This window comes from Heteronotia binoei, chromosome 6 (genome assembly GCF_032191835.1).
Source record: "Heteronotia binoei isolate CCM8104 ecotype False Entrance Well chromosome 6, APGP_CSIRO_Hbin_v1, whole genome shotgun sequence".
Classification (NCBI taxonomy): domain Eukaryota; kingdom Metazoa; phylum Chordata; class Lepidosauria; order Squamata; family Gekkonidae; genus Heteronotia; species Heteronotia binoei.
The window spans coordinates 54,832,720-54,968,174 of record NC_083228.1 but is presented as its reverse complement, the minus strand read 5'-3'; the positions used below and the strand labels follow the sequence as shown (position 1 = coordinate 54,968,174).

The 135,455-nt window shown below is 40.6% G+C and overlaps 2 protein-coding genes across 8 annotated transcripts; both read left to right on the top strand.

Annotated features, from left to right (window-relative positions):
• Positions 1 to 10,936: 10,936 nt before the first annotated feature.
• On the top strand, positions 10,937 to 51,885 carry PLEKHA1 (pleckstrin homology domain containing A1). 7 transcript variants are annotated; one of them, XM_060241479.1, is made up of 13 exons: positions 10,943 to 11,090; positions 24,597 to 24,757; positions 25,622 to 25,678; positions 27,864 to 27,909; positions 30,326 to 30,423; positions 31,565 to 31,696; positions 35,423 to 35,557; positions 37,426 to 37,494; positions 41,428 to 41,492; positions 42,342 to 42,405; positions 46,265 to 46,354; positions 47,926 to 47,966; positions 50,263 to 51,885. In XM_060241479.1, exons 2-13 carry the CDS (start codon positions 24,617 to 24,619, stop codon positions 50,471 to 50,473), a joined length of 1,149 nt encoding a protein of 382 aa, XP_060097462.1. In that variant the 5' UTR covers positions 10,943 to 11,090; positions 24,597 to 24,616; the 3' UTR covers positions 50,474 to 51,885. The 7 variants fall into 7 exon arrangements, 5 of the variants coding, with proteins under 5 accessions (XP_060097459.1, XP_060097462.1, XP_060097461.1 ...); XM_060241478.1 differs by having other exon boundaries at positions 47,926 to 47,996; XM_060241476.1 differs by lacking the exon at positions 47,926 to 47,966 and having other exon boundaries at positions 10,937 to 11,090.
• Positions 51,886 to 62,065: 10,180 nt separating this feature from the next.
• On the top strand, positions 62,066 to 124,569 carry HTRA1 (HtrA serine peptidase 1). Its single transcript, XM_060241475.1, has 9 exons — positions 62,066 to 62,561; positions 94,807 to 94,906; positions 95,190 to 95,394; positions 114,444 to 114,638; positions 115,660 to 115,692; positions 118,372 to 118,486; positions 119,200 to 119,257; positions 120,769 to 120,864; positions 123,872 to 124,569. Exons 1-9 carry the CDS (start codon positions 62,084 to 62,086, stop codon positions 124,038 to 124,040), a joined length of 1,449 nt encoding a protein of 482 aa, XP_060097458.1. The 5' UTR covers positions 62,066 to 62,083; the 3' UTR covers positions 124,041 to 124,569.
• Positions 124,570 to 135,455: the final 10,886 nt, after the last annotated feature.

Here is a 135,455-nt window from a genome sequence, read left to right as displayed (position 1 = left end):
CCCTCAGTCGACATTTCTCCAAGCTAAAGTGCCCAAAGCGTTTTAACCTTTCTTCATAGTGAAAGTGTTCCAACCTTTTAATCATTCTAGTTGCCCTTTTCTGGACTTTTTCTCTCCTTCCCACCCACCTGCCAACTTACATTCATTCACCCCTGCCCCTCTTCAGCAGCTAATGTATACATAGGAAGTAGACCGCTCTGCATCCTGCTGCAATCATTTTGCTAAGTCCCTTGCATTCTGACTTGGACTCTACATTAGCAGCAACAAGACTGAATAATTCTAGGATGCTAATTTGTCCAGTTGTGTGGGGTACTTTCATCTTGATGAGACTGAGGCTGTGGACAGGAAAGTTTGAGGCCTACCACCTGCCTGTAGGACCCTTGCCCCACATGGCCACTTAAGACAGTAAATGCTTCCCTGAGAGGGTCACATTTGCCTTGAAGTGGGTAGTGGGTCTCTATTCCTAAAGAAATCTGCTCCGGAGCCAGGAGAGTTGCATACCTGGGTTCCATTTTGTTCCACCCTGCAATATTCTTTTTGCTCTTCTTAGTATTAGGTAGTTACCACCTACTGCACACATGTGTGGAACTTGGCTGGAAGCAGATGTATTAACTGGCACCATTGAATTCTATTTGATTGTTTTACTGGTTGATGTTATATCTAGATTTTAATGAGTGTTACACATGTTTTAATTATATTGTTGTAAGCCACCCTGAGCCTTGCTGTGCAGGGGTGGCAGGGCTGGAAACCAAATAAATACATAAATAGCTACCATGGAATGAGACATGGATGAGGTATCAGGTTGTCTGGTGTTTGCTGGCAGGCCTGGCCCCAATGAGTCCTCCCTCAAAGGCCAAAACAGCCTTGGAGAGGGCCCTGGTTCCTATCCCTGCCTTTTACTGAAATAAACCATGGCTTCAATTGGTGGCATCTGTTTCTTCAGGTCGCAGGCACTGTTTCTATTATTGGGGGTGGGGTTGATCTCCCAGTATTTTTTTAAAAGCTTTCAGATTTGTCTCAGGCTTGTGGAAAGATCTCTCTTGTCTGTTCACAGCTCCAGTCTCTGGATTTGACCACAATGAGAATTAGCTATATCGATCCCTAGATGATGCAATCACATATTCTGCACTATGTAGTACTACGTTTCCAGCACAGGAAAGAAATGTGATGGATGGAATGTCTGCTAGCCAGAGAACTTGCAACCAGTCTTGTATCTTTGAGTGCCTATAGGGAAATGCAATTCTGTAGCCAAAACAGTTCTGCTGGACTCCATCCTGGTTCAGTTCAGGCTGAGTTCAGAGAAATCAACACTTGCAGCATCAAGGGATAACTCATGTCATCGCTTCAGAGATAAAACACCATAAACACAGGACTCATATCACCTTATATTGCAAACACAATTCTTTCCATGTGTTCTTCTGGAACATCAGGCCAGTTTTCATATGCAACTATGCTGCTCATTAAAATACAAAAATCCCCAGAAGGCTGAAATATGAGTCTGGCTTCTAGAAAGGGTTGTTGATTATAGCATCACTTGACATTGCTTCTTGCCCTCTATTTTTGCTCCTTCTAGTGTAAAAGCCCCAGCAAGGCGTGGAACCCAGGGGTGGGAGGTTGCCCAGGGCAAATGGCACCCCTACCCCTAAAAGCTAAGAAAAAATTGCCAATGTCTGCTCTAGGCAACAAATCTAGTTATATGTTTTCATGATACTATATAAATCTTTAATAATCCCCTAACACCATTTTGGGTGGGTATTGTGTATTTCCTCTCACGTGGAGTTTTAAGTTCCAAAAAAAGTGTAATAAAAAAGTGTAGGATGGTTGTTCTCATGCTAGTTTCTGTTTAGGGTTGTCAGTTCTGGATAGAGAGGAAATTCTTGGAGATTTGAGTATGGGGTAGCCCGGGGAGGGCATGGTTTGGGGAGGGACATCATCAAGGTGTATTGTCATAGAATCCACCTTCCAAAGCAGCCATTTTCTCCAGGGGACTTTTTCTCTGTAGTCTGGAGATCATTTGTAATTTCAAGAGATCTCCAGCCACCACTTGGAAGCTGGCAACTCTTCTTCTCTTGCTCCTGCCAGTGGTGGGTTTCCTGATTTTGAGGACCCCAACCTGCCACCGTGGAGTGCCGCAGGAGGAGCCCCATCATGGAAGATCACCAGTACACCACAATATGCCCAGTGTGATGATGTCACCCGGAAGTGATGCTATCACGCCTGGCAAGTTGCCCGGGGGGGGGGAATGCTCTGTCACTTAGGAAATACTCTATAATGTATAATGGCTATAATGTAGTCTTGTTGGACCAGTTCTTTAAAATGAAGAGTCCTTTACTTAGAAAATGGTTATGCTGATGTCAATACAACCATACTGTCCCAACAACCTTAGTCACTCTAGAAAGATACTGTCATGGATATAGCCAGAAATATAGGGGAGCAGTTGCTGCTGGTATTTACTTAAAAAGATCATGGAGAATAACTTTGCAGACCAGAATCAAGGTTAGCCTGGTCTCATGACAAATCGGGAATGTGGAGACTTCAAAGAGAGCTGTCTTGGAAAGAGGAAATGAACAAAGAAATAACAAAATAATATCACTTCTAGTGGATTAGAATTAATATAACTAGTATAATTTCAACAGATATGTGCTGGGTTCCAGATGTGAGAAGTGTTGAGAATGGCAAGAATGTTCAGTTAAACAGAGATGTAAATATACAGTTCAAAGGTGGAAATATTGGTTCGCTCCAACAGTCAGTCATATATCTGAGGAACTATTTATTCAGGTGGGTAGCTGTGTTAGACTGAAGCAGCAGAATTCAAAAAGTTTTATTCAAGGTATAAGTTTCTGTGTGTATGCACATTTCTTCAGGTACATTTAAATGGAAGTTATCAGTCCATACATGTAGGTAGAGGGTGATTATATAATTACAATTATTTATTATATTCTTGGTTATAAGTAAAGGCAGCAAGAATGTGCTAACACATCATTTGTATGTTTTTAGAAGATACATATGTATAGATAACTTTATGTGATGTTTTAGTTAGCCAAGGATATGAGTCCTATGAGGTGGAACAGTTTGCTACTGTGGGAAGATGATTTTGAAGAACCTATAAATATGGGAGTCTGAATTAATCTGGAGTATCTTTTCTGAAAGTGTTCTTTGTTTATAGCTCACTTTTGGTAAAACATTTGGTAAAATACTTAAATGGAATTGTGCCTAAAGACCCTATGTTTGACTCTTCTGTGTAGAAAGGCTGACCAAACCCAGAAATTAACTGACAAATGACTCAAGGAAATGCCATTGTTTGAAAAGAATAGGCTGGGGAAACCCTTTACCTGTATGACATAGCAACTGTCCTTCCATACAAAACAAACAGCTTTGCTGAACTGAAGGTCATAGTTGTTCATGTGTGAATAAGCAACTATGTATACCCTTCCTACTAGAATTGTATAGAATAATAAACATTTCTGAACAACAGGAAAGCAACAAAGCGAATAAAAGAAAACCCCCAAAAGAACAAAAAAAGTGTACATGGAAGAAAACAAGTAAAGAGGAAGGAAGTACATTGATGTTATTTTAGGTATTTAGTATATTCACCTTACTTGAGCTTCTGTAGCTATACTGGAAGAGCAAATAAGCTGCTACAATTTCCCTAGAATATGCAAACTGTCCTCAGACAACCAGTCCATCCAGCTAGTAGCAGTTGCTGTGGCTTTTCAGTGCCTTAGAAAAAGCTTTTCCCAATCCTGCTACATGAGAAACTTTTAACAGGAGATTCTGAGAACTGAATCCTGGGTCTTTTTCAGGCAAATAATGTGCTTAGACTTGCTAGATAGCAGCTCACAACTGCAGTTCAGGGACAGGTGGGGACATGGAGTGTGCACTATCACAATTTTCTAGGAACCACCAGAAAGTCTAATATAAAACCATAGAGTTTCTAGCTATTGCCAGAGCAATGTGATTTCACTTTCAGGTTTTCCATGGAAGGGATATAATGCTGTTGTTGCCCAATGGGAACTGGCAACAGGAGGTGGAGGTGGGAAATCACCTACCCCAGTGGGCAAACAACAAGCCTACACATGCTCTGCCGCTGAGATATGATGACTCTTCTGGTCTGCAACAAGAACAAATGCAAAATTAAAACACAGCATAATGAACAATAAAAGCAAATGTTTGCAAGCACCAGTTTAGAATCAGCCTGCCTACAACATATTTACTTAGTTATTTGAGATCTAAGAGAAAAACAAATATTAAATTGGATAAAAATTTCCTTGCCTGTTCAACTAGAGCAAATTCTTATTCACCAGAAGTCTGAGCATATGTATGTTTTGGCACCAGCATTTGTCAAACAGATGTGTGCTTTTTTCTAATAGTTTAGGATACAATGCCTACCCACTTTGGTGTAGTGGTTAAGTGTGTGGACTCTTATCTGGGAGAACCGGGTTTGATTCCCCACTCCTCCACTTGCACCTGCTAGCATGGCCTTGGGTCAGCCATAGCTCTGGCAGAGGTTGTCCTTGAAAGGGCAGCTGCTGTGAGAGCCCTCTCCAGCCCCACCCACCTCACAGGGTGTCTGTTGTGGGGGAGGAAGGTAAAGGAGATTGTGAGCCGCTCTGAGACTCTTTGGAGTGGAGGGCGGGATATAAATCCAATATCTTCTTCTTCTTCTTCTTCTTCTTCTTCTTCTTCTTCTGCTGTTACTTGAACAATTTTTTACCAAGAGACAGTAGGCACTGGTTTATGGGCCCCCATGCCTTTAGGGGCCCCAGACTGCCCCCCCCCATTTCCCCCCTGCTTGCAGCCCTCCCAGCTTGCATGCATAGCCAGCAACTGAGCTGCTCTTTGCCTGACTTGCCTGGTGTGGCTGCTGCTGGCAGTGTTGCCAAGTTTGCCTCTCTCCCACAGCTTTTCAGTTGTAAACTCTCAGGACTTTTTTTGAGCAGGAACGCACAGGAATGCAGTTCTGGCTGGCTTGGCATTAGGGAGTGTGACCTAATATGCAAATGAGTTCATGCTGGGCTTTTTCTACAAAAAAGCCCTGTTTAAAGCACACAAATAACTGTGAAACCATGAAAAGCAAGGAGGCCTACAAAAAAATCCAATTATGAGACCTTTCATAAATTTAGTAGGAAAAATTGCCATGGTAATTGCAAAGCATTGTCACAGCTGACTTCAGGCATTCATTGTTGCATTCTCATTATAGCTTTTGTTTCATTATAAAGTACAGTGACTGAATGTCTTCCTGGAACAAAGATGTATTTGCATGTAACCACTGACTGTTAAAGAGGTTAGTCTACTGCTTTAAAGCTTAAAGGACAAAAAAGATATCCTTTTACTACTGCACACTGGACAAAAATATTCTGTGGTTAAAACAATTTTTATTGGTAACGTATGGTAATAAATCTATTTCTTACATCTTTAATAACTTCTTTTATCTATCCCATATATTACTTTCTACCCACCCCTCCCCCCGTTACTTGACCCCCGCCGGTGTTATTTACTTAAAATGCTAATATTTAAAGGTACCCTTAACTATTGGACAAATATATTCTAAAGAGAACAAAGCAGAAGTTATCAGAAAAGCTACAGTTACATAATCATCAGAAATTGTTATTAGCACATACAGTTCTTGGCTTTTCAAAACTTCTTAAATATCTGAGGTAATATCTAAACCTATTAGCCTTCTGTCTTACAAGAAGGGAAGTCTTAAAAAATTAAAATAGACGATTACTTAAACTTGTTTGGATGTTGTTAAATTTAATTGTATCTGTTTATGTAAGAGAGATTGCTTGCATACACCATCTAATCTCATTTGGTCCAAAAATAGATAGACACCTACACAGTATTTCCCATCTTTTCTGAACAACACAGCAATTACTGTCTATTAAACTTGATTACTGATTTTATAATAACAGCACGGAGCAGATTAAAAGTACAGAATCTTTGTATTTTGTGATGCTTTGGAATCTGCATAATTCAGAGTGACCATATTTTGAAAAATGAAAAAGAGGACGTATTTCCCAACTAATGACTTCAAACAAGTGAGCACTATGACAAACCTAGTTTTAAATACCTCTATTATTTAAGATGTGATAATTACTACTAACTGGAATATTCCTAACCTTCCAACTGCAAAAGAGGACAGTTTCATCAGTTTTTTTTTTAAATGAGCCCAAAAGAGGATAGGCGCTAAAAAAAAGGACGCATTCTCTGTTTCTGCTACTACAGGTACTGTAATTTCACTCTGTGGGCTGTCATTTTAGTCCCAGAGTTGTCTATCTGGGCCTAGATACCTTAATGTCTGTGAGCCGCCCTGAGCCCGCCTTTGGCGGGGGAGGGCGGGATATAAGAATAAAATTTGCTTTGCTTTGCTTAATGGAAAATCCATTCCGCATTTTCCTTGCAACTTTGCGCTTTAATGTATTTCAATGGAGCGGTGCTCAAGTAGTTTCACTTTCCTGTTTTGTATTCTGCTAAAGCTGTTACTTGCTGGAGCTGTCTCCTTGCAAATAAATGGTTGATGTTTTAAGTCAGCTTATTTCTGCAGAATAGACCTGAGAACGGTTGCTTAAGTGAGTACTCTAACCTGGAACCCACAGCCAAAGGGAGACATTACACTGAAGAGTAGACCTGGGGGAGGGAGAAGAAGCTTACAATGCCCAGCCATTCCACATTGTCCTAGGCTCAGAGCATTCTATATATATATTTCATTTCTGTTGTAATCCTTTGCTTTATGTTTTATTTTAAAAATTGCATTGTCAAATCCTACTATTCCCTCACCTTTCCATTTTAAAGAAAACATTGCAAGAGTTTTAAGCATGCTTGTATTTTAAGTAAAAAATACCTTTAAATTATGTTTACCTGTGTCTTTTACAAAGCTTATATCTCTGCTACCTGGCATTACATTTTGTGACACGCATGGCCTGGCCCCACAAAGTGCCATTTATGTCAGAACCTAGGGGTTAGGGGTTATAGACCTGCTGGAGAAGCAAATAAATGCAGCAGCAAAAAAAGCTTTATCTCAGCTTAGTTTAGTCATAAAGATTCTCCCCTACCTTGACTTAGCTCATCCAGATGTTTGGATCCATGCCACAGTAGAAATGCAGAATTCCCAGACATTTTCAAGCCACAGAAAATGCCACCCCCCTGAGGGGAATTTTTTTTAAAAAAAAAAAACAAATATATACAATACTTACTGTCCTATCAAACCTAAACTAATTTTACTGTTTTAACAACATCCAATTCAGCATTTATTACTTACTTAGTATATTAAGTTGCAATGTTTGACATATTTATGGATTTTTTTAAAAAGCTGCAAATATACCCAATGCTTGACAGAAAACCACAAGCCAATGCACCCTATACTATTTTAGCACATGTACAGAGAGAGCTAAATTCACAATGCAACTTCCAGTTTTCCTCAGAAGCTTTCTTTCAGTTTCTGCCCCACCTCCTTTCAATCTCTTTTTTCCATCCTGCAAGGTACTGCAATAAGCTACTTCTTACCCAATCTGTAGGTATATGCAAAACAAAGTTTGTCCAGTGGCACCTGTAAGATCAACAAGCTGAATTCTGAGTATAAGTTTTCCTGTGCATGCACACTTCATCAGATAACACAGTAGTTTGAGGGATAGATGAAAAGGTCAACTACAGTCAGGTCAAAAGGGCAAGAGAAGCTATGTAATAGCAAAAAGCAATGAGAGACATGCATACTTCCCTCATGAAGATTAAGTACCCTTCTAGTTGCAGAAATGCATCTTGGATTTAAGAGCTGCATATGTCTACTGCATGCCCACCTTGTTTTTACAAACACTGCACTTGTCTAAAAGAAGAAATATTTCATAGGAGTTTTTTCAGTACTCTCTAAAATGTACAAAAAATTGAAAGAAAAGGCCTCAGGAAAAAAAGGGGAGGGGAGAGAGTTGGGTTCCTCCCACCAAAAATTTTCAGTTTTTTTCTCCAGGCTTTCATATTTCTATGCTCTATGTGTATTTGTGCACAGTTGCCCTTTAGGATCATTTAGGAATGTTGTTTAGATTTCATAACACAAACAAAGCAGAATTTAGGGTAGGAAACAATCTTGCTGCATCCAGTCTTGTACTTTTTTTTCTTTCATAATTATGAGTCATGCTAGAGTGATGTAGCAATGCAGGAAGACGGGCCCAGGACTCTGCGTGGGGAACTGTCGTCACAGTTGGATGCACATGACAGGAATATATTGTCAGGTGAAGCTGTTAGGTGGAACAGAACTGAATACAGAAGGAACAAGTTGAGGGCAAGACGGGGGAAACTGACACAGACTTGCTAGCAATAGATCAACAGACAACATTTATTGCCTCATTCTCCCATTCTGACATGTTATTGTCTTATTGGTTTCCCACACAAATGCTATCCAGACCAAATGTTCTTTCAGTTTGTTAATTTCACTATTTTGCCATTGGATTCTTTGTACTGCTTTGCATTCTTAAGCACTGCCCACCAGCTATAAGTAGCTCTGATACTGTATCCTATTCCATTGTCTGATGAAATATGCATGCATACGATTACATTCTGATTAAAGCTCACATTCTGATTAAAGCTTTGTTGGTCTTAAAGGTACTACTGGACTCCTACTTTGTTATACATGAACCATATCAAGGGAATTCAGTTACATTAGTTCATATCAGATTTTACCAGGGTCTCCCTGTGGTAAGAAGAGCGAACACCATTTTGTTTCAACTCAGATATTCAACTCAGAATCAGCGGGTCACTATATGACCTTCAGCCTTGGAAGAACTGCAAAAGGAGTGGGAGGAGTGCAGCTGGTAGCTTCACTATAAAACACCACCAGGATGACAGATGCTGGAGTATTTTGAATGTTAACAATATTAGCTTTCTAGAGGAAGAACAATTACTGCAATTTATTGCTATGATTATCATTCACCATGAGTTTCATAGCTGATGTGCCTGAACGTTAGCAACTGCAATCATATAAAAATCTGGAAGAAATTTAGACCTCAGTCTTATATTTTGTTTTCTTAACCCCTCCTCAGCAAAAGCAAAGAGTGGAAAGGCAAAAAGATCCCTCCCTTTTGTCCTCTCAGTACTTCTATTGGACTTGCAAATACTGTATGGCTGAAAATATCCCTACCATAGACATCTCTTGCTAACACACATAATACCAATTACATTTATTCCATATAATACTTTTCCTTCTACTCCACAAGCTTGTTTACTATCTCAGGAAACATTTTAAAGCATTTTAATTCCCCTCCCTTCTTATTAGATGCCAATCACTTCCTACTAAACTACTCCAGCAGGGGCTCTCAAGTAATATTTTAAGGTTGCCAGCCTCCAAGAGGGTGGGTTAAATTCTCCCAGAACTAATCTCCAGACTACAGATATCAATTCCCCTAGAGAAAATGGCTGCTTTGGAGAGTGGACTCTGTGACATTACACCACTGCTGAAATCCCTCCTTGGACTCCACTTCAAAATCTACAGGAATTTCCTAATCTAGAGTTGGCAACCCTAGGAATAAACGGAAACTCTGATGAGTACCACTACAACCACACAGTTGACTCCACACATTTCCCCCCAATTATTTATATCTGTCTCTCTATAATTTCCTCTTCTCCTGAAATCCAGGTCTTTGGAGCTTGTACACTGTGTGTATGCTGTCTTCTTAGAAAAGGCAACCAGGAGACTATTCCATCTGTCTCTTCCGCTCACTTTCCATCCCTGATGGCTAAGTATGATTTTAGGCCTGTCTTTCTACCTGTGTGTTTTTACAGTGCAATCCTAAATAGTTACACCCTTCAAATCCATTGAAGCCAATGGTATTAATAGTGTGTAACTGTTTAGAATTGCACTGCAGTAATCTAAGGGTGCAGTCAGAAGACTATAGGCTTGGCTGAGCCTCTAATTTTTATGGAATGATTTGTTCCAGAGAAATGCAATCACACCCACTCCCACCTCACCCCATGGTTGAGTGATCACACTGCCACCACATAGTCACCATAGAGAGGGTGGGCAGGCAGCTTTAAAAAAAAAAGGCTGCTTTGCACATGCTCATAACCACTTACTCGCCATTGGGCAAATATGCAGTTAGCGCACACAGTTAACAGTGGGGGAAAATGGCAGCCAGGGAGCAGTTCAAGTCTGACCTCCTAAAGTGCTCAAGTGTGCTACAGAGATATCAGACGCCGGAAGTGCATAGTGAGACTGGCTCAAGCAAAAAAACCAAACAAACAGCCCTGGACTTTATCTGGTACTGGGAAAGTTGGGGGCGAGGATGGGGGGCAAATGAGTAGGGAATAGGAGACTGATGTGGTTGTCTGGACAAGCACTTTAAATCCATTGGGGAGAAGCAATGACAATGGATCAAAGTGCTCGTCTGACTTCACCCCAAGTGTAATAAGCACCCTAAGTGTAATGAGCATCTTTATGGTAACAGAAATGGTTATGTTGTGATTATTCTGTACTTTTCTCTTAACTTTACCCAATAAGGTTTACTGGTAACGCACATGCCAAAAAGAAGAAAAAGGTACAGTTAGCGATCAAGCTTCAATTTAATTTTCTGCAGGACCTGTTTTGGGTCTGCCACACAAAAAAGGCCCGTGAGGGAATTCCCTGTAGTTCCCGACATACAAGCTTCCCCCAACCCCTGCAGGTCCAAGCACGTACCCTTCAGTGCTGAGAGCTGTGGAACGGGGAATACAAATCCCAGCGTGCAACGGCTGTCCACGTAATCGCGAGACGAAGAGAGGCGCTCTAAGACTACAGGGTCCAGGAACCCCTCGTAAAACAGGCCGATCTTACGAGCTTCCATGTAAGCAGCGCCTTCATGGGAACTGTAGTCCTTAAGTCTGACGGCCAGCTTGGTTCACAGTAAGGGAACTCGGCGCAGGCGCCTAGATGCAAAAGGCAGTTCCTGTAGCTTACAGAGGCAACTAATAAAGTTTCTCCTTTGAGGAGGGAAAAAAGCAGCTCGAGCGCTGAGAGGAAAAGAGGGCGGGACTGAGCGCTGGGGAGCGGCGAAGCGGCGGCTGGCGGTCCGGCTTCGCGGGGCTCTGTGTTCTCCGGGGCTCCCACACAGGAATTTGCTGAGGCTTGAGTGAGTACGGGGCGCCCGAAGGAAGCGAAGCGGGAGGGAGAAGGGGGGGCGAGACCGGGCTGGCAGAGGGACCTCCTTGCCCAGGGAGAGGAGCTCGAGTCTGAGGTGGCGGCAAGAGCGTTCCGTGTGTGTATAGCTATGTGGCTGGCCGGGCGGAGATGTAGGCGAGAGGGTCGCGGCAGCCAGTCCGCCCAGTGGGCGTCAGGAGAGGCTCGGGCGAGTGCTTGCGTTGCGTGGGAGTCCCGTGGCAGGGCAGAGGCGGCTGCGGTGGCAAGAAGCGTAGGAGGGGCAAAAGGGGGAGGGGAGTGGTAGGTGAGGGCATCTTGGAGGGGGCTTTGTGTGGATGGGCGCGAGAGCGAAGCGTGAAGTAATTGATGCAGCCCCCTCCCCCGTTTCCTTCTCTCCTAGTGATATGGGTCACTGTTTCTGCATATGTGGGGGCGGGCAGCAGGAGAAGGCTGTTGCCGCCATGCTCTTGCTTGTCAGTTTCCCTGCTTGGCCACTGTTAGACTCAAGAGGTTGATGCTGGTCTGATCTAGCAGGGCTCTCCTTGTGATTGCTGAGCTTGGGAGGAACGGTGGTGGCTGTGACAGCAGAGAGGCTGGGGAAGGTGGGCGTGTGAGGAAACTTCAGAGGGAGGAATGAGGAATTCTGGCACAGGACGTGCTCGGAGCGGCATTAGGTGTGCTGATGTCGAAGGGTAGGAAGGCGGCAGAGGGGAAGGGATTCGGTGAGGTGAAAGATAGGTATGTGATGGGGATTACCTGTTTAATGAGCGTTTTCAGGAAAGGCTGTACGCTTGTATTTGCATAGCTCTGTGGCATGCAGCGTTTTCTCTGAAATGGCTGCCTACTGTTTGACTAGGACTTTCAAAGTGACTTTAGTTTTTATATTGGGAACACTTAGTAGCACATGGTATAATTAACCTGGTGTTTGATTATATGCAACATTCCCAGTGGTCAGTGGTTGTTCTCACAGAGTCGTTCAGAGCCTGATGCTGTGGAGACTCATAACATATTTGTCTAGAATTGCAGAGTGTGATTTTGGTTGTGGTGGTAATGCTGTTTTTTTTGGGGGGGGGGGTTGCATAGGGTAGGTGGGGGTATGGAAACTGGCAAACCTTCTTGGTGGGGTTTTAAAGCTGCATATGAGTTTAAAATGTGAGTGCATATTGGGATGTTTAATCTGAAGCTGCTGCTAAATGACAACAACAAGAACACTTCTAATTTAAATAGGATTTGTTACTGAGTGTAACATTTTATTTAAGGTGACTTCAAAAACTTTCTTCTATTTGCTTTCCTTGTTGGATAGCATGCAAAAAAGTGTCAAAAGTCTCTTCACTAGGATAGTTTTATGCTTGTCAAATTCAGTTTTGACTCCATCATCATAGGATGCTAATACATTTTTCTCTTTTTGTTGGATTCAGCTATATGCTAAAATAAGAATTCAAATATGTAAATATTCGTAAAATAAATGTAAAATAACTAAAATATGCAGTGTTACAGTTGCTTAGAAAAACTGAGAACTAATATTGATTGTATTGTATGGAAGACTTCACACATTTTACTAATGTTTACCATTTTAAAATTTCACATCTATTAGAAATTGAGGGCTGGGGCTTTAAGTGTCTGTACACTGATAGAATCACGTTACTCCTTAATATACTGGAAAGACCTACACAGCTTGTGGGTTTGGCCTAGTCTAGTATATATGTGTGTGTGTATATATATATACCTTTTCCAACGGTATGATTCTATTCTGACAGCAATGAAGATGCTGTGAATTTAGGGGGAGGTATTTTTGAGTTTTCTGCATTGTGCAGGGGGTTGGACTAGATGACCCTGGGGATTCCTTCCACTGTATAATTCTAGTAGTCACTCCACCTCTTGACCCTTTGTATTCTGAGCCTACAAAGAATTCCTTGTTCATATTCTGGGAGTTAATGACATGCTGATATTTTTAACAGATACAGTCCTAATGAGTGATAAAATAGTTCTGAGAGTAAAACTTTCTAAATCACATTAGAAAAGAGCAAGAGTCCAGTAGCACTTTAAAAATTAACAAAATTTGTGACAGGGTATGAGCTTTCGTAAGTCACTTCTCACTTCTTGGGGTCAGGCAGCAATTTTTCTCCAGTCCATTTTGGCCAGGGATCCTGCAAGACTTTTCTCCCATCTTCTGGCCATGGAGCAGGGGTCACGGGGTGTGTGGGGGCAGAAGTATTTGTGAATTTCCTGCACTGTGCAGGGGGATGCTTTTTTTATTGTTAAAGGCAGACTAACATAGCTACCCATCTTGATCTTTCTAACTTACAATTACTCCAACGATTTTTAAAATTATGTCACAGTTTTGTGTCAAAAGTGTTTATTTAGGGACTGTCTAACTTTGAGCCATGCCTAGTTATGAATATATGTAATGGAAGGAAAAAATGTAATAGTATTTTCTTTTTATATACCTTTAACAGTGAATGGACTATGTAAACCATGAATCAACTTTATATATGTACTATGCAAAGTAGAATTTAATAATGTAGCAATATTTGTTCAGTTATCTAAATCAGATCTTAAGCTAAAGTGGGAAATGTTAAGGCAAAGGCAATATTTTTCTTGCATGGATTTTCTTCAAGTAAGAAATTTCCAAAGGTAGCATTTTGCTTGTATAATCCATGAATAATGTGGTGGACCAATGATTGTCTTCATATAGTGGTAAATATCAGGTAGAACATATAGAAGTTGTGTCCTCATTTTCAGAAAGCATAAAGTTTTCACCTCTCTGGCAGAGGGGGCTTAAGGTAGTTCCTGCTGGTGGTGGAAAATGCTGTCAAGTCACAGCTGACTTATGGTGACCCAGTAAGGTTTTCAAGACAAGAGACATTCAGAGGCAGTTTGCCGTTGCCTAGCTGTGTCATGACCCTGGTATTACATCCTACAGAAGCTGGTGGTCATAGTCTGAACCCAATACCGCCAGACTGGATCGAGATAGCGTAATAGTTTTAAACTGATAAATGTATTATGGTTTTATATGTTTTATGGAATGATTGTTTTTATGATACTGTAAGCCGCCCTGAGTCCGCTTGCGGAGAGGGCGGGATATAAATGCAAAGTAATAAATAAATAAATAAATAAATTACTTGGAGGTCTCTCCTCCAAATACTAACTAGGGCTGACCTTGCTTAGTTGTCAAGATCAGGCTAGCCTGGGCTATCCAGGTCAGGATAGTTTCCTGCTACAGCATGTAGAGCATGTAACATGTATGGTTCTGAATGTCTTTTAAATCTTTATGGCTTATATGTTAAAATCACCTGGTTAGCTACAGTTATTGTCCTCCCTAGTTAAAAAAATTGTTCTTAATACTTTGATTTCCCACTTTCCTCATGCTGTTAAGACTCGAGTTGAGAAGTGATATAGAAATACTTTAGTGTCTAATGAAAATGGATTAAATATAGCTTATCTGAAAGACCTTTAATGAAGTGATTGTAATACTGTGGGCACATTCATAGATGGTGTTTGTAATGTGTTTGCAGCATTATTTAAAATTCTAGATCTAAATTTCATAAGAGGAAGGCAGAGCAGTTTGCTCAGTAGAGAGGGCAAGACATGGAGCTACCTTCCTTCTCTACTGTATTTGTTCCTCAAGGGCTTGGAGAGGATCTTTTAGCCTCAATCTATTTTCCTGTTCTTTTCCAGTATACCTGCACTGCAAGGTACTGAATGGGGAGAAGCTGGTGGAATCCACTGCAGTGTTCTTAAGGTGGGGAAAGATTTCATTAAAACATTTCTGTTTGTACCTCTGCACTTAATTACTTACAGAACCTTCACAGTTGAGAATCTCTGCACTGGTTGTCAACAAAGCATCTATAGGCTTCAGTTACTTCAGGTTGGCTTTCTGTGGTTGTTGAAGAGACATAGAAGCTGGGCCACACAGCTATGTTCTGAGCCGGTTCTTTCTCTGCCTAGTATATGGAACGGTAAGGGGACTGTGTCTGCCACTTTGGAAAGAGGCTGGTTTCTGCCTGCTCCCAAGTGGATGTGGAGGAAGAAAGAATTTTGGTGCTTGTTATGTGAATCAGGAAAACAGCTACCTCATTCCTAGGTCAGGGGCAATGTCCCTTGCTACCTCATTCCTAGGAGAGCCAATTTGGTGTAGTGGTTAAGTGTGCGGACTCTTATCTGGGAGAACCGGGTTTGATTCCCCACTCCTCCACTTGCTGCTGCTGGCATGGCCTTGGGTCAGCCATAGCTCTGGCAGAGGTTGTCCTTGAAAGGGCAGCTGCTGTGAGAACCCTCTCCAGCCCCACCCACCTCACAGGGTGTCTGTTGTGGGGGAGGAAGGTAAAGGAGATTGTGAGCCGCTCTAAGACTCTTCAGAGTGGAGGGCGGGATATAAATCCAATATCTTCATCTAGGTCAGGGGCAATGTCCCTTGCCAGGGGGTGGGCAAGTCATCTTGGCCCCTGGTTTATTTGGTGGTTCCACTATGTTATGCCATTCTGATTCTTCTATTCCTTGTGAAGAATGTTTTGTTATGAAGGCCCTGGAATAAAATAAAGGGGTTTTAAAATTTGTATTTTTTTAAAGGGTTCCCCTTTCTAACAAAGCTCTGCTACCTGCTAGCCAGGCAGGGCTGGTCTGGGAAGCAAGGTAGCCCCTCTGCTTGTATCATAGTAACTTTACCCTGTAGCAAAGAGGATATGATATTCCAGATGTAATGACTGCCTCTCCCTGACAAGAAAATTTGTTCATGCCTATTGAGCTTTGTTGAATATCTGCAGGTATGCTTCAATATAGGCACCACATTTGGTCCTCTAGTAGGGACTGAATTATTACTACTTATAACTCTAAAAATCTACATGTCTTCGACTGTGTTATAATTGTATGCATTTTCATTTATTTATGGCAAGAGACTGCTTCTTTTGAGCAGTCTCTTGCTAAATTCAAACTATGGATCAGGCTGAGGCTTAAGCAAAAATCATAGACTTTTTCCTTTTCTCTGAGAAACCAAGGTCAAGCTAACTGTAGCTTCAGAGAGAAATATTAAGAAATGGGACATTGTCACAGGTGCTGGGTAGACCATTAAGTCTAGCAGTTTCAAGGCCTCTAGGAGTGGGCCTGTGCATTCCATTTTGCTAAAATAAAGACCTTGCTTAATTGGACGTTATAAAGCTGCAGAGTGTTTGGTCTCATAGACAAGTCACCTGATCGTTATCATTGGTTAGCAACACAAATTAGCCATGCATTTATTGGTCAGCTAGAATCAGACCAATGAGGGCCATTAATCATAAAAGATTCTTCAGTTTAGTTTTCAGCCCTTGTTTGGATTACATCTGGCTTTGGAACGCCTTTTGATTCTAGGTGGGCCATGCTGGCTGGAGCACCTGTTTGACTTGAACTTTGAACTGTTGAACTCAGTCTTGTCAAGGTAACATCTGGATTAAGAACCAATGCTTGTAAAAGTGCTTTAGTTAAGTATTTAGCTTTATTATTAATATCCTCACAGCTTACTGCTCTTTTATTGCACATTTCATGCAGTCTTGTAATAAATCACCTTTAATTATACTCCGTTGTGTTCTTGAGTTTTGGTGCTATTTTAGCCCATATTGGCTACAGGTTCTTGGGACTAACTAACCTTTTATTGCTCACAGACAGCCCCCCAATCTCAAACAACTTCTCACCCACAATAACACAGCATCTAATTTGAACATGGATATTGGTACCAGAGCTTGCAATAAACCCAGATGCCAACTTTGCTGCTACATATACCAAGCCAACACAATCACTTGGACATAACAACATCAGCTACACCATCTCAGGCTTATTCACTTGCTCATCTTCTAACATTGTATATGCCATTAAATGCCAACAGTGCCCTTCAGTTTTCTACATAGGACAAAGAGGTCAAACCCTACACCAAAGGATAAATGGCACAAAGCTGACATCACAAAACAGAGAAACCTGTAGAACTTTCCAGCCTCCCAGGGCACTCAGTGGGGGACCTAAAAGTAGCTATTTTAACATTGTATATGCCATTAAATGCCAACAGTGCCCTTTAGTTCTCTACATAGGACAAAGAGGTCAAACCCTACACCAAAGGATAAATGGCACAAAGCTGACATCACAAAACTGAGAAACCTGTAGAACCTTTCAGCCTCCCAGGGCACTCAGTGGGAGACCTAAAAGTAGCTATTTTATTGCAAAGGAATTTCAGAAACAGACTGGAACAGGGGATTGCTGAATTACCTGTTGTTATATCACTCAAGAAGATGGAACCCCCCAGGGCTTAACAGAAATATTGGCTTATCTCACTACCAATGCAAAGTCACTCAATTCTCACTTATAACCAGAAACTTTGTTGGTTGTAAGGGTGCCACTGGACTCCAACTTTCTCACATCTGTTGTTACCTTCTTTATTATCTGTATATTTGCTGCTATTCAGAGGTCTTTCAAAATGTGTTATTCTAATCTTAGCTGTATTTATTGCTCAGTTACTTATTCATCTTGACTCCTAAGTACCTATTGTATCTCGTAGGCTGATGTCACCATTTGAGGTACCTGATGTAGGTTTTATTGTAATAGCACAGTTTACTGCACTGTCCTGTTAGCTGCTTAAACCATCATTAAAAAGCTACATGAAACTGCCTTATACTGAATCAGACCCTTGGCCTTAGTAGTATTATCTAGTCAGACTAACAGTGGCTCTCCAGGGACTCAGGCAGGGGTCTTTCACATCACCTATTGCCAGATCTTTTCACTAGAGATGTCAGGGATTGAACCTGGGATCTTCTGCTGGCCAACAGATGTTCTGTCACTGAGCAACAGTCCCTCCCCAATTAGCGTCAGATTCGAAGCCAGTTAAGCAGATGAATGGTAGTGTGGTACAGTGGTTAGAGTGGTGGACTAGGATCTGGGGGACCCAGGTTTGAATTTCCACTCAGTCATTGAACTCGCTGGGTGACTTTGGACCACTCACATTCTCACCCAAACGTACTACCTCCCAGGCCTATTGTGAGGATAAACTGGAGAACAGAATTATGTAAGCTGCTTTGGCTTACTCGTTAAGGGGAAAGGAAAGGTCCCCTGTGCAAGCACCAGTCGTTTCCGACTCTGGGGTGATGTTGCTTCCACAATGTTTTCATGGCAGACTTTTTATGGGGTGGTTTGCCATTGCCTTCCCTGGTCTTTTACACTTTCCCCCCAGCAAGCTGGGTACTCATTTTACTGATCTCGAAAGGATGGAAGGCTGAGTCAGCCTTGGCTGGCTACCTGAATCCAGCTTCTGCCAGAATCGAACTCAGGTCGTGAGCAGAGAGTTCAGACTACAGTACACTGCAGTACTGCTGCTTTACCTCTCTGTGCCACGGGGCCGCTTAAGGAGAAAAGCAGCATATAAATGATATAAACAAAATCAAAAGATTTTTTGGGGGTGGTGGTCTTGTAATCAAATCTGCAATAAACTGTCCTGCCAGATATTAACAAACTTCCCCTTTCATCAGCTCTAAGCCATTAAAGAATGTAACATTTCCTCCTATCAGATTTTTAACCTACCAAACAAGCTTATTCCCTCAGCTGCACAGTATGCGTGAAAGAGCTGCATGTGGTTCCTGAGCCACAGTTTGGCCACCCCAGCTCTGTCAAGTCAAGAATTCCCTTATTTTGTGGTGGCTTTTTATTTTTGTAATAGAAGCATTATCTCAGCTGAGAAGAGCAGGAATGAAGTATCACTGATGCCTCACTGTGCAGAATGTGGGGTTTGTTATGTGTGTTACATAGTCTTCCTCACCACTTAGAAATAGCCACCCTGTATTTTAAAACTAACTTTTGTTTCTTATGGTTGTTGTGTTTGTTTCATTTAATTGAAAACAAGAATTATGTTTGCGCTATCCCTATGGTTTCAAATAAAAGCTAAGGAGAACTGTTTAATGCATTGAATATTGTTGACATACATTTGCATAACTTTACTTGTACTAAATAATATGGTTTCTGTTTCCTACATGAGTCTTTCAATCACAAAAATGACTTTTGACTGACAATATTGGTCAAGCCTCTTTGTAGTATTACCTAGATCGTGGTGTCAAACTCATTTGTTATGTTATGACATAAATGAGACCATGTTGGGCTGGGCTGGGCCATGTCAGGCCAGGCCATGTGTGTACTTATTTAAGATTAGGTAGCAGAGATATAAACTTTTTAAAGGACACAGACAAACATGACTAAAGATTTTTTTAATTAAAAAATCCCTTACAATAAAATATGCTTAAAATATTAGCACTTGTTGGTCTTAAAGGTGCTTTCTTTGTATTTCTCTCATGGGATCCAGGAAATTGGGCAAGGGAAGCTCTGGTTCTTTCCCTCCCTCTGCTAGGGACCAGGAGGAGAAGGAGCGTCAACCACTGGAGAAATAGAGGTTTTGCTCTGTAGCTCCTGTGCGATTGAGCAAGCCTTGCAATACAAGTTGAGATGCAGAAGGAAGCAAGAGAGAGGGAGAAGGAAGCAGACAAGAGTCAGTTGCTCGAGGGGGGGAGCTCCTGATTCAGTTCCTGGGCTGCATGTTTGACACCCTTGCCCTAGAGGTAATGGAAGCAAACACGCTGTTAATAAAGACTTGCTGAGCTTACAGTGAATACATCTGGAATTCTGATAAAAAGTAATTGCTGCCCATGGAAACCAATGACTAACCACAACCCTTCTCCATGTATGTGTTTTAAAATAATGATCCAATTAAATAAAAAGTTCAAGGAAAAATTGAAAATCTCATTTTTATAGGTGGCCAAGAAATAAAATAAAATACGCTTTAAGAAATGATGCTATTGCTTCAGCTTATTAATATTAATCTAATTCAAATAAATTTGGTTACCATCCAAAAGTTGTTGCAGGATTGGGGACTCTAAAGAGTTATCCAGTTTATACCAATGCTGGGAAGTCCATAAGCCCATGTAAAAGAGACTGTATTCTATATAGGTGTGGGAGAAGGATGTGGATGTGGCAGATCTGGGGAGTGGAATGGGCTTCCTAGGGAGACCATAAATCATCCATTCTTTTCCTCTGTCCTGGTTTCTTCCAGCTCTTCTCAAATTTATTTGCACATCCCATATTGAGGGTTCCCTTTCCTTTCCTTCTACTGGTGGTGGGGTTATTGTGGACAAGTAGTTTCAAGCAAACACACTCTTAATAAACACAAAAGAACGTTTAGGCACGTTACCCTTCTCATCTGAGGCTGTTGCTGGACTTATGGGAAGTTTGCCTCTCCCGTTCCCCTTACCACCACCACAATCTCTCCATCCCCCCATCACTTAGTGTACCTTGAAAGTGTTGGAGAAGTGGTGTGGGAAAGATTAAGAACGTAGAAGGAAGGAATGTGAAAGTTGACACAAGGAAGTATGAATTGTGGAAGGAGGATAAAGAGAAGGAACTTGAAAAGGGAGAAGGAAGGAGTACGAAGAGATCAGGAAATGAGCCAAAAAATGGATGCCTGAAAACACATTGTTGGGTGCTACCTTGAGGATCACTGGTACTATATAATACTCTGTTGTATTGCTAATCCATATCTTGTCTGCTGTTCAAATAGAGATGAGAATTCAGTATGAAACAGTTCTGGATTCAGAACTATTTCTGCCAATTGAACTTGGATATGTCTGTACTTATTAAAATGGATTCTGTAAAGTTAAATTATTGAAGGATTTGTAGCTATCTGGGGGTCACTGGCAATGTGATGACCAATGAATTCAAGAAATATAGAAGCAGCTGCTTTGGGATAGGTATGGATGAGATTAAACATTGAGAATCACTTAACCTTTCGTATCTCATAACTTCATTAGAATGGCAAGAGGTAGATTAGGTAGCAAACAGTGTTAATTGTAACAATACTGTTTTCTGCAAAATGTTTTAATAACTTTCTGGATTGGTCCTTCATTTGCTGGGATTTTTTTCCAGAATGGAGCTGGTAGTTTTTGGAATCTCTGGTGATTTCTTTTCTCTCGTCTCATCTTGCAATTTGAGTGCTTTCAATAAGACAACATAAAATGAATAACTCAAAAACAAAGCAGTTTTTTTCTTCCAAGGAAGAGGATTTTTTTCTTTTTGAAAAAAAAGTGTAAAAAAATCTTTCTTTTACTTGTCATATGAGTCTCAGTGCACTCCTCAGTTTTTCAAAATCAAAGATCAGTTTTGGAAATTAAAGCAGGAACAAAATATAAAACATTTAATGACCTGCTTTCTTGGACAGAAAAGCATGCTTATTACTGAGAGCTTAAAATTGTATTGGAACAGATGAACAAAAACTGACTTCCTCAGAAGAGGGGACCTTTGAACTTCTAAATAGCACACACTTATTTGGAGGGTGCATAAAATCTGTTACCAACATTCCAAAATTCTTCATACTTGTTAGAAGACAACTGACATAAGGAAACTGTGGAATAGAGCAGAATTGAAGGGATTTGCTTGTTCCTGCTGGAAGCTGTCTTCATCCTACCTGTCTGCATATTTTTGGACAAGTGTTGGCAGCTGTGATTGTCTCCTTTGTGACTTTTTTTCTGTTTCATTCTTCCTCAAGAGATCCCAGCCAATAGCTGTGCTGACACCCCATCTGGCCACGTACTGAGATATTTGATAGCAAATGAAACCCATTTATAATATAGACACTGCTCCCTAAACTGGTCCTATGAATGATCTTAGTCAATTGGGAATTTAACAGTGAAACATTTGCTGCCCATTTTGTTTCGTTTGTTTTTTTTGGAGGGGGAGAGGGAATCTGTAAAGGAGTAGAACTTGTACTTTCTCCTGCTGCAGAACAGGCCCTTACATTTCAGCTCTGCCCTGTAAATTCAAAAGATTCCTCCACAGATGCTGTCATAAATAGTTGGCCTAGAAGTATTTTGATAACACTTCAGCTGCCTACCTGTCAAAAATTATGGGGAATATTTTTAAACCTCTTTAAGACTCAGGTACATTTAAAAAATGATTCAAGAATTTTGGGTTTATGTGGAACGAAGTTGATTAGAGTTGCATTTGGCTATGACATCACTACAGTTCGTGATACTTGGCTGACAGGAGGATTCATTTTGATTCTTACTACATCAGTAGAGGTTGTGGGTAGATGGATTAGTTCTTATAAATTGGGCAAAATGTGGAAGAAATGGTCTGGGAAATATTCTCAGTACCTTCTCAGCAATAAATTGTCCTTAATTCTGGGATCTTAAACATTTATTCTGAATGAACAAAGCAGGAGTCAAGCTTCACCTTTAAGACCAACCGATTTTTATTTAGAACGTAAGCTTTCGTGTACTCTTAAGCACACTTCATTCATCAGACAAAGAATCCAGCACAGTGAGCAAAGCCATACATAGCTGAGCAGAGCCATACATAGCTGGTAAGCAGTGGCCCAGATTGCAACATGGTACAGATTTAAGAACCAATGACAGTGAAGTAAAATTATCTGGTAGGCAGTGGTTTAGAATGTAAAATGGTACGACAGAATAGTAAAATTAACAAATTGTTAATTCAGATCAAAGGTTTGCTCAATTTGTTAATTTTACTATTCTGTCATTGTACCATTTTATATTCTAAACCACTGCCTACCAGATAATTTTACTTCACTGTCATTGGTTCTTAAATCTGTACCATGTTGCATTCTGGGCCACTGCCTACCAGCTATGTATGGCTCTGCTCAGCTATGTATGGCTTTGCTCATTGTGTTGGATTCCTCCTCTGATGAAGTGTACTTAAGAGCACACGAAAGCTTGCCTTCTAAATAAAAATTGGTTGGTCTTAAAGGTGCAACTTGACTCCTGCTTTGTTCAGAACAACACGGCTGCCTGCTTGGATTTATATTGAATCTAAGTCATGTGGAAATTGGTGGCGTTGTTAGTGGTTGGAGGTAAGGAACAGATTTAAAAGAGTGTCATATCATCCCAGAGAAGCAAGCATAGTTAATTTGAAAGCTTAAATAAAAGGAAGGTCAACCATCTAGTTCCCTCTTTTCAATAGTTCTTCATTATGAGTTCTTGTACCCTATTTCTCCAAATCTAAAACAAACCTAACAAAAAAGAGGCCAGGTATTATAATAAACTCAAGTTTGGAGTGATAACTGAATGCATATTGCTCAACAAACTGGTTTGTTGAAAGCTAAGCTGGGAATCTAAATTATAGTTGACTTGTTAACTGGCTTGTCATTAAACTGGAACTTAAAAAATCAGTGTTGGTAGCATTATCTGCCATAATAATGATCTCCCATAAGTAAGCATGAAGATCTTACTATTCCAGGTGTATTCAGCTAAGATACTATCTCAGTCTACTCCCACAGCTTAGCCCTGCTAGTGATTACTCATCAAACAAGACTGTGCTTTAGGATTCAGCCTCCCCCACAGAGGAAATATAAAAAGCAGTAGGACAAAAGATCTTATTTAATGACATGCTTTTATTTAGTTTGCCAACATACACCATAGAAATTGTTCTACACAAAACAGTTATCTTGCCATCTACAGGTATACCTTCATATTTTGAGGAAATCCCTTTGCTTTCTTGGGAGCAGGAGTGTGTGCATGTGTGTGGAGCTGTGACCACATATTTATTCTTAAGCTTTTATTTTCTATCTGAAAGAGAATAAAGATAGGAAATGTGGTAAAAGGGCAAAAGAGAAAGGAGCATGGATAAGGATTGCAAAGAGAGCTTTGTTTCAAAGCGGAAAAAAATAGTCATTCAATAAAGCTTCTAGGCAGACAGAATGTAGGTAAGAGCGAGGATGGCTGCCCTAGTCTTCTGTTCCATGGGGTTTCCCTGCAGCAGATGGCCCATAGTAAGTGGATTGTTACTGTAGTAACACTTTGCCAACAGCCGAGCAGTGTAGAGGAGTTCACAAAATATCCAGGGGTTCTGCTTGGAAGTGAGCAGGAGATTATTAGGGATTTATGAACAAACTGGTATGTTTGGTAACAAAGTAGAGTGTGTGGCAACAAACCAGGGTGTGCGCTCTGTTAAAGTGGTTTAAACAAATTGCAGTTTGTGATGTCAGAATGCAAATAACCTCTTGCTTCGTTCAAATGCATCACATTGCTGAATATCAGGTTAACACCTGCTTTTTTGGAGAATGTCTAAACCCAACAAGGTATAATGAAAGGCTAAGAGAACGTATTGTTTTCTTAGAAAACTGTGCATTCCGGAACATAAAAAATTCTAACCTTTTTAGCAAAGTTATGTGAAACAGTTTTTCAGTAGTATTTGAAACATGTAATTGTAAAGTTGTGAAGTGTAAGTCTAAAGAGGCTTTTGAAAGAGTAAAGTAGTATTGCTATGTATTATGTTGCTCTTATGAAGAAGCCAGTAGTGTATGTCAAGCAGTTATATACTGCATTTAGTGTTATAAAATCCAGAGATAGAAAGTGATACAAATGTTGCATTCATGTTTGTAATATATGTTGATGTTTGAGAAGTTCATGCTTTCCTGCAAATGGACTGTTTTGTTCATTAAATGAGATGCTTATAATAGTAAAGGAAAAATTTTGCTTTTGTTTTGCAGTGTAATGTTCAGGTTCAGAAATGCCTTATGTGGATCGTCAAAATCGCATTTGTGGTTTTCTAGATATTGAAGAAAATGAGAGTAGTGGAAAGTTTCTGCGGAGATATTTTATACTGGACACAAAAGAAGACAGCTTGGTATGGTATATGGATAATCCACAGGTAAAAAACATTTGGGGATAATAAAATTCAAGTTCTTGTTATCTAAAGAGGCCTTTAAGTTGAATTTTAATTTAATTTAATAACATTGTTTGTACTTACATGTTCTGCTAGAATCACAATAGAAGATGAGAATTTATTTTTAGTAATAATTACCATTTGAAACTTGGATTGCTTAGTCTAGCCCTTACATTTATATTTGAGTTCTATATTGAAATCAGTAGCTCCCATCCAAGAGATAAATGCAATCTGCTTTGAGACTCAATAAGAAAAATGAACTATAAATAATAACATAAATGAAGGATAGAATTAATGGCATGGAACTTGGCAAAGAATTATTTTGGTGGGGCGAGGACTTCGGCTCACCAATACTTTCCAGTTCCTTTTTCACAATGATCCTCTTGATAACTGCCTACTCACAGGAGTCATACAAAGCGGCCAGTTTTGGGGGGGTCATGATCAAGGTTTTCACTGCTCTTACTACCAATCATGACCTACAAAGGAAGTTTTAAAATAGTTTTCTGTTAGTGTTGGTTCAATATTGGGAACTATTTATGATGAAAACAAAGGAAGAAAACATTACTTCTGGGGGGTTTGGCACATTTGGATTTAGGGATGGTTCACAACCCCCCCCCCCCCCTGTAAAATGCAATAACATTTTCCCAAATGAACAAAACGAAATGTGAGCACTGAACAGCCAAGTTTAATTTTTCAAAAATTCTATTAAGTGATGTAAGGTAGATACAAAAATGTTACAATGGTATTCTGTATTTTAAATAAACTGTTTTTAGAGTATTTGCAAATATAAAGGGTATCTCAAGGTTTTTAATTGACAGCTTTCACTTTATATTACACTGTCAAATTCAGAACCTTCCTTCTGGATCTCCACCCGTTGGAGCCATTAAGCTTACCTACATTTCAAAGGTATGTATGTGTGTGGATACCAAATAACATTTAAAATTTTTTATAGTATTTGAGAAATCTAAAGCTTTTTGCTACCATTTAACACTGTTGTTGAGGAACATTTCTTTGTAGTTTTTGCTTCTAAAACTAATGAAGGTTCAGAGACAGTACAGAACTGGGAATTTGAAATTATTGCACAAGCAAAATTCTGTACACAAAGATTCTGTTTGTAAAAATGATCATTTAATCTAATATGTCCTCTTAAGTTTCCCTGAGGAAAGCTTTGTTTAACCAATAAAACAGTAACTAGTATATATAGAGAAATGCATATTATGCCCTTTTATGAGACCCTTATATAGGGAAATATGGAAACCAGCCCAAATCACATAAAGTATAGAGAAAAATAGTTTGGGCTTTTTTGAAATCTAAAGCTTTTTGTTTGGATTAGTAAAGAACTTTTATTAACATTATTCTTAAAGACTTCCTTTAAATACCACAAACAACATACAGTTTATTTGTGATGTGAACAAGTCTCTGCATCTCTGAATGTCCTGAGTGGAGCTGCAGTTAAAGACTTTTTGGGTTATGCCAGCTTCAGTCTGATTTGTTGTGATACTGGAATTCATATGCTTGAACTTGACTTTCTCTGGCTCTCACCTCCTCATTATGGTTAGGGTACTACATCCCCTGCCTATGACTCTTAGCCTACTGGATGCTCAAGTTCCTGCCAATCAGGACTTGGCAACTTCCTTCATCACATACTTCAGTCATTGATTCTTCCTGTTGAGGTCCTGTTGTAGGTAGGCAGGCCCTGGTTCACTTCACATCCCTCACAAACTGCCCTCAGTCTCATGGAGTGCCCAGAAAGGAGTCCATTCCCTTCTATTGCCCTTTATTCTGAGGCAGTTATTTGGAACTTGGGCAAATTGGGGTTTGTGTCTTTCCCATTGCTTAATCTAAGTGAATGAGAAAGAAACACAAACCCAGATTTAGGAGTTGGAACAAATTGGAATTCTTAAAGAAGAAGTCTTCATTGTAGCTGGAGTGAAGGAATGAAACATGTAAGCCTGAGGGTTTGAGATTTTGTACACAAACTGTGTTGTGCTTGTGTCTGACATCTAGTGGAGCCAAAATGAAAATGCAGAATTGGAAGTGATCAATTCTGGTGTGGTTTTCAAAGATGTAAAAATGAGAGAGCTAATTTTCTTTGAACAGGTGCTGTTACTTTTTTTGGTGCCATGTTGAAATGGATATCTAAAGTTATTCCTACTTTATCTCACTAGAGAAGTGGTTATTTCTGTGCATGTTCCTTATGGATACTGAAGGAAACATATTACTGCTAAACTCAGAAAATAAAACGTTCATTTTACTTCTCACATTGATGATTATTTTTGATTTTGTTACTATTTTCTATTTTCCCAATTAGCAAAAACTAAGAGGAGCGCCTTGTGATCCTTCTAGTTTGATACAGTAATTAGAGCCAGTTTGGTGTAATGGTTAGGAATACGAATTGTAGTCTAGGAGAACTGGATTAATTTCCCACTCTTCCACATGCTGAGCAAACTTGGGTCAGTCACAGATCTCTCAGCTGTTTTCTCAAGAACAAGTTCTCTCAGAGCTCTGCCAGCCCCACCTATCTCACATAGTGTCTGTTGTGGAGAGGGGAAGGGAAAGGAGATTGTAAACTGTTCTGAGACTCTGATTAAAGAGTGAGATCTAAATCCAATCTCCTCCTCCTCCCCCCCCCCATTTAATCATGGCCCCATTTATAAAATTTAATGTGAGTTAAAATGTTATGTTTTAAAACTCCATAAATATTGTATATAAAATTGTACTTTTTGTTGTATGTTTCATGCTCTTAAAGTAGTAGAATAATTGTACATTTGATAAAATTATAGCATAGAGAGGAATTGCGGGTGGGGAATAGCTTTTGTTTGCATTTTTAAAAAGATTCTGTGGTTCCCTCCCCTCCTGATTTAAACATTTCTGGAAATGTTCTTTCTCTTATGCTAGGCCTGTGTAGCAGTGATTACCTTGTCTACTACTACCTTTTAGAACAATCTCTGTGTTAAAAATAATTTCTGCAGTTATTCTAAACAAAGAAATTGTACTGAAGGCAGTCATGCTTTACTATGTCAAGGCCATAGCTTATATTTTATATGGGATCTGCATGTTATACTGCTTTAACTTTTGTTATTTCTGTTAGGTTAGTGATGCAACTAAGCTGAGACCAAAGGCAGAATTCTGTTTTGGTAAGTTTTTAGAGTTTGCACAGTTACTTTATCACTGTTTTAAAAAACAAAAAAAAATGTATCCAGGATATGTTTCACACTTTCCTAATTAGGCACAAATGGACATATCTGTTTAGAATAGAAGTTTGTTTATATTTCATGTTTATATTTCATGTTAAAAAAAGTGATCTTCAAGCAGGATGTGACATCAGTCATTGGAACTTTTAGAAATTCTGAGTAGCTTGTTCAGTATATATATTGAACAAGTTTCAGTGCTCAAAATAGTTCTTGACTGTCTGTGACAGAGTGAGAGATTCTGAGCTTCTATATTCTCTTTGAAAAATCAGTGCTGCTCTTCTCCAGATACCAAACAGCAACTTGACAAGCATTTTAATAAGCATTAATCATTGTATTAAAAAGAAATGCCAGTTTGTTCATTGCAATATGCTTTTCTGAAGTGGATTGATAATTTAGAGGGAGAAACTACATGCAGATCCTGCTATATTTCTTCTTGAAAACATGAACATTATTAATTATGCAGCTGTTGGACATGGATTCTGTAATTCATATATATGTAGCATCCATATCCAACAGTACCATAATTAATAATGCTACTGTTTTCAAGAATTTCAAACATCCTGCCAGTACTGAATATGCAACATTTGATCAGGTTTCATTTTAAAATACAGGGTTTATGAATATCCTGTGATGCTGAGACACTAGATTTAAGTATAAAGGCCCACTGTTTGCAAAGTTGTTTAGTTTCTGTTTGATACTGTAGGTAAAATAACGTAGAGGTACATATGTGGGTTACTGAAGTTCCAAGGCCTTATTTGGCTATGATGAGTTTTAAAGCAAACTGGAATAACCTATGGATGTTTATGCTTTGGGGATGATTGATGTGTTGGTGAATGGTTCCATACAGAGGAATTGAAAAATCATGTTTCTGTGTCCTTTAAACCACTTCCCCCAAAGAAAGTTACCAATGTTTAAACTGGCATATTTTGAGTAGATCAAGAATCTTGATTTTTATGAAAGATGTAGAAAAATGTAGTGTTTATGCTAGGTCATGAATGTATTTGAGCCATGTTCAAAACAGCATCAAAGAACCACAAAATAGTGGTTCTTACAATGTATTTCAGATCTGTTTTGAGGGCAAGTACAGGCAACTATTTATCATGTGGCCACTGCTTGTAGTCTTACACCAAGACTCCTACAGCTGTAGGTATCTAAAATTATATAGCGTGTGGCTACAAGTGAATCAGTTTTCATGTCAGATTTTGCTGAGATTTGTGATTTGTTAGAAAAGCACAATAAAAATCAGTACTCCATGAATCATTGTGCTACTTAAACCAGCTTCATATACAATTCTTGTATAGCTACATATACATTGCTTGTAATAGATGGCAACCATGTGGCACAAAGATGTCTATAACCACTCTAGAAGAAGACAGACTCTAATTTAAATCTGCTTAGTTCAGTTTTTGTGAGCAGATTTTTTGAACTCTTGCTTTTCCTGTGCTAAATTACATTCCCAGAATGTAAGGTGCTATAGTGCTGGCTAAATAAATCCATATGATTACAGAAAATAGTTGCTCACAGACACATTTCTACAAAAGCAGAAGAAATTTGCTTTGCTTGTCCATGACATATTTAAGCCACACCTTTTTGCTTGCTGGTGTTCTCTTCTGTTGCTACAGGGTTCAAGCACTGATTAAGTGTAATTCAGCTACTGTATAGCTACTGCTGTAAATTTTAAATAGCAGTTGTTAAAAGTCTGTATAAACTAGAACAAAGAACTTCATGTTTCTAGAATAGAATAAGGCCATTATTTCTGAATTCTTCATCCAGTGGGTGGCTGGGTTTCATATTTACAGCAAAGCTTTATTTTAAAAAATTAATGCAGACATTTGGGTTAGTACTAGCTTGGAAAATTGGAAAAGTGATACTCAATGTTCTCCCCCATCCCTCCCGGATTTTTCACAGTACAACTGAGACATGCATATGTGCTAGAACTTTAAAACTGTAACTTTAAGAGAGATAACATTTATGTTTTGTGCATCATGCTTATGCTTGTAAATTGTGTGTGGGTCTGTATCTGGAAGTCATGGCAGCCTTTGGTGACTGACCCCTACTGGGGGCTTGGAGGATATTCAGATATGACTGAATAAAGCCTGCCCCAGCTCAACGTCTGGTGTTTCAAGGAGATTCCTTATCCGAGTCTACCAAAGTCTTGCCAAAGTCTACTCTGCTTAGCTTTTGAGATCTGACAAGACTGGGCTTGCCTGAGCTATCCACGTCAGGGCATGCTTGTGAATTTTGAGGTGAGAGCAAATATTGAAGGCTGTCTATATTGATTAATGGCCATTTCCTAGTTAAAAGTGTAACCAATGTTTTAGTTAATGTTGTGCATTATTTCATTTACTTTCTTTACCAGTCATGAATGCAGGAATGAGAAAATACTTTCTACAAGCCAATGATCAACAAGACTTAGTTGAATGGGTAAATGTCCTAAACAAAGCTACCAAAATTACAGTAAGTAATTTTTTTAATGCTAGGGTCATTCCACACAAACATTTGGAGACATTTTACAAGTTTTTAACTTGTAAAATGTCCAGTGGCACCTTTAAGAACAACGAAATTTTATTCTGGGTATAAGCTTTCATGTGCATGCACACTTCTTCAGCTACATTGGAACAGAAGTCACCAACCATTACAAATAGGTAGAGGATGTAGAGGGTATCACCAGGAAGGGCTGTTTACAGTCTAATTAGAGGTTTTCAGTTGGGCAGAGCTACATTTTAGAAAGATGAACTTGGATCTGACAGAATATTTTTATCTATATACAACATACTTGACATGAGGACATATTTGAGGAATAACAGGAGGGGGAAGGTGAAGAAGTGATGCTCCACAGATGGAAATCCCATTCAGCCATGGAATTACCAGTGACTCCAAGCTGTATGTTACAATAACAATTCAAATTCCTTTGGTGCCCTAGTTATAACTTGTTTATGCTCAGGCATATCATGCAGAAGCTGCTTCTGCCTTCTCTGAGGGTTATGATGCCCTCTATATCCAAGTCCTCTGGCATTTACAGAGGATTGAGAGGAGGACAGAAGAGAGGGTCAGTGGTGGCTACAATTATTGCTAGCTTGTGAGCCAAGCTATAATGCATGCGTGTTATGAACTTGAAAAGGCGTAATTCATGTTTTATATAACAGACTTCTAAATGAAAGAAGGTTTCGTTGCTCCAAGAAGCGTCAAGGGTTCTGCTTCCAAGGGTGCTTCTGCTGTATCTAATATGTATTATTTTGCTTGCAATAAGACAATAATAAAAAAGGAGAAGGAGGGGATTTATGGGTAGTGGATTGGTGCAAGTCTGAGGAGATATGAATTGTGAAAAGGTTTGTCTGGCTACTAAAAGCCTCCTCTATAGCCTTTATTTGGTTCATTGCTTCTGTAACCCAAATGGCAAAAATTCTCCAAGTATTCTGATATGATCCAGCAGCTGAAGTATATAGAAGCTTTTTAAACCCTTTGGCTTATTTATAGGTGTATAAAGTATTTAAAAAAATGCAGTTCTGTAATTTGAATTAGTTTTACTTGCTCTCATGTTTTCAAAGGCATTATACATTCACTGTATACTATTTCGTTGCAACATTTACTTTTTCAGGTACCAAAGCAGACTGATTCACGGTCTCAGAATGATAATTCAAATCGCCAAGCTGAAAGTGTGGGGATAAAGAAGCAGATGTCTTACAGAACGGATATTGTTGGTGGTGTTCCCATAATAACCCCTACCCAGGTAATGTAGCTTTAATGCCCTGCCTTGTCGTTGGAAGGGCTAAGGAACAGCATGCTACCCTTTCAGTTGATGTAATTCTTGTTACATGAAATCAGGGCCTGTTCCAGGGTTTTGTAGGCCCTGGGTAAGAGAGCATAACTGGGCCCCCTTTCCCTCTTTAAATCCCTGTTGGGAAGAAAGACTGTACAAATGAAGTAAATATATGTCAAAATAACCCTGAAAGATAGGTTAAAAAAAGCTATAGTGACTTGGTCAAGATTACACAGTGAGTCTAGATTAAGGCTGGGTGATGATTTTTTAAAACCTAGTCTAAAATTATCATTAGGTGGTTCTCACCAATCACTTTTGAGTTCAAGTATAGCATATCCTGTAGGCAAACCACTGCAAAGGCTGATAATTACTGGACAGTGTTTTGCTAGAACGTGGAAAAGAATGTGATTGTGTGACATTCTGTTCACACTTAGCTTGTAAAAGTTAGATCTCATGCTAACTCACTTTTTAAGAGTTTAAACAGAAGCAATAAAAATATCCCCATTTTACTAGGAGTAAAAGTCTTGTCTTGATTTTGAATTTTGAATTTTATTTCATGTATTCAATTTATGAATCACCTGTTTCCAGCAACATAAGGCTCTAGGTGATTTACAACCAATAAAATAAGTTAAAAACAACCAAAGAGACAATTACATTACTTCAGATGGTGTCAAATATTTCTTAGTTACCTCACTGTGGACTGTGCCACACGCTCACAAGCAAGTGAGTGGGCTGAAGCGGAGATGGAGGAAAGAAGAAAAAAGGAGGATGCCAGCTATGATGGGACTATTGCTGTCCTCAACTAAAAGCCAGGGAGAACAACTCTGCCTTACAGGCCCTGCAGAATTGTATTAATTAAAAATTAATTTCTTCAGGATTAGATCTGCAATTTAAAATTACCTCAGAATGTATTCTCAGTTTTTGGTAATCTAAAAAGTATGTTTTGTCAGAAAATCTCAGTATTGTTGTGTACAAACCTTGGAGTTTAATCTAGTAGCACTGAGCCATCTCAGCTCTGTCAGCTTTTCACTATCAAAGATATAGGCAGAGGTACCTGAATTCCTGATCTTTACCAACACTAACTGAATATGCTAGGCCCTAGAGTGGAATGACAGCCTTTGGGAGTAGCAGAAGTGTTTTGTGACTGGCATGCAGCTCTTAGAATAGCAGAAATGCTCTGGGATTGGAATGACTGTCCCCCAAATGGAATGATGGCCCCTGGGAGTAGCAGAAGTATTCTGAGATTGGAATGATAGGTCCAAGGTTGGAATGATGACAGACCATGTGATTGAAATCTGTGCTGTGCAGCTGTAATCACAGACCTTAGAATGGAATGAAATGCCTTACATTGATTCCAATCACATGGACTGTCATTTCACTTTCAGATATGTCATTCCAATTGCAGACCACTTCTGGTACTCCTGGGAGTTGTCATTCCGCTCTTGGGACAATCATTCCAGACCCAGAACATATCTGCAATTCCCAGGGGCCATCATTCTAGGCCCAGATCACTTCTGCTACTTCAAGGGTCTATCATTACACTTCAGGGGCTGTAATTCCAGGCCCAGAACATACCTGCGACTCCCAGGGGTTGTCATTCCAGTTCCAGAACACTCATGCTACTTCTAGGGGCCATCATTCCACTCTGTTGGCAGTCATTACAGTCCCAGAGCAGTCTATCTGGCCTCCATCCAAAAATCAATTCTGCATATTCATTGCAACTTTCTTTGTGCTGTAATATATTTCAGTGGAGCTCATGCAAGTCAATTGGCTTTCCTAGCTCCCATTTTATCCTATGGGCCATTGTTCCCACTCGGCAATCCTGCCCTATATTTTGGTACATTATTTTAGTGTATTTAGCAAATACATCAAATCATCCCAAGCATGCAGGAGCAAATGGCTTGTACAGACAGCAGACTACCCGGTGGGGATGGGGGTGGGGAGTTGTGGAGGAAGGCAGGGGAGGGAGGGGTAGAGGGGAGTTGGAAAGGAGACAATCCCTCTTCTGCCTTCAACTGATTCCTCCAGACACTCATTTACTTACAAAAGCGCCACTATGAGTTGGCCTACCTGTGGCTCTCATTGGTCGTCAAATGACTACCTAAGCCTACCCATGATGCTGGCTGTGCAAGAAGAATCTACAACTTGCATATGTTGTCATAATTATCATAACATGGGAAACAGCTTAGTATATGCATAGATCTGTGTGAAGCGTGCATTTGGCCAGTTTGGGGTCTATAAATTTTTATTTATTTATTTTTTCAAATAAAATTTTTAGCGTCTATAAATTGAGATGTATGTTTTCATATTGATTAGTGTTTCTGTGTCTAACTTACCTGGAATAGCTTAATATCAAAATATATTTTCATTTGTTGCGTATTATTTAAAAGAAAATCTTTTACACATAGAAGTAGCATGTAGATGGGATTATAATGTTTACAACAGTCACAGCTGAGTGTGCTAGTGATGTTACTGATCCTGTTTTCTGAGTATCTAGTTCCAAAGTTAAGACTATGGTTAGCATTATGGCGAATAGGCTCACAAGAGATTTGAGCCTGGTAGTGAGTCATCAATAAGAATCCTGAAAGCCTACTGACACAATAAAGATAAAAGCTGGTTGAAATAGGATCAACTCTGTCAGAATGACGCTTAAATCTTAGATATGTGGCTGCACATAAGTTGATTGGCTATAGTGCAGAGAAATGATTTGATGTCCTTGGAACTTGGTAAACACAGATTTAAAAAATCCAGTGTTACATATACACTTATATGGGGTTTTGGGGGGGGCTGGAGATGGAGTTAGGTGTTTGTCCACCTTTGATGTTGTGATTAAACTTACTTCAACATTGTATTGGGCTGCTATGTAAAATGTAACGCTGACTCTTAAAAACTAAACTAATGTTTTGCAGGTGATGCCCTATTACCAAGGAACATCAGTTTATGTATAGTTTTCTTGTGGTCCAGATAGCTGGTAGTGAGCCTGGTAGTGAGTCATCAATAAGAATCCTGAAAGCCTACTGACACAATAAAGATAAAAGCTGGTTGAAATAGGATCAACTCTGTCAGAATGACGCTTAAATCTTAGATATGTGGCTGCACATAAGTTGATTGGCTATAGTGCAGAGAAATGATTTGATGTCCTTGGAACTTGGTAAACACAGATTTAAAAAATCCAGTGTTACATATACACTTATATGGGGTTTTGCGGGGGGGCTGGAGATGGAGTTAGGTGTTTGTCCACCTTTGATGTTGTGATTAAACTTACTTCAACATTGTATTGGGCTGCTATGTAAAATGTAACGCCGACTCTTAAAAACTAAACTAATGTTTTGCAGGTGATGCCCTATTACCAAGGAACATCAGTTTATGTATAGTTTTCTTGTGGTCCAGATAGCTTTTTCTGTCTCTCTGTCTCCCTCTTTTTATACCACTTTTCTTCCAGATGGAGACTCAGAAGTGACTTAACAGTGTCCTGCTTGTCCAGTGACACTGTAAGATAAGTTAGGGTGAGATTATGTGATTGTCCCAAGGTCAAGCTTCCATGGCAGAGAGTCTGCAATTAAAGCAATATCCTAAGCCCCGAACCTGAATGAAAGTTATAATATAAAATATTACTAAAGAATATAAAAGTTTTTTTCTTAGTTATTTTGCAAAGTTCGGAACTACATATACACCATTTTGATTACTTTACTCTAGAAAGAAGATGTAAACGATAGTGAGGGTGATAAAAACTACTTGAAACAGTCTCAGAGCCATCCTTACTATTCTGCTAAGCAACCCCCAGATAACGCTGTGATCAAAGCTGGCTATTGTGTTAAACAAGGAGCAGTGGTAAGTAATTAGAATATATTTCTTTGATCAGTGAGGTCTGTGTTCTTTGTTATGCCCTGGTCTGGGTAGCCCAGCCTTGCCTGATCTCATCAGATCTCAGAAGCTAAGCGGAGTTGGCCCTGGGTAGTATTTGGATGGGTGACCGCCAAGGAATACCAGCATTACTACACAGAGGCAGGCAATGGCAAACCACCTTAGAATGTCTCTTGCCTTGAAAATCCTACAGAGTTGCCATAAGTCAGCTGCATCTAGATGTGCTATGGCAAAATCTTTTTGCCAGAGGAAATAATTTGGCATGTATAGGACTGTGCTAATTTTCAAAACCTGAAATTTAGGGGTTATATCTAAATTTCTGTTCGTGACCTTTCATAAGTTATCCCTGGTTACTTCAACTTTTAGGAGCCAGAAGACAATTTTCAGCTTCAAAAGTAATTAGAGCATATATGATTAAAGCAATGAAATACAGTAAAGGCTTCATTATCTGCCTTTCTACTAGCCTTTCTACTGTCCTGACCAATCGTTTCCCCCACCTCAGCCACCATAGCTCATGTCTTCTGGTTCACTTGAACCACACTTGTCCCTTCCTGTCTATTCTATTCATGGAGCTGCTCTGATGGAAGAGGAAGGAGGGGGTGATTTCATCGCCTGTGTAAGGCAGCCATCAAATATGTGTGACTATTATTGCATGTAGGTCCTGTGACCATGAAAATAAGTTGAAAAAAACTGCTACAGAGGAGAAATGTAGAAAAGATCCTTGATCCTCACACCCATGAATTAGTGGATCAAGTGTCATGAAATTATTGCTCTGTTGGTAATTATAGCATTTGGAAATGATTGCTTAAAATGATGGGATTTTATTTTACTACATCTTTTTGCTGCTTGGAAGTTGAAAGTTTTGGGGAGAGAGTGACTACTTTTGAGCATTCTTATGGCTTTGAAAACTTGGAGGGTAATAGTGCGCAGTCTGTCTTCAGCAACTGGGTTTACCAAAAGATGCCATCCCACTCTTGTTTATACTGCCATGACTGCTAGGGTGACTGTATAGAAATCTGAAGTAAGGATCTTTTATCAGGTTAGAATGGTCTGGCGTCTATGCAAAAAAAATAACTTCTCCTAATGCTTTGTGTTCTGTTAGTCAGCACCCATCTGCCTTTCTTATTTTTCCCAAGTCTCCTTACCTTCCCCTACTCAAAACCATTCTGAGCTAAAAAACAAAACCAAACCCTGATATGGCTTTTCCCACATGGTTACTTTGGAGAACCATGCTATGCTCAAAAGTGTAGCCCAAAAGTACAGAGGTGGTCAAACTTGATTAACGTAAGAGCCACACAGAATAGACATCAAATGTTTGAGAGCCACAAGACATGAATGTCAGATGATTGAGAGCTGCAAGGAAGGAAGGAAGGAAAGCAAATAAATGTGGGAAGGGAGGGGCGAAAGAAAACAACTTGAACTTTAAATGCATTCTCCAAGCCTCTGGCTGACTTGCTTTGGAGAAGTGATTTAAAGAGAGAAATGCCTACTCCAAGCCAGCTGACAGGGTGGTGGGGACTTCGAGAGCCGCACAACCAAAGTTCCCTCTAAGCTGCAGTCTTGTGAGCAAAAAATCTACTTTGTGAGCTACTGCATAAATTGATGTGCTCTGGGGCCATCTTTCCTGAGCTAAGACAAAAATGTGTGAGCTGGAGGCTAAAAATCTGTGAGCTAGCTCACACTAACTCAGCTTAGAGGGAACACTGCACAGAACATGTGTGAAAAAGCTACAGAGCCACAGTATGGCCATCCCTGCTCTAAGAGTCCCAGGGAAAAGTGTAAGCATTTGTGGTGCTCAGGGAGATGGAATTACATCTTGTTTTCCTTGTCAATAGATGAAGAATTGGAAAAGAAGATACTTCCAGCTGGATGAGAATACAATAGGCTATTTCAAATCTGAACTGGTATGTATCTATATATAAAATTGCTAGTAGATAGTAGAAATCGCTTTGAAGAAGTGTCCGCATTCAGATTGATGGGTTGGATCCAGTGATCACTCAGCAAAAGACTCCCATTCATGTTAAGTTATGCTTATACATAATTGTTTCACTTTAAATTTTGATAGAAAACTTTGCTAGTGTCTTTAAAAAACGATTCTCATGCTTTTGCTAAAATAATGGGAAATTAGATGGGAACAGGGTTTAGATTTAGAACTGTGGAAGTTAAACCGTCCTTTCCCTGTTTTTACAGAAGTGTCCAGTATGGTTCTGTTTCACTTTCTTCTACTGATGGACATATTCACATCACTTACAGGCTTTCTTTCAGATACAACTCCCTCTTACAGGTGAGCTGGTATGTGGTATGTAACCCATGCCAGAACAGCAGTTTCCCAGTGTTGTATCATAGCTCTAGAGAAAAAGGCCCAGCAACGACTATACTACTTAAGACTCTTAAGATCACTACAACTGTCAGGGAGTCTGCTGGTTGCCTTTTATCGTAGTTCCATTGAGAGCATTTTATCTTATTGCCTCTGTGTGTGGTTTGGGAGCTGCACGGAAGCAGAGAGAAGGGTGCTTCAAAGAGTGACGAGAAGAGCACAAAAGATTTGTGGATGTTCTCTCCCCTCATTGGTGGATCTGTATAATATGGGATGTAAAAGGAAGATACAAATGATCCTAAGGGACCCTTCACATCTGGGCCATTTGCTATTTGAGATCTTACCGTCAGGTAGACGATATAGAGTGTTGAAGGCTAGGACAAACAGATTTAAGGACAGTTTCTATCCAAGTGCTGTGGTTAGGTTAAATGCAGGGTTATGAAGGATTATCTGTTTTAGATGTATTTAAATGGTTTAAATGGTTTTATGAATGTTTATCTGTTTTAGATGTATTTAAATGGTTTAAATGGTTTTAGATGTATTTTAAATGGTTTATGAATATGTGTGTTTGATGTGTTGGTATGTTTGTGGAAGAGCACCTCATTTCGTTGCTCTCTTTTTGTTGAGAACAATGACAATAAATTTATCTAATCTAATCTAATAATCTAATAAACAATTTGGTCCAGGTTTGAAAGGTTACTTGGATAAGCAAAAAAGGATGGATGCTTCCCCTATGCTTCTCTGGGCCACAGTCAGGTTTAATAACCATGAGGCAAAGAGGTAGCCAAACATAGTTATCTGAACATTTTTCTACATTGTCCTTCAAAACATTGAAGTTTAGCGGATGTTGCAGTAGCTGACAGTTAAAGGTCTATGCCTCATAGCTTTTGTTCTCAGATAGATATATCATATTAAAACTAGTGCCTATTAGGTAAATCAAATTATAGGACATTTATTACTAAAGAAAAAAAGCAAACTGAGTGAAAAGTAATTCAAATCACATAGCAGCTGCCAGTAATACATGCTTTTGAGAGACTGAAATATCACAATTATAATTTGCATCCCCTTGTCAAACTCTCTTAAACTCTTACTATATATGTCATACTCCTACATATACCATAGTGATTATTGCTGATTTATTATATTCTGTGCAGTCATTAGTATATGGTAGCTCAGAGAATTCGTTTGGTAGCATAATATGAAGAGGTTGTAAAGTTTGCATTTGGTGTTTGAATTTATTTGGAAGAACAGCATGACATAAATAGGCATTTTGCTTTCCTTTCAGTAACCACTTGATGGCGTATGAAAAAGGCAAATGAAACATGTTCAGTTTTTTTCAAAAGACCTGCATGTGAGATTCATGCACCGTGTTTGTCAAACTAAAGCATGTATTGTTTGCTTTCAAAGTATGTCAACTATACAGTTGAGGGTTTGTTATTGAATGACTTTCAGAAACGCATTGATAGTTGTAGCATTAAAAAAAAAATCACTGTCTGCACAACACTTAAAACTTTGTAAAACGTGAACACATATCAGCTTAGTTTTATGCCATTTACTATAGCGAATATGATTGTGATGCATGTAAAATGTAAAACAACATGAATTGTTTTCACATCAGAAGTTAAAATTTTGTCAGCCCTGCTTTTTCCCCCCCTTGCCCTATCCTGGATGACCTAGGTTAGCCCAATCTTGTCAGATCTCAGAAGCAAAGCAGGGTTGGCCCTAGTTAGTATTTGGATGGGAAACCACCAAGGAAGTCCAGAGTCACTATGCAGAAGAAGGCAGTGACAAACCAGTGGCAAATCACTATAAGTTGACTGTGACTTGATGGGCACTTTATATAGAAACACACACTTTTTTCCTATCCATTACTCTAAATGTGGTGTAAAGTTAATATGTATCAATTGGAAATTAGTGTTTTATTTATTCAGACTGTATTTATGAGCCCTTTGGGATAGAGTGGCATATAAATTGAATAAATAAATAAATTCTTAATGCATTCCAGACTAGAAAGACTGTGAACTATGTGCCTATTTATTTAGCATGATTGAATGTACAGTCTGAATTCTCAAATCAGCTCCTTGACTCCTTGTTTTGAATAGCTAAAATCAGGACATTTTTTTAGCAGGAATGCAGTTCTGGCTGGCTTAGTATCAGGGGGTGTGACCTGATATGCAAATGAGTTCTTGCCAGCTTTTTCTACAAAAAAAGCCCTGGCTAAAATTATTTGTTTTCTAGTTCTCACTTTCTTCTCTTTCCTTGTTTGGAGCCTGGATGAATTGATTTAAATGACCAAGATAAAGGTCTGATTTTACATCATTGATATAACCAAGTTTCCAACTTCCAAATTATTTTCTTGAAAATTTGTCTAATTGAGTGCTACCCAAGACCTCTCAGCCCACAAGTCTTTGGCCTACATATTTGTATCTGACTTAACTTTTAGATTTCTGTCTGATTTGTTTACTACATACTTATAAAGAAAACTAAGCAAGTCATTTGCAGGCTTATTTGCCCTGAACTGTGAAGAACAGTGTTGTTCCATGTTATGGGGGGAAATTTCATACTAAATATTCATAATTGATTTTTTAAAACTTGTGGAAATTGCACTGTATCTGAAATGCCCTTTTTGTTATTTTGCAAATCAGAAGCAGTTTTTTTTATTCCTTAATGATATTTGGTATTAATGGGTTCAGTTTTAACTGATTGAGTGTAGTCACTAAAACCTTGGCATTACATTTGGTTATTGCAGAGACCCAATGTAACTGAAACAATTTTTGTTTAAAAATCTGACTTTGATGGCCTCCCTCCCCCAAATTTCTCGGAAATGAAAGGGACAATTGATAGCAGTTTGGAACTATTGTTAGGCACCGGCTATCTTGTGCTGGTCATGGGTTTTTTTTTCTGCCTCTGGTTTTTGAATGTCCCATAATAGACATTTGGATTTATTTATTTTGTAGATGGCCTTCAGGCTTTTATGAGGATTTGGTGCTTACCAGCTGTTCCCCAAAAGTGTTTTGCTAAGTGCCTACAGACTACTGATTACTGATTTGGGGTAATAATGGGTAAATTCTGGTAGTACCTCCTGAAATTAATCTCTGAATTTAATATAAGTCCGTGTGGGCAAATACAGGGGGGAAAACTATACATTGAAAGATGAATGAAAATATGTAGAGCATGTAAATAGCAAGAACTATAATAGCATGAGATTATCCAGATCTACAAAAATGGATTCTTTTTAGTTTTAGTTGTTTTACCAGTCAATTGTTAGGGTGTTGGGTTTGGACTACTCTTTTGTCTTGAGAAACAATGTGAAAGAAGCTATCTGGGTTGTACTGTTCCTTAAGTCCAGGTATATGCTTCATCAGCTTGCTCATCAACTTGCTCTTTATCTTCGTGAATAAGACCTGTGTAGCTCTGGCTGTCTGATAAAGATGTCGTAATGGACATCCATTTAGGTGTTCAAAGTCCTGATTAACTTACTCACTAAAAAATTAACTTAGTGAAGTCTCTGTTTTTTCAGGATAAGGAGCCTCTTCGGATTATACCTCTGAAAGAGGTTCATAAAGTCCAGGAATGTAAACAAAGGTGAGACAAACTGAAGGTTCAAAAATCTAAAAAGGTAATACATGATAGGTATTTAGTAATGCCTTCCCTCTTTCATTGTACAGAAATCAAACCTTTTGAAACCGAATGTGTTTTCAAGCAGATGATGTCAGATCGTAAGACACTGGATTGAATTTAATTGCCATTATAACAAAACAGTGCTGGCCTCTGTTTCTACTTTTACTCTTCCATTTCAAGATACCAATCAGTGGGACTGCCTGAAACAAAGTATCCCTTAATTGGTCTTTGCTTAATTTAAAGGGGGGGGGAAGCTGCAAGTCTTTTGAAAATACAACTTTGTGTTTCGATAAATTCTGTGTGTCAGAAATATCAATAATGAAAATGGGCTTGTATGTTGTAGCAAAATAAGGCAGTACTATAAAGATAACACAGTAAAGCAGAGGTCCCCAACCTTTTTTCATCCTCTGGACACTTTTGGTATTTGGGCACTAGAGTGGTAGCCACAACCACAAAATATCCAAAGGAGGCAAAGCCAGCCACTAAATGTCTTGGAGTGAGGCTTATTTATATTTGGCTTACATTGTCTACACACAATTTTGGGAACATGGAAACTGTTATTTATAATAGATGCATCATAAATGCTGAATTGCTAAAACAAGAAGTGTTGGGATGGGTGGGGAAGAATATTGTCAGAATCCAGTTAATCATTATAGCCCCAGTGCATGAATTCAAACATATGGACGTGAATTAACATTATATCAAAATAACTTCTTTATGCTTGTCACTTGAAAATGTAAGGAGGTGTATATAAAGGTGCACAGTTGATTTTAAATAATTATAAATTGTTAAATGCTTTTTTGTGTGTTTCAGTGATATAATGATGAGAGACAATCTGTTTGAAATTGTAACAACTTCTCGAACATTTTATGTACAGGTAACAGTCAATTTTGTTACACCATTTTCTTATATAAAAATAGTTTATTTTCGTCTTTTGAAAAGAGTGTGCACAATCTTTTCCCCTCTCTAATATATTGCTATAATGTGCAGCTTTGCAGTAGAGCCAGTGGTCGGAACAGAGAGCTGGAAGTGTTTCTTCGTGCTTCAGTTGAACCAACCAAATGTTGCATAACCTGGTTTTAAAGTGTTCCTTGGTTGCCCTGATAGACCATCTTCTCTGGGACAGTGATGAGAAGGGCATTCCTGTTTAGAGTCAGTACTCTCACCCATGTTATCCTTTGGGGTAGAATTGGGCAATGGGATTAGGCCCAGAAAAGAAATTATTTGTAAATTAGACTTTTAAACTGCCCTCCCTTGTACACACAAGGCTCAGGGCAGTGAACAACAATAAAACACATTCATAAATTAATAAACCAGTTTAAAACAAAAGCATTACACACAGTTAAAACTTCTAGATGGCACTAAAAACTTCAAATTGTACTGCTGTCTTGCAGGGGGAGGCAGGTAGCCTCTGTGAAACCAGCCTCTATGAGAAAAAACCCATAAAAACTGGATCTATCATACACCTTTAAATACTTATGTAACAAATTTAACAATATTGTTTTTCCAAACCAACAATGTGACTCATCTTGTTGTAAGTACTTTAAAGTAGAACACACAACAGCTGCCTATGGCCAGGGAATCCAATTTTGTAAATTCTTAAAAAGTTCAAATCAAGTCTCTTAATCTTTAGAGGGGAAACCCCAGTCAATAGAGCAAAAGACAATGTATCCAATTCTTCAGTTTTAAGTCTTTCAGTCTTCATAGCAGCAACCAGTTGGTACTCCTTTTCCTTATTTCACAAGAATGCATTTTCCAAGCTTTCTGCTTCAAAATAGAATCTCTTGGCAAGAACAGTCACTCACACGCCATACCTTTTTGTGTGGTGACCACCAGTCTTGCGAAGTTTTTCCTGGTAGAGGCTGGTTTCACACTGAGCTCTATTTCAGTCGCTTCTATCCATGTCTCATTTGTTGTCTTAACCAAAAGCCTGGCAGAACATCTCTGCTTTACAGTCCCTGCAGAATATTATTAGATCTGTCAGGGCACAGATGTCATTTAGCAGAGCACTACCGAGTTGGAGCCAAGGCCAAGAAGGCCCTGGCTCTGGTTAAGGACAGCTGGGTGTCTCTTGGGCTGGGGATCACCAGTAAGTTCTTTCCCACAGAGCGTAATGCTCTTCAGAGGTATACAAGGAGAGGTAGTCCTAAATGTAGGTCCCAGACTGTTTAGGGGCTTAAAGGTTAATACCAGAACCTTGAACCTGATCCAGCACTCCACTTGGAGCCAGTGCAACTGGTGCAGCAGTGGTTGAATATGTACTGTCCACGGTGTTCCGGTGAAGACCTGCGCCACCACATTCTGAACTAGCTGCAGTTTCTGGGTCAGTTTCAAGGGTAGCCCTGCATAAAGCAAGTTATAGTAGTCCAATCTGGAGGTGACGGTTGCATGGATTACTGTGGCTCAATCAAGAAGAGACAGAAAGGGGGCCAGTTGCCTGACTTGGCATAGCTGAAAAAATGCCAGTCTGGCAAAGTTTGTAATCTGGGCCTCCATTGATAAGGAGGCATCCAAGACCACACCCAAGCTCTGATAGTAGATGCCAGTGTTAGGGGCATACCATCAAGAATTAGGGGCTGGTACCCCAATCTTGATCCCTTCCCACCCCCAGCCACAGAAACTCCATCTTAGCAGAGTTCAGTCTCAGCCGGCTCTGTTTCAGCCATTCCACCACAATCTCTGACTCCTCAGCCAAGTTTACTGGGGCAATGTCTGGCCAACCGCCCATCAATAGATAAAGCTGTGTGTTATCAGCGTACTGGAAGTTAGAGACTATGTGAGGGGAAAACATGTGTTTTGGGGTTTTTTTTAGAACTTTTTCCCCCAAGGGAAAAATTGGGATACTTGGGGGAGCAGTGGAAAAGAATTATCATGAATAATAATAATAATAATAATAATAATAATAATTTTTTATTTCTATCCCGCCCTCCCCGCCGAAGCAGGCTCAGGGCGGCTCACAACATAAAATACACATTACATCCATTATACTTATAAAAACATAGTTAAAACAGTTATAAATTATTAAAATTAACATGACAATATGGCGTTATAAACATTAGATTTTTAGTAAAATTCAGAGCATAAGAGCATTTCCAGCAGCATACCTAGCTTTATCACTAGTTTTATCACTAGTCGAAGGCCATCTTGAAAAGGTGGGTCTTACAGGCCCTACGAAATCGATCTAAACATCTTAGGGCCCTCACCTCCTCAGGGAGTTGATTCCACAGTAGTGGAGCGGTGACAGAGAAGGCCCGATCCCGGGTGGCCTTCAGTCTGGCCTCCCTTGGCCCAGGGACATTCAACTGGTTTTTCCCAGATGACCTCAGTGCCCTCTGGGGCTCATATGGGGAGAGACGGTCCCTCAGGTAGGTAGGTCCTCGGCCATATAGGGCTTTAAAGGTAATAACCAGCACTTTGTAGCGAACTCGGTATGCCACTGGCAGCCAGTGCAGCTCACGCAGCCCCGGCTGTATGTGCTCCCACCTTGGGAGCCCCAACAACAAGCCTAGCCGCCGCATTCTGCACCAGCTGCAGCTGCCGAGTTCGGCACAAGAGCAGCCCCATATAGAGGGCGTTGCAGTAGTCCAGTCTCGAGGTGACCGTAGCATGGATCACCATTGCTAGGTCATGGAAGGGAGCCAACTGCTTCGCCCGTCGAAGATGAAAGAACGCGGACTTGGCAGCGGCCGCTATCTGTGCCTCCATTGATAATGAAGGCTCCAGAAGAACCCCCAGGCTCTTGACCTTATGTGCTGCTTTAAGCTGCACACCGTCAAGGACCGGCAAGGGGATTTCCCTTCCCAGGGCACCGCGACCCAAGCAAAGTACCTCTGTCTTCGTTGGATTCAGCTTCAGCCCGCTCTTTCTCTTCTGGAATGAATGAAATGCTTTTGAAGACAAAGTTTTTGTCATTCAAAACATGTAGCATTGATAAAGCTTCTTAGGAAATAAAGTGTCATCCCCTTGTTGAAGGGGTTGTACTTATTGTGGAAGAGCTGGTAGATGTTGGTCTGTGGCTGGAAGGTACGTATTTTGCTGTGACATGTAGCACATTCTATTGACTTGTGTTGATATATCAACTAGCCATTCTAGAAAAGCCTGATTCGGTGTCTTATCTGCACTTCCAGTTGCATCCCAGTTAGGTTACTTTAATACTTTCTACCTTTTAGTAGGCCATATTTAATACATTACAAGTAACAAAAACTATAATAAAATAGCACCCTTGAATTGCCCAAGTGGTGATCTGGGCTGTGCTTTTTATGTTGTATTGTTATGCTCATTCTCTGTTGACTTTATTTTCTAGCTGCTGAGTTGGGCTGCTTTACTGTTGGATTGCTTTTGTTTATTATTTTAACATATATGCAATTTCATGCATTTTCATTTTGTTGTATTATTGACATACTATAGAAAGCTGATAGCAACAATATTTTGCAGTAAATGTCAGGTCATTACTTCAAGATTGAAGGCTATTTTGTAAGGAGATTTATTACTGAAAATAGTAGCAAACCTGTGGTTTTTGTGACGTCTCATTTACTAGAAATGGTATGCAAAAGCAGCCATGGTTGCCCATTACAAACACTTCATTTTTGCTTGTGATGTTGACAAAGTTTGACTGAGCTTTTCTTAAAGCCATGGTCATTTCAGTTCTCAGAACAGACTAGTTGCAAATAGCGAGTTTAATGAACCTTTGTTTTACTTTTGTATCTTGAAATTAGTTTTTTCCTCTCTCTCTTCAGGCAGATAGTCCAGAGGACATGCACAGCTGGATTAAAGCAATTTCTGGTGCAATTGTAGCACAGCGGGGACCTGGAAGATCAGCAGCTTCTGTATGTTTTAAGAGAAATTATATATTGTTTTGAGTTGCAGTGTCCGGTCTTATACACTAGATCTGTTTCGTTTATTTGCCTTTCTACTTTGTTTTCAAATCTGGAGTAACACCGTGTCTCTGCATGCATCACAGGTTGCATAAAATCTTGCATACTTAAGTGCTAATCTTAGCTTTATATGTATGTTCAGTCTGTGTGCCATGTATTGTCTTAACAGTGCAACTGGTGAGTTTGAAAATAATTTCTTAATTCAGTACTGTCTGGTTTTGTAAGCTGCAGTGAAAGTTACCAGATTACTTGACAGTGTTCGCTAAACCTTGTAGGCACCCAGTGTATTGATTTAAAACACTTGGTTTATGAATCTTCTGAAAAGTATTTTATCTCTCTGTATGCTCAGTTGGGAAACAGTCCAAATTTAATAAAAGTTTTAGCAGGATGTTCAGATGATGGATTTTAAAGTGAATTCTACAGTTTAATTGTTTATGACCTGTTTGGATCAGAATTCTAATACTACCACATTGAGTCTTTGCTACTATGACAAATCCATTCATTTTGTAGACAGAACAGAAGTGTCTATTTTTCAGCAAAATATTTCATACTCTTTAAATGTATTAGAAAATTTAGACCCAGCTTTGGGCTTTTTCCCTTGTGACTCAAGATTATTCTAAATTAAAACCATCCATAATACAATAATGCCACTTACAGTGTTTCCTAAAAATGTTGAAGGATGGTGCCCTTTCCAGGGAGCCTGTTCCACCGTGGGAAGCCATTGCTGAAAAGGAAGAATGGGTTCTGGTTGTGTCAATTGAACATTCTTAAACAGGGAAACATTCAGTCAGTGACAGCTTCAGGACTGTAATTGGCGCATGAGGACATACAAGGAGAAACTTTAGATACTGTAATATTTCCTATTCTTGCTACATTTTGTACTTTAGATGTTATAAAACATGGCTTTTATCTCAGCATGGAATATTTGAAGTTAACTTCTATTAAATGTTCATTGACCATTGTTTTAAAATTTCTTCTACCTGCTCCAAATTGAATGCTTTTTGTAAACAGTAGTACACCAATCTCTTTAAGTTTCCATCACACAGTAGAGACTATGGGAGTCAGTATGTTCTAAATGAGAGAAAAGCTGCCAAGAGTCAGTTTGGTGTAGTGGTTAAGTATGCGGACTCTTATCTGGGAGAACCAGGTTTGATCCCCTGCTTCTCCACTTGCAGCTGCTGGAATGGCCTTGGGTCAGCCATAGCTCTCATAGGAGTTGTCCTTGAAAGGGCAGCTGCTGTAAGAGCTCTATTAGCTCCACTTACCTTACAGGGTATCTGTTGTGTGTGTGTGTGTGCGTGGTGGGGGGAAGGTAAAGGAGATTGTGACCGCTCTGAGATTCAGAGTATAGGGCAGGATATAAATCCAATATCATCATCATCTTCTTTGTATATGTATAATCTTTGTGATGGGTAGTTCAGTAGTGACTGCCAGTAGTTTCTTTTTCTCTCTTCATTTCTCTCTCTCTCCCTCCTCTCCTCAAGTTTAGGTTACTCTAATCTTAGCTTTGCACTGTGTTCCAGATGCGGCAGGCCAGAAGGCTGTCGAATCCTTGTATACAGAGGTATACATCAAGAACTGGTGAATGCAGCATGTATGTGGGCTCTCATGTAAACTTGCCTTCCTAACAGGGGGCTGAAATTCAAAAACACTAACATCATGAGGTCATCCCCATTGTTTCTTGCACTGGTTATAGTCAATGAATTTACTAACTTTGAAAGCCATTCACATTGGAATTAAGTTTCCTTTTTCTACATAATCTGCTAAATCCACTATTAGGAATGGCAAATAATTCTCACACTGCTGAAATCTCCACTGACATTTCAGTGTACTCGCTTTACTGAGTACATAAGCACAAGTCATAAAAAGTGTATGTATACTAAACATGGCTTAATTTGCATGAGAGTTCATATTTCCATTTTTTAAAAAAGAAAGCTATGTAAAAGCCACTCCACAGCTAATAGCTAGAAGTGTGCTCACAAGGACGCACGCAGTAAAGAAAACCACCTGGATTGATTTGCATGGCTTTTACAGTAGATATGCATGGGATCATTAGTTAAAATGTAGGCATTGTTTTGGCTTGCAATTTATATGTTAATCAAAGTAGTACAGTAACTATATAAAGTCTGATGGTAAGGCAAAGCAAAAAGTACAGTTTTATCACAAAGGTGTAGGTTACAATGTTGAAAGTGATATCCCAGCACTGGTTTCAGAATCAAAACACTTGTATGTAGTATTCAATTTAGAAAAGAAGCTTAACTGTAGATTCAACATTTGAGCTTTGAACTAATTCATATGAGCATTTTGTGTTATTCATATGTTTTTTTATGACTTCAAGATTAAAGTGTGAATACTTTGTTTTCAGAACATTTTCAGAATGTAAATATACCTGATTATCTGCCAGGCAAGCTGCTTCATGTCACATACCTGGCAAAGCTGCTTTCCAGCTGAATAGCTGTATAGCATCAAACCTTATCAAACTGTTTCCAAATAAGAAACTAAATACCAGTATACTGGCAGGTTCTTGCTTACTTCCATACAACCAATAATAATGTTACTTTCTCAGAAAGTGTTTGATAGAACTTTGCAGTCATCATCAGTTGAACCAGTCTCTGCTTACTGATACCTGTGCAAACAATGATGCCTAGAAGGATACTAAGGGAATGCTTCTTCTCCTACTAATACCTCCTCACGTTTGTTTGTATTGTTGAGATGGTATTCAGAAGGTCTGCCTTTATACTATAAATAATAAGGCAACATTTCGGAAGTAGCACGCTGTGGGGGGGAAAGAGTAGGATCATGTGATTTTCCTACTGTTGTTGGAAAACTTGGTGTGCCACAACAAGGTGTAGTGTAGGCTGTCATGATACAGGCTTGTCTACAGCCATTAGTTGTCTTTTGTTTATCTTGCTACCTAATCCTCAGTTTTCTGTGTGCACTAAAGAAAACTCCTTCATATTCATGAGTAGCTAGGCTCCTGTTTTAGCTATTGTCTTATAACAGTAGTACTGATGCTGTGAGTATCCAAGCAGATTTATAATTTGTGCACAACACTTGCTTAAATTGACTTACTACAGAAACGCTGCTGTTACATTCTTTGGTGAATCTCTTAAGGCACGCCACATAGAATACAAATAAATAAGATTGTACAAATACATAGTTTAGTAGATGAAGTAAGTTTTGTAGAAGAAACATTGATCTATTTTGTAATGACTAATAATGGCATGCCTGAGCATATATTAGCCAAAGGCGAGAAAAGGATATTTAAATTCCGTATATCTTGGAAAATGTTATAAAATGATCTCTGTATTTATTTAAATAAGTATTTCATGGTATTCTGTAGTTCAGTAGCACAGAAGGAAAATTATAAACTGGAACATAGTCAACAGAAATGTAAAGTACAGAAAGTCAGTTTTCTTCATCTAAGCAGTGATTCTACTATGCTTCTTTTTTGAATATGAATACACACTTGCATGCATTTTTGAAACTATTTGGGACTATATTAAGAGTGCAGGAAGCATTTTGTCTGTAATTGTCAAATTCTCGAAGAGTATGTATTTGATAACTGTTTTAACTGCAGTTGCATTATATTAGTAAAATTATTGATACTAAAAGAGCTGGTTTGTGTTGATAAACATGAAGAGTTTCCATGCTAGACCGTAGAGACCTGGCTAAGCTGTTTTCTGCTTGCTCGCAGTCTTAACACTGCTCTGCCTTGGAAAAACATCTGCTTTCTACAGATGATGCTTTGCTTTGTTTTCCCCTTGATTTTTTATGTTATCAGAGATATGTCTGAAATGTAGTTATTAACATGCAACTGGTTGTCTGTTGAGTCTGACACACACTTCTCCTTTTCACAGGAACATTCCAACAGTTCTTCAGAATCCAGCTGGCCTGCAAAAACAGCTGCCTGGTCACATTCCACAGCCACTCACAACCCCACTTTGGTCTCAACCCTTAATGCCAAGCCCTTTGTCTTGGAGAAGCGAAGATTTCACGAATCTTCTACCAAGGCCAAGCCAGGGAGCTTCAAGATCCAGGCTGTCCCTTCAGGAGACCCAGCTTCCATAGTGACTGTTCAGGGCCTATGGGAACCTCAAAATAAAAATGGCACTCAGGAACAGGATCCTGGCCCAGTGGATCTGGATGATGCAAGCCTTCCAGTTAGTTATGTGTAATAATAGGAAGAGTTCGGAGGATAATCTTTTGGTCCGTGAATTTCCTTGCTCAGACTTCTAGCCAAAGATGACTATGGGATGAAAGAACAAAGATTGGAATGTTGTTTATGTAGATCTGTATGTTTGCATACGTTCAAATTTGTGTATGTTTGAATAGTCATATACTGCCTTGTACTGATTATCAGAGCGGACCTTTTGCTTTTTCCGCTGCCTGATAATAAATCACTTTCTAATAGGGAGGAGCCAAAATACATATGAAAAATATTACTGTTGCCAATCAGCAAGGTACCAGCTGCTCTTCATCTTCAGTTTGGCAAAGCTAAGATTAGAATCTTAGTGCCCTAATAAAAGAAATGTCAACAAGTGTGACTTAATTACACTGTAAGTTTGGCTAATGACATAGTAGTTGGTTTTTTAGGTTCTAAGCATTGGCAGAGCATTTTAGGCATTTGGATATATGTCATCATAGGTTTGATGTAGTACCTTGCTGAACCCAGCCGTGCTTCTAACCATGCATTTTTTCCTATGTAGAGATGGTATTCATTTAGAAAACACTGCAGTGTCTGAAATGAGGTATGTTTTCCCTCTGTAAGTTGCACAGATCAAGAAGCCACTATGCAATTTGTATGGCAGGAAAACCACTTTTGCTCCATTTCAGAAATTGCATGCACGTGTGTTAACTTACACAAATCTTACTGTATGTTGCGTGTGAAACAGGGCAGAGCTACATTATTTACATTGATGTAAACCTGTTGACTTAGTTGGAATTCCACCCTTGTAACTTCTGTGAATCACTGCCCTTTTCCCAGAGAATTCAACTCCCTTAGAATTCCAGGTATTTGGTGCTGTGAAGACCTATTAGAGTAATACAGCTATTTTGAATATTAAGCCTATTTTTGATGCACTCCTAAAGGTGAACTGTAACTTTTGCACATTTGGATATTAATGGACCACCAGTAAATAAGGGTGTGTTGTGGATTTTTTTTAAGTAGGGAGAAGGGAAACTGGACTACTAAATCTTTTAAAGGTTTGACTAAAAATATTTTATATTAGGCTTTACATGTTTAAACTATTGTCTAAGATTTTTTGTTTTTGTTTGTTTCCCTCTTGTGAGATTGATCCATTTCTGCCCCCCGCCCCTGAGTATGTTGTGAACAGTTCCCATTTAATAGATGGATCAGCGAAAGACTGGGGGGGAAATTGTTTTATGCTGTTATCTGGTACTGAATTGTTCAATCATGCAATTGTGGCCTGTAACTTTTGGTGCACTAAATTTATTAAAAGTGCCTGTGGGTTCTTCCTTTATGATGTTCTTGGGAACAAATGGTGTTGGATCTTTGCTTTTATGGTTTTGAACCTTGAGGTGAAATCATTTTCAGCTGTGTAGTCCAGCACAACTTTGATATTCTGGGGATGCCAATGGACCAGTAGCTACTGGTTGTGCACTATGATTTTAACTGGATAGCTGTTCAGGGGATTCAGTGATAAAAATAAAAAGGTTGAAGAAGCCAGTATCAGATATTTGAGGAGAATTAGCATGCACTATTTTGTGGTTAAGTTGTGAAAATATGTTCTTTAATTTAAAAAAACCCCAAAGTTTTACATGCTGCTGCTTAATATGATTCACATTTTCTAGTTCTGTAAAACTTGTGTGTAGTGCTCAAGAGAAACATACAAAGCTAGGAATAAACAGATATTCAGGACAAAATACATGCCCAGTTCATTGAAATTGAGGAGGACTGAACTGTACCTGAGTGGTGTTGATAAGCATCCTTTGTAGATTGGAGAACAAAATGGTTCAAGATTCTGTTTGCCCTGAGGTCTGCTGACTATACTGCTGCCTTGGTAAGGTTGAATGGCAAACTGCAGGAGTCTGGGGCAGCAGTGTGTTGTCACTTTTGTGGGGAAACCCAGAAGTGAGGTCACGGAGAGCCAGTTTGGTGTAGTGGTTAAGTATGCGGACTCTTATCTGGGAGAACCGGGTTTGATTCCCCACTCCTCCACTTGCACCTGCTAGCATGGCCTTGGGTCAGCCATAGCTCTGGCAGAGGTTGTCCTTGAAAGGGCAGCTGCTGTGAGAGCCCTCTCTAGCCCCACCCACCTCACAGGGTGTCTGTTGTGGGGGAGGAAGGCAAAGGAGATTGTGAGCCGCTCTGAGACTCTTTGGAGTAGAGGGCGGGATATAAATCCAATATCATCTTCTTCTTACCTCTCTAGAAATCATTGAAAACTATGGTAAAATAGCAGAGTTTCTAGTGATTCCCAGAGTGGACTGATGTCACTTCAGGGAAAACCTGAAGGCAATAGTTTTTCAGGGGTGTCAAACATGCAGTTCCGGGGCCAAATCAGGCCTTCAGAGGGCTCCTAGCAGGCCCCCGAGCAACTGGCTGTCATCTGCTTCCTTCTTCCTCTCTCTTGCTTCCTTCTGCATCGCAGTTTGCTTTGCAAGGCTTGCTCAATCACACAGGAGCTACAGAGCAAAATCACATTTTCTCCATTGGCTGAGGCTCCTCCCTTGAGGAGGAAGGGGGAGAGGGAGAGCTTGCTTTGCCAGGCTCTCTCAATTGCACAGCAGAGTTACTGAGCCAAGCCTCTTTTCCTTCTATGGCTGAGGCTCCTCCCCCACCCCCCAGTCCCCTGGGGAAGGAAGGAAAGAGCCAGAGCTTCCTTTGCCCAGTTCCCGGGATCCCATAGGAGATATACAAAGAAAGCATCTTTAAGACCAATGAGTACTAACGTTTTAAGCATGTTTTAAGTTTTTTAAAAAATATATTTGTATTTGTCTGTGTTCTTTATAGAATTTATGTATCTGCTACCTAATCTTAAGTAGGAACACATGGCCCAGCCCAACATGGCTTGGCCCTATCTGACATGGTCCGGCCCAACAAGGCCTCATTGGCCCTCATAACAAATAAGTTCGACACCCCTGTATAGTTTTCTCCCAGCAAGAGCTGGGACAAAATGAAAGCTGGGGTTGCAGAGGATCCACCATTGGTAAACTGACAGCTCCATGCCCTGGTAAGATGAGGCAGGAGAAAGTGTTCTATGCACTTCACTCCAGTTCACCTGGTAACACAGGGTTACCAGTGTTGCTTCTTTTCTATCATCTTTTAGTTGCTTCAACGATAAAACCTCATTGAAAGAAGGCAATGGCTCAGGGCCTGGTGAAATACACTTCCCTTGTAATCCATGCCATTTCAGAGCTTCAGGGAAACTTCCTTTCAATACCCTAATGACCAGCAATTATCTAGATTCTGAGTGCCATACATATATAGAAGATAAAAGTGGGAGAGCAATTCACAGTGGGTCAAGTCTCCCAAGGCTACTGTGATAATGTGCTGTGTAGGGTTTGCAACTTCTGCTACTGCCCTTTTAACAGCTAAATATTGAGGAAGAAAATAATTTAGTCCCCAAATTTATGTTACCACAGTTGTAGGACAAATATATCTTGGTATCTCTTGTAATCTGCTGGTCTTTGCATTGGGGAGGGAGTTCATCCTGCACTCAGGTTTGCAAACTTTGTCCTCCATTTTCTAGTTTTGCATGCAGATACAAACATTTTTCATGATTAAGAGACTAAAGCCAAATTTACATGTACTACATTCAAGTATTTTTAAAACTGTTGGTAGGCACATATTAAAAACAGGCAATAAGTTCTCCATGTACAGTGCATTGGGTTTCTGAACTGATGGGTGGTCATGCAGATAGGTGGGTTTACAATTGTTTTTCCTTCTTCCTAAATTTTATAACACATGATTTCAATATAGTTCTTGCAGTGAGCCACTTCCTGATCCCATTGTCTCCTCTCTCTTGTTTTACTTTTTGGTGATGTTACACCATTGCACTTCTACATTTAGATGTTAATAATTTTGCTTGCTAGTGAAAGCTAAAAATCTGCACCATAGAATTTGATCCTGGAAATCCTGCTTTCAGTATACATGAGTGAAGTTGTGCAAATTTAGCATATTTTTATTGAAAGACACATGGATGTAATAAATCTAATATGTTAATAAAATAAAACCTCTTACACCTGCAGTTCTTAAAGGAACAATATACATAAATGTGATGATTATGTTGATTTCTAAGGCTAAAAACTGAAAGGGGGGAGCATTCTTATGCACAAAGTCTAGGCCTAGAGGAGTAGCAATGCCAAAATGTCTCAAATTGATCTATTGCAGAGCACCTTTTCATTTCCTAACCATAAGCTAAAGGTTTTATAAGCAGTGTTTGTAATTTGCATTTTGTTGACTTCTCAGTTACTTTACTTACATGTGAAAACAAATGTTTAAGGCTGGTTTAATAGCATACATTTTAACATATCAAAATTAGTCAAGTGGTATTTGGAATCTTATTTTTCACCAATATGTACTTGTGAAAGAAACTTGAATTGGAATGTATTTTTAATAGTTTTTCTGGTTCCAGTACAGTTTTCACATTGCATGTTCATTTTATTTTGTTCTGGTATTGCCAGTTTTACACAGTGAATTGGAAACAAAACAGCACCCTTACAAAATTATTTTAAAGTAAAAGTTTGATAGCTTAGTAGTACAAGAAAATATTTGTGGTTAATAAATTGTCAGGAACTCTTTATTTATCAGTATTTTTATAAAATCAATGAAAATTGTTAAATTATTTTAGAACCTGTGCTGTTTTCTGTAAATATGTCACTTAAATTGTTAATAAATTCATTAACTAAACATAGCAGCCCTATCAGACTACTATATTCAGTGCACTTCAAAAGATAAATATTAACAATGGATAAAATTGTTTGCACGTTGTCTCATTTCTCCCTGTCTAAATTGCAGAACACTAAAGAAACTGGAGCTAAAAAAATAAACAGCTATCATGAAAATCTGCTTTCTCCATTATAATCCTTTGGTAACATCAGTCGTCTAAACAGATCCCTGCATCAAATATAAATATGTGGAAGAAGTTGTTGAAGAAAACACATCAGGAATGGTCAGGGGCAAGTACAGTGGGTGTTCTGTTAAAATGCCCTAATCATATATGCATGCTATTAGTTATATTTGGTTGCTGAAGTATTTGCATTGTAAAGCAACTAAAAGGTTATTTAAAATGTTCATAGTTCCCTAATGGTTACAGTATGCTAACTGTCCTCCCAAGGATATATTTGAGGGTTGGTGTATTCTGTATTTTAATTCTGAAAGGTATCCTTAATTAGGACTGCGTTTTTGTTTGTTCTACTTTTACATCAGAGATACTGAATTCATCAGAGTTTGAACAGATAACATGATAAATGTCTCAAACAAGCTTGCCACTTGTAGCAGGCTCATCTGGTCAAATGTGAGAGATCTAGCCAGCCATTTTAAGTAGCCACTGTACTAATTCCTGGCACATTCATTTGGTGCTGAAGAAGCACAGGAGTTGAGAGCATCTGAGCCAGCTGAAGGCCTGAGCCCACCATATGCCCCTTCCTCTTTCTGCAGACTTTTGAAGCTTGGGCAAAGAGCTGGAGGACCTTTGGCCTCACAGCCTTTGGCTCTCTGTGAGCTATAGTGGCACAAGCATCATCATCCAAGAATGTCTGTATGACTCAGCATCAGTTTTACAATTAAATGGGGGTCTGATGGCTTGCATGTCTTTGTTTACATTCCATTTGGCTAAACGTATGGAGCAGAGGTCCATCTGTGGCTATACAAGGTAGAGATGGAACACTATGGCTGGGGCAGTGATGCTCTGTATTATTGGTGCTTGGGGGGCAACAGTTGGGAGGGCTTCTGGAGTTCTTGGCCCCATGGGTGGATCTCCTGATGGCACTTGGGTTTTGGCCACTGTGTGACACAGACTATTGGACTGGTTGTGCTATTAGCCTGATCCAACATGGCTTCTCATGTTCTTCGTTTATGAGTATTTCATTTATAAGTTGGCTTTGGCCCCTGGTTCTATGAGAAAAGCAGGATTAAAATATTTAAATAAAGAAAAAAATAAATTACAAAATAGGCGGAGTGTCTCCCTGCCTGCCAGTAGAACTACTTGCCACTAAGTATTCCAGCCTCTCAATCAGGGTAGTAGAATTTGTCCATTCTGTGTGAGAGCTGGAGATATTTTGAGTGCTACACACAGGAAGGTATTCTTCAGACAGATTGCATACATATTCTTGTTCCAGAAAAAATGCAAGATTGGCCATGCCAGAAAATTGTTGTTGAGGACAGCATATGCTGACTGCTCAGCCAGGCAGCATCTCAAATATGACCTTAGGTTGACCCAAATGTTTCTGATTGCTAAAGATAATTAAAGCAGGTCGCACTCATGATCTGGTATTTTGTTTTGATCAGGATGAAGGTGATCTGAAGGTGGAGGAATTGATGATTCCATTGCTTTACTGAGGGACTGCGTGTGATGAAAAGACAAGTCAGGATGAACTTGACAGGCTCAATTTAAACTTTACTCCATGGCACTGATAGAAACAATATTTTCCTACCATGATTGCTTCTGCGCTTGGTAGGTCAGTGCTTAGTGGAGTTCTGGACAATTAGAGGCTTAATGGAATCCTGCGTGCAGAGGCAAGTGAATTGCTAGATGGCATACTATTACAACTTTGTTCAGCACTGAGCAGATAAAATTTCTCACAGAATACATTAGCAGTAACTAGGAATGCCATTTGCCCGCAGAACACTCTAGAATTCTCCTCAAACTCCATGGTTTTCATCATAGAATTTTAGATGAATCCTAGGATTTCCCATGATGCAGCCAGAAATGGCTTTGTTCTGTTGTAGGATGCCATTAGGGTAAGTCCTGTCAGTCTCTCAGGTGTTGCCAGCAGTAATAGGATCAGATGGGGCCAAGATCATTCAATCGTTAGAGTACTTGTCAGTTTATTCAGTCTGAGGATGTGGCCTGGATCCTTGGTTTGAGACCTGCCACTTGTACGTATGATCCTTGCCCTTCCTAGCTGCTTCAATTTGTCAGGAAAGGGAATGGCTGACTGAGTAAGAGGCAGTTACTGCCTCAGCCTTGAAGCAGGCTGTGGTGATGTGTCCATGGGAAGAAAAACCTACCCTGCACCCAGCAGACTTGTATCGTTACGGCCATTCTCAAATGCAGCATTATTGAGCAAGGTAATAGACTGGGTGATGGTTGGCCAACTCCAAGATTTTGTGGAAGAAGTAGACCGTTTTCGCACACAGCTTACCATGCAGTCACAATCCTGTTCCCTCCGCAGCGTCCGGTCGGATTTCCCACCATCTGCGCCGGAGTTACAGGAAGTGCCACGGCTTTTGCATAGCTAACGTAAACTGGCGGTTTAGATGAATCCTATGTTTACGTTGAATCCTGGCGGTTTACGTAATTGTAACTGCATGGTAAGCTGTGTGCGAAAACAGTCGTAAACTATCTGTATCATTTCAGGCTGGTTGGTGGATGACTTGTACAATGAGATGGATTGGGGGGGGGGGCAACCTTGCTCATTTTCCCGGACCTTTCAATAGCTGTCTGGACTGCCTTGCAGTTAATTGGGAGGTACTGTTTTGCAATGGTTTTGGATTTGAGTTGTTCATTCTGATTTTGAGTTATTAAAATGAATAGAAAACAGGATGGTCTTGGCAACATTTTGCCACAATGTGCTTAAAAAGCATAGGCCTAAACCTAATTCTGTCTGCCCCTGCTGACTTAAGAGTTGGCGGTTACATGTGTTATACTTGTTGCCTAAATTGAGACGAATACAAAATATAGCTATTAATAATTCATTCAAAAGAAACTATGTCAGTCTTACCTCATGCTCCTTATTATCATTATGAGAATCACAAGCCCTGCTTTTTGTGCCCCTGCCTCCAGAGGTGCTGTGGGTAGCAATTAGGCAGGTCTTTTGCAGCAGTGGCACCTTGCCTATGGAATGCCCTTCCCCTTGATATTTGCTTATGGTTGCCAACTGCCAGGTGGTAACTGGATATCTCCTGGGGAGTACAGCTGATCTCCAGCCAATAGAGATCAGTTCCCCTGGAGAAAATGGCTGCTCTAGGTGGACTCCGTGGCATTCTACCTCACTGAAATCCCTCCCCTCCCCAGACTCAACTCCAAGATGTCCAGGAATTTCCCAACCTGGAGCGGGCATCTGTAGATTTACCTGACACCATGTCCTCAGGTGTCAGGCTGCAATGTTTAATTTTATTCAGGCTTTTAATTAAGCTTTTGATGTTTGTACAAGTCTGCTTCTAGCCCAAGAACTGTGCTTAACAGGATTCATTTTAAGCTGTTCAATATTTTATGCTGTTTTACACTCCTTCTGAATTTTTGATATCTTTAATAGTGTGTTTATGTTTTGCTTTGCAGGCCACCTCAAACAGGTTTTCTGGAGGGGCATCAGTGTAGAAGCTTTCTAAATAAATAGTTATCGGGCTATAAATATTATATGCTGCCTGCGGTGGTGCACAACTGTGCTGATCCACTTTTTAGCAACTATGCACCAGTTTAATTGTGACCAGACTATGAATTTTGACTATAAAAGAGGAAGGATGTATGAGCATTTGTGTTTTGGATCTGGATTATTTTTCTCCACTGCCATACTCCAAAGCAGCAGAACTAAACGCTTTTATTCCACCATCACAGATATGCAGTGTGATTCAGTTATGGATTTGGGGATGATTACATTGGAAAAAATCATCACAACTTATTACATATCTGAGGTACCGTATCATAAGCTGGATTCATGATTTCAGTGATACAGAATATAGGGTAAAGTGATGAGCTGTGATCAGAGAGTTAATGTTGGCTCTTCCACATTAAAAACATGGGTTTCTGTGCCCTATCTTGTGAAACAGTGCAAGTGGAAATATGTATTGAAGGGGGTTTTTGATCCTTCAGATCCAGATTTTTGTCTCACCACATGTGCTGGCTGCAACATTTAATGGTGTAGTCTGTGGGCATACTAACTGTGAGTTATATTTATACAATTGATTTTTGGATGGGGGCCTGTGAAAATCATAAGACTCCAAGAGCATACGTAGTTACCATTTAGATGTCTCTGCTGCAGCTGATGTGTTCCATCCATTATTTCCCCTCAGGCTAGATATGGGGATGTGTCTGCAAAAACATATTATCAGGTTCTATAGGAAAGATACATAGTGTGTCATTAATTTTTTGCAAATTACTTGTACCTGAATGTGAGTTGTAATTAAGACAGTGGATTGTTGTGGTCTGCTTGCATAAACAAAATAGAAATAACAGGATATGTTCCTCCCAGATTTTTGCACCATGTTTATGCACTGGAGTGCAATCTTTGTATAGGGATATATCCTGGGATCAGAAAACTGATTTGAGGTGTCTTAAAATCATGAACATCTGTGAGGGTCTGTGTCTCCTAGAAAAAGCCTGTGCTGCCTCACTTTTGCTCTTGTTGGACTTATCTGCAGCCTTTGATACAGTAGATCATATCTTGTTGAGGCACTTGGAGGCCGATATAGGTATGAGGGGATGCACACTGAACTAGTTCAAATCATTCCTCACAGATGGGACTCAAAGGGTTGCTGTGGGAAACAAGTAGTTATCAGTGTGGGACCTATCCTTTGGAGTCCCACGGAGTGTAATCCTCTCCTCCATGTTTTTCAACATCCTTGTAAAACTCTTAGGACAAATCATACATAGCTTTAGGTTGGATGTCATCAATATGTGGATGATACCCTGCTCTGTATATCCTTATCCAAATCCCCTGGTGATGTGGTAGAGGTTGAACATCCTGAATGACTGCCTGGCTGCTGTGGTAAACTGCTTAAGAATAAACAAATTGAAACTAAACCCTGAAAGGACAAAGGTAATGCTGGTTGGGAAGATGCAGATCTTGAAGGACATTGTGCACCCACTTTAATGGACTTCAGCTGGCCCTTGCTGACTCAGTTAAGGGCTTTGGGGTTATACTGGGCCAAACATTATTGCTGAAGAATCAGTGTAATGCAGTTGCCAAAAAGGCTTTCTTTCAACCCAGCACTTACCTTGATGCAGCTGATCTGGCCTCCTGCATCCATGCTACATCTAAACCAGACTATTGTAATGCACTATACAAAATCAATTTGGACACACTCCAGTTGGCGCAGAATGCTGTTTGGCTATTAGTGGCAGCTTAGATGGAGAATGCATATGACTCCCATCCTGCAGGCGCTTCACTGGCTGCCTATCAGTTATCAAGCCCAATGTAAGGTATTGGCTATACAAAGGCCTTCATGGCCTTGGACTATCGCGTCTGTGAGACCACCACTTCCCTACGCTCTGCTGCAACACCTTCCATCACTGGAGCAGGGTCTTCTGCAGTGTCAACAAGAACTGCACACACATGTACATGCCTTTTCCATTGTGCCCCTCCTCCCACCTTATGGACAACCTACCTGAGGAAGTCAGGAAGGCTCCTACTTTTATGTTCTCCTGGCTTGCTGTGAACTATGCAAAACTGAGTTATTCAAGAGGGCTTTTCTACATAGGCAATAGAGTTGCACTGTACTAAATGATTCACAGAGTTCCTTGGAAAATGATTAGGGACTGTGGTGTATACTGCTGTGTATATTAGGGGCTATGGCCTATGCTACTGTGTTTAGCTTGATGAAACTAGGATCTTCCTTTGGAATTTTGCATCATTTAATGTGACATGTTAATACTTGTTTTGCCTCTGTTCTATTTTTAGACTTCTGGTTGGATCTACAACCCTAATCCTATTGCATTGTTTATTGACTCACTCTGCATAATCCACCTTGGAGTCCAAGTGAGAAAGGTGGGCTATAAATAATGTAAACAGATAAATGTGTGGCTTCTCCTAGATCTGCTCTCATGCTAATCCTTTTAATACATTTTGCTTCATTACCAGGAACAGAGGCTGGGAGACTGGAAGGAAGTGTGTGGAAATTATGCAGTGTTGCCCCCCTCCCCCTACCGATGTACACAACGGTGGGGGAATAAGATAGTAGAATGGACCAAACCATTTAAGACTGGGGAATTCGCCTGTTGAAATGCTCCCTGCCCCTTCTGTTAAAAACTCCCTACAACTAGAAAGTCAGGTTAGCTAGACATGAAGGCCGTGGGTAACGGAAGTTTTCTGTTTGCATGGAGTTTTGCATCCGGAAGGAAATTCCAGGCCAGATGCCTTCATTCTACTCTCCGACCTCCTCGCCAGGTGCAATCCGGGCTTTTAGAAGTTTACAGGGCAAAGCGATTATTAAAGCTTTCCCGGCTTTCTGTTGGAAACGCCTCCGCGTTCCCAGAAGCCCAAATTGGCTTTTAAAGTCCTTGCGGTTTTTTCGTCCACTACGGCATTTGCCGAGCCGCTGATTGTATAAGGCAGCCGCCACTCAACGCAGTTAGCAGACAGGTCTCTCTTCGGGTGCGTCTCTTCCCTCTCCAGGCGGCTCTTCTCTCCCCAGAGCCCTCTGCGCCTTGGCAAATCTTCTGGAGGAAGAGCGGCTTCTCGTGTCTCCGCCCCACGCAGAAGAATCGTCTTTTCGCCTTGCAAGCGCCTGCCGCGCGTGTTTTGCTCGCCGGCCGTTTCCCGCCTTCTGAGGGGAGGATGAGGGGGCTTCTGTGGTCTCTGGTGCTGAGCTGCAATCTCTGGTGGTCTCTGGTGCTGAGTTCGGCTCAGCTGTCCGGGCGACGTTATGATGAGCGGGCTTGTCCCGACCACTGCGACCGCGCGCGATGCCCGGACCTGCCAGCCGAGTGCCGGGGAGGCGTAGAAGCCTTGGACTCGTGTGGCTGCTGCCCGGTCTGCGCCGCTCAGGAGGGCGAGTCCTGCGGCGGCTCCCCGTCCGGAGAGCCGCCGTGCGCCGAGGGGCTGCTGTGCGTGGTGTCGCCCGGCGTGCCGGCCTCGGCCACCGTGCGCAAGCGGGCCAGAGGCGGCCGCTGCGTGTGCGCCAGCGACGAGCCCGTGTGCGGCAACGATGGCAAGAGCTACGGCAACGTGTGTCAGCTGCGGGCTGCCAGCCGGCGCTCGGAGAGCCAGCGCCAGCCGCCCATCATCGCCATCCAGCGGGGCGCCTGCGGGCAGGGTAAGCCGCCGGGGTGTGTGCGTGTAGTTGCTGCTTCTGTAGTTTCCGTGGGGAGCGCTGCTCGGTTCCTCAGAGGAGAGGACTCCGGCTCTTTTAGCAGTACGGTCCAGCAGTTGCCTTAAAGGCACTTTGCACATGGTCAGAAGCACTCTTTTGAATGACCACAAGGTGCCTCTGAGCCCACTCACCCCCGTATTTCTATAATCTGGAAACGGATTTGTGCTGGAATTCGTGGATTGAAAGCTTCAGCATCCACCGGCGGGGGACATCTGGGGGAGCAGCGGGCTGGGGTTAGGGCAGCAACTTTCAGTTAAGACTGTGATGACTCCTGTTTACAGGGCAGTCCCATGCCGTATTATTCTAGTCTTAAATCTGTTGAATGTAGTGGGGTTAGACTGGATTAACTATCCAGAGGGTTATGCTGCAAGAAGCCAAATTCCTGGTTCAAGGCCAGCACTTAATTTGATTGGACTCCAATACCTTGGAGAGTTCACACAAGCAGGGTTTTTTTAATCCTTTCCACAATGTAAACAATGGCTGTAGCCTTGACAAGACAGCTGGAGATGTGGAAAGAATTAGTCAGGATACTTAGTGACAAGTGGAGGAGGGGAAAGAAGGACCTGGTTTGGGAAAGGACATGGGGAGATAGTCTAGGGTGGAGGATGCTGTATCCGAAGAGGGTTGAATACGATGGGGTGATGATTGGTTAGAAATAAGAGCAGTAAAGCAATGGGAGGGGGCAGCATCTGGGGCTGAAGTTGGGCAAGGGGAGCAGACTTGTGTGTGATGAGGATAAAAGGATCTGTTCTATAAGAGATGACAAAAAGCATATGGTTTGAGAAACAGGGGTTTCATCTGGACTGGAGTGAAAAATGAGACCAGGAAGTCATGTTTTTACATTCAGTTTGATCCAGAGTTTTAGAGTCTTCAAATCGCCTGCCACTGTTCCGCTTTAATTATTTTTCTTTTATATTTAAGCGTTTCAACTTGGGGGTGGGGCGTGTCTCTGATCAGAGGGCAGCCGGAATACCAGTGCTTAGTTAAATGTATACGATTGCTTTGACATCGTGTCAACACTGCAAAACCAATACAAATTTAAATTACTAGATGAGGCAAGCAATGATATGTAAAAATTTCAAGTGTTGTCAGTTCTCATGCAAATTACTGCACCTTGTGGTCGGTTTTGGAGGAGTCTTTTAAAACGCATGAAAACTTCTACAGTACAAGTTTGAAATGCCTGTAGAGAAAAGACCAGATCAAAACTAGTGTGGAGAGAAACGTTGCAGGAGCAGCTCCGAAACTCATCTGACCAAAACAAATGTAGATGCTTTGGGCAGCAACAATGGAAAACAGTTGTGAGAACGTTAGGTAATGTAAAATGTGAGTTTCCAATGCAGTGCTAGAGAGTTGCAACTGCCAGTGTAAAAACACCCAATTGACTGAGGAACTGAGATGCAGGAGATTGTGAAGGGCAAGACAGATGTTGAGAGAAAAATCATACATTCCTTTTAGATGTAAAAGTCCTTATTTCCTGAAACAAAACAAATTATTGATATAAACTTGGGTTCTTATCAGTTCTCTGTGTGTTTTATGTATGTGGTGTTGCTTATCAGATTATAAAATGTTCCTTTGACTTTACTTTCCATGTCATTATTGAATTAGTAAATATACGTTAGTTATAGGATGGACAGTACTGTACTTTGTGTAATAAGTTACATTATCATCCCTTGATCACTTGACACCTGAACAAGTTGCTGCTAGTACCGTAATAGTACACTGTTCTGTTGCACTTTCTTTGTGTTGTCAGGGCCCAGTCAACTAGTAGCCATAAGGTTTTCAAGACAAGAGATGTTCAAAGGTGGCTTGCCTGCCTCTGTAGCAGCCCTGGTGTTCCTTGGAGGTTTCCCATCCAACTACTGATAAGGGTCAGCTTTAATTAGCTTCCAAGATCTGACAAGATCAGTACATATTTTTTCTTAGTGAGTGGCCAAGCAGCCCAAAGAGGCAATTTGGAAAGAAAAAAGGTCTTAACGCACAAGAAGTGTTGCAGGTTTCTGCTACACTCCACTTGCAGTTAGTTCTCTGTAGGCCCTTTCCCTAAAAGAAAATTATGTTTCACTAGAGGCAAATGCCTTTATAAGAACATAACTATCAGAATAAAGATTTCTATCCTTACTAGGTCTTTGGTATCTCCTGAAGGCTGACACCCTATGCAATGTAACCCGTGACTGAGTCTGTTGAACATAATGACAATTTTGAGTAGCTTACCTAGGATTTGGCTTAGGCCATAGTCATAAGGATTACTGGGAATAAAAGTCAGAGTAGACCTGGTGGTAGACCTGTGTGTAATTTAATTGTTAGGGGCAGTTTAAAACAGTTGGGGAACTGAGCCCATCTGCATGTTTCTTTCTCAACTTCTTTTAAGTTGTTTTGTCCAATTAAGGTAGCACAATCCACACTGGCTTTAAAAAGTGATTTTCAGTGGGGATGATTCAGTTTCCTCTTTCCATCTACGAATCTTGTGTTTTAAACAGGCAACTTTAGAGAAAACATTGATATCCAGTTGGGTCTTGCTGATGTCTCATCTGGAAGTGCTCTAAGTCCTCTATATAATCCATGCAACATACTTCTGAGCAATGTTCCCTCTAAGCTGCAGAGTCTTGTGAGCAAAAATTCTATTTTGTGAGCTGCTACATAAATTATTTTGCTCTGGGACCATTATTTCTGAGGTGGACAAAAATGTGTGAACTGGAAGCTAAAAATCTGTGAGCTAGCTCACGCTAATTCAGTTTAGAGGGAACACTGCTTCTGAGTAATGTATACTACTCATTGACAGCATTACCAGTTATCATTGGAGCATCCAGCAATACATGCAATTAAATTGAATAGACTTGAGAAGTTTAAGCCTGGGATTCTAGAAGTAAAACATGTGGTCTGGAACGCAATAGGCTCTTGAGTATTTTTGAAGTACTTTCATTAAATAAGAAGGGTCATGCAATCATCTGGAAGGCTCTGAGCTAAGACAGTATAGGAGCAAGTCTAAAAGTTTTTAACAAGTTTAGATAAAAGTTTTTATCTAAAAATAGACTGTCTTACTGTTGAGAGAAGTCTGTCTTTATGTAGTAGGATTATGAGGTATTCATATTCTTTCTTGAAATGATTTGAGAGTTCACTTGGAATTTTAGGGGTTATATGAATATTTCATTAAATGCAGGAAAAAATGGCCTGTGCTAGAACATCCATCCATTTTGGTTCTGTTGTGTAAATAATATAGCATGACTTTGTTCCATCACTGTAGAAAGTGGGGATGTTAGTTGAAATTGTTTTAAAACAAAGTTGAGGTGTTTAATCTGGACTTCTGTGAAGAGCTTTACTTCTAGGTGCCTCATACTCAAGTGACACCAGGGAAAATGTTGGCAGCTTTGCCAGAACAAATAATTGATTGCTGAATGGATGCTACACACCCACAATCCTGGCAATGGTAAAACCCATCTCATCAGAACCTGTGCTGTATACATTTGGTATGGCATATTAGCAGGGCATTTTTTGAACAGCAATGCACAGGAACACAGTTCTGGCTGGTTTGGCACCAGGTGGTGTGGCCTGATATGCAAATGAGTCCCTGCTGATCTTTTCTACAAAAAAGCCCTGTGTGAAACAATGGTGATGACAGGGGGTGTGGCCTAATATGCAAATGAGTTCCTGCTGGGCTTTTTCTACAAAAAAGCCTCTGCATATTAGTATAAGAATGTAAGAAGAACCCTGCTGGATCAGACCTGTGGCCCAACTAGTCCAGCATCCTGTCTCACACAGTGGGCAACCAGCTCCTCTGGATGGTCAACAACTGGGCATAAAGGCTGAGGCCTTTCCTTGATGTTGCTTACTGGCTCTGGGATTCAAAGGTTTACTGCCTCTGAATGTGGAGATTCCCTTTAGTCACCATGGTTAGTAGCCACTGATAGACCTCTCCTCCATGAATCTATAATCCCTGTTTTAAACTGTCTATGCCTGTGGCCATCACTACATCCTCTGGCAGTGAAAGAAGAACAAAACGTTACTCACTTGCTCAGAAAGCCCTCTAAAGAGGAACATAAGAGGAATAAGATATTGAGCCAGCACTTAGGAGTAGGTCAGGTATGCGGCTACCTAAGGTGCCACCAGGCCTACAAGGGTGCCACTGGGCACCCCCTCCCCCGTCCTGCCACTATTGACTTCTTGGGTCCGTGGAGATCTGGGAAGCCAAGAGCAGTGCGGCAGCATGTGCTCTTAGGCTCCAAGGAGCGCACAGGCTGCCACCCTGCCCTCACTTTCCCAGGTCTGGCAGGGCCTGGGGCACCAGGAACTCTGGCACTTGCCCTGGAGGAACATGATCTTATTCACATGCTTGGGAAGCCCTTTTTTTAGTGCCATGATTGGTGTGATCCTACAAAACTGTATAGAGAAATACCTTGCAAATGTTGCTTCGTGGATTTTATGTAGGCTTCCATCCTTCCCTCAAAAAACTGGATTCTTTGTCTGTATAGATTTTAGATAGCTCTATTATTTAAATGATTAGTCCTTCAGGATCCCTTAGATCTGTGAATAAAAACCGTATCTGCTAACCAGCACAACCTTGCAATACTCTGAGGATGAGACCAGATCTAGTTTTTATTTAAATTACTGTTGGGAGCTATATATGACAACTAGAAATGGCTGGATTTTCTAAAATATTAGTCACATACTAGTGAGCCAGATTATGGTGCTTTTGAGATGTGCTTAACAAAACACCAGATAGCTTCAGAATGGAAGCAGCTACAGCTTTTCAAATATTTCCACATTGTCGCTTTAGGTTTGACAGTAGGTGCTGCGATAAAAGATGAAATACACTTTTTATTTATTAAAGCACTTAAATCACACCTTTCTGCATGTTTCAAGGTAGCTTGTAGTAATAGTTAAATAATAGTAATAGTTTTCCAACACAAATTCCAGTCCCCCCCACCCTCCACCATGAAATATACCTGCTTTTCTAACCCCTTCAAAAGCCCTGCCTAACAAGCAAGTCTTGCAACACGTCTTATGGAGTTTGTGCTTCGGAATTAGATACTACAGAACAACAGGTACACATGTTTAACTACTTACCTTCCTGTCCAGCTAAGACGTATAACGCTATTCTAAAAAATCTTTCTCTTTTCACAAGTTGCATGCATTGTAATTATTTGGGAAGATGGTCTTTGCTAGTGATTATCAATAAACAGTTAATTGCACTGTGGTCAAATCTGCAGGAGAACATGAAACTTTGTGATTTTAGAATTCTTTTCATGGTCATTCATGTTTCAGATGTTTATTGAACATAGTTGGAAGGCCCTCAGCTATGTCTTAAGATAAAGAACTTAAAGTCCATATAGGAATGATTTATTCAGTCTCTTGATCCATCCTCACACGTGCATAAAGGCCTCCTCCCCTGTACACTAAATTGCACACATGCTTTGCTATCTTTTGTAAGGTATGGACCATTGCTGTTTACTGTAGCCTTGTAAGTAAGTCAACAAAAACTACTATCTCACAAAAATATTGAGTGAGTTGTTTGGCCTGATATGCCAATAACGGTTTCTTATGAACTGTATGCCAATAATGGCTTCTTATTAAGTTGTTAACTCTCCTACCCATAGGTGCTTTTAAGAGGTGCCTTAAAGTTCTGCTGAAATATTTCTCAGAGACCCAGAGTGATTGTTGGTAGCAACGAATTAAAGCCTGCTTTGAACACACTTGCTTGGAGTAAACATTCCAAATCAAGAAGTGTTACTACCAAGTAAACATATTGGGTGTAAATATGTATAGTTTCCACATTGTTGGAACATGTATAGTTCTTGTTGTTGGCTTCTATGAAGAAGAAGAGATTGGATTTATACCCTGCCCTTCACTACCAGAAGGAGTCTCAGAGTGGCTTACAATCTCCTTTCCCTTCCCTGCCCCACAACAGAAACCCTGTGAGCAGTGTTCCCTCTAAGCTGAGTTACTGTGAGCTAGCTCAGAGATTTTTAGCCTTCAGCTCACACATTTTTGTCTTTGCTCAGGAAGGATGTCCCCAGACATTAAGGATGTCCCCAGAGCACATTAATTTATGCAGTAGCTCACAACTTTAATGCCAGTAGCTCACAAAGTAGAATTTTTGCTCACAGGACTCTGAAGCTTAAAGGGAACATTGCCTGTGAGGTAGGTGGGTCTGAGAGAGCTCTCCAAGAACTGCTCTTGAGCAGAACAGCTCTTAGAGACTTATGACTGACCCAAGGTCACTCCAGCAGTTGCATGTGGAGCAGGGAATCAAACCCAGGCTGATTCCACGCTAACCTTGCTCTGCGCCAGGCTTCCATTTCTCTCCGGAGCAAGCTGACAATTTTGCACCAATTGCTCCGCACTGGCATTTTGTGCGGAGAAAACCCATGATTTGCCGCACCGCAGCATAAACCTGTTTCTTCAGGTGTTTCTCAGTGTATCCCAGAGGGTAGTAAGTAGCATGCATCATAATAAAGGAGTAAGCAGCATGCATCATAATAAAGATGTTTAACAGATTCATAATAAAGAGGATATACAGCTATAGTCCTTTTGGGGAATGGTGAGAATACAAGCACTGGAGGGCAGACCTTTGCATGCAGACAGCCCTCTCATCTTAAACACCTCCTCACCCACAAAAATACAACAATCTTGGAATAAACGCAGATTCCAACTTTGCTGCCACATACACCCAGAAAATATGATAACTGGACTTTACAATATCAAATATGCCATCTGAGACTGATTCACTTGCTCACCCGCTAACATTGTATTATATCATTAAATGGCAACAATGCCCTTCGGTTCTAGACATAGGGCAAACAGGTTAAACCCTACACCAAAGGATAAATGGACACAAATCTGACATCAGGAATCACAAGACTGAGAAACCTATAGGAGAACAACCTTCCAGGGCATGCAGTGGGTGACCTCAGTTTTCCTTATTCCATTTAATCCTCACAACAACCTTGTGCGGCAGGTTAGGCTGTGAGAGTGATTGGCTCAAGCCTTTACCCAATGAATTTCCTGGTTGAGTGGAGATTTGAACCAGGATTTTCCCAGCCTTAATCATACACTCTGACCACTTTTACCGCAAGGATTTTTAAAAATTGGTCTCAAAGATTAAATAAACACCAAAGGAAGATAAACATTGGTTATTTTAAAAATGTGTAATGAGTTGTGGTAGTAACAGAGCACAGCATCTTCTTTTCTTTTTTTCCCACCTCCATGCTGTTCAGGAGAAGGGAAAATGAGTCTTCTTGTCATGCCGGGGCTTAAACAGACAGCCATCTCACTTTTCCCAGAGATGCTTGTTCAAGGTTTCAAAGCACTTTGTATCTTAATTACTTTGTATCCTAACACATCTAGGACAACTACTGTATAAACAGATGCAGCCATCAACAGTGCTCTAAAAGCATTGCATCTCACCTAGTTTATCTTTAGCTGTAGCTAGAAAACATTCTGTTTCCTGGAAGCAATTTGGCCTTTGGCTGAGTTCCAATGGAAGAATGTGAAGAATGGTTCTGTACATAACTCTTGTTATATGAACTTGACCTGCTGATGGAATAACCAAATAGGCATTTTCTTGGTGTTAGCAAAGAGCATAGAGAGGAGAAAGCCTGCTAGGTGTATTGGATCCAATCATATTATGTAAAAACCAACACCTTGAATTGTGTTAGAATTCCAGTGAAACTCTGGAACAAAGCCGCACTGAGGAAGACTTCCATGTTCTGCGCTGCTACATCCTGCTAACAGTTATCAGGTGGAAACTGTTATTCTGCCACATGTTAAGAACTTCTCATATAAAAGATGCATCATTCTTTACAGATGTGAGAAATACAAAGACTTGTGATGTGAAACATAATTAGACCATATGGTTACTGACTGCCCCAATCCAGATATAGTGATCTGCAGGCAGAAACAGGTTCCATATGTGGAACAGTTGCAACAAAAATGAAATGGGGAGATGGGAATGTCTTTTTTGTCCAGTAGTATGTTACACTCTAGGCATAGTTGTCTAATAGCGATGGGGAGATTTCAGTCTCAGTGTATCCCGAAAGCTGATTACAGCTGCTAATAGCACTGATCAGCTCTTCTGCTTGTGACAAATACTGAAGGAGGAATATAATGGAACTCTTTCTGAATAACTGTTCCCAGGGCCTTTTTTTGTAGAAAAAGCCCAGCAGGACCTCATTTGCATATTAGGCCAATCCCCTGATGCCAAGCCAGCCAGAACTGTGTTCCTGTGCATCCCTGCTCAAAAAAAGCTCTGACTGTTCCCATTTGTGAACAGTGCTCTGTGGGAACTGGAAGAGCAGAAGGCAGTGGAGTCCTTAGGTCCATCTATATCTTTATCTGAGTGCTCAGAAATCCTAGCTTCTGTAGTTCTGTACAAGTCAATGCAGTGATGCTGTGTGTTACCTCATATGAAGTAAATGACAAAGTAGCCAAAAAAAAAAGCATGCTGGAGGGAAGATGCTTGATCTTAGTTTTAAGTCTGGGAGCAACATGATCATGGAGTGACATGATTGTGGCTTCTTCCATTCAAATTGGTTGGCTAAATGAGCTCCATTGACTTGTGTGGCAAAAAGCTGCGTCCCTGAGAAGTGATTTAAAAAAAAAAATCCAAAGAGGAAGAAGGGAAAGGAATGCAAGACATTTACCAAGCATTTTGAAAGCAGTGGAGGAACCATATGAAATTGCTGCAGGAGATTATTGGAAAATTAGTCGTAGTCTTGATTCTGCTTTGTATGGCTGAGTGATTTTGGCAGTTAAAGCACTACAGCAATGAACAGTCAGAAAAAGGGAAATTCCACTCAGAAATCTGGGACAGTCAGAAACTTATCCAGATATTTATCAAGAGGAAAATTGCTAGTGTTGTGAGCTGCATTTACAGTTGTTTCCATGAAGATAAAAACAGATCAAGAGCAAACATAGTTAGCATTATGGAAGAACTTAAAGGACTCTCTAAAGCCTAAGTGCATCAACACAAAAAACAGATGTTTTAAGAGTGCAAATAACTTTGAAACACAAGACAGAAGTCTGGAGCTTTCCCCTCCTTCCTTGGTCAGCCTTTATGCTGCCTTTGCTTAGTAAATAGGGTTGCCAGCCTCCAGGTGGGGCCTGGAGATCTCCCACTTTTACAACTGATCTCCAGCTGGCAGAGATCACCTCCCCTGGGGAAAATGGATGCTTTGAAGAGTGGACTCTATGGCATTGTACCATGCTGAGGCCCCTTCCCTCCCTAAACATGACCCTCTCCCAGACCCACCCCCAAAATCTCCAGGTGTTTTCCAACACAAACTTGATAATCCTAGTAATGGATCAGTTTAGAGGTTAAACCACTAGCTGCACCCAGACTTTGCAAAGAAACCTTAGTTTGTTTGTGATGAGTTCTCAAACTGCCCTTCCTTCCTTTCTCCTATCTCCTTCATCACTTTGTGCTCAGGCCTGCAACAGCCAACCAGAAAGTCTTCACTGAATAAGTTGTGATAAAGCCAGGTGGGCAGCCGTGTTGGTCTGAAACAATAGAACCACTTTGCATTCCTAACCACTGCCCACCGACTATATGTAGCTTTGCACACTGTACCTTATTCCTTGTCTGAAGAAGTATGCATGCATACGAAAGCTTACATTCTGAATAAAACTTTGTTGGTCTTAAGGGTGCTACTGGACTCCTACTTTGTTCAAGTTGTTGTGAAGTCCTAATAAGGCACTTTAACACATTTGAGTTTGTTTCTGGCATACAAACCACAAATGATTATACTGTGGTACTTTTTCAGTGTTTTTGTGCATTGTGTTGTACTCAACCATAGGGGTGTTAAACTGTTGTGCTTTGTGTTGTGCTCAACCATAGGGGTGTTAAACTGTTGTGCTTTGTGTTGTGCTCAAGCATAGGGGTTTTAAACTGTTGGTCAGTGGTCTGGCTGACATCTCTGAAGCAATTTTAATGCCCCTGGCACCCCTTCATTACTGTTTTCCAGTTTTAGAGGTGTTTAGAATATGTCACATATCTGCTACCTGTTTCCTGGCACCACTCCCCAGGGCCACAGTAGGATGTGACACTTGCAGCCATTTCTGGCTTTTAGCACTTATAGTTGCTTACCTGAATAGGATGGAGGCAGGTGTGACTCCCTTTCATCTGGTTTACTGGTTTTTTTTAAAAAAGCAATTGTTTCAATAGAAAAACATACAACCAAACTATAAAACATAATAGCCAAGAATACCATCAACACTCTGTTACAAACCCTGTGTTCACAGTTACGAACCATCTAGCTTTAGTTGCATTGAGGAAATTATATCCTTATTGCACAAAAACTCTAAAACTGTTTTCCATGTTTCATCATGCTCTAATAAAGGAACTATCACATGAGAGTCCCCCAAAAAATGGATTATGCATAATCCTGCCCATCCAAAACTGTTCCCAGAGTTTCTGGTACCATTGTCTAAGGGCGTTTTCCCACAGAGCTTACCGTGGAGCGACATCCCTCTTCACCGCGCAACGTCTGCACAGATTTTCCACCAACTGCTCCACATAACCAGGAAGAGCCACGGCTTTTGCGTCGCTAACGTAAACTGGTTTTTAGCGGTTTACATCTGCGACGCAAATGGTCCGGCACTTCCTGGTTCTGCGGAGCAGTTGGATGGAAATCTGCGCAGACGCTGCACGGTGAAGAGGGACGTCGCTCTGCGGTAAGCTCTGTGGGAAAACGCCCTAAGTAAAGAACTTGTGGGGGACTTCCAGTTCCTGGCAATAACCAAATGAGCAGAAGCAACCAATGTTGAGACAAAAGTTTTGATGGTTTTATCTATCATTGAATCAGCCCAAAGATCCAATAATAAGAATTTTGGGGAATAAGGCAATGGAAGACTCACCATGTTGGAAATCACTTTATGAATTTTCTTCCAAAAATTCTGAACAATATGGCATTCCCACCACATATGTAAGGTGTTGCCTCACTGCCTTCAAGATCTCCAACATAATGGGCTCAAAGACTTGTTTATTAGGCTTAGATTGTGTGGCATTAAATACCAATTGGGTAGCAACTTATAAAATTGGAGTTTAATATTCCAACAGCGGGATTTATTGGAGGGAGAGTTCCATATCTGTTTCCAATCAGATTCGGAGAGAGTATGTTTTAAAGAATTTGAGCTTTTTTTATATGGTAGGGGGTCCTTATATATTGCTGCTACTAATAATTTATAAAGAGCTGAAATCATGCCTTGTTTACCTGCATTCCCCTTCCGAATTAATTCCTCAAATAAAGTTAATGGCCGGAGTAAGTTTTTAGACCTGATTAGTTTAGTGATAAGATTTTTTAATTGGAAATATCTAATTCCTTAATTCCAGACTTCTTTTCCATTGAGGATTTATCTAAGAGTCCCCCATCGTTAATCCAGTTACTTATAAACAACACACCAGAGGATCTCCATTCCTTAAATTTTCCTGGATCCTTCCCTGCTGGAAACCAATCCTGGTTAATGAAGGTCATTAAAGGGGAAATACCTGGAGCTAAAATTTTCCTGTATTTGTCCCATATTTTCAGCATGTTGTCCAGTAGGGTTTACCGGTTTATTGAAGAAGCATAGGAGAGAACATATTTGCTCTAGCAGTAGTCAGCATTCCTAAGAAACTCTGCTTAGGGGAGGGACGGTGGCTCAGTGGGAGAGCATCTGCTTGGGAAGCAGAAGGTCCCAGGTTCAATCCCTGGCATCTCCAAAAAAGGGTCCAGGCAAATAGGTGTGAAAAATCTCAGCTTGAGACCCTGGAGAGCCGCTGCCAGTCTGAGTAGACAATACTGACTTTGATGGACCGAGGGTCTGATTCAGTATAAGGCAGCTTCATATGTTCATATATGTTCATATGCTTCGAATTCCTTAGACCAGGGGTGGCCAACGGTAGCTCTACAGATGTTTTTGCCTACAACTCCCATCAGTCCCAGCCAGCATGGCCAATGGCTGGGGCTGATTAGAGTTGTAGGCAAAAAACATCTGGAGAGCTACCGTTGGCCACCCCTGCCTTAGACTATGTGCATCAATACAGCAAAAAATAAAAGTTTTAAAAAAGGCTTCGGCTTGCCACCATTATTATTTTGTTTTGTTTTGTTTTTATTCTGTTTAGCGGCTGTAATTTTAAAACAATAAAATGTAAAAAAAATTTTTTTGGGAAAATGCAGGAAAGTTAAAATATGCTGCAAACCAGTCTTTCTCCACAGCCATGGATCTGTTCAAACCCTGTTGATTTAACACATTTTGTTTTTTCACACCTTTTGTTTTTCACACATACAAAGCCTGATAAGGCACATTTAAAGCTACCCTTCCTGGGTTTTTTGATGAGCTTACTGTGGGAAGGGAGCTGAAAAACTTTTTGAGTTGCACTTGCAAATTCAGCCATAATGTGGTAAACTTGAAAGAAGAAGAATGGAAACTATAAGAAGTGTAGATTACTTGACAGCAAAAGGAATCAGGGAAAGTTGTGGAACCTCTCTCTGTATAGCTTGCTTGAAAACAGCAAGACGCTTATCAGCAAATAAAGCCCTGAAGCCAGAATTTGGAAGGATAGGCTAAAGCAGCTGCTTCAGAGGTCTTTTGGCATTTAAGAAGGCTTGTGAACTCTTGCAGACCATTGGGAGAAATCCTCTTTTAGATAGTACTGGAATCTGATAAATACATCTGTCCCCATTGGTTAAGGATAGTGCAGTGTTGTTGAAGAAACTGGAAGCCTTGGAAAATACTTGCATTACAAGCACAGGCATGTTTTCATTAAAAGAGGAGATGTTTTTGGAATTTCTAAAGTCAAATGTCCTTAGGTTAACTGACACTTCATCTGTATTTAATAAGAGCATTGGTGGTTGTTTGAAACAAGCTTAAAATTCAGTGTTAAAGGTGCTGTTGCTTGGAAAAGAGTGTGTGTGCTATTAAGGGGTGTGCAGGAACATGATTTGGTGAGTCACTTAACCGCATATCATATGTTGAAAATACAATATGTGCTGGAGGTCTCCGCCTGCATTATGCAGATTCCTTCACAGGTAGCCTCATTGTAATCACTGCTCATTCACATATAACACACAGCCACAAAGCACCATTTATTTATCTGTTTACCTTATTAATATACTGCCTTTCTCCTCAGTAGGGACCCAAAGTGAATTGTGTTCTTCTTTCTTCCATTTTATCCTCATAACAACCTTTTATGGTAGGTTAGGCTGATAAAGCATGATTGGTCTAAAGTCAAAAGTGCTTAATTCAGACTCAGTCTGGCTTGAAAAATGCCCATCCCTAATCCCATCCTCTTTGCCACTTTCTCCATTCCCTTCATCACGACTGCCTCCTGGCACCAACCGCCTTCCTGCCACTATGTCTGGTTTTGTCCGCTTATAGAATTGCTAAGCCCTCTTGCCTTCTTATGGCTGAACTGGCCACCTGGATCCATGCCATGGTGACATCAAGACTAAATTACTGTAATGCACTGTATACTCGTCTCCCCCCAAAATAAATTTGGAAACTCCAGTTAGTGCAGAATGCCTCAGCTCACCTATTATTCAGGAGCTAGATGGAGCATGCATATCACTCCCATACTGTAGTCACTCCACTGACTTTACATTAGTTATCAGGCTCATTAATTTTAACTTGCTTCTCAATAATGCAATAATGTTGAGTCCAGTGTGAAGAAAGGTTGAAGGAACTGGGCATGTTTAGCCTGGAGAGGAGGTGGTTGAGAGGTGATATGATCACCATCTTCAAGTACTTGAAGGGCTGTCATATAGAGGATTGTGTGGAATCAGACTTGCAGCCATGGGGGCCCTGGGGAGGGCTAGGCATCTCCACCCAACCCCCCCTTCCAAATATATGGCATCGCTCTCCCTGCCGCTGCCATTGCTCTCCGTGCTGCTCTCGCGGCCCTTGCTCTCTCTGCTGCCACTGCTTTGGCAGCCCCCGATCTCCTCACTGCTCTGTCGGGTCCCACCCTTCTCCATGGTACCATGGTATCTCCCACCCATCCACCTGGTAAAGTAAAAGTGGCACCAAGGCCGGCAGCTCCTATGCCAGCTTTCTGGTGCTCTCAGTACATTCAGCACTGGGAGTGCTGGCGGTGGGAAGGACCTATTTTTCATGCGGGGGATGTCTGTGGAAACAGCCGCAGGCTAACTAGTTAATTTATGTTAACTTGATCATGTATTTCCATCCTGAGTGCCACTAACACTAAAGGAAGAAGGTGCAGATCCCATTTCTTTCTGCCCTGACACAATTCAAATGAAGATACATTTATACTGATTTGTAGTTTTATGTGCGGTTTGAGTGATAGACAAGCCATTACTGGTATTTATTATTATATTGCCACTTTTCCTGCTAATGCATGTTTTTCCAGAGTCACTGCGCTCATGCACTCTGACCTAGATGGCCCAGACTTGTTCGGTCTCATATCTTGGAAGCTAAACAGGATTAGCCCTGGTTATTATTTGGCTAGGAGACCACCAAGGAAGTCCAAGGTGGCTACACAGAGGCAGGGAAATGGCAAACCACCTCTGAATGTCTCTTTCCTTGAAAACCCTATGGGGTCACCATAAATCAGCTGGAACTTGGTAGTACTTTTCACTACCAGCATAAGCTCATGCATGGTTCAACTGTTGGTGAACTCTGAGTGCATAAGGTTTACTTTGATATTTGACAGCTAATTGGAAGTTACATAAATATTAGATTGATTGCCTTTTATTAGCAACCAAGAGTTAAATGTGGCCCTGTCTTGCTTTAGGAAAGATAATGGTTACATATCAGATGTATTCCTAGCTTCACTTGTTTAATTATCTCATATGTATCTGTTGGATTATATAATACATAGTTAAGCACTAGTAATAGTACTAGTTAAGCACTAGTAATCTAAATAATAATCCCATGAAGAGATTTAGAGTAAAATAAGAATGATATTTTTCTTTACAAATTTACAAATGCTTTATTGTGAAAGCAAATCAGATTTCTCTGGATGGAAGTCTCAAAAAAATTAGATGAGATTTCTATATGTGTACCTAGAACTAGTTTTAAATGTGGTAACTGGATGAAATATGAGTTTGGTTTTAGACAGGTATCCAAATTAGCACATATTTGTGACTAGTGAAAACCACCAACTTTAAATGATAAACTACTGTGAATTCAGCTTAGCTTGCCAGAATTAACATAGCTTTAGTGCAGTTGAAGAACTTTCTTTTCCATTACTCTGTCAGTATTGCAGACTTTTAATTCACAAGGTATTTTTTTATTTGAGAAGTTCTGCGAAGACAACTGGCCCTTTGTCCCTGAAGCCAGACTCTCTGCTCTACTGAATGTTAATGCACATCAACCATTCTCATTAACTAGAGTTTTGGATTAATGGAATAGTTCCATTCCGTTTCCAAGAGAGAAATGTCAAAAATTTCAATAAATACCAAATCTCTTTGCATGTTTCTATTATCTGATGGTGCCCCCCCCCCATTTATATCTTCTCTGGCAGTTCCAGTAATAGCAAAAAATCAGATTGTACCCCTTTATCCATTCTAATTATTTAGAAGAACTGGGTAAAAAAAGTATCCCTTACAAATTAGGGGAGGAATGTGAGAAATGAGCCTTAAAGAATTAATTATATTTTAAAGAATTAAAATACAAGTTATACTGCCCAGCACTGTTGCTGAACCAAAGCTGTCAATAGTATTTGAAGAAAAAAACCTGCATTACTATTGTTATTAGAATTCAGCATCCCACAAGCAGAGAGGGGTGGAGACCTCAGTTTCCTTGGGAGGGGGCAGGATCAAAAATAATTATTACATAAATTAACAATAAATGTATCTTCTCGACTAACCAAAGTATTAGCACAAATGAAGTCTATACATACACATTTATTCTGATTTGTTCTCCATCTCCATATATCTAGAACTACTTTTGCTAATGTCTGAAATATTGGGACTTGATAGGAGAAGAAGAAACATGTCATCTTTCTCTGTCTGTCTATCCATCTATCCATCCATCTGAATTAAACTAAAATCTGGATTAGGGTGTGTGTGGGGTTTTAGGCTGATAAGAGAAGGACTTAAATTTGCCATGGAGCTTGCTGTGTGACTTTGGACTAGTCAGTGCCTTTCAGACTAACCACATAGTATAGGATAAAATGAAGGAATGGAGAATGGAGAACTTGGTCTCCTTAATCTACCATTATCTCAATATATTGGAATTACAAAAAGGGAAGTTTCACAAATATTTAGGAAATCAAAAGCCCAAACCCTATGACCACCTCAAGATAACAAGCCTTTTTCAGGTCTTCCAAAGCACAGTTAAAACTTAATTAAAAGGAAAGAAATTCACTTTTCCTTTCTTGTGAATCAGAAAAGCTGGGACAAGGAGGCGACGGTGCACTGTCACATGTCAATCTGTTGCAGGGCTGTCAGTTGCAAGTTATTTGGTGAGAACTCAGTGGTGAGATTCTTGATCAGTTTCATATGTTCATGGCTGCACTCCTCTAAGAAGATACATAGGAATACTCCAGTGGACTTACTTCTGAGTAAATGTGCATATGACCAAGTTACAGTTCTTTTAGTAGTGTCACCATCTCATCCCTTAATGCACCAGCTCATTGGGGGCTGGAAAAATGAAGGTCCATGCGAGTTTCTGACTTTCACAAACCACAAGCTTCCACAGAATTTCCCAGTTTACTAACCAATTTGTGAGATGTGGGGTCTGTGATGCAGTGTGAACCAGAAGTGGTTGCTGAAGGCATTTGAATACCTTTGGAGCCCACTTCCAGGTTGCGGTGGAGTGATGCAAGTGAACTTTTGAGGCATTTAAATGCCTTCTGAGCCCACTTCCAGGTTGTGCTGCAGTGGCAGTGCAATGCAGGTGAGCTCAGGAGGCATTCAGATGCCTGCTGAGCTCACTTCTGGGTCACACTGCTGCAGCAGCATGATGCAAGTGAGCTCAGGAGGTATTTAAATGCCTTCTGACCCCACTTCCAGGTCGTGCTGCTCCTGGTCCATGACAAATTTTGTTCCATGGACCGGCCTGTGCCTATCCCTAATCCCATCCTCTTTGCCACCTTTTCCATTTCCTCCATCACCTCTGCCTCCTGGCACCAGCTGCTTTCCAGCCACTATGTCTGGTTTTGTCTGCTTATAGGATTGCTAAGCAACCTTCAAAATGATGTCTGAGATCTCATGACATAATTTTGTGTGATCTTTGATCATCCCACCCCAGTATGTTCACTTTTTTGATGTTTTAAAAATTCCTGTCAACTTCTCTTTGGGAAGGGGGGCTAACCCCAATTTTCTTCACCCCCTCCACTCTGCATTCTCCACTATTTGGTTCTTCAGGCTTCATGATAAGGTCCAGATTCAGCATTAGATATATGATGAAGCTACCTTATGCTCAATCAGACCACTGGCTCATCTAGTTCAGTATTATCTCCTGACAGCCAGCAGCTTTTCAGGGTCTTAAAAAGAGAAAAGTTTTCTGCAACATCTGCTGAGATCATTTAATTGAAGATATCTGGGGTGAAATGTGGGACAATCCTGCAGCTAGTATCTGATCCCTTAACAAAGGATACGTCTATATCAACAAGGAACCCTTTCCCTCTTCCTGAATTTATATTCTTAACTATTTTCTAATGGATATTGATTTCCTTTTTCTGTTTATCTTTTCTCTGAATGTCTCTTTCTGCCTTTTTAAATCATTGACATCTTCTGAAGATTTTCATATCTTGCATCTGTAGTGAGAGATACATGTTGTATGTAGTTCTGTGAGTCTTTTAACATTCTTTTATACAGTGCAATCAAAGTGGTTGTGATTTGAAAGGATAGACTGTTATGAAGGAAGAGAAGCGGCTTAATCCCTCTGTATAGTTTCTTGTTGGAAGCTGCCCATCAGCCCACATCAGGTCTACATTTGGACTATGAAGTGTCTTTCTTCCTCTGTTGGTCAAGGTCTAATACAATTCTGCATTATATTAAATAAAGTTTGAGAAAAGAATCAGGGAATTAGATGGGATGTCTCAATCTATTCTGAAGGTTCATGAGAAGAGTATATTTCAGGGGTGGCCAATGGTAGCTCTCCAGATGTTTTTTGCCTACAACTTCCATCAGCCCCAGCCACTGGTCATGCTGGCTGGGGCTGTTGGGAGTTGTAGGCAAAAAACATCTGGAGAGCTACGGTTGGCCACCCCTGGATTTGATCAGATACCTATAGAACAAGGGAGGTTTTTGGATTCACGTGTGCAAAGGCTCAGATCCACACTTTTCAGCATTCAGTAAGTATCTTTCAGCCTTTGCTTATTGCTCTTGGCACTGTTCTCTCTGGTTTATTTCCTTTCCTGTCTCGTCAGAAAGCTTTCTCCCTCAATGATTTTGAAGATCAATAAATGCCCCTGAAATAGTTCCACTGACGTAAGTTTCAGACAGCTTTGATGGAACTAATGTAATAAAGAATTTTTGGCAGCTTGTGGGTAATATTTGGTAATTTTGAGGACAACTTTGTCTGGAGTTTACCAGCTTTTAATTAAACTTCACTTCAGCTTTTTTTGCTGAAATATTATAGCCATTTAAAAAGTAGGCTTGCGGAACAGTAGTTAAATTCCACCCACACTGAGTATTGGAACTGAAAATAGGACCTAGAACTCTTGACTCTCCAACGCCTACTCTAACCAATGGACTTACTTTCTTTAGCAGTAAATGTTCTCCCCCCTTCCCCCCCTTGCTTTTTTCATTCTGAAGCAGCCATGAGAGTCATAGGAATGGTTGTCTGATTCATACCCCACTGGCTGTGGTTTACAATTTAGCAGGGAGAAGATTTCCTGTTTAAAACCAAGTCATTCCCACCTGAGGAGCTAAGGAACCAATATCATCATGACTGTATTCTTTATTGGGGTGGTGGGGGATTCAGAGTTTGCCTAGCCGGAAACGGAAAGTACTAGGAATTGTGAATCCAAAGTTCAGATCCCAGAACAGGCTTTTTTTAGCTGGTGTAATGTCCCTTATCAAACCATAGCACAGAATAAGTACGCAGTGTCATGGCTAGGGCTTTTTTGGAAGAAAAAGCCCAGCAGGAACTTATTTGCATATTAGGCCACACCCTCTGACATCACCATTGTTTCACATGGTGCTTTTTGTAGAAAAAGCCCAGCATGAACTTATTTGCATATTAGGCCACACCCTCTGACACCAAGCCAGCCAGAACTGCATTCCTATGTGTTCTTGCTCAAAAAAAGCACTGGTCATAGTTCATATACAGTATACATGTGCTTCATCTGTGAATATACAGACAATTCTGAAAATAGAGCATGAACCACACTTAAGGCATTAAAGCAGGGGTGTTGAACTTGTTTGTTATGTGGGGCGGGTCTGACATAAATGAGACCTTGTTAGGCCAGGCCATGTGTACCATAAAATGTCATGCCAGGTAGTGGAGATATAAACTTTATAAAGGACACAGACAAACATGATTAAAGATTTTTTAAACTTAAAATGAAACATGCTTGAAACATTAGCACACTGCAATATTTTGTTTAACAGTCTCTGAAAACTGACACCTCTTACTCTGAATTATTGCATCAAAATCTGCAGACAATGTCTGTTCTGTAGCAATCTTGACTATGCTATTCAGATGTTGTTCAGTGTTTATCTGTAAGTTGCAAACCTACTTTTGATTTATTGACATTCATTACAGAAATCTCATGCTCAGTGCCCTAGGACCCAGGGGAAAACATTAAATGGCTTGGCATTGTAAGCTTTTGTACATAAGCTGCTTTGTGTGCTGGTCAAGAACATGAGAAGGCACCATGACACAGACTGAGGGGCTATGTGTTTATCTACAGGACTGTAGTCTTCTCCAGAGAAATAACTGCAACTCCTATGAGGCAGTTCAAGAATAGAAAGAAAGATTGGATCAGAAGGGCATGAATACAGTGCAAAAGAAATAGTATACATTGCTTTCCTACTGAGAATCTTGCCTCCTCCCTCTTCTCCAAGGGAGGAGAAGCTTCAGGCAATGAAGGAGCTTGGCTCTGTAGCTCTGCTGTGCGATTGAGAGAGCCTGGCACAGTTCTAGCTTTGATTGAGAGAGCTCTAGTTGTGCCAGGCTCTCTCAATTGCGCAGCAGAACTACAGAGCCAAGCTCCTCCACTGGTTAAGGATCCTCCTCCTCCCCCTCCCTTGGGGAAGAGGGAGGGAAAAAAGAGCAAGAGGCTGCTTTGCTCAGCTGCATCACCCCAGAGAAATACCAATATGGCGATGGAAGGAAGCTAGGCTTGCCAATCTTCAGGTCCCAGCGGGGGTTCTCCCACTTTCCCAGGCTCCTTCCCGCCCCCAGTCAGCTGGCTGGCGGAGGGAAGCCTCGCCCTCACAGCCACCATGTAACTTTCCACCTTTGGAGGCTTCAGTCTCTGATTGGAAAGGCTTCCTCTTGGGATGGTGTGTCTGTGTTACTTTGAAAAAGTTGGCAGCAACTCGTGAGTAGAGATGCCAATCCCTCGCTTCAGAGTTGCCAGAAAGGCGGGCGGGGGGGGGGGAGGGAAATATCTGCTCAGCACTTCATTATTCCCTATGCGGAGATTGATTCTCATACGTTATAATGGGGAATTGATCTGGAGGTATCGGGGGCTCTGGGGGGGCTGTGTTTTTAGGTGCAGGCACTAAATTTTCAGTATAGCATCTAGTGCCTCTCCCCAAAATACTCTCCAAGTTTCAAAACGATTGGACCAGGGGGTCCAATTCTTTGAGCTCCAAAATAAGGTGCTCCTATCTTTCATTATTTCCTATGGAAGGAAGGCATTTAAAAACGTGTGCTGTCCCTTTAAATGTGATGGCCAGAGCTCCCTTAAAGTTCAATTATGCTTGTCACACCCTTGCTCTCGGCTCTGCCCCTAAAGTCTCCTGGCTCCACCCCCAAAGTCCCCAGATATTTCTTGAATTGGACTTGGCAACCCTAAAGGAAGCAGGAGAGGGAGAAAGAAGCAGATGACAGCCAGTTGCTGGCAGGTCTGATTGGAGCCTTCCAGGGGCAGGCCCAGGTCCACAGGCCTCACATTCGACACCTCTACATAGGTCCTTTTTCCTATATAATAATTAGGTATTGCTGTATAACATTTGATTGTATTAAGATTATATTATTGAACACTGTAGGTTTTATTAACAAGCTAGAACAGTGTTCAGGCTTTTTCCATTATGTAGCATGAAATAATACAAATTGTCCTTCGGCTACTCCATGCTTTTCTTTGAATTAGTTGAGTAGCATGAATTTGGAGAAGCAGATCTGCAAAAACAAAATTATTTTCTTCTGCATTACAAGGCTTCAGCTAAAATGCCACAGAAACATCTAATTTATGAAAAATGCATTCATTTTTCATCCTTGAATGTTTCATCCAAGCAAATTAAATTTATGTCCTAAGGGGCTGCCCTCTATGGAAGCATGTTAATTCATATACCTGTGCATCATGCTATACTACCTTCAAAGTTATTGATGCAATAATTCAGGGGTTGTAGTAGTAGCTGTTTTCTTCTACACCTATTTCCATGGTTTCCTATGACTAACTGGTAGTTACAGTTACAGAAGCCTATGAAAAATGACTATTTTTTTCTTTCAGGGAGGGAAATCAGCCAACTACATAGTGCAAAAAGAATCTGCTAGTATGTGACAATACTCCTCATGCTAATTGCATTCAAGCCCAACAGCAGGCTTTGTATAAAATTTCCAGTTAATCCTTTAGCTCAGCAGTTCTTCTACTGCATTGTGCCAGCAGGCCTTTCTAAGTAAAGAATAAACTGTTTGGGCCTTCCCAAGCATAACTTAAAAATAAAACCCAAGTCAGTTACTTACTTTACCATCACTTCTGTTGCTCAAAAAGATCTTTGTAAGTGGGTTCACAGTGCCCTGGGTCAGGTGTTGCTCATGTCTCTTTCTTCATTAAAAAAACCCAACTCACCAGACACCCAATTCAAGTAACAACATTTATCTGGCTTTCTCCTTTACAGATGTTGTGTTCCCTCAGATTATTTGATGGTGGTGGTGGGGAATTTCCTCACTCCTCCCATGCAGTTCTGCTTCTGGTCTCCTCCACCCACCACCCCAGGCGCCATTTGACCACAGCTTTCAGAGCCCTTCTTAGCATCCAGATCTATCCCCTGCCTTCTGGCCCATTTGCTTCCTGTAGTCTCTAGGCCTGCCTCAACCATAAGGGAACACCCTTTCTCCCCGGTGGTAGCTGACACATGCATCTGTCTAATCCATTTTTTAAAACTGTTTATTCCTGTGGCCATCACTACATCCTCTGGCAGCAGATTTCACATTTTAATCACTCGTTGTGTAAAGTAGTCTGTCCTTTTGTCCATCCTAAACCTACTGGCCATCAGTTTCATTGGATGCCCTTGAGTTCTAGTATTTCCAAAGAGGGAGAAAAATATTTCTCTGTCAAATTTCTCTACCCCATGCATATCCCCCCTTAGTCATCTCTCTTCTAAACTAAGAAGTTCCAGGCTCTTCAGCCTTTCCTCACAGGGAAGGTGCTCCAATCCTTCTAATCATCTTTGTTGCCCTTCCTCAGTGCCTTAATCACTACACATGACTGTCAGTCAACATTGTGCCCTCAATCCCAAGTTATATTACACTCCTATCAATATTATCCTGAGTGCTTTTGCAATCATTCATTTAGATTGACTTGTCCCAAACTGGAGGCTCTCCAGCTCAGTTTAAAAGCTGCTCTGACGCCTTAATATTAGTCACCAGCAACCTGGCTCCCATTTGGTTCAAGTGAAACCAATCTCTTTTGTACAGCTAGCCCCAGAAAGTTACCCAGTGCCTAACAAATCTAAACCCTTCCTCCCAACACCACTTTCTCATACACACATTGAGATCCCTGATCTGTGGCTGTTTAGTTGGCCCTGCACGTGGAACTGGCCTTTAACTTTCTGCCCAGTAATCTAAATTTTTCCTCTGGGACCACACAACTACATTTCTCTATGTCATTGGTTCCAACGTGGACCCTGACTGCTGACTTCTCCTCAGCGTTATCTTTCAACCTGTGTAGACAATGTGTGATGTCTGCAACCTTCACACCATGTAGGCAAGTCAAAATGCAGTCAAAATGCCTGTCACAGACCTCATTCCCTATATTCCTAATCAAATTGCCCACTATCAGAAGCCCACCTCCCCCAAACTTCTCAGGGGTGGTCTCAGTACGAGAGGATATTGGTCCACCACGCAAGGAAGGGGTTCCTTCTAAGGGATCACATCGCTCCTCCTCAGACTGCTGACGCCCTCTGACCTTGAGACTCTCACTCTCCCCAACTGCAGAAGAGCTGTTAGCACAGGAATTGGACTGTTCTGGTAAGTCACTGAGGGTCTCTTCTCCAGATCTCTCTCTCTCCACCTTGGCTTTTCCAGTTTGGCAACTGTATCCTCAAGGAAACGAACTTGCTCCCTGACAGCCGCAAGTTCTATGCAGTGAGCACACCCACCCACAATTTTTACCCAGTAGATAGTCCTACATGAGGCACTCTCTGAGTATGTGTTGCACTCCTCTGCTGGCTTTCTACTTTCATAACTGGTTAGTGGTTTAAAGGTATCTAGAGTGATGCAGGGTGCCCAGACCTGATGCCAAAGTTGAAAACTGCAGGCCAAGAACCCTTTGACTCATGCCCTTTGGCTCACATCAAAGGCTTTGCCTCTGCCTAGGAGGAGCCTTAGAATTCAGAGGCACACAGTCCCCACCCCCCAGCAGCAACAGCAGAGGGTGGGGCCTGCAATCAGCTCCAGCCAAACAGACCTTGCTCAGTGAGCAACAGACCAGGCAACGTCCCAAACAGACCCAGACAAAAACAACACTCTTCAGAAGGCTACAAGCACCCACTCACCCTCAAACTCTGTCCTCTCACAAAGTAACCTCGGTGAATGCTCCCCAGTAATTTAGCAGTTTAGGAAGGGGGGGGCTCACCTTCCCAGCAGCTCTCTCCAGGGTTCCATCTCCCAACCTTGCTATATAGGGTGTTACAATATAGGGTTTATTTTTCTATCAACTCTCCTACGAAAATTTTATGCCATTTTAAGACAAGTTTGTCAGTAATAGCTCTTGCATATGCATTTTGTATTTGAATATATTCAATCATCTTTCCTTCCAGAATGCTATACTCTTGTAGAAAAGCTTTCTATTGTATTTAAATAATTTTACTTGTTTCTCCATGCACCACAATAATCTCTTTCTTTCCAATATTTAATACTTGTTGCTTATCATGTGAACTGTGACTAGTATAGTGTGACATAATGCAAAAAATAAGCACATAGGAGAAAAGATCAGGACTGCCAATATTGGTTTTTCCTTTCCAGTGGTGCAGCAAATCCTTGGCATCACTTTCACTCTGAAGTCAGACATAAATATACCCTTTTTCTCCCTTCCTTCAGCCTCAGACCGTGAAAACTCAGATGCTATGCATGAAAGGAAAGATGCTCTGTGTACAGTGACTCATCCAACTGATCATGTATTACTGCTCTGAATGCCTTTTAAAGTTTTTCTCTGTACTCATGAGGTCTATACAGGCCAGAAGTGAAAGAAATTTCCTTTTTGTAGTATTTTGGACTTTTGTTTCTCAGACCCAGCTACCCCCAGTGTTATTTGGCAAGCCATTTTTAAAATTGAGGGGATCCTCAAAAGTAAATTGCAGCTTAGCATAGAAGAAAAACAAGGAAAGTGCACATCCTTGGTCTTCCTCAGGTCATTCAGGACCCTAGCTCCTTTGCTGCCACCCATTTGAGGTGTAATTTGAAGCTAGAATGGTCACAAGGCATCTGATTATTCTCCAGTGGTCTGGGGTAGGGTAGTCTGGACATATGGGAAGAAGCTCCTCTCTATAGGCCGGCAGGGTCACTGAACTTGCTATTCCTTGTGGGAGGAGCTTCTCTTCCAAGCCTTAGCTTTGGCCCAAATGTCATCAGGGGTCTCCTCAATTTTCTTCATTGTTCCAGAGAACAATGGGGATGTGAGAGCAGTTTTGGACCTAAAGTAGTTGAACCACAGGATCAAGAAAAGAAAGCTTTGGATGGAAACTTCCTAGTGTTTTTTTATTCAAAAAGAGGACATTCTGGCTTTGATTGGTCTGTCAGAGGCCTATTTTCATATCCTGATTCGAAAGGCTCATTGGAGGTTCCTGTGCTTTTTCTACAATGGGGATCATTTTCAGTATCAGGTTCTTCCCTTCAGTCTCAAGACAGCCCTGATGGTATTCACCAAGGTCTCACTAGTTGCACACCTGAAGACCCAGAGCATCTCCATTTCCCCTTATCTGGACAATATTCTTGTCAGGTCTCCTTCATGTCACCAGGGAGTGGAGGACATAGAGTGCAAGACTGTGGCTTCATGTTCAACAAGAAGAAGAGCCTTCTTAGCCCATTGGGTCCTCCACCTGAGGGTGTCACCATAGACACGGCTCAAGAGTGGGTATTTCTATCCCGGGAAAGACAGGAGAAGATAATTTCCTTGTTACAGAAGATTATCTAGCAATACCGTGTGGAGGTCCCAGTTCTGGTGAGTCTTCTGGCTATGTTAGTGTCCTGTCAGAAGGTGGTACCATGGGCAAGGATCCATGTTTGCCCCATCCAGAGACTTCTCCTTCCTTTCCAGGATGTAATTGCTCATAGATTACACAAGGTCATCGAACTTCCAGGCAGGCTGTTCTAGGAATTCCAATAGCTAATTCTTTCATCCAGACTTCTGGAAAGGATTCTGCTCACAGAGCTGAGCAGGTCGTTAATGATGTTGGATGCCAGTCTGCTAAGGTGGGGAGCACACTTTCACAAGAAGATGGCACAAGGAATCTAGTCCCCTGAAGAAGCCAGTCAATTTTGTGGAACTCAGAACAGTCTGGGATCTATTAACTTTCCAGGATTTCCTAGTCAGGAAGGATGTCCTCATATACATGGAAAATAAAACTGCCAAGTCTTATATCTGCCGGAGAGGGGGCCCACAAAATTCAACTCCCTATATGTGGCAGTAGTGCTGATTTTACAATGGGTGGAGATCCACCTTTGGTCTTTCAAGGCCGTTCATGTGGCAGGAATATCAGACATCCTGCTGGATTGGCTCTGCAGGAGACCCTTGGACCAGTCAGAATGGATACTGAACAGGGAAGCCTTCCACAAGATTTGCCTCAGATTTGGCGAAATAAAAGCAGACCTCTTTGCCTCACAATACAACCATCAGGTGCCGGGGTTTGTTTGAAAGACAAGGTGTCTCCAGGCAATAATAATAGATCCTCACTCTTATATGTAGGTTACAGTGATGAGGTTGCATATGTGCAAAAAAGACCTAGGAGTCTTAGCAGACCATACCTAAACATGAGTCAGCATTGTGATGCAGTAACTAAAAAGGCAAATGCGATTTTGGACTGTATCAACAGAAGTATAGTGTCCAGATCACGAGAAGTGATGACATGGCTTTGCTCTGCTCTGGTTAGACCTCACCTAGTGTATCATGTTCAGTGTTGGGCACCACAACTTCAGAAAATTATAGACAAGCTGGAACGTGTCCAGAGGAGGGCAGCAAAGATAGCCTATAGGATTATTTTGGCAAAATCTTATGAAGGAAATGAGGGGAAGGAAAGGCAACATGACTGGGGATGACAAAGAGTCTTAAACTGAGGTCTGTGGAGGTCTGTCTACACCTCTCCTTTCCCTAGGCCAGCATAAATTCTGCTGGGATATACCAAAACGGATGGGTAGCATTTGTTAAATTAGATAAAAGTTTTTACAGCTGAGCAGGTGAAAAAGCAAATTCCTATGTGCTTTTGCCAGTCTTTCTCCCTGTTTTCCTATTCCCCCAGTTCTGGTCTGGTATGGCAAATACACACTGAAGAGGGCCAGCAGCATGCAGCAGCAATTTTTCCCATAGTGTGAGGACTCTGAGCAATGGTGTGTGTCCCCATAAAACATGGTGCTGTGTCTACAGGAGGTTCTGTAATTTGTTTTCAGGAAGAGACTTATAGGAAGTGTGATGACCTTTGGGACTTATTCTTAATTGTTTTCAACTGCTTTAAACAGTTTTGCTGTGAAAGCCCAAGTGATACTTATTAGCTTTCTGTTTACAAGGAAGTAAGATGTTTTCTATTAAAAATTTCAACATCTGTTGCAAAATCATATTATACAACAGCTACTCTGACATTTCTTGCATTTATGAGTTCATTGCTAAGGTTCAAACATAGTATTCAAATTGTTTAATGCTTTCTACTTAGAAACATTCTTCTGGGGAAGTGTATAGTTTATAAAGACAGTTAATTATGAACAGTTAATTATGAACAAACAGAGGTCCATCAGTGACTGTTAGCCACAGGGTATTGATGGAACTCTCCATCTGGGGCAGTGATGCTCTGTATTCTTGATGCTTGTGGGGGGCAACAGTGGAAGGGCGTCTAGTGTCCTGGCCCCTCTGATTAACCTCTTGATGACACCTGGTTTTTTTGGCCACTGTGTGACACAGAGTGTTGGACTGGGTGGGCCATTGGGCTGATCCAACATGGCTTCTCTTATGTTATGTTCTTAAGTATTCCGTTTGACTGAACAAACTGAGAATCTATTGTACTGGCCATTCTACACATGGCCTTGTATAATTCTTCCATCAAATTCATTTGTAACAAAAAGGACTCTCAAAAGCAGTATTAGAGTACTAGAAGAGCAGTGTGCAGAGAAGCTGCTTCATGTTTTCCTTCTCTGCATAATAACATCAGAACAATTATTTTAATTATGAGAACAGTTATATTAATTATAACATGGCAGTTTCAGGAGAAAACATTTCATACACCATGTAGACTGGATGAGGAAAGTATACCTAATTTCTTGAAATATGAATTACAAATGGGTTCAAAATTGAGGAAGTTGATGATTTGAAGTTTTGAAATAACTACCTTGTGTATCAGTTTATTTAGGGCTTGCTATTATTCACTGCAGGATTTTGGGGGTTGTGTAGCTGTATGTATAGCTGCTAGAAAAATGGCCATGAACATATGAAACAGCATTATACTGACATCATTGGGATCCATTTAGCTCAGCATTCTTTACTGTGACAGGCAGGAGCTCTCCAGAGTCTCAGGCAGGCAAAGGCTTTTCTCATCCTATTATCTGAATTTGTTTAACTGAAGATGTAAAGGATTGAATCTGGGATATTCTGCATGCAAATCACTGGTTCTCCTATTGAACCAAAGCTCTCCTCTGTACTCCTTTCATATGGTTTAGGATCACTAGCATAAATTCAAGTAGTCTGTTACTAAAGGCCACAGCAGGAAATTAAACATTTACAAAGCTTAGCTCTGGTATAAAAACAAAAGGTTCAGCAGAGGTATACCTTAAACCAAGGGACATGATAAACTCCAGTTAAAATGGACTAGGCAACATTGCAAGAAGACCATCTGGCCCTCTCTCTCTGTCTCATGCTAATTCTGCAGAGGCTTTGGTAATATGGGCATCATTAGACCTCTGCTAGTTCAGATTAATTGGGGTGGTGGTGGTGAAGGGAAATCTTAGTTGTTCTGAAGTGGATGGTAAGACATTAATAAGGGCCATAGGAAAATATAAAGTAGCTTGTAATTTCAAAAAATGGAGTAGTTCATTAAGGTCCTCTGCTGAACCTGGTTTTCCATGTCAGATTGCTGATGGTCTTTGTCCTAAATAGATGTGAGTAGCAGATACAGGGATGAAATATCTTTAAAATGTCAACAATATTAATGTTGGAGTGGTGTGTAGAATTCCTCTGCATACTTGGGTGAGTATTCTTCAGTATGGGGAAGGAATATCCATCTGTCTCAATCAACAGTGAAAATAAGAACATAAGAGAAGCCATGTTGGATCAGGCCAATAGCCCATCCAGTCCGATACTCTGTGTCACACAATGGCCAAAAAACCCCAAAACACCAAGTGGGTCTAGAAGTCCTTTCCCCTCCCAAGCACCAACAATACAGAGCATCACTGCCCCCAGACAGTTGCAATAATATACTGTGGCTAATAGCCACTGATGGACCTCTGCTCCATATTTTTATCCAATCTCCTCTTGAAGCTGGCTATGCTTGTAGCCGCCACCACCTCCTGTGGCAGTGAATTCCACATGTTAATCACCCTTTGGGTGAAGAAGTACTTCCTTTTATCTGTTTTAACCCAGCTGCTCAGCAATTTCATTGAATACCCACGAGTTCTTGTATTGTGAGAAAGGGAGAAAAGTACTTCTTTCTCTACTTTCTCCATCCCATGCATAATCTTGTAAACCTCTATCATGTCACTCCGCAGTTGACGTTTCTCCAAGCTAAAGAGCCCCAAGTGTTTTAACCTTTCTTCATAGGGAAAATGTTCCATACCTTCAGTCATTCTAGTTGCCCTTTTCTGGACTTTTTCCAATGCTATAATACTCTTCTTGAGGTGCGGTGACCAGAATTGTACACAGTATTCCAAATGAGATCGCACCATCAATTTATACAGGGGCATTATGATACTGGCTGATTTGTTTTCAATTCCCTTCTGAATAATTCCCAGCATGGCGTTGGCCTTTTTTATTGCAATCGCACACTGTCTTGACATTTTCAGTGAGTTATCCACCACGACCCCAAGATCTCGCTCTTGGTCAGTCTCTGCCAGTTCACACCCCATCAACTTGTATTTGTAGCTGGGATTCTTGGCCCCAATGTGCATTACTGTGCACTTGTCCACATTGAACCTCATCTTTAGGGTTTGTAAAATCTTTCGGGCTCAAGTGCCGTGTTCTACTGGAGAAAGTTTTTCTTCCAGACGTTTCGTTCTCGGCTACGGAGAACATCCTCAGTGGCGTTGCAGCCGGAGCAGGTGCTCTGACCTTCCTGGCTGTTGCCCGGGGATGGTTCATTGGCGCGAAAGGATACCCGCTCACCAACTGAAGAAGAGGTCCCTTCTGAGGGCGCATTCCCCTTATCCTCAGCACGGTGCCCTGTTCCCTCTTGACCCTCATGGTCCCTGGCCATTTTCAGAGTGGGGCTCATCTAATACGTCCCCGAGAGTCTTCTCCGAGTGCCTGACTGTCTCTGCTTCTCCAGATCAGTCGGCCTCAAGAGTATTAACTCGTTCCCTGAGGACCAGGAGCTGCTTGCATTGAGCACACACCCAAGACTTCTGTCCTGTGGGCAAATAGTCATACATGTGACACTCTGTGCAAAACACTGGAAAGCCCCCACCCCCTTGCTGGCATTCTACCTTCATGATAGATTTTTAAAAATATACAGTCCCCTTTTAAATCCTATTTGTTTATGTGGCTTTTCTTCTGGAGGGTCTACTTACCTTATTGGGAACACAAGGAAAATAGAGATCTGGGTTCCTGGTCCTTACACAGCCCCCAGGCTAAGAGCCACAGGCCAAGAGCCCTTTAGCTCTCACCTCTGGCAAGGTGCAGCTTAATAATGCAAAGAGGGTTGGGCCTCACTCTGCCCATGAACACAGCCACTCCTAATCAATCAGCAACAATCACCTTCAACCCACTCAAACCAAACAAACAGCAGTTCCCCAGCAACCACAAACTCAGAATTTTCAGCAATCACACAGTCACACTAACTCAGAAATTCTCAGCAACTTCCCCAGCTGTTTAGAAAGCCAAACCTCACCCTTATAGCACTTCTTATCCACTCTCTCTCAGAGCTCTCTGAAATATGCTCAGCCTCTGGCAAAGGAACAGTTAATCATTTCATACCTAAGGTGAATTTCTCTCTTTGTGTCATTGCTTATGTTACTGGTTGCATTCAAATGACATGATAATCTCTTCACGATGGGCTGGGTATGACCATAGTTTAGTGTGTGTGTTTGTGTGCTCTTTCCTGATCTTTTCTTGATATGGATAATTTAAAATGTCCTGCTTTTGGAACCAGGATATTGGCTATTGAATCAATACCCATTTGATGTGATATTACAAATATAGGTGCTAGGGAAAACTGGAGTTTCTTTGCTCTGCACCAGAATTCTTAACCTTTTTTGTGCTATGGACCCCTTTGGTAGTCTGGCGAAGCCTATGGACCCTTTCAAAGTGATGAGTATAAATCATATTTAAGGTATCTGCAACAACTGTTATGTAACATGAAAATATCTGTGAGTTCTATTGGTGACGAAGTCACAGGTACTGCTAGTATCACTGCGGTTTGTTGCCTACATTCATAATTGAAGGAAATGCTAAATTTCAGTTAGAGGTTAGTGAAAATAAATATGTAATCTCCCCCCCCCCCCCACCCCATTCAAGTTCACTGGCCCCTTGGGAGTCTTTGGAGTCCAGATTAAGAATCCCTATAATTCTATGTTTTAGCAAAGAAAACTCCAGTTTGTTCCAGCACCTGTATTCAAATGTCACCACAACAGATTGGGAGTTTGATTAAAGGTTTAACTCATGTCCCATGTGCAAGGAAAGAATAGGGAGGTAATATGAACACGGCAAATAGGCTGCATTCATGTCCAAAGTTAACATATATATAATTTGTGGTGTGTGAATATGATCCTGATCTCTCCTAGAAGCTAAAATGTCTAAACTGAGGTATTATACTTTGGTTACATAATGAGAAATGCTAGGAAAAAACAATAATGCTAGGAAAAGTTGAAGGCATCAGGAAAAGTGGAAGACTCAACAGGAGGTGGCTTGACGTTATAAAGGAAGCCATGCCCCTCAGTTTGCAAGTCCTGAGCAGGGCTGTTAACAATAGGATGTGGTAGGGGTCATCAATTTATAAGGATGCCATAAGTTGGAAGCAACCTGACGGGACTTCAAACACACACAGACACACGTGATCAATGATGTTATTGTTGAAGAGGATGCTGGCAAGAAGCATCTGTAATGCATATGAACTTCTCTATCCAGTGTCTGTTTTATTTCAAATCAGCTGAACAAGAGCCACATTAAGCCTCGTGAGTAAAAATGCCCTGCCAGATGGCAGCTTACTGTGTGCAGTGGATCATTTGTTAGTCTGTGCAGAGGCATTTCACTGTTTGCCATCTGAGTATCTTTCCCCCAATGCTAGCAATTAAAAACCCTCTGAAGAACAAAACCACTGTGGCCTTTTGAGCTTTATTTTAAGTTCTAATAAATCAAAATTCTGTGTTTATAATACAGAGAACTCTTGTGATCTCTTGGGCTTTGTTGTGAGTTTTAATAAATCACAATTTTTCATATGAATATTTTGAAACTGTTTGTACTCTTTCTGATGAATTATGGCAAATGTTTTTTTGTTTTGTTCTTCAGGCCAGGAAGATCCAAATAGCTTGCGGCACAAATACAACTTTATTGCAGACGTAGTAGAGAAGATAGCGCCGGCTGTGGTTCACATTGAATTATTTCGCAAGTAAACAAGATATTCAGACATTATTTTTTTCCTGGAGATTGTGTGGATTTTTAATGGTGCTGTGAAAATACTGGTTTATGCATAGGCTGTTTTATATATAAATAGCATTACTTGCTACACTTTTAAAAATAGCCAGATTTTTAATTTCATGTGGTAATGCATGTATTGTGAAAGGTACTGTGTAGCTAATTTCCTAACGCATCACAAAGCCAATTATTGCTTTTCATTTTCTGATGTTTGGAAACTGCTGTGCTTCTTGATATACAAATGTCATGTCTTTCAGATTGCCGTTTTCAAAGAGGGAAGTTTCTGTTGCCAGTGGCTCAGGTTTCATTGTTTCTGAAGATGGATTAATAGTTACAAATGCCCATGTGGTCACCAATAAGCACAGAGTGAAAGTGGAACTGAAGAATGGTGTCACATATGAAGCTAAAATTAAAGATATTGATGAGAAAGCAGATATAGCACTAATAAAAATAGACACTCAGGTGAGTCAGTGCTGATACATCTACTGTGTGTAGGGTCACTGGTTCCAGGTTATGAAATACTTAGAGATTTTGGGAGTGGAGCCTGAGGAGGGTGGGGTTTGAGGAGGGGCTTTAATAGGGTATAATGCCATAGGGTCCGAATTTCAAAGCAGGCATTTTCTCCAGGCAAACTGATCTATGTCACCTGAAGGTCAATTGTCCAATCTAATTTATTATGGTCAATTGACCAGCAATAACAATATACAAAATCTCATGTCAGTTGTAATAGTGGGAGATTTCCAGATAACACCTGGAGATTGGCAACTGTAATGTGCAACCAATATACACATATTCTTTATGTAAATGATTTTACCAGAAAATAATGAACTTGAAGAAAACTATAATTACTTGCAGACCAGTATTAACTATAGTTAAGGTTGCCAGCTCTAGGTTGGGAAATACCTGCAGATTTTGGGGGCAGAGCCTAGGGAGAATAGGGTTTGGGGAGGGGCGACCTCATCAGGGTACAATGACATAAAGCCAGCTCTCTAAAGTAGCCATGTTCTCCCAGTGAATTGATTTCTGTTGTCTGGAGATCACTTGTAAAAGTGGAGGCTGGTAACCCTAAAAGCACATATTAAGAAAAAATCAATAAAACAGTTATGCCTCTCTGTATTCTTACATTGTATTTTAAATATCTAATTTGACTTGTGTTTAAAAAAAAACTGTACTCTTGACAAATATATATGGCTCATTTTGTAGCAGGAGCTCATTTGCATATTAGGCCACACCTCCCTGATGTAGCCAGTACTCCAAGAGCTTACAGTAGGCTCTGTATTAAGAACCCTGTAAGCTCTTGGAGGATTGGCTGCATCAGGGGTCTGTGGCCTAATATGCAAAGGAGCTCTTTATTTTTTTAAAAAAGAAAATGGATCAGTTGGCTGGGTCTGCACTTGGCTGCTATATATGTTACTCTCATATTTTAATTGTGAGGGTACATCCAGAACAGACAAGAAAAGAATGGTAGAGTTAAGGGCACAGTTGAACTTTTCACATTTTGAGAGCTTTATACTCTCTAATAGAATACCCTGCAGTAAAAGGCTATCAGCATGGCTAGTGGCTAACTGCACAGACTCTAATCTGGGAGAACCGAGTTTGATTCCCCACTCCACTTGCACCGCTAGTATGACCTTGGGTCAGTCATAACTTTTGCGGAGTTATTCCGGAAAGAACATTTCTTGGAGAGCTTTCTTAGCCCCACCGACCTCACAGGGTATCTTTTGTGGGGAAGGGAAGGGAAAGGAGACTGTAAGCTGCTCGGAGACTCCAAGTGATGGACAGGGTATAAATCCAGGGTATAAAAAAGACTTCTTCACTGTCTGCAGTTCCTTTTTCATATGAAGGATCACATCTTTTCCAAGAAGGTTCTTTTTCCTCTTTATACATTACAGCATCCACCTGGGAGCACAGACAGTTGCTGTGCAGATGTGCCCTAATTCAACCTTGGAAGGGAAATGCACAATTAAGATACAGCTCAGTTTCTTTGGACTGCATCTTCTGGCATGTGTTTGATTTTTTTTCCTCCAAAATGTAGCAAGAATGTTTGTTTATGCCCTAGAGTGCTCTCTGGTTTTCATGTGGTCAGTTGCTTTGCCACTGTATTTGTGGTATTTCAAAACCTCCCTTTAATACACTGCAGGTGTGCATGTTGTGTTATATAGTTTGGCATTTGTAAAGGACCAAATGCTGTTTTGTTTTCCATTGCATATGGGTTTGGTGAAATGGGGACACACACAAATCCTTAGCCAGTTTTTCAAATCCCATATTGCTACTTGGCTGTCATAACTACTCAGTCATTCTCATACGGCTGTGCTGAATAAACGTTTTGGCTGAACAGGCAAAGGGTACCTAATGTGTAACTTTGAAGTGATGTACAGAGTGATGATACCAGTTTTGCTCTGTGTGTGTGTGTTTGTATAGAGAGAGACTCTGCTCTTTATATGGCTGCTCAATATATAGTTGCAAAACTGCTCAATATATAATTGAGTTTATATACATGTAGATTAGGAGATCATACATGCATGCTTTTAGTATAGAAAGGGATACCCATATTTAAGAAGAAATTACATCTACAATGTATCATTTAAACACGAGTAAATAATGTGTAGGTGCTCTTCCTGGAGTTGCAATCCTTCTCTAAAGCAAAATAACTGAATTTAGATTTCAGTCCATTGTCAGCATTTTAGCCAGCGGAGAAATCTGTAGTGTAGCTTTTATCATATATACAGTTTACATTTTACTAAACAGATTCCATATGACTTTCTGTATGAATATAAATCTTGTGGCCTCTCATTGAGCAGTGGTTGTGGGAAGTGCTGAAAAGTTGCACTCAACTTATGGTGATCCAGTAGGGTTTTCAAGGGAAAACGCAGTCAGAGGTGGTTTGCCATTACCTGCCTCTGTGAAGCAACCATGGATTTCCTTGGTGGTTTCCCATCCAAGTACTAACCAGATCCAATTCTGCTTAACTTCCAAGATCTGATGAGATCAGGCTAGCTTGGGCTATCCGGATCTGAGCACACTGAGCTGTGACCTTTTGCCAAAATTCTAAAGATGCAGCCACCCCCATCTTCCTTGGCAGGGTTTACAAAGGCACAAGCCCAGAATTTCTCACACCTCTAAACCAATACAGCACAAAGGGGGATGCTTGTTTGTTCTACTCAATCTTTTAGCAGTTTTTCTAACACTTCCTAGTAATGTACAGAAGATATAATTAAAATATTAAAATTCAATACTAAAAAGTCATAGCAAAGACATAATTAACAGATATGTTCTAGTATTCAGTTGAAAGTGACAGAATAAAACAAGTAGGTCATAAAAGTTAAGTCAACAGCTCAGATTAAAAGCCTTGGAAGATAGGGGAAAGTTTACATTTTTGGCTGAATGGCTGTAGAGATGGGGACAGTCAAACTTTTTTGGACAAAGAATTCCAGAACAGTGGGGGAACTGTGGGAAAAGCCCTGCTTCATGTGGAGCTCAGCTTGGCCTTTCAGCAAGATGGAGCTTTAATATGATCTCAGTACATGGGAAGGGAGGTCTGTGTATACTCACTGAGATAGACTGACTAAGGCCATTTCGATCTTTAAAATCCAACAGCAGCAATTCACACCTGGCCTGGAAACAAATAGGAAGCCAGAATAATTGTTGAATCAGAGATGTAACATGTCCACACTTGCTCATAGTAGACATGAGCTGGCTGCATTGTTTTGCACTAGCTGACATTTACAAATAGTATTTTGGGCATAAAATGCATTGTAGTAGTCTGTCTGAACTAGAGGTATGGACTCAAGAATGTAATCCAGGAAAGGCTCTGCTATTTGTTGAACATGTCATTCGACTGTTAGGAGATTACAGTCAACATGTTAAGATCATCAATCCTCACAGTACATGTGGCAAGATACTTTGACCCACCTTAATCCACATGTTTGACAGACACAAGTGTGGGCTGTGTATGAATGAATGCAATAATTTATTGAAGTAAATACCTGCCTTTTCACTGTGTCATTTGTAGGAATATTTCCTGCACCACATTGTTTTACTTGTTCATACAATGCTTAAAGTGCATGCAGACTACCTTAAAAGAAGGATGCTGTCCATTTTCTCAGGGCCTTTTTTGAGCAGGAATGCACAGGAACACAGTTCCAGTTGGCTTGGGGTCAAGGAGTGTGGCCTGATGTGCAAATAAGTTTCTGCTGGGCTTTTCCTACAACCCCCCCCCTGTGTGAAACAATGGTGATATCAGGGAGTGTGGTCTAATATGCAGATGAGTTCCTGCTGAGTCTTTTCTACAAAGAAAGCACTGCATTTTCTCCTGAAGACTGAGCATAGTCTTCCCCTGATTTTGCAATGATTTTGATGGCTACAGTTCTGAGTGAATTGAATGCTTATTGTGTGGTCCCTTTTCACTCTTTCCCATGCTTCACATAGACTGATTAGGATTGAATTCCCTTCAGTTTAATCATGGAGAAATATGTATGAACAAAATGTGGTGATTGTGCTTCCATATATCAGTTCTACCATATGACTGGATACTCCATTAGATGACCAAGTGGGTGTTCAGAGGATTGGAGAAAGTTTTGAATGGTTTTATGGGTAAGCTCTGAGTGTATTTGCTGGTGGTCTGATGAGAATTATCTTCATCTTATTTGTACTTGGCTGGGAAGAAGGGGAGGATATAGAAGTGAAAACTTGTTATATGTAGAAAACAAAGGGAATTCACTGAGATTTCTGTTCTGGACACTGCTGCAAGCTAGAGTTTTGGCAAGGATTAACAGAGGAAGTGAACTGATGAATACACACAGTGGCTGAGTGCAGCCATTTCCTTTTAAGCATTGTTTCCTGAATAATTTTATGTATTGTTTTTGGATAGAGGAAAACGATGTGCTGTAGGAAGTATTAGAGTGTGTGTACAGTTGTTCCAGTGGATGCATATTCTGAAGAGATGTATATATTTCATGATTTCTTTCACACACTCTGATGTCAGAGCAAAAAACAAACCCCAGAGAGCTTTTATTTATAGCCCATCTTTAATATTGTTTAACAAGTTTTGTTTAGTCACTTAAGCATCCATATAATAAAAAGCTGGATCTAGAGAACTAAGAACAAAACAGTGTGTGTGGCAGTAATATTTGCCTACTTCTTTACTAACCTCTCTGAATTCCTTGAAGCTTCTGATGACTGAAGATTCTTAGGGAAGGCATGGTGGTAGTGGCAGAAATCGCTTCCCAACTGTTATGCAAACTCTTGCACAAATGGGGGGGGGGGCAGGTTTTCCTTCCAGTTGCAGCCCTCAAAAATTGTCCTTTGTTCATATATGCACAGGGAGTAATTTCTGTTGCTTCCCTTTTCTCATTGCCATTGCTTATGCTGCATGCTATTCTGTTCCTTAGTGTCCCCCCCCCCCCCGGAAGAGTGGCTTTTTGGAGTGTAGGGGAAGAATAGGAGGAGGCTGCAGAGGAAGGTGACAAAATATTTGTTCCATGGACTCAGTTATTTTTAGTCTAGTCTGATGCATTTGAATTCAGTGTGGTCTCATTTTTTGGAATTTCGTGTGCCCTTTTAAGTGTCTGTTGATAGTTGACTATACCATCTCACAATTATGTTTCTGAAGAAAGAAGTATTTTCTTCTTTGGGCAGGCTATTCAGAGATGGAGATGACACTATTCTGTTACTTATTGGGTCAGACCTTGTAAGGCTCATAAATGTCTCTGGTTACAAAATAAAACAACACATGAACATTTGTTGTAGGATTCCATGTTGCTGACGTTTCTAAAGCAGCTTTTTTTGCAGACATGTGCATGCAATTTTCCTTTAAATAAAGTACTTCTGTCTTAGGACAGGCTGCTTTCCTAAACAAGATAGGAAGTTAAATAAGGTATTAAAATTGGCGGCACCAGTAGCATGAACTGGTTTCTACTGATCTACCTATTTTTTTCCATGGGGGAAAAATTGTGTAAATGAGAACCACATCTATTAAATTGGGATTTCCCTTTGCTGTTTCCATATGGTTATGCTGACCTAGCAGTCATGAAGATATATAGTAAAATTAGATAATTTGAACGAGAACTCTGAGGACATGAGGCTTCTTTATTAGCTAACAATGTGGAATTCGTTTGAAAGGGAGAAAGGAAAAATAGTAATTTTGGAAAACAATATAAGAGAAAAACTGGAGCTGGGAGGAAGTAGCAAAAATGACAGCGCTAATAGGCATACTGAAGTGGCCAATTGGTCTATTTAATCAGTGGACTTTTCCAGTTGGCTGCAGCAGCTCACCAAAGCCTAAGATCTTTTAACTAGACATGTCAGGGATTGAACCTGGGGTCTTTTGAAAACACACTGAATGGGAACTTTCAGTATGAGAAGCTATAACCAAAGTAATGAGAGTGTTTATTTATCGGTACCACAGAAATACATAAAGCCACCTTATTCTGAGTCATACTGTTAGGCTATCAAGATCAATACTGTTTACTCTGACTGGCAACATTTCTTCAGGATCTCAGGTAGAGGTCTTTCACATCACCTGCTTCCTAATTCTTTTAACTGGAGATGCCAGAGGCTGAACCTGGAACTTTGTGCAAACAGAGTAGGTCCTCTAACACAGATCCATGGCCCACTTCCTTTACCATTTCTAATCACTGCTGGCAGGCACAAAATTTTACAATTAGGGTTCCCAAGTCCAACCCCAGAAATACCTGGGGACTTTGGGGGTGGAGCCAGGAGACACTGGGGTGGAGCTAGGGGGGAGGGGAGGGAAACGGTGAGCCGCCCTGTCTCAGAGCGGGCGAGGCCGCTGCCGCCTCTTCTCCGCTTGCCGTGGCTGCTCCTCCGAGATGGGCTCAGCCTGAGCCCATCTTGGAGGAGCAGCCACGGCGAGTGGAGAAGAGGCAGCAGCGGCGCGGCGGCCTCGCCGGCTCCGCTCTGCCTCTGGGGTGGAATCGGAGGGGGGGTGGAGGCGGGCCGGGGGCGTGGCGAGCCGTGAGTCCGGGTCCTAGAAGGGCCCAGATTCGCCGCTCGCCATGCTCCTGGCCTGCCTCGCCCTCCCCTGTGCTGCTGCCGCCTCTTGGCTGCTCCTCCGAGATGGGCTCAGCCTGGGCTCATCTCGGAGGAGCAGCTGCGGTGGGCAGGGAGGGGGCAGCAGCGGCGCAGTGGCCTCGCCTGCTCTGGGATGCGGTGGCTCGCCATGTTCCCCGGCGCCATTTCCCCCCTCCCCCCGCTTCCGTTTTTTTGGGGAGCGGGGGAAAAGGGTGGAAATCCTGGGGACCCCCGCCAGGGCGGGAGGGTTGGGAAGCCTATTTACAATACACAACCTGTAAGGAGGGAAAATGAAAATAAAAAACAGAGTGTGGTTTGTTGTGTGTTGCGAAGTATCATTCTGATTGTCAGGCTCTGAACTGTTAGCTGTGGTTGTGGTTTTTAAATGTATTGCCAACATTAGTGACATTACATCATTGTGGATTTCTTTTTTCATTGGGCAGCTAGTCTGGTCAAAAGACATACTAGTGTTGACCAGTTCAGACTGAAGGTATATCTTAGCTTATGTCGGAGGGGAGGGGAAAAGGATTCATAATTAGAACAAAATCTCTTGTGCAGATGGGAAAATCTGGTTTGTATATTATATTGTGGCACAATATACGCTAGTGTGTGGAACTTCCTTGTTATTCTGCATGCTGCTAATACTGGAACAGCAATGACTTGATTGCAAGGAATAGCCACTATGCGTCCTCCCTCTTGGAATGTAAAAAGATGTTTGAAGGAGGAATCTCTCTATGGAAAATAGGGTGGTAGGTTGTGAATTACTTCAGTTTGTAACAGTGTTTTTTCCGTTGAACAATTATGCCTGTTGGTAAGTGAATTAAATCATGTGATTAAGTGAAGTCTTTTGTCCTGCTGCACTTTCAAATATTTCTTTAGGAGATGTACAGTAACTGTATGTAGTGTCTTTTTGATGAGATATCACTAACAGTGATGGGGAACATGGAGTGAAGGAAGAAGGTGTTGTCCAGAGAAAGCACCATAAACAGACAAATGTTGGAAGTGTGGCTTCTCTGCTGCTCTGTGCAGCTGACTCTGTATGAGGAGTGGGCCCAAATCAGGAAAATGGAAGTTTGTGGAGGTTCAGGGTTTGTGGACTCTCACAAACTGGGATGAATCTCCCCCACTTCACAAACTGGTTTGAGGTTTGTGGTTCATGATGCAGCACACTTGCAAAAGCCATTTAAAGGATTCCCTTTAAACAGCTTTTGCAAGCTGCACCACCACAGCTCGACTCACAAGTGAACTGAGAAGCTTGGGCTTGGTTCATGACAAACTTTGGTTCATAATTCGGTTCATTCTCATCCCTACTCTGTCTAGGAATCTGAGGGTGATTACAGACCGGCACTTTTGGGCCAACTCAGAGACGGCTCTGAAATCGACTCAAAAAATCCTTCCACACGGAAACATCTGCCACCCATCCCTGTCCCGCACTCACCTCATCCTCTGGCCTCCACAGGCCGGCTTGAAAAGCTACCACTTCTGAAGTAATAGCAAATTTCTAAGCCGACAGCCAGTTGCCAAGTAGGCATCTGGAAGTGGAATGGTGGATGCAAGATGACTTGACTATGTGAAAGTGCCAAGCTGCTTCCACCTCCCCCCCCCCCTTAAAAACTTCAGCGCATGAGTGCTTAACTTGTTGGAGGAAGAAAGAGTGGTGTGGCTTCTGAGGCACCTCTGCATCTGGCACATGGCGGACAGGATGCAGGTGCTTCGCTGGGGAGTGTGTGGAGGCTTTTGGATGGCTCTTTTTGAACTGTCCCAATTTGGAACACCTCCCAGCTGCCCCAAACTGCCTGTCTGTTATCACCCTGAGAGTGGTAGTGAGGAAACAGGGATTTATGAATAATGAAAAACGGGAGTTAATACTGACTACAGTTAGCAAGTCAAATAAAAACTGTTGTTTAGAATCTCAGGTTGGTCCCTGTCAATAAACCATAATTTATTAAGCAGCTTGCATTTGGGTAGCATGACAAAGCGGAGTACAATTCAAGCATTGATTGACTGTGGTTTGTTATGAGGGCTGGGCAGGGAAATAATGGCACATTATCCTATAGATTGTCAATATTCGGATTAGGGTTGCCATTTCTGTGTTGGAAAATACCTGGAGACTTTGGGTGTGGAGAGTGTGGGTTTTGGGGAGGGGCCTCAGCATTGTCAATGCCATAGAGTCCGTCCTTCAAAGCAGCCATTTTCTCCAGGGGAGCTGATCGCTGCCAGCTGGAGATCATCTATAAAAGCAGGAGATTGGCAGGCCTCACTTGGAGGCTGGCAACTCTAATATTTTGGATTCTTGATTGTGACATGGTATTAACCTGAAACAAGATATATGGAGTCCTGGTATATGATTGGCAGCCGTGGTGAAAATGTAGATGAGAGAGAATCCAAGCTTCTCAGAAACATTAATGTTAGTTCAAGATTTAAATAACATGGAACGAAGAAATACAGCTTCATGGTTGGGGTAGCCAAAAGAAGCTAATAACTATTTTGTAGCAGCACCAATTTGAAAACTGTAAAAGCTTTTTTATGTATAAGAAGGCAAGACATGTTTTCATTTATATAAGTAACCAAGTAGCCAGGATTTCACTTCAAGGCTTTGCAAATAGTAAAGAATATGCAGCAAGTCAATCATCAGTAAGTCTTCAGTCAGTCAGTTCATTTACGGTCACAGACCAAGTAAAAAAACAACAAGATTATAAAAGTTCCAACACAGAAGATAAAATCTATACTATAAAAAGATTTAGGATGGACAATTGTCTTAATATATAACCAGTTAGACAGAACACCAGTATTTCCAAAATTCAGGTTAGCTTTTTCTGTTCCTTTGAGCAAAAGTAAACTGAATGAAGCCATAATGAATACAAGGCACATTCTGTGATTACATAATGGCTGCTTAATGGGCCAAAACAAACAAAAGTGAGCAAACCTCCCACCTAGAAGGCTACAGCTGAAAATGATCACGTTTTCTATATCATGCTATATATAAGCAGCGTGTGCATAGCTAAAGGTATTCACCTTGGAGGGCTGTATAGATCATCCCTCCCCTCCCTCAGGAATTCTCAGTATATCATTTATTAATAGATATTTTGGGCTTAATTATATAAAAGATGACCTGTTTGCACTTAGACTCTTTGTGTTTCATATCCAGTAAAATATTTGAATAGATATAGAAAATATATTTCATTTTCCAAAGTCAGACCTTTAAAATGACTCTTGGAGAAGTGAGGTTAAAGATAGTGATTGCTCATGTCTGACTTGACCAGCTCCCCAATCCCACATGGAGTGGATTATACATTTTCTTTTCCTATGGTTATGAAGTAGGTGTCTTCCTGGTAAAGATTTTTTTTTATTATTTTTGCTCAATAGGACATGATCAGTTCTCCTTCACAGATGCAACATTTATGCTATTGCTAAATAGCCATATTATATTTACAGACATAAATGTCCAGATGATATGGAGTATTGAATTAGGAAATACAGCTAATCATGTGCACAGACATCACTACAGCTATGCACCTGGGGTTGAATCCTATCCTTTTGAGAGCTAGTTCAGTGTAGTGGTTAAGTGCGTGGATTCTTATCTGAGAGAATCAGGTTTGATTCTGTACTCCTCCACTTGTGGCTGCTGGAATAACTCAGCCATAACTCTCACAGGAGTTGTCCTTGAAAGGGTAGCTGCTGTAAGAGCTCTCTTAGCTCCACTACCTCACAGGGTGTCTGGTGGGGGGAAGGGGAAGAAGGTAAAGGAGATTGTGACTGCTCTGAGATTCAGATTATAGGGCAGGATATAAATCCATCATCATCATCTTCTCCTCCTCCTTCTTCTTCTCCTCCTTCTCCCCCCCATCAGTGGCTGCATTGTTCCTTTGGTGCAAGACACCTTCCTTTGATGCATGATGCTCTTCTTTGATCTATTAGTGCCTTGCAACAAAGGAATATACCAACAGCTACAGAATGAAATGGTGAGATTCAGCTCACTGTTTGTAATTAATTCACTGCATTCTGCCTTGGCAGTCTCAGACCTTGAAACTAAATGGAAATTGCTAACAGGTGAAAGAGGTTTTGTTTGTGGGGGGTTTGGAGGGGGGCATTATCATTTAAATGTAGATGTGGCTGTTTGCAACATGATTTAATGTATTGTTCAATATGACCTAAATGCTGCTGTGGCATGAAATCTAATTACCTACCTACCTACTTGGCAGTCTCTTTCCTTTTCTACTTCATTGCTCAGTTTCTTTACTTTTATGTACTTTGAGGAAGGTCTTCTGATGTGTTTAGAAAACAGTTCCACAATTTAAAAAAAATATGAAAAGGAAAACCATCGTCTGAATCCATGAAATAAAAGGCGTTTTTATATTAGCACATTTTTTAAAAGTCTGACTTCATTAGATTTCTTAAACCACTGTGAGGTAAACATCTGAGAAGAAAACTTCTAAGATCTGGTGCTGTGTTTTAGGGTCAAGATCATTTCCACATGTTTTGTGCCAGGTACCTCTGAAAGTAAACCAGCTTGTTTTCAAAACTTCTGGCTATTAACATCCTTAGGCATAAACACACAACATTTGCTTTGCTATTTCCACAGACTGTGTACACAGAGGAAAAAAGCCAAATCCCCTCTGGCCACACAAATACTGTAACCACAGTGCTCTAGAAGGGAAGCAAAACCACATGAACTGATCAGACAAACACAAGGGAAGACATCAGCCAAAAGAGAAACTAAGAGGGCAAAAGTTCGCATTTTCTTTCTAGTGCTGAAGTGAGTGGGCCTCAAACAATATAGTACTGTGGAACAAAAACAAAATTGATATCCTGCATTGACTGCTGAGAACCTTCTGCACTATTACCAGAAGCACTCAAAATTGGATTTGGTTGGAGGCAAATCTCTTTGCAGCTTCTCTTATATATGATTTCTGGAAACAATAGGGCATAGTGCCAGGTCCCATTTTTTCATTGTCCCCTTAATCTCCAGTTAGTGATCATTTGTACTTATTGTATTCTCCCTCAGCTTGTTGGGGAAGTATCTGTGGCTTGTCCACTTTGCATACAGAAGGTTGTAGGTTCCATATCCAGCATATCTAGTTAAAAGGGTCATTTAGTGGGTGATAGGAAAGACCTCTGTCCAAGTATCTAGAGAGCTGCTGCCAGTCAAAGTAGACTGTGCTAACATTAATGGTCTGATTCAGTATAAGGCAACTTCATGTGTCCATCTGCATGTAAAGCCTCCAAAAATTCAAAGTCATGACACCAGCAACTAGTATGACATCCAACCTTGGCTATCACCAGCTCCTCTCTGGATGTTTGTGAATATTCTTCCTGCCTCATTTACTTCATCATTAAAAAAAATAGAACAGGCTGTACTTTCCCCATTGTTGAGAAACAATAGATAGTTGTGCTTCTGTCATATCTTCTTCATAATTTCAATTTATTGAAACAGGAACGTAAGTTCTTAAAATCCATCCTGTATATAGCACAAACTAAGATTGTTCCATTACTGATTAAAAAACCGGACAGCCAGTTTGGTGTAGTTGTTAAGAGTGACAGACTCTAATCTGGATAACCAGGTTTGATTCCCAACTCCTCCATGTGCAGTCAGCTGGGTGACCTTGGACCAGTCATAGTTCTCTCAGAGCTGTTCTCTCAAGAGCAGTTTCTGTCAGAGCTCTCTCAGTCCCACCAACCTCACAAAGGTGTCTCTTCTGGGGAGGGGAATGGAAAGCAGACTGTAAACTGCTCTCTCCAAGTGAATGGCAGGGTATAAATCCAACTCTTCTTTTTTAAAAAAAATACAAAGTGTACATAAAGCATTAACTATTCTCCTGTGTAGCCAATTCCAAGTGAGTAATTTTTGAAATTTTATTTTTCTCTTGATACCATTTTATAAGGTAGGTCATGAAATAGAAATGCAGTTCTCAAATATTAAACATTGTTTAACATCTTTATGTTTATTATTTTATTGTACTGTGTATGTTCATCCCATTCTATTTAATCTTTCTGCATGCTTTTTATTGTATTTAAGATCTTTGCTGTTCACTTTTAACTATGGCTTTTTAAAGAAATTACATGATGGATTTGATGTGGCTCTGATGCCCCGTTTCTGTTATTTCTAGTGGATGTTGGTGTATCTAATTTCAGGCCTATTCTATGGATTTTTTCCCTTGTGTATTTGAGGGTAGAGTCAATATTTCATTGGTCAAGTCGTACTGTGGCATCACAGTGGAAAAGTAAGCTTTTCCCCCTGAATCTGAAAAAATCTGAATCGCCCAACTTGCTAGACCATGTGAATGTATCACAAGCCTGTGAACATATTGAACTTGGAAGTATATTGTTTTCTTTGGCAGTTTGTTAAGAAGTAAAATGGCATTCCTGCCTTAATATAGTAAAGCCTGTCTAACTTTTGACATCACTTATCCTGATAGACTGTTCAGTCATTTCCCAGGGTTACAGCTGTTAGATATTTTGCAGTTTGTTGACAGTTGAGTGTGTGAAAGCAATAGGAAGAAAACTCTATATTTTTCTTAAAGAAACAACAAACTTTTGCTCAAAAGATATCTGAATATTGACATATTTCTTATTTATGGATGGTCATTTCATGCAAACTGATTATATACAACTTGTTCAGCAAACAGAGATTAAAGCCACCCTGCTTTCCTTTAAAAGAGGCTGAATTTTAATTTCTTAAAGATGTGCCCTTGCTTGGTTAAGTTCAGGCTAGCCTAATCTTGTCAGAGCTTGGAAACTAAGCAAGATCAGCTCTGATTAGTACTTGGATGGGACTCATGGGAGACCACCAAGGAAGTCCAGGATTGCTAAGCAGAGACTGGCAATGGCAGACCACCTCTGAATGCCTCTTGCCTTGAAAACCCTAAGGTGTAGCCATAAGTTGACTGCAACTTCATTGCGTTTTACACACAAAAAGGAGCAGGGACTTTAGTTTGATTGATAACACGTCACAGTAAGGTCATATCAAAAGTTTCTTAAACTAATCTAGAGGAACAAAGCAGAAGCCAAGTAACACCTTTAAGACCAACAAAGTTTTATTCAGAATGTAAGCTTTGACTCCTGCTTTGTTCTACTGCTTCAGACCAACATGGCTGCCCATCTGGATCTAATCTAGAGGACATTATCACACTAGTTTTTATATGTTCCAGAATGCACTGTCCTTAGAAAAGTAGAAAGCTCTGAAGCTGACATTTTTGAGTCTGATGATCTATATTTTACCCTGTTGTATCCCACTGGATCAATCTTGGTCTGCGGCATCTCCTGGCAGCTACTCTACTATCTCTCACTTTCCCAAACTGAGCAAGCCTTAGGTTTGCTCATAGTCCAAATCTCCTGGGAACCAGAGGAACTACATTGCCAATGAATCCCAAGGCTTTGCCATTGGGAGAATGTGTGGCAATATTCAGACACTGAGGCAGTACAACAGCTTTCTATGTCTTTTCTTCTCCTCGCATTTTTGAGAAGAGGTAACAGAAGCCCTCCTAGAAAATGCTGAGGGAAAAACTGAAGTTGTGTAGCGATGATGTTACCACTGTACCCCACAGCCAACCCATTCAAGATGTAGACTTTGGGCTATTTTAAAAACATCCAGTTTGGCAATAATAACAACAACAACAACAACAATAACAATGTTTCCCCTTAATTATTTTCATAATTGACTGAGAATAGAACAGCTAATTATACTGGGGAGGGATGGCTTCTTACAATAACCCTTCAATAAATCTGTTGTACCTAGTCAGGCTACTGAGAAGAGGCAAGGGTCCTAACCCTGAAATTAAATTCCATTTTTGCTTGTGCATAGGGTTTATCCTTAGCAACTTGGGAGACAGCTATTGTTGCCTTAGATTCCCTGATATTTTGTCTAAGTGACCTAAAAATCTTCGTACAAGGAGCTGCATAATGGTATCGGAACCCACAAAGTATATGGGTTTCACATGCAGTCATTTTGTTGTGTTCAAAACTTGGGATCTATTAGTTAGAGGAAGAAGAAAATAAAAGAAACAATTAGGACAATTGTGTGCCATCAGATCACAACCAACTTATGGTGACCCCAGAACCATGTAGTTTTCGAGGCAAGAGATGAGCATTAGTGATTTGCCATTTCCTTCCTCTTCATAGCAATGCCATTCTTCCTTGGTGGTCTCATATCAAAGTACTAACCATGACTTACCTAGCTTAAATTTCCAACCTCTGATGAGAATGAGCTATTCAGGGCTATTTGGGCATCTAATAAAGAAAACAGAGGGATGAAAAGGGAACTCAGAAAGGATACACAGAAAAGAGGCAATGGCCTTCCCCAAGCCACATAATGAATCAGTAACTCAGCATGGTGGAGGAAGGAGAGGGGGAAGGGCACAGGGAGAGCATGTCAAGCTTCTAAAAGCCTGAAGTTTGACCCAATGTTTTAATAAAGTTTTGGATTTTAATTTTAGAGTAACCACTTCTTATGGATAGCTTCTTAAATACATTGGGTTCTATTCTGAGTGATGGGTAAAAATAAATGAAATACAAATCCCGATTAGAGTTTAAGGACACTACTAAAACTGATTATTCATTGCCAGCAGCAAAAGGTGGGTGGAGAGAGGTAAGTGCTTGGAGTTTATTGAGTCTAGAACACCTTTCTTGATTCTTTTAGGCTTCAACTTCTCAGTTGTGCTGTCACTAATTTCAAATCAAGAAGACAGTCCATTGTGTAAACCTGGCCTGTAGTAGCTGGCCTGTAACCTACGGTAGCTGTGTTGTAAATACTGGATTTTTGATGGCCTGTGTGGTATTTTGCTTTTGGTCCATTTTTTGGTCCATTATTTTTGTTCAGGAAATGTACATTCCATTGATTGTTGTGTGGGATGGGATCACATCCTTTAATTTTACATCAGCTTGTTTACCAAAATTGGTTGCCTATAGTAAGGTTTACAGCTTTAGTACAGACTCAAAAAAAGGCTGCCTTGCCTTTGTAAACAGGTTTCTGGCTGTGGATTGCTTGCTGGATCAAGAGTTACCCTGGCGAAACAGAGTTATTTTACATTGGCTATCTGCATTAACACTCTGTGCAGATGACATATAGATGAGTCACTTCTGTCAGCTTTGGCAGTATTGATGATTATCTTTGTAAATCTTCCCCACCCCCGGCACTTGCATCACAGAGGAGGATTGAAGAAGACACTCATTGCAGAGTATAACAATCATTGCTAGTCAGCTTGAAGCAACATAGTTTCCATATCGAAACTGAATTTTCTGGCAGTCTTTGAGTGTTTTTTAAAGAGCATTTTTCATTCTTGAGGTTTAGTTCATCTTTCTTGTTTTTAATTTAAATATCTGTTTATTGATGATACTGAAAAGAGAGATTTGTAATGCTAATTATCATTTTGGTAAGTTTACATCTGCAGCACGGACCAACCAAACACTTGTAAACCTTGTGTTTGAAACCACCCTAAACTCTTGATTCTGCAATATCTGTGTGGTTGGACTCAAATTTTGAGCTCAGCTGGATTTCCACAAAAGGAAAGGGAATAGCTCTTTAGCCTGCATAAGCAGATTATTGCCATATTAATCAAGGAGTAAACTGGCCTATGAATATCTCATACATGGTCATTTAAGGATTTCAGCTTTTAAAATGTGTGTGTATGTGTGTTAAAATACCAGACCTGGTCTCTTCTGGAAACTTTCAGTACAGTACACATTTTGCTTTGCAAAACCATCTTTTATAACATCTGCTGAGGAAGGGATTTTTGGAGCTGATTTTGTTGTAACCCCACAAAGAAAAAGCTAACTCTTTCCAGAAGGCATGTTGAATCACACAGATGATCCGTAGCCAACTCATACCGGTTTTGACTTTGAACTAACATTTCACCAATATTAGCCCAGGCTTGAAGACTCAGCACAACTGCATCTGATTGCATGACTCAGCAAGTGTTTAGTAGATAGCTCCTTTCTCTTGCCAAAAATAACATAAATCTATGAAAGCTGCCTCTCTTCCTCAGATCTCTTATCAATTATTTTAGACATTTTGCTTGATGCTACAGTTTTCCTCTTTCTTTTCTAACCCCATCCCCTCCTTTTCTGGCAGCAATATGAGTGCAGATAAAAAGCATGTTTGGGGATGTTTTCATTAAATGTGAGTTGAAATATAAATAGCACTGATTTATATCTCTGAAGGGAAGAATGTGTCCTTTGGGTGAAAGATGTGCATACTTTATTCATAAAATATTGTATGGATCTGCATTATGTAGTATTGCATTTTTATTTATTCCACAGTGAACACAACTGGAAAGGGCTTCTGAGAGAGCCTAAAGGCAAGAATGATGGGCAAGTGCCACTCCTCTAGCATATCTGCTGGCAGATGCCAGTTGCGTGTTGTGCTGGCAGTTGGACATGGCTGCTGCTGAACAAGCAAAGAAGCTTTTTTCATTTATTTTCCTTCATGCATCTGGCACAACGCTTTCCCCAAAGAATATTATTTTCCCTTTCTTTATTCACCCAAGTTTTCCCCCCTGTAGTATTGGTATTAGGACCATTCTCAAAGAAAAGATATAGTTAAAAACAGAAGGGATATGCTAAAAGTGTCTTTAACACCATTAAACTTAACTATAAAACTAGCAAGGAACAGACAAAATGGCTCTGTGTCTCCTTCATTGCCTAAATTAGCTGATTCATTTTGTGCACCAGGCAAACATCTTCTTGCTATCTTCACTGACTGTAGAAGTTTCCATTCAGTGTCTTCTGTCTTACAGGAATGGCAGACTGATTAAAATGCTGTGCCCATTTCAGGAAAGAAATGAAAAACAGCTGGATGAAAGGGCATCAAGTCAAGAATGGAGAGCTTTGTCATTCAGTTGCAATGAAATGATTCTTATAGGACTATTTCCCTGAACGAATTCTGTTTGATAAAAAATTGTAGATAGTTACCATAAGTTTTTCTGATTTTGATTTTTGTATAAAACTTTCTTCTTTGTGGAAGCTGCAGCTGCCATTGAATTGCATACTGGTGACCCATTAGTAGGCCTTTTTAGTAAGCACTTACCTTGTAGTGACTATTTCATACATGCATTTATGTCCCTTGAATATGTGATATGATGCCACAGAAAAACATTGTTTTTTAAATGGGGGTGATTTGAAAGTTCTGTTTGTGAAATGAATGTGAGGCTCATTCATACATGCTGTTAATGAAGTGACCTTAAAAAGACTGGGTAATGTGTACCAAATTGGTTGTCAGAATGGTTTTGTTGATTGGCATCTTTAAAAGTCCAGTCTCTGTTGGTGCTAAGTGTTTTGCCTTGAGGTTACAGTACAGGTTACAGGGTGAAAGGGTAAGTGAGGAGTAATTGGAAGAAGGGATAAGTCATCAAAATGTTCCTATCATAGAAAGGTGCCAGCTTTCTCAAACAGTGTTAACTGGTTGATCACAGCCTGAAAGTTTGTTTAGAATAATTATGGCAGTGATCATCTTGGAGGTGCATAGAGCAAGCAGTTGGTGTTGTTTTGTCAAGTGTATATGAACTACAGTGAGTGGGGATCATTAACAAGGTCTTTATATGAAGCTAGTTTCCATATAGTCAGTACACAGCCCATTTGATTTTCATGCAAGACTTCAGTGGCGAAATTGATGCTGGAATAATTGCTGTAGGCTCTGTATTAGTGCTTGGTCCATAGGGACGTCTCCATAGGGCAGTTCATAAAACATGAGCTACAGGAGAGACTTTAAGACAGACTTTCTTCTTGTCCAGTTCTTAGGCAATCTGTATTGGAGAAATTTGTTTTACTCAGGTGCTTGGAAAGAATGCCAGATTACTGGGAAGAGTCTATGATTGGATGTCTACTGTGCTGAAATACTCTAGATCTTATTTGATTACTTTGCATGTTTCTTGTTCAGTTTTTTGCCCTTCTGATTTATTACACGAAACTGTCATAAACCAGTCCCGTGCTGAAGATTTATGTCTTGGATTGTACAATATGCAGTTACAATTTGCTTCAAAATTATTTATTGAGATACATATCTTATATAGTTCTTTGAGCTACACTGTCACAGAAGAAGAATTCCTATTATACCAGCCAGTTTGATGAAGTGGTTAAGGACACTTATCTGGGAGAACTGGGTTTGATTTCCCACTCTTCCACATGCACCTGCTGATGTGACCTTGACTCAGTCACAAGTTCTCATAGAGGTGTTCCTCTCAACAGCTCTCTCAGCTCCACCTACCTCACAGGGTGTTTGTTGTGGGGAGGGGAAGGAGATTGTAAACTGCTTTGAGACTCCTTTGGGTAGTGAAGGGTGGGGTATAAATCCAATCTTCTCTTCTTCTACTACTACCCTATATTTTAGATTTATTATTTAAGATATTTAAAACTAACCTACCCCCCCTCCAAAAAAAGGATTGAATAATGAATAATGAAGAATCCTGCCTCTTCTTTAATTAATCTTGTGTTTGTGTTTGTGGTTGCAGTGTTTGGCTTATAATGATTTTAACCTCCTCTGTTTTCAGGGGAAGCTGCCTGTTCTACTCCTTGGACGTTCTTCGGAGTTACGTCCTGGGGAATTTGTGGTTGCAATTGGAAGTCCATTTTCTCTTCAAAACACTGTGACAACTGGAATTGTTAGCACCACCCAACGAGGAGGCAAAGAACTGGGACTTAGAAATTCTGATATGGACTACATCCAAACAGATGCCATTATCAATGTAGGTCACTTTTCATAAAGCTCTTTTAAATTTGTACTTTTTACTCTAAAATATATTACTGTGTTAGATTCTACTGCTGCTCCTTACCACCCACGTATATTATGCAGATATCTTTAAAGATCCATTACAGAGTTGTTGAGGATGTTGTGCTCTCTCTCTCTCTCTTTCTCTGTGTGAAGACAAGTGCTTTCCCCCCCTCCCCCCCAGCCATGGTTGAGATGTCATTTTCTAGTGCTCCTGCTATTAATTTCAAGGAGTGGCTAATTCATTAAGTCTAATTATTCAGAGAATTATGCTAACTTCCTGTAAATTGACAGTTTATAGACAGATATTTTTGTAATCTTCAATAGTGAAGTCAGGAAATCAAAGAATAGTGAAGACAAGAAATCATTGTCATAGGGACAACAGAGAAGAGGAACAGATTTAGCAAGAATTTCTAAGAATACAAATATGGAGAGAGACATCAAAGTTGATGGTAGAAATATATTAATCTGTCTGTAAAATAATTATATGTAAGAGGTCTTTGTTGCTTTATAGACTCTTTCAATCACAAAATAGGATTCCTTTGATTTAAGTACCTCCACATAAGAAAACTTTATTTTGGCTGCTCAGGTATTTTGTTTGGTTTGCTCTGGCCAACCTCTCCAGTCAGCCCTGTTTGAACTGTCTTCCTACTCCTTTCCAAGGTCTTGGCAGCATGTTAGAGCTCTTCTTCTCATGAGATGGTTTAGAACAGCCTGGCATTTATTTCATAGTGCTGTGCACTGATTAATTTTATTTGCTAACATCACTGGGAGAGCATTTTAAGGAAGGTAGAAAGTTCAGGGCATTGTAGACCCCAAAAACTATAATAGATGTAGTCTATCCAGATTGTGATAATCACTTCTCGGTATAGAAATAGTATAGTTGAGTGGATGTGGAATCCCCTTTGCAAGTATTATTAGGAGACAAATATGTTTCTTAATGTAAACTTTTAAAAATTTTGGAAGATTACAGATGTAGCTTATCTTTAATTTTACAGTATGGAAACTCCGGTGGACCTTTAGTGAACCTGGTAAGTGTTTCCTTTTAATAGTTGTAGTTGATGTCTTGGATATTGCAGACAACTGACCCTTTCCCTTCTCTCTCCCCACCCTCAATAGAGTTTGTAGGGGAAAGCTGTCAGTTCCTTTTAAATCTCTCTTTCATGCTAGCACTGGTAAATCATGTGGTACTCTTGGGGTGTTTTCGCACTCACCTTCAGCCGGCGCCGCGACCCTCTTGACGACGGAGGATCTGTGCTGATTTCCCACACGAAGCGCTGGAGCAACCAGAAGAGCCGCCAATTTCCGGCGCGAAGCCCGCTCAAGCGTTTTCCTGCTTCTTGGCGATTTACGTTTGAGCGGGCTTCGCGCCAGAAATTGGCGGCTCTTCTGGTTGCTCCAGCGCTTCGTGTGGGAAATCAGCACAGATCCTCCGTCGTCAAGAGGGTCGCGGCGCCGGCTGAAGGTGAGTGCGAAAACACCCTTGGAGTTCACTATCAAAATGTTTGCTATGTGCATAGTTCAGAGCAGCAGGAAAAAAGCCCAGCAGGAACTCATTTGCATATTAGGACACACCCCCTGATTGGCACAATTGTTTTGTGCAGGGCTTTTTTGTAGAAAGCCCAGTAGAAACTAATATGCACACACCCCTGATGCCAAGCCAGCTGGAACTGCGATCCTGTGCGTTCCTGCTCAAAAAAAGCCCTGGTTCAGAGTGAAAGTAATATATATTCTCCTATTCTCTGCAAACAGTAGCATTCTTCAGATTTTTAAATGCATTTTGTAAATTGTTACCCTTTTAAGAGCATATACTACTGGAACTCAGTACTTCCTACCAGTTTAGTTTTTCCATGTTTGTCCATTCCACTGCACATTGGCAACTAGTACAAATGATGAAAGTCAGAATTGGCTAAGGATGATTAAAGAGATGCCAACATTTGTGCAGCATTTTCTTTGATTCCTTTGTATCTTTGCACAACCAGTATTATGAGCAACTGAAAACTTTGTGCTGTACAAAGATTCAGGAGGTCTGAGCTCTGATGCCTTGATTAATCACATGTATTGGTTTGGTTTTGTCACTATAAGTATGGAAATGATACAGACCAATCTCGCAGTAGTTGCCACAGCTAATTATTAAGATTTTTCAATCACGTTATAATTTATAATAAGGATTGACAGTGTTTTGGATTCTGTCTCTAATATATATATTTTAAAAGCTTCACACCACAGACTTACTCTGCAGCAATGCTTGTTGATGCCTTTCAAGAATTCTTCAAGGCTTGTGCTTTATGTGACTTGTCCTGTCTTGAAACATTTTTGTTTCAGCACTTCTAGCAAAATTATTATTTTAAAGAGTGGTTTGTGGTGTGTTAAGAGCTCTGTGGCGCTGAGTGTTAGAGCTGCAGTACTGCAGTCCTAAGCTCTGTTTACGACCTGAGTTCGATCCCTGGCGGAAGCTGGGTTTTCAGGTAGCTGGCTCGAGGTTGACTCAGCCTCCCATCCTTCCAAGGTTGGTAAAATGAGTACCCAGCTTGCTGGGGGGAAAGTGTAGATGACTGGGGAAGGCAATGGCAAACCACCCCGTAAAAAGTCTGCTGTGAAAACGTTGTGAAAGCGACATCACCTCAGAGTCGGAAACGACTGGTGCTTCCACAGGGGACCTTTCTTTTCCTTGGTGTGTGGTGACAGAAAAAATGAGAAGAGTTTGTTGGGGGGGTGGGGAAGCTATCAGTTTTTGCTTTTCCAAATCATGGGAAAGGAACAAATTTATCTGCATTTGGTTCTTGAATGGTTTTGACTAATTTTCAGTCTACCAGTATTGCTTGATTCAGATCCTTGGTTCAAAAGCCTTTGCAATATTTGATTTTTTGATGGCACTTAAAAAATTTATAAAGCAATGCAGTCCCATTAAGTTTACACAGGTTGGGTAGTTCCTGCTGGGAAGATACATACGGAAATCAGTTTTTAAAAGCCTCTGACTAGCTGCAGTTAATCTAGTAGCTGTGTGCTGCATTTTTCATATTGAAAAAACAATACTGAGTGTCCATGAGTTTGGTGACAGCCGTTTGAGATCTCATACAGAAATATTTGAGCTCACCTTTCTGGGACTGGAGGTGCAGAGTACAGGTGCTTGGAACTCAACCTATAAGCACACAAATATGTGTAATACTTGAGATGCCTTACCTCTTTCTTAGGCTTAGCATGAGATTTCCTGCCCTTTTCTGGAGAATGAACTAAGAATTACTCAGACCTTACACTGGCCATAAAGGCTTAGTTGCTGCATGTCAACAGTCAGTCAGTGTGTTCACAGGTGGTGGCTGCGGACCTCCTTTGTGAACTTCTGAAATGATCATATTGTTTTATATAGTCATTGTTGAAAAAGTTTATGTATGATATTTAGTTCTTGGGACCTGACTTTTGTTCCCTCAAGCTGGAAATGTCAGCTGCATCGTTCTCTGCTTGGAACTGAACCTGCCAGCTCATACAGCTCACAGAGACATCATAGACTGTGTCATTTTCACACTTGTGGTTATTAGGATGTCTTGGTACAAATGAAGGGAGCTGTTTGTTGATGCATCAAAAAAATGGAAATATAGCCAATTTTGTATCTATAGAGGAATGTGTAATGAGCTGCGTATCTTTATTCTGACATGCCAACCAAATTAGGAACTGACAGCTCAGACTTAAGGAACTTTTCACATTATTTGCAGGATGGTGAAGTAATTGGTATTAATACTCTGAAAGTCACTGCTGGAATCTCCTTTGCAATACCATCAGACAAAATTAAAAAATTTCTTACTGAGTCACATGACCGACAATCTAAAGGTACTGTATTGTATCATGATAGGAGATGAGGAGCTTGTTGTATCCCAAGTCCCATTCAGGGGAGAAGGAATGGAATATAAGAGAGAAGGGGATACAGACAGATAATGATCTTATAGAATCTGGGCTGAGCAAATTTAGAAGGGATTCTTAAGTGCACTCCTGTGTAGATAACTCCCTGTACCTCATAAAATAGCATGGTAAAATTTTAATCCAATTTGAGTTAAGACCAACAAAGTTTTTTTCTGGGTATAAGCTTTCATGTACATGCACACTTCTTCAGACCCAGTTGACTACCAGCCTGAAACAAACTAGCATATCAACATTCTCCCCAGTCTGGTTTTACTGCATTTTCATTGGGGAACGAGGTGGTACCTAGAGATTTCTCACTATCACAGTTGATCACCAGACAACCAAGATCAGTTCCTCTGGAGAAAATGGCTGCTTTAGAGGGTGGATTGTATGGCATTATACCCTGCTGAGGTCTCTCCCCTCCCCAAAGCCTGCCCCTCCTCAGGCTTCACCCCCAAAATCTCACAAGTATTTCCCAATCCAGAGCTGGCAACCCTAGGAACAGCTGTTTTTTTTATTCACTTGCAGTTTGAAGTAGTTCAGATATTAACTGATATTATGAAACATTTAGAACAGCTCTGTTCTCTGAGAATTTATTATCAACATTAAATTTACTATTTCCCCCCCACCCCTTCTTCAAACAGGAAAAGCTGTAACTAAAAAGAAGTACATTGGCATTCGAATGATGTCTTTAACTCCTAGGTAAAAATTTAAATTACTTATGTGGTTAACGATTTTATATTCCTCTGACAATGGAGCATTTCTGATAACTTTTTTTTTTTTACAAAAGTGTACTATGTCCCTTCAGATACCATAATGAATTGGAAATTGATCAACCTGTGAAGTGTTTCCTTAAAGTCTGCACATAATAGAAGGAAGGAGGAGTGAAGGGAGCATATGATCACAGCAATAGACCACCTTCATGCCCAGTTGGAGTTTAACTGTGGTTTGGTGTTATGTCTGAATACAGCCATAGTTAGAATCAGGGCTTTTTTTGTAGTAGGAACTCCTTTGCATATTAGGCCACACGCCCATGATGTAGTTAATCCTCCAAGGGCTTACAGGGCTGTTAGTACAGGGCCTACTGTAAGCCCCAGGATAATATGCAAATGAGTTCCTGCTACAAAAAAAGCCCTGGTTAGAATTGGTGAGGAAATGTGTCCTGTGGTGTTTTTAGCAGAATACTGGTACCTAACTTTAGATTTCAGACATAACTAACTATAGGTAGTGATGGAGATACAGGTCTGTTATAGACCTTAGATTGCTAAGTAGGGTTAAAGGTTCAAAATCAGGCAGTGAAATCTCACCCTAATCCAGCTGTTTCCTTTGCTGACAATTTATCTGATTCTCCTTCCATCCCCCACTTTTGTCTTGGTTTTCTGCTATGACTACCCATCAGCAATGCTCGCTCTAAGCTGTAGAGTCTTGTGAGCAAAAATTCTACTTTGTGAGCTACTGGCATTTAAGCTTTGAGCTACTGCATAAATTAGTTTGCTCTGGGATGGTTTTTCCTGAGCTGGAGGCTAAAAAACTGTGACCTAGCTCACACCAACTCAGCTTAGGTGGAACACTGCCCAACAGTAATCCTGTAGATATAACAGAAGACGTGGTGTATTTACCAATCTGTCTTTCAGTATTCAGGGTAAAGATGGACTAGGGACTATTCATGTAAGAGCCAGGAATAGTGGACTGATGTTCCAAGTGCCTTAATCCAACCCTTTACATTCTGGTTTAACATTCAAACTAACATTGTGTGAGTGCTTACTTTAATGTGTACATGCATTCTTTTGCTCTTTTTACTCTTTTCCTGGCAGTTGCATAGACTGCTAAATGTTCATTTAGATAGCTATAATTCCAATGTAGTCTGCTATTCAGTGGTATGTAAAGAACTGGCTCATCCTGCCAATAAAAGCAATTCGATACATTAATATACTAGCTTTAAACTTTCAGGTTCTAAGTTCTAAGGTCAGAGTTCTAGAATATTTGGAAAACAACCATGTTGTTTCACTCCAAACAGTACTTTTTCCTCAGTAGTAGTAGCACACATTTTTCTTAAACGTTTCTTTGGAAGTGTAAACACATAAAAAAACTCCAGATAAAAAGACGTTTGGATTTATTTTCTGAATGCATTTTCCCCCTTATTTTAATTGTAAAGTATTCTAACAGAAGGGCCATTTCATATTCAGCTTGTTTGGGTTCTTTTCCCCCCCTAGCAAAGCTAAAGAACTGAAAGAGCGCCATAGTGACTTCCCTGATGTTATTTCTGGAGCCTACATTATTGAAGTTATTCCAGACACACCAGCTGAAACGTAAGTGAACGGAATCTTCTTGCACAAACCTTTCAACAGATAACTTGAAGGATAAACACCTAGTAGGCCTTTCATCAAGTTACTGAAGGAGTGTTAACTAAGGTATTGCTATCTTTTGTGCATTATTTCAAGAAATCTGCTTCCTAAAAGGAAGTAAAGGGGAGCTTTGCTGTTTTAACTTTCCCAGCAGTGCAAAAGGCAAATGGAAACAAGTGGTACAAACTTCTTAGTAGCTATGTTTGCATAGTTGTATTTAAGTGGTAACAGAACCCTGCAACTGCACACAGATTCAGCAGCAACTGCAGTCACTGTCCAAGAAGCTTTCTGCAACAGAATTGCATTGGAGCTGACTAAGCCTCATAATATGGCATCCTGCAACACCACATATCCATTTAATGTAAATAATGGCACAAGAACTTCTGAAAGGCAAATGGTTCTCTCCAAGCCTCAGGTAATGGTACTCGCTCGGCAGCTTGCAGAGAGAAGCCACATTTGCAATTACTAATAAACAAAAGAGCCACATGACTACTGTGTACCCTGTGCACCAGCCAACTAAAAAACACATGCAATAACATAATATACCATTACCCCATTGTGGTCAGCTTGCTCAGAGGGGGGGTTGTTGGGGAAGATGGGGCCTTTACTTGAAGCCTGCACTGCGGGGAGGCTTACAGGTGACCCATCTTCCAGGCCCTCCAGCAGCAGCTGTTTCAAGATGGGAACTACCAGACAGCTAGAAGCTTTACCAGGCAATGGCCTCGCTTACTTTCCTGGAATGTGGGGGCAGGGGTGCCACATTGGAGAGGAGTACCCAGAAGAGCCATAGTTGACAGTTCAGTGAGCCACATGTGGCTCATGAGCCACTGCGTAGTATCACTGGCCTAGGAAATGGCTTCAGAATCAGCACTGCAAGCCATCATTTGATTCTTTGCGACTAAAGTTGCCAGTTTGCATTGATGAAGATCAGCTCGAGTCAACTACTGCTGTACTGAACTGTGTTGCCTGAATTGCCTATTAAAAGAATGTTGCTTGTCGAGCAATTTCTCTTGAAAAGGCTGATTCTGTTTAAATGCACATGGTTATAACATACTTCTTTTTGACCAAGGACAGTCAACATGAAGTTTAGGACTGAAGGCAGGATCCATTGCTACATTTTGTACTGCTACTGTAAGTGGCAGTAAAATTAGCCAAGAAGGAAAATCTAGAGATCTGTGGGAGAATCATAACTGGGAGTGGGGAGAATGTGATCTTTGTTATTTCAGTATGCAACTTCTTCTAATCAGAAACTCTGAAGTTGCCTATCAGAGATGGGCAGTATATGATGTAAAAGCCTCACACAATAATTAAAGTGCTCTTCTGTTGTCTCATAAGCATGTATTCAAATTCAGGCATCATCCCCATGCTCATTTCTTTCAAGGGAGGATTGTAGCTTTCATTGTTGCCTTGAGTCTCAGTTGTTGGAAGAAAGACAGATCTATAAGTATTGTAAATATGTATGTTATAGAAGTAGGTTGAAAGCATGCTCATGATGTTCAACAGTAATTTAATAATATTACTGCAGTTTTCCCTTTTTATTTGTATGGCTTACTATATATGTGTCTGAGAATGTTCAAGGGTAAACAGTGAAAGAAACTTTTCCATCTCACCTTGGGCATTAGAAAATGCAAAACCTCTGAAGATTAAGTCATTTTTTTGGGGGGGGGGAAGTATCTATATAGAAGCATGTGCTTGTGTAAGTCATGTCTCCTTGCATGAGAGAAGTTAGTAACTGCTTTGTGGTTGCATAAATGGATTATGGTTAGAGGCTGAATCATGTCTTATCCCATTAGTTGGGTTAGCATTTCCATAACTCACAGGCAGGGTTTGTCTGCAAGACAGGACAGGATGATACAGAGGAATGAATGCTGTATCCTCCCCATTTGCCTCGGTGCCAACGTAGTCCTTGGGCAAATCTTCTAAGAGACCACATCCAGATCAGTGTATCAAAAAGTCTAGCTTGGGTTTTTCTATCAGAAATGAGTGCCTGTACAGTCAAGGAGGAGGAGGAGTCAAAGCTGTATACACTCAAGTTCATGTATAGGTCTGGGTGGAACAGCCAAAGAAGGTTGAATGGGATCAAAATACTTACGCATAAGGAATCCTAATGGACTTTGAAATTCAACATTCATGACTTGCATGTGTATTTTTTGTTGTTTGGAGTGCACTGAATATTAAACATCTGCTATGTGATACCGTATTTACTCAAAAGAAAGATGACCCTGACTGTAAGACCATCCCCTTTTAAAAGGTTACACACACACACACATTATTATTGGGCATTACTCGTATGTGACTGTAACTTGACCCTCCCTTTTGTGATGTCATTCTTGAAGGGAAAATCTAGTATAGCATTTGCATAAATACTGTATAAAGATCTAGAAAGTATTAAGTATGCCAGCTTGTGAGAATAAAAGAGGGTTCTGAAAAGAGAGTACCTTTCAAAAGGCTAGGTTAGGGCAGAGGGAATGAGTGCATAGAGCGTGTGCATGCACATCTTTGGATCTGATCCAAACATATTTTTTTGCTGCATGGTTAAGTAAGACATTGCTAATTAAAGGCACATCTGGAAAGATGGGTTGAAAGGGCCTAGAGGGAATTTGACTCACTTCTGAATTCTGCAGTGCAGACATGGCGGTGCTAGCGTGCCAGTTCCCTCCTTCTTTTGTTCCTGGCAGTCAACACAACAGAGAAGATGGGGCAAACAAGCATCCTCTAGCTTGCTGAGTCAGAAGGAAGAGACATAATACATTATTTACAAAGAGACAGCCCCTGTATGGTTTCTATATAGCAACAAGTTCCTTTGGGTTTTTACACTGAGCATACAGATAGCATCACATAATTTGCAAACTGTGCTGTGTCATTCTGTTCTTGGGTAGGATTACAGGTATCACACCTTAGAGGGAGTTGTTCCAGAAAGGAGATCTGATTCTTAAGGTTGTGGTAACGTTCTTCTCTCTTTGTATTTCAGTGGAGGCCTTAAAGAAAATGATGTGATTATAAGCATCAATGGAAAACCAATTCTCTCAGCTAATGATGTCAGTGACATTATTAAAAAGGACAATTTACTCAACATGGTAGTACGTAGAGGCAATGAAGACATTATGATAACTGTGATACCTGATGAAATTGACCCTTAAGTAGAAACATGAGCTGGATTTCATGTCTTCTCTTAAGACCAAACAGTGGACTATTTTTACCATCTGTGCTGGTACAGGAAAAAGTAGACTTTTGACCAATTATCCATGCGTTAAGTGGTGGTGTATTGGCCAACAAAGTAAATTGTATAGGTTTCAGGAACAAAACCAATGCAGTGTTTCAGGTAATATTTCTGGTATATTTTATCTATACAATGTATTCTCTACTGGCTGCTCCCACTGTTACTACCACTGCAGTAGTAAACCCTTGATTCCCCTCTGTGTGCAAATTTATCATTACTTTGAACCAAGACCTCCTGATAGAACACTGCCGCTAAATTGTACTCTGCAGTATTCAGATTGTCTATAGCATAGTTTTTCTGGAAATAACAATATTAAAAAGAAAGTACTGTGTTTGGCAATAAACACTGACTTGTACCCAACACAAAACTCAAATGATTTTTCCTTACAAAATCAATGCCAATTTTTAATACTGTATTTTCCTAGTGTAATTAAAATAATTCCAACACTGTTTTTGTCTGTCTTTTCCCTACTAACACTTCATTTTTGAACATTTAATTTTTGTCATGTGTTCAACAGTTCCTTGTCCCCAAGTCAAAATTAAGCTGTCTTTGTTGGATTCTTGTTCTTAGATATATAAATCTATCAGTTTTTCTGTTGGAAAAAGAAAAATGAGAGACCTACTTGGGGAAAAAAGTCATGTGGGGCAGGGGGTGCAACAAGGAAGGAAACTGGGCAGGATCAAGCAGAGACACTGGTAGGACCCAACCCTAGTTATGTACAACTTCCTAATTTACCTTTCTTCCTTGCATTAAAATCTGAATGTAAAATGTATTTACCTGCTTTTAAAACATATTTTAATCCACTGTAGGATTAAATACAATTATATGCATTCTGGAAAGGTGATGATGATAAGCAAGTATCAAACCCTACATTTTCTTTGTCACATGGTAGCTTTTGCTTTGTTAAATGAATGTAACCTTCAGATTGTTTACACAGCATCAAAGGACAAAGGAATAATTGGCTGCAAATGCATGAATTGATCTTAGAAGCTAAGCAGATACTCAGCTAGTCACTCATTTCAGACATGGATGGCCATTCATGATTCAGCCAATACGTTTTAGCATAGACTTTCTATGGTCAGTGTACTGAATTGCAGACACTGCATTCGTGTTCTAACAAAACACAGCCTACAATGATAGTCTTTCACCTGCAGTGCCCTACAAATGCACTGAAAAACAATGATGTTCAAGAATAAAGTATTTGTGTTCTGTGCTCTGCAAACATGGAAAAACATTCTGTCCTTGTTAATTTTTGACACAAAAGACTTATTAGGGTTGAATCTCCAGCATGTCTCACAGTTCTCACCTTGTTAAAAGATCCTCTTTTCATAGAACATGGTTGTCCTATTTGTGCTTTAGGGGCTAATGGACATGGCAACAGGCATCTCATCTAAGCCAGACTCTGTTCCCACTTCAAACCTGTACCACGTCAAAGAGGAGAGATGTGATTTCCTGATGCAACACATGCAGCCAATTCCCTAATGACAGAAATCCTTCCCTTCAAGCAGAGGGCTGGTGCCTTCTCAGCGAGGATGGACATAAATTGGATTCTGTGGGTAGGAAGAGCTATATCTCAGGGGCCATGAGCCTGCAGGTGGCCAACTTTGGCCATCATGGGATGATACCAGATGTTCCTCCAGGAGTGGGTGGAGCAATACCTAGACGTCCTACTGGATGATAAGAAAGCCTTAGCCAAGGTTTTATCCACTGAGGGAATTAAGTCAGGAAAATAACAGCTCAGTGCCTCCAGGCACTCCTTTGATTGCAGTTTTAGGGCCATGGGATCCATTGTAGCACTACGCCATCAGTCATGGTTCCAATCCTCAGCTCTACTAGCTGAAATCAAGCAAGAGTAGAGGATATGCCTTTCAAAGGAAAGGAGCTCTTCAGAAGCCAAACAGATTCTACACTGGGATGAATGCACAAGAACAAACTGATGGCCAGATCTTTGGGCCTTACTTCTGCTCCTTCCACCTCGGGGAAACAGAGGTACTTTCTGAGGCATTCATCCCAGTTTTCAAGGTCTTATTGTTACCAACTGGCACAACAGCAGTACCAGTCATTTTGCCCATCCTATGTGCAGCAGTAGCACTCCCAGAAGCAGCATGGGAAGCAGAGGGGAAAGGCTCAGGCCACCCCTACCAGGGAGCAGGCCGTTAGAGGAAGATCACTAGCATAACTGACACTCCAGTTTTTGGCAAATATTTAAACAATTTTGTGTGCAGTTGGCATGCCACTACTAAAGATAGTTGAGTTCTATTTATTATTTATTGTAATTATTTTTTGGAGTTTGCTTCTTCCCTCCTCCCGTTCAAATCCCCCAACACTTCACCTGACCTGAACACCCCCCCCCCCCCCGGCTGGAGGTCCAATGTTTAAGTCTTTCTTCAAACAGGGATAATTAGAGAAATCCTTTCCTCTCAGTGCCCTAGAGGCTTTTTTTTCAGATACTTCCTCATTAAAAAGAAAGGCCAGATTCAGAATGGTATCCATGCAGAATATCCTTCGTTTTCTAGACCCATGCACATGATTTGCGGTACTCGACCTTAAGGACATGAATTTCCATATAGCTATACATGAGGGATTCAGGAAATACCTCCGGTTCCAGTGTGGGACTTCATGTTTTGATATTGCATCCTGCCCTTTGGTCTGGCCACAGCTCCCAGAGTAGTTACCAAATGCATGCATGCAGCGGTATCTCATCTCAAGTTAAAGGGGTATAGAATTTACCCTTACTGGATGACAGGCTGATAGTGGCTATCTGAACAGGAGCTGTAGCCTTTGGCAGACATCACCATTTAGACCCTTTCAATTCTGGGCTTACTGGTTAATTTGGAGAAATCCTGCCTCTTTTGCAACATGTAGACTATATAGGTGCCACTCTAGGCTCTTTTCAGTGGAAGGCTATTCTATCCCCTGGAAAGAATCACAGTCCTATGCATTCAAAAGCTTCTTAACAAGATGGCTGCAACCATGGTGCCATACGCTAGATGTGGGAGCTACAAAACTGCTTCATCAGAGGTTTCAGGATTGATGCAGATCTGCAATCAAGGAGACTTTCCATCTTCAGGGCAGCGTCATGGACCTTGTCTATGTCCTTCTTGGTAAGTGAGTTTGCTTTTCTCCCATGTGGGACCACACAGAAGCCACAAAGATGGAAACATAGTTTCATAACTGATGTTTGTTGAGTGGCCATCTATGCAGGCACACATCCCTCTCTTCTTTCCCCACAGTGAGTTGCTCTGTGTTCAGGGACAAACCCTCATGGTGGTGAGGGGAAGAATGAGGAAAAAACCATTCCCCCTCTCCCAGTCATGTGCTGGTTTGGGCAGGAAAAGCTGGCTCCGGCTGTGGGGGGTGGGTGCTTATGGCAGCTAAATGCTCTGGTAATTTGCAGGATCCTCCCTGCCCACGGCTTATGCATGCACAGTCCCAGATGTGCCTGCAGAAGACCACTCAATGAACAGATACAGTTACAGATAAGTGCAACTATATTTTTCTCTGTCAGAAGCTTCCTTTTAAAAACCTATGACTCCCTTAAAAGTGTCAGTTACTGACCTGATTCAATATAATGACTAATGGGACAGGAATCCTCCTTCACACACGATGAGATTGTGAGGTGTTTGGTATGGAGGAATTGGGGAGGAATTTGAGATGGCTGATGACTGTGTTGCTTTGTTCCACTCTGCTTAGTGGTACATGTTTAGTGAGCTAGAATGCAGTTTATTGAGAGAGAGCAAAGAGCAAACGTTCTTTACTGGTGTGTCAGATAGTTTGCATGTTACAATTCATGACAGAGAACCCTGCTGGATCAGATTAAAGGTCCATTTAGTCCAACATTCTTTTTCCTACTGTGGCCATCCAGATGCTTATGGGAAGTTTTTAGTACTGTTTTGCCTCCCCCAAATAATTTGTATTCAATCTCATACTGCCTCTAGTTCCATTTATCACAGTAAATTCTGATAGCCTAACCCTCCATGAATTTATGGCATATCCTTTCAAAGCTGTGTAAGATGGTGGTCTCTACTACATCCTGCAGCAGTGAATTCCTGTGGATTTGAATGCCAGAGGGGTAACCATGTTTGTTGCAGATGAGCCATGTGTTGCTGAAGAGCAGTTTTTTTGTAATATAGATTTGCTCCAATTTTGTTAGTGGGGTCAAACAGAACAAATATGTGCTACCATAAATGTATTAGGCTTTCAAAAGCTACATGATGGTTCTTCTAGAGTTACTGCCTTGTGTGAAATGTTTCTTTTGTGTCAAATCTGCTGCTAGTTTCAGCGGGTGATTCCTAGGTTCCAGTATTACTGATAAGGTAGAAAAAAATATTTCTGTCTGTTTTCTCCACACAATTCATAAACTTAAAAACGACTTAAATTACCTCCCCCATTTAAAAAACTCTGAATTTGTTACCCTTTCTTCATTCAAGATGTACCATGTGGCGTAACAGTTTTCCAGTAGATTTCGACTTAGTCATGAAATTGTGGTTCATACCATGGGAACTTATTAGGACAACAGTGATTTGAGCCTTTCCTCTTTCCCTATGACATGCACTTTATTAATTCCATAATCTCTGTCTGTGAAGGTTTGGTTTAAATCCTTTTGGTTAGTGGGCTGAAAGCAAAGGGATCTGTTTATATATTTTGAATGCTAACGAAAGGTTTAAAGAAGAGAGAAGTGATGGAACTGCAGAGAATGGAAATTCCAATCAGGGTTCCAAACATATTTCTGCAGATAGTGGCCTACAGTGCCACCTACTGGACAATAGTTTTTCACCAGTTGTTGGCCTGAAATATCTTGAAGCTACCAGAGCTATGTTTCACCTATTACTCGGGTCTTCAGAGGTAATGAATTTGGTTCAGATCCATAATTCTTTCCTGCTAGGTTTAATGCTATGACTTCTTTCTAGAAGTATTCATCCCATGAGGAAAGAGAAAGTCTGGCTTTATTAAAACAAACTTGGAGAAAGAGTTGTAGGATTCAACTGTGGATTTTTTCTGATAATGGTAATACATTCCTCAACTACAAAGTGTCTTTCCCTGACAAAAGGAGCTCTTTCACATGTTCTTCCCAGCCAAGAGGCAAGACAGGTGGTAAATTGTGACTGTCTAATCTACCTAAAACCCTGGATATGTGAAGGATGGTAGGGACTGAAAGAGGGCATCCCACAAGTCTATAGATGTGTCATGGCTAAAACCAGTAACATGAATTTTAACAGGGATAAATGTAAAGTTCTGCATTTAGGTAGGAAAAATCCCATGCATGGTTATAGGATGGGGGAGACTTGTCTTAGCAGTAGTATGTGCAAAAAGGATCTAGGGGTCTTAGTGGATCATACGCTGAACATGAGTCAACAGTGTGATGCAGTGGCTAAAAAGGCAAATGCAATTTTGGGCTGTATCAACAGAAGTATAGTGTCCAGATCATGTGAAATGATGGTATCGCTTTACTCTGCTCTGGTAAGACCTCACCTGGAATATTGTGTTCAGTTTTGGGCACCACATTTTAAGAAGGATATAGACAAGCTGGAACTAGTCCAGAGAAGGGCAACGAAGTTGGTGAGGGGTCTGGGGACCAAGTCCTATGAAGAAAGGCTGAAGTAACTGGGGATGTTTAGCCTGGAGAGGAGATGCCTGAGAGGTGATATGATCACCATTTTCAAGTACTTGAAGGGCTGTCATAAAGAGGATGATGTGGAATTGTTTTCTGTGGCCCCAGAAGATAGGACCAGAACTAATGGGTTGTAATTAAATCAAAAGAGTTTCCGGCTCAAGAACTTCCTGACCGTTAGAGTGATTCCTCAGTGGAACAGGCTTCCTTGGGAGGTGGTGGGCTCTCCTTCCTTGGAGGTTTTTAATCAGAAGCTAGATGGCCATCTGACAGCAATAAAGATCCTGTGAATTTAAGAGGAGGTATTTGTGAGTTTCCTGCATTGTGCAGGAAGTTGGACTAGATGACCCTGGAGGTCCCTTCCAACTATGATTCTATGTCCTCAGCATTGATGTATAGGGATTTCAATATGTACAGAGAACTCTACCTCAAACAATCATTCTGAAATTACCTGCTGATTCAGTTTTTACTTCCACCCCAGAATCTGTGAACAGAAAGACATATCATAAATGATAGGCTAATATTTCACAATAAATTGCATGGCTCCGAACAAAATCCAAGAATTTACAGACAAAATAGAACACAATATGTTCAACCAGGATAGTTATAATAATCAAATATAGAAACTGATCTTTCAAAAATTTCAGGCACTAAAGAAAATGAATAGGCATGTGATAAAATTTGTGCAGTGCATACTGCACATGGCACCATGGAATTATGTGTGTCATATTGCTGATAAGAAAATAATGTTTACATTGAACCTTGTTATCTTAGAAAATTATTTTGAGTCCTTTAATGTGAAGAACTCTACTATAGACAGGATAGAGTACAGGTAAGATTCTATTCTAGTCTAACTGACTAGGATGAATGGAGATGCAAGCAAAATGTCCTGCTCTCATGATAGTAAGATGGGAGAAGAAGAAAAGAAGGTGCTAGCTGAAAAGAAGATGCCCTGCAAGCAGCAATCTACACAACAAGTGGATAGCAGCAGAATAATAGAAAGAAAGAATGCAATAGGTCCTGATCTCTCTCTCTCTCTTCCTCTTTTGAGGTTGGAAATGCAAAATCCTTCTGTTCCAACAGCATCCATCCTAAAGCCTTTAATGATGGGAAAAGGGAAGCCTACCTCTATTTTAAAGTCTCCCATAATGGGGGAGAGGGGTGTTCTGTTCATGTTTTCCTGGAAATAAATGCTTGTGAAATAAATGGGATGCTTTGAAGGACATGGTACTAATCTAGTAAAATGTATAAATTGAAGATTTAGCTAAATCCTTAAATTAATCCTCAATTCCTACACTGTTATGTGTTATCCTGCCCTTCTGACTGAGTAGGAATTTGGACCCAATTTTCCTCCACAATCATCCATCCATCCATCCATCCATCCATCCATCCATCCATCGTCTATCATTTATCATCTATCATCTAATCTACCCATCCCATCCATCCAAGTGTCCTGACTGACTCATCAACATCCAGCCCAAACCCCTGGATCTAGAAACCCAAAGTTCGGGGAATACATTCCTTCCATGACATAAGCAACCACTAAGGGATTTTTAGAAATTCCACCTCTAAGGGGGTGAAAAGTGTAAAATGTGTTTTTGCATAGAGGTAAAGCTGTGCTGTGTGGCTGGCAGGCTGATTGATCAGCTGTGGAGCTCTGTGTTCTGAGGTGAAAATCAGTTAACAGAGACTGCAGACAGTTGAACAAGTGTTCTGACTGACTCATCAGCACCCAGCCCAAACCCCTTGACCTGTGTAATAAAACACTTCTACTGCTGCTGGGAAGGACATAGGGTTGCCAACTCCATGTTGGAAAATTCCTGGAGATTTGAGGAGTAGAGCATGGAGAGGGTGGGGTTTGAGGAGGTTTGGGATCTCAGATAGATACAATGCCATAGACTCCACCATCCAGACCAGCAACTTTCTCCTGGGGAACCATTGTTGCCACACTCCAGGTGGAGATCACTCAGAATTACAACTGCTCTCCAGATAGCAGAGATCAGCTCCTCTTGAGAAAATGGCCTCTTTGCAGGCTGGACTTTGTGTCATTATACCCTGCTGAGGTCATTTCTCTCCTGCTTTGGTCCACAATGTGATTTCAGACCACTCACAGATTTTCAGCTTAACCTACCTTACAAGGTTGTTGTTGAGATCAAAAGGGGAAGTCAGCTCTAAACCAGAATAGGTATTTTTCATAACAGTCAGTATACAGATTCAGTTTTTAATCTTCCAAAACCAAAACATGCTTCCTATTTAAAACAAACAAACAAAATTAAAGGTAGTTAAATACCATAGCAAAGCATGTGTTTCATGCTAGTTAATTATGAAAGGACGTGGTCCCATTAGATGCTGGCTATGGGACTTTTTAGAAATATGGATCAGTTAGGACATCATTCCCTATCCATTTAGTGCAGACTGTAAACAAGAGAAAGGTGGCGGTGGTGGTACTCTAATCAGATACAAGGGTTGCAGCCAAGGAGCCACTTCTGAGACAGAAGTTGTTCTCAAGTGGTTCTCTGCAGCATACTCAGTGACTACTGCGAACCCACATGAACTCCCCCCCCCCGAAAAGACCCTCCAATTGCCCTCCAAAACTAATATTCTGGTATTTCTAATGTGATGAGTCTATGTGTATGCCTCAACTCCTTTGGTGAAGGAGGTAGGTAGAAACATCTCTGTGGACAAAGAAAAATTCAGTTGTACAAATAAAGACATTTCAAGAGGAAATTACAACACAATATTGTTGAACTTGAGTTCCTTTACAAGTTCTGAACAATGGACCCCCCAGGTCTAAACAGAGACATAGGATTCTTATCCCATTCCAGATGCTAATTTTCTGCCCCCAAGCATTTCCCCTTTGCTCTAATGATGACAAGATGCATTGTGCCCTTGCATCCTTTACAAGCATGTTTTACAGTAGCTCTCACACCTTCTGCCTGGGATAAAAAGACTCCAATCTACATTCCTACAGATGAAGGGACCTTTGACTCTCAAAAGCTTATACCCTGAAAATCTTGTTGATCTCTAAGGTGCTCCTGGACGCAACTCCAATAGTTCTTCTTAGTGTCATTTGCAGTCACAGAAGAAAGATTTTTGTTCTTTCTTTGACTAGAGTAGACAACGTCAGGACTTCCCTAAACTAATCTTGCAGGTATATTTCCAGGCTAATATGTTCAACCAATTCTAAGCAAGAACAGAGACAATTGCATATGGAGGAAACCAGATGTGAAAAAGTATCTGCCTAAGAATGAATCTCCAAATAAGTTTTAAGTGGTAAAGAGAAAAAAAGAAAAACACCCGACAATAAACTGCTTTTGCTTTTGAGGAATGTAAAGGGGAAATGTGGAATATCTAATCAAGGAAATTTTGAACCACATTTGTTTATGTTACACAGATTTTAGAATGGCGAGCATCCTCTCTAGTACATTTAGTAAAAAAGAATTTGCTAAATTATGATGAACCTCACAGGGAAAGTGAAGGAGCTCAGTCAGAAGCATAGTGCTGATTTGATAAAAGCAAACACTCACCTGAGCACATGGCAATGGTGTTCTTGTAACCTTCACACGTGGCAGGTTGCTACTCATGAGGGCAAGACAATGTCACCTTCTTCACCAGAACACTGCACCTTAGTTATCAGGGGACCTCTATGGTCTCCACTGTAAACACCATTGTCCAAGGCAGCAATAGCTTCACCACAGCCCAGTTGTTGACACACAACCTGAGCATCATTCAGGTCCTAGAGTTCACTGAAAACAACATTTCTCCAGCTTGCAAAATAAGTGATTTCAACATGGCTAGCACAGCGGTTTGGGCCACCCACCAGTTCTGTGGACAGAACTTTGAAAAACAGAGAGGTCTGGTTATTGGCATAGCAGACTTAAAATGGTGGCATTTTCAACACCCACACTTACTGGGATGGGGGAAACAATAATTTTAAACATTGTGGTATAGTATCTGTGAATGTGAAACCTAAATAATTTGAAATTTTCTAGAATATGAATTCATATATGAAGTTAGAATAGCTTTGAAGAATTTGATGACTTCCAAAATATCTATAATTTGCAGCCATGAACTTGTAACCTGTATACCAATTGCCAATAATATACCAGGCATTTCAGCTATGGTGGTTATAAAGACTACTCAACTGATGCATATCCATTCTCCTCATGCCATATTTATATATTTTCTCTTTTTAAAAATACATTTACAGTTGCTATTCACAGTAATAAAGTAACATGAATGTGTTTACATTTCTAAAACTAGCTGTGGAATATAGTTCTAAAGTTCCTTATAAAGAGACATGATTCATGTTCTCCCTTTGCAAGTGAACAGGACTTCATATCTGCAGAATGGATACAGGCAGTTCAAAATTTGACATTAATTTTGGAGAGTCATTAAAAAAACGTTGTTTATGCATCTTCAATCTGATGAAACTTTATTTTTGGAGCATGAAGCTGTTTAATAAAAAGCTTCTCAAGCATACTAAAGGTTAAGATAAATTCTTGAATTTGGTGGTACTGAATTATTGTTCCAGCCATTCCTTCAAAATGCCTATTGGAAGCTCCAGACCTATGAAGAAGTTTTGCTAACATAAATCCACAGCTGAAATTCTGCCATACTTTATGGAGAGCATAAACTGAAATAAACATAATAAAAAGAAATAGAATTAGAGGTCAGTAATAAAATGTAATTGAATTAACAGTTACATTATTTTCAAATGGCTTAATGCAAATGTTGTATTCCAAATACTAGATGTTACTGATTAACGTATTTTTTGCTAAAGTAATGTTCCTTTAAAAAACTTCTATATTGTGCGTCTTCCCATCCCCTACAAATACAAAACAGTTCCTTTTCTTACCATCAGTAAATTAAACAATGTGTTTAGAGAGTGTAAACAGCCAAGTATCTGACTCAACATGAAATAATATTGGTTGGCAAGCATGGCTGGAAACTAGCAGGAGAATTGAAACAAGAAGACAACCAGAGGTTGGTAGAATTTCCATCTTTAGAACCTTTTCCAGCAATACAATTAATTTTAATGGATATAGGCCCTAGAATAAATCCAGAGCTGTCCTGACATGTCTCTGTAGCGAAGAAGAAGAAGAAAGATTGGATTTATATCTTGTCCTTCATTATCTGAAGGAGTCTCAGAGTGGCTTACAATCTCCATTCCCTACTCTCCCCACAAAGACACCCTGTGAGGTAAGTGGGGCTGAGGGAGCCCTTACAGAAACTTTTCTTTCTAGAACAGCTCTGAGAGAACTATGACTGACCCAAGATCACTCCAGCAGTTGCATGTGGAGGAGTGGGGAAGCTTACCCAAACAATTACTCCTGTTTCTTTTCTTTCCCTTTTTTGCACAAGAGTCTGGCAAGCCCTTTGCAATAGTTGTCTCATTGAGGAACCAATGGGACTTCCCCTCCCTGTGAAACTGCACTTCTTCCCATTCCTAGAGAAGACAATTTTCCACATACACTCTCTTGTCTCCCTCAGCTAATAAATGTATTTAAAAGCTTTCATCACCCTTGGTAGCTGGGGGTAGTTCTTCAAGAATCTATGTATTGATTGTATAATTTGATTTATTACTGGATGAAAAGATGGCCCTCAAAATGCAATCATACTTGCACAGCAAAACTCCAGAAATCATAACCAGTTTCATAGGCATACAAATACCCTTTCAGAGCTTGATGGTGACCATGTTGTTCAGTACACATATCTAAAGAA

Coding starts and splice junctions, on each gene's coding strand:
- PLEKHA1 (XM_060241476.1), top strand. CDS start 24,617: ATGCCTTATGTGGATCGTCAAAATCGCATTTGTGGTTTTCTAGATATT. Junction 24,758..25,621: donor GGTATATGGATAATCCACAG/GTAAAAAACATT, acceptor TGTCAAATTCAG/AACCTTCCTTCTGGATCTCC. Junction 37,495..41,427: donor GCTATTTCAAATCTGAACTG/GTATGTATCTAT, acceptor CTGTTTTTTCAG/GATAAGGAGCCTCTTCGGAT.
- HTRA1 (XM_060241475.1), top strand. CDS start 62,084: ATGAGGGGGCTTCTGTGGTCTCTGGTGCTGAGCTGCAATCTCTGGTGG. Junction 94,907..95,189: donor CACATTGAATTATTTCGCAA/GTAAACAAGATA, acceptor CATGTCTTTCAG/ATTGCCGTTTTCAAAGAGGG. Junction 95,395..114,443: donor TAATAAAAATAGACACTCAG/GTGAGTCAGTGC, acceptor CTCTGTTTTCAG/GGGAAGCTGCCTGTTCTACT.